Raw genomic sequence first — 103859 nt, 5'->3', positions numbered from 1 at the left:
CTTTTAATATTTATTTTAATTAGTTTTAATTAAATTATAAAATTTATAACGTATATTATATATTAAGTTACTTTTTTAAAAAGTAAGAAAGTAATACTTCGAAAAGTAAATAAGATACTTAACCGGCGCCGCTGTACGAAAAAAAACGGCTATAAAATAAAAGATTACTTTACATATAAGCTAAAAAAGACTTATAATTTTAAAGGGATACTAATAAATAATTATAAAATTAATCGCGTCGGAGAAGTAGTTATACGAGGACGTTTTAGACACGCTTATAACGTTATAAAATTTACGGAGAGCTTAGGTATAATACGCGTACTTATTAGAATAATATAAAAGTATTTAAAGATAAGAATTTTAATTAATTTTAATATATTAAATACGTTATAGTAAAATTAATTTATATTCTATCGGAAGGGCTGTAAAAGAATAAGATATTCGCTTATATAAGACATTCGCTTGTGGGATACGTTAGTACGAGAACACTTTTATTTTTTATAAATATTCTTACCTTCTTTTAAATAACACTTTATATATTATCTATTACTCTCGATCGTGCAACAGTTAATAATTTAATAAATTCTAGCCGGTATTATAAATCCCGGTACTTAAAAGCTAATATAACCATGGAGCGCCTATTTATAGTCTTTAATACACGCGTCGGCCACTTGCTAGACGTAAGCCAGCAGTCTTATGATATTAGTAAGATTCGTTTATTATCGCGATCTGTACCACATCATTAGGAAAAGGCTCATTTCTTTAGGACTTATCTTGAAAATGTCTGTCTCATGTCTTTCACCGCCGTTGCACTATGTCTTTTGCGTAGCTGCTCATCGGTATAGTCTCGATACGCCGTAAGCTAAAGCACCCCTCCACGGACCACCCGTTCGCGGACTAGAAAACCTACTAAACACACCCTTTTAATTTAAGTTATTTCTATAGATAAAATTAGTTAAGACATGCTATTTTTTAATATTTTTAATAATAATATAGTCCTCTATTTGCGTTTTATCGTCTTTTATTCCTTTTATATCGTTCTACGGCCTGCTTAGTACTTTAACGTTAATAGATTCGTCTTTAAATACGACCTTACCTTTTAACCTCCGCTTAGCCCGTCGTATATTAACTATATAAATAGATCGCTATCTCGGTACGATTCTTACCTTTTAACGTATTTAATAGTCTTTTTATTAATTTTAACTTAAAAATAATTAATTTAAACTTTAACGCTCGCGATTTTATTAATTTATTTATTAAAGGCTTTATTAACTTTATTAATAAAAAATCTTTAAAAAAGGAGATTAAAAGTAGGGTTTATAGCGGCTAGCTTTCGATTATTATTTCTTAATACCTAACTATTAAAAGGTGTTTCGATAAACGTTAAAGCTAATTCGGCGACGAAATTAAGCGTCGATTCCTTATTAATTATAAGGGGTAGCTCTAGACGTACTCGGGCGACACCCTTATTTTTTAAGATAACGTATCTCACAAGCGAATATCTTATACAAGCGAATATCCTACTTTTATAAATTTCTTTATAAGTTTAACCTTTTTTTATATTTTTTTACGTCTAAAAATATTATAACTTTAAAAAAAAAGTAATATAATTCTAACGCTTTAAATACTTTGAAAAGATTTAATTTTAAATATATAAAAGGCTATATTAATTTATTACGTTTTATTAAAAACTTTATAACGTAAACGAAATACTTAATTTATACGACTCGAAATATTTACGAATTCTTAAAAACTTCTAAATTTTAAAAAAGATATAATTATTTAATATATTATTAATTTAAATACGCGATCGTTTTCTCCTCGGCTAAATAATATAAAAATATAGCGAATTAATTATTTAATTTATATAACGCGAGTCGTGTCGGTATTAATTAAGCCTTTAATTTTATATAATAATAATCAGACCTCCGGACGCGTTTTAATTAAAGAATTAATTATTAAAGAATTCTTTATAAAGATCTCGACGCGTATCGCGTATAATTTATTTTCGTACGGCATATAATTTATAGATATAGGATTTAAAAAGAGGATATCTATAACTTTAACGAAAGCGGCTTTTTTATAAATTAAATCTCGTTTGAAATAATGGTAATCACCTCCGATTAATGCGGAAAGTTTAAAATAATATAGTAAAAGAACCGTGAATAAGTTATAGTTATTTAAAGCGTCGGATTACACGGTTACGCCATCCCTCCGTATATTATTTTTACCGGGAAAACGCACCTCTCTTCCTAATACGAAAACAGCTTATTGCCGAAGAATTAAGTGATCGCAGTTACTAAAAATAATTAAATTACGAATAAAAAAGGCGAAAACTAGATTTAATATTTTAATTAATATATTAAGTTTTATACGAAAAGTTATTATCGCCTCTTAATTTTAAACGGTTACGAAAATTACTACTCGATAACTTTCGAGCTTTATTATAAAAAGAACTCGATTATTATATTTTATATATTTTTTTATTTATTATATAAACTTTAATTTTTTAATACCGGCTATTTTTATATATTTAAAAAAGTATATAAAAAAAGAAATTAAATATTTTATATAGGTATATATTATTTATATTTTAAAGAAAGATTTCTTATTAACGTTTTTAAAAACGTTTTAAGTAATTTTTACCGTTTTAAATATATAAAAAAGCTTTTAAAAAATAGGACTCGTTTCGTATAATCCGGAATATATTATTTTATAATTAAATATAAAGCTATATATTTTAATACTTCCGAGAATATTTTTCGGCCTATTTATTTTTTAGAAATTAAAAACTTTAAATAACTCGATTAAAGTTTAATCCTAAACCGAATACGTTCGAAACCATATCGTATAATATTAAAATAATTTTCCGATATTTATTTTAATTAGCCTTAATTAGATTATAAAAGTTATAACGTATATTATATACCGAGTTATTTTTTTAAAAAGTAAGAACGCGATACTTCGAAAAGTAAATAAGATATTTAGCCGGCGCCGCCGTATAAAATAGAAACGGCTATAAAATAAAGGATTACTTCGTATATAAGCTAGAAAAGACCTATAATTTTAAAGGGATATTAATAAGTAATTATAAAACGAATCGCGTTAAAAAAGTAATTATATAAAGACGTTTAAGACATGCTTATAACGCTATAAAATCTGCGAAGAGCCCGGGTATAATACGCGTACTTATTAGAATAATATAGAAGTATTTAAAAATAAGGATTCCGATTAATTTTAATATATTAAATACGTTGTAATAAAATTAATTTATATTTTATTAAAAAGGATGTAAAAGAATAGGACATTCGCTTATATAGGATATTCGCTTATGGGATACGTTATTTAAAAATATTAAAATATTATATAAGTTCGTTTTTCGACTAAGTAATTTATTAATTAATAGTTTTATTTATAATAAATTCGGTAAGGTTTTTATTCGAACTACCGGTTTTTATATAATAATTTAAGTTAAAACGTGTTTATAAATCGTTAATTCTTATCCTATCTTAATAATCGGTTATTATATAATAATTTATTATTATAAATTAGTTTATTTCTTTTCGTATAGTTATTTATAAACTATTTATTAATTAAATACGTGTTTATAGCCGGGTTTCGATATAGTTTTTTTATTAAATATCGTTACGAAAGCTTTTAATTCGTAATCATACTTAACGATATGCGAAAATCTAAAAATAGCGCTTCATATATTAGCTTTTAATTAATAAGGGCCGGTATAAGCTCTAGAATTCCTCGGTAAGCTCGTATAATTAAGGTATAATGAGCGATCTTTTTTTCGAATCTTTTTTCGAAGGCTCGTTATACGAATTAGAACTTATTTAATAAAATTTCTAAAACCTCGATAAATTACTTCTCGGCGTTTTTACTTTTTACTCGTATAAAACAAGTTATTATTTAATTCGTAAATTATTATATATAGTTTATTATTATATTAAAATATAAGTTTATAAGGTAGTATATTTCGTTTTATTTTTTCTCGGGTTCGATATAATTAAGTTAAAATACTTCCGCACAGTTAAAAAAAATATCTAAAAAGATCGTATAATATTAATCTTTTAATATATCTAGTCGTCGGCATATTTTAATAAATATCCGTACTTTATTATAAAAAATATTATACGGCTTACCAGTATAGTTTTTTTTTATATATATATATATATTTTCGAAAAAATAACGACTTTATTTTAATCGATTTTACCGTTATAAATAGCTCGGTTTATAAAAATATCGTACTTTATAACGTATATTAAACTAAATAATTATACGGTCTAGTCTAATAATATTAGAGTTAAAGAAGAAAAAAGGACGATATTTTATAACGTTTAGGTACTTAGGAATCCGGGGTTAGACGTTAAACCTAGAGTTTCCCGTAATGTTACAAACGATTGCTCTATACGGAGACCGGGTGTCTCTCGTTTAGGTGGCGGTTGTTCGACTATCTGTTCTCAAGAAGAGTATAGAATATCCTCTTTTCAGGTTTCCGAAATCGGTTTTATCGGTCGGTCCTATTAATAAATAAGAGCGGCCGGTAGTATTAAATTTACGAGCTTATTTTTAAAGGATTTATTTATTAATATATTAATTTCGTTTCTTTTAAAGTAATAATAGAGCTTTTTTTAAAACGTATTATTAATTTAATCGAAATAATATTTAATTTATTTTTTAAACTTTATATTAAATACTTATTAAAAAAAAGTTCGTTTTATTTTTAATATATAATATTTTAAGAAGTATTATATAATGTACGTTATAAATAGTTCGGGTATTATCTTTTTAAAAAATACGTTTAAAGGTTCGAATTCTTAAAAAGCGAGGTTAACGTTTTTTTTTTAAACTATTAATAAAATCTCGATATTTTAAAATACCTTTTTATACGTAAATAGTTCGGGGTCTAAGATTGTCGATTTATTTAAGTTCGATACGTTCGGGCTCGGTCTCGATTTACCGACCGTAATTAATTTTATTTTAATAAAGGTTATCGTTTTATAAATTATATAATAAGGTTATTTAAATATATAATTATATAATAAGGTTATTTAAATATATAATTATATATAATTTAACTAGTTTCGCGTATAATTTAAAACCGAGTCTCCTTTTTATAATATATACTCGCGAAAAGGGGTTCCTCCTCGTACGGTTAATTTAGTTCGGCTTTTCCTCTAAATCTCTAACGGGCGGAAATTCTCGGGGCTCTTTAACAGGGTCGCCTTTACGTCGGTAAAGGCGTAAAACCGTCTTTTTACTCTTATTAATTTATAATTACTTTATATAACTATTAATTAATATTAAATAAGCTTTCGTATATACGTATTAATTCCGCGTTTAATGGAGGTTATATCGTTATATTTTATTATTTATATTTATTTTTAATACTAACTACGAGGGGTATCGTATACCCCTCTTAATAAAATAAAAAAAGGGTTCTTACGCATAGGTTTATAATAATTTTTTTAAAGTAATATAAAAAACCTTAGTTCTTATTATTTTAATATTATATATAAACGAAAACGTTTTATAGTTTTATTTTATTAATAGAATATAGCTCGTTTTTTAGAGCTATATTATAATTATATCGTATAGGTTTTAAATATAAAGGTTTTTAAGCTATTAAAAAAAAGCTAAGGATCTTTTTAAAAATATATTTAAACGCGGTCTTTAAATTTAAGCTTATTAAATTAAATATATTAAAAGCATACCGCTAAATTAAGATTAACATTTTAATTCTTTTAACGATTTAAAATGTTTAAAAATAGTTAAGATTTATCCGCGAGATTAATTAAAACCTTTATTATCGAAATATATTATCTTAAAAGATAAGGGTGTCGCTTAACTACGTCTAGAGCCACCCCGGCAGTTAATAAAAAATCGACGCTCGATTTCGTCGCCGAATTAACCTTAACGCCTATCGAAACACCTTTTAATAATTAAGTATTAAGAAATAATAATTAAAAACTAGCCGCTATAAACCCTACTTTTAATCTCCTTTTTTAAAAACTTTTTATTCGTAAGGCTAATAAGGCCCTTAACGAATAAGCTAATATCATCGCGAGCCTCGAGGCTTAAATTAATTATTTTTAAATTAAAGTTAATAAAAAGACTATTAAAATACGTTAAAAGGTAAAAATCGCACCGGAACAGCGATTTATTCGTATAATTAATATATAACGAGCTAAGCGAAGGCTAAGGGGTAGGGTCGTATTTAAAAAACGAATCTATTAACGTTAAGGTATTAAGCAGGCCATAGAACGATATAAAAGGAATAAAAGACGATAAAACGAAAACAGAGGATTATATTATTATTAAAAATATGGGAAAATAGTATATCTTAACTAATTTCAACTATAGAAATAACTTAAATTAAAAGAGTATATTTAATAAGTTTTCTAGCCCGCGAAGGGGTGGTTCGTAGAGGGTGCTTTAGCTTATATATATATATATATAAATATACGCCGTAAACTTTAACCGTGCGTTAACGTTTTTTAAGAGCTAAGTAATGGCTTATTTAGTAAGCTGAGAAACACCTACTTCTACTAACCGGCTGATTATATCTTCGGATTTAGCAAAATCACAATTGTATACCGATAAGCTGCTGACTGGCTGACTAGACTTCGATTTGTATGGGTGCCGTATTGTCGCGCGCTCGTCCCTCGACGTACGCTCGACAGCACGCCTGTCATTCCAGAAACAATGTCTTTATTTCGACGGGAGCACGGAAGAAATCGTGATGACATCGACGCGATATCGAAAGTATCGAAATCGAATGAGCTGCGTCAATAAGCCGGCTGTCAGAAGGAGTTGGATTTCGGTTGAAAAGATGGTGGTACATGAATCAGCCCCTGTAATCAGCTGGAAGTGGACGTGGCCTGGAAAAACCACCATGGACAAGCATTTGGGGGCACATGACAGCGTTCTGCCGTAATAATATCCCTAACATTTGGACACATTCAGCGAGAAAATACGAGTGGTGGTCATGTATAGCTTCAGCACATCAAAAGTTGTATCATTGATGTCTACCATCCCTCGTACATACCATTATACGGGCCCTACACCAACTCCTGCTTCTTGGCTTTACTCTTGATGTAAACCTTAACATCTCCCCGTGCCCAATGATCCCTGAGCCGCTGTACGAAGCGACGACGCCCGGAACCTTGTACGACCGCGGTCCCGCGAGCGTCGTGATGTCGAAATTGAGCAGCACCAGAGCCAGCGACGAGAAGACCTCTCGTTTCGCGAAGACGCGGCCGGGGCACATGGTCCGACCGCCCCCAAAGGGGATCATCTTGGCGCCGGTGGCGCCGGGGCTGAACGCGTAAGGCTTCTTGCTGACCTTGTTGGACGATTTCTCATCATAAATAACCCCATCATTACCGCTGGGGTCGGCCGTCTCCTGGCCGGCACGGACCAGGAACCGCTCGGCGTCGAACTCCTCGACGGGCGCGCCAGCGTAGCCCGTCGGGTCGTAGTGGTTCACGTAGGAAGGGGCCATGGCGATGGTCCCCTTCTTGATCAACAGCGTCGTCTGGCTGTCTTCGGTGGGCAGCTTCATGTCCTGGTACACGGCGCGGGTCACCAGCACGTCGACGTAGAGGCGGAGGACCTCCTGGAACAGGCTCTGGAGCAGAGGCTGGTTGATCAGGGTGGGGAGGTCGAAGTCCAGGTCGCCGTTGGGGTCGGCGGCATCGACGGCCTCTTGTATCTCTTTCATGATGCGGGGGAGGATGTCGGGCTTCCTCGGGTCGAGAATGTGCATCAACATCCACCCGGTGGCGGGCACGGCATTGGCGTTCAGTGCGAACAGCAGGCCCAGCTCCATACTGGCCCGGCCCTGGGCGCTGAGCTCGAGATCCTGGAAGAGCGCCTCCCGCGCACGGACGAGTCGGCTACCCCACCGCGGCTCCCAGTCTTGGTCTGGAATATCAGGGTTGGGCGTCTTGCCAGCCATGTCTCGGTCATTAGCCTTGACCCACCGAGTCATACCCTTCACCACCCTCTGCTGTGCGCTGTGAGGTTCACAATTGACAAATTTGGGGACCCCGAACAGGAGGTCTAGGAATCGGGGCTCGAAGTCCCAGAACTCCCGCACGATCTCGGGGTACTCGGTGAAGATGCGCTCGCCGAAGAAAGAAGTGGCCGAGGCCTTGAACATGAAACTGCGGAGCCATCCGTAGAGATGGACCGCCTCTCCCCTCTTATCCGCTGGGCCGGAAAGGCGGAGGCTTTCCTCCATAAGACCCTTCTTCATGACTCTGGCAAATTGACGCAAGAGGACATCGGCTCCGGTTGGCCGCAGAAGATACTTACTGGACACCTCGTGCTCCAGGTGGCGGCCGTGCCCAACGTACTTAGCGTAGTCAACATCGCTCGTGCCCAAGCCCTTACACATCATGTCCCTGATCATGGTCTCGCTGTTGGCGACGTCAGGCTTCACCTTCAGTAACGCCTGGACGGCCGTGGTCGAGAAAATGAGTCGTATATTCCTGCCAGCAAGTTTCATAGACGCACCGCCATGGGCTCTCGAGTACCACAATAGAATCTTGGAGAAGAACAGGCCCGGCACCGGCGTCAGGAAGCCGAAGACATGGCCGAGCCATGGGATGCTGTGTGGGAGTGCTGGGGGTTCCTTTTCGAGGCTCTTGTCCCGAATGGCGATTTGATAGAGTAGGTTCGTCTTCAAGAAAGTGAACAAGCAGATGGCGGCGAGTCCCAAGGGTACTGCAAGGAGGACTTGGAAACCCATGTTCAAGGAGATGGGGTGGGCTGCGCAAGGGGTACACAACTTGTCGTTATACACTGCAGTCAAGGTGTAGAAAGGAAGGTTCAGAGCTCAGATCTGGGGCTTGGCAGCGACATGGCTGGGACCATAGCTGTATTTACATATCCGCCACTTGCCTCGGCATCTAGGGAGGGCTGAACTCCGAGCGGCATCCTTCATTAGACAGTGGCGTGTTCAGACACGAACGGCGACCCGCCACCATCGAGCAACAGTGAAAGCGATTGGGTATGATCTACGTATAGATGACGACACCAGGACGGTAAAGTCGACGAAAAGTCGATCTTCTTTGCCTTTTCTATGCAGAGACCTGTCTTGTCTCAGACACGGGTCCAATCCGGTCTTCGTTCCCAGCTCGGAGATGCTCCGAGATTAAATATGCAAAGCACTTACACTTGCACCCTACAGCGTTTTGACTTTGTGGTCGTGGTCAATTTCATATCAGAACCAAAGAAGCCAATTCTTTGTACTGAATATTTGGTGATACTCTGATCTTGCTTCTGTCCTCAGCCAAATAATGGCACAATAGCCATGCAGTAATAAGAAAAAAGACTCCTTCTTATATTTCTTGGGTGTATTTATAGCGGAGACGCTAACTTTAGGTTTATTACGGGGCGATAGGAGATTTTATTGAACATATTTTTAGGTAAAGCAAGTAACAGGATGAGACCTCCCAGCCGTGTCGTTCCTTTTCGTGTGATGCAGAGGTGTGGACACGCCGAGTCGGTCTTATTGGTAAGCCGAAAACCCGGCCACGCCGCCTTCATTTCCGCCTGCTTACCACACGGAAGGCAGATACTCTGGTTTTGTAGCGGCATCTCATGCACACCTGGGATCAGGGCGGGTGACGCATTCAAATTGTCGCACGGTAGTTTATACCTATACCACTAACGTTGGAGACCCACCTTCGGGCCCCCCTGCTTCGGGCCTCCTGTCAACCAGTTCGCTCAAATCAACCCTTTCAATTCAACGCCGTCTTTCTAGCTCGTCCTTATTGCAATAACTATATAGGAACCAGCCTCATTATTATTACTATCGCTCTCTTTATTAGGACTATTTTTAGCTTTATTAAAAGCTAGTTATGTGCGTTATATATCTTTAATCTTTATAAACTTTAAATTTAAGCTTAAATTAACTTTTTTTTATTTTCTTAACCTTATAGCTTTTAATTAAGCCTAGAGTGCTTTAACCTACCTTTATAAAATAATAACTTATACTTTTTTTTTATTAAATACTTTTTAAACTTTTAAAAATAATTAACTTTACGTAATTATATAACGTACCCTATAAGAAAATTAAATATATAAATGAATTAAATATTTTAGTTATATTTTATTTAAATAATCTTTATACTTAATTTCCTTTCTAATATAATATAGTCGATACTTAAAAAGAGAAGCAAATGCTTCTAGTTTTTTAAATGCTTTAAAATAATTTAGAATTAAGTTTCCAGCGTACAGCTCTAATATATAAAGTTTTTTATATAATTCTCCATAACCGACGGCTTAGTCTCTCTATAAAACGCGAAATTTTTACAAAATCTCGAAAGTTAACGAATTTAAAAAAAGGGCGATTATAAGATATATAATTAACCTAAATTCGCGATCGTTTCCTCCTTAGCTTAGCGATATAAAAGATATAGCGAATTAATTACTCCGTTAACGCGACGCGAGACGCGTCGGCATTAATTAAGCTTCGAACTTTATACGATAATAATTAGACCTCTGAACGCGTTTTAATCGAAAAATCGATTATTAAAAAGTCTTTTATAAAGATCTCGACGCGTATCGCATATAATTTACCCTCGTACGAAATATAATTAATAAATATAGGATTTAAAAAGAGGATATTTATAACTTTAATAAGACCGGCTTTTTTATAAACTAAATTTCGTTCGAAATAATTATTATAACCTCCGATCGATATAAGAGGCCTAGGGTAATTTAATAAGAGAACCGGGAATAGGTCATAATTATTTAAAGCGTTAAATTATACGGTTACGCTATCTCTTCGTATATTATATTTATTAAGAAAACGTACCTCTCTTTTTAATACGAAAATAGTTTATTATTAAAGGATTAAGTAATCGTAATTATTAAAAACGGCTAAATTACGAACGAAAAAAGCGAAGACTAAATTCGATATTTTAATAAATATACGAAATCTTATATAAAAAATATTTATCGCTTATTAATCTTTAACGGCTATAAAAGTTATTATTTAATAATTTTCGAGCTCTATTAATAAAAGAACTAAACTATTATATTTTATATACTTTTTTATTTATTATATAAGTTTTAACCTTTTAATATTAATTATTTTTATATATTAAAAAAGTTATACGAGAAAGAAATTAAGCGTTTTATACGAGCGTATCTTATTTATATTTTAAAAGAAGACTTCTTACTAATATTTTTAAAAGCGTTCTAAGCGACTTTCAGTATTTTAAATATTTAGGGAGGTTTTCAAAGGGCAGGACTTATACCGTAGAACCCGGAATATATTATTTTATAATTAAATATAAAGCTATATGTATCGACGCGTTCGATAACCTCTTTTAGTTTATTTATAACTTAAGAATTAAAAACTTTAAATAATTTAATTAAAGCTTAATTTTAAACCGAGTATATTAAAAATCGAATTACGCGATATTAAAATAGTTTTTCGATATTAATATTAATTAAGCTTAACTAAATTATGAAAAGTATAATATAGGTTATATACCGGCTCGCTCTATTAGTAACCGTATTACGAGAGGCGAATAAGATGCTTAGCCGCGCCGCCGTACGAAAAAAAACGGCTATAAAATAGAGGATCACTTCGTATATAAGCTAGAAAAGACTTATAGTTTTAAAAGGATATTAATAAATAGTTATAAAACGAATCGCGTTAAAAGAGTAGTTATATAAAAACGTTTAAAACGCGCTTATAACGCTATAAAATCTACGGAGAGCCCGGGTATAATGCTCGTACCTATTAAAATAATATAGAAGTATTTAGAGATAAAGATTTCGATTAATTTTAAAATATTAAATATATTACAATAAAATTAATCTATACTTAATTATATTAAGTTTTAAGAAGTGTTTAATTTACTTATATATTTAATTTACTTATAAGATATATTACTCTTTTAATAAGTTACTAAGTCGTACTTACTTTTTAAACTTTTTCGATTTTTTTAAAATCGATTAAATAATATTCGAACTACGAATAGTATTCCGAGGCGTATAAAAAGCTTTATTAAACCCGTTAGGCCCTGTCTTAATAAGATCGGCCGTCGTAGAACCAATGTTTTCTAATAAATACGAGCTTAATAGTAGTTTTATTATATTTACCGGCTAAAGACCGGTTACCGTTTAGCTATTTCGGATATTTTAGCCCGAGAATATTTCTAAACGTGCCTTTTAATAGTATTAAAAGAAATATCGCTTACCGATTACCGTTAAGTTCGTTAATTAGTTTAAATTTTCGAGTACTTTTTAATATACCGATTTAAGAGCGCTAAAAACGGTTAAATCGAGAGGCTATAAAATATAGGTTATATAAAAGGGTAAAAAAAGGCGAATACAATAACGGAAGTATAAATATATAAAATCGGTCGTTTTATAGCTTCCGTAGCTATTTATAACAAGTAGCCGGTATTCCGAAGGGTCCTCCGGGCGGTATTCGAGATAAAGATCTTTTCGAGCTATTCGATAGCCGTCTCATTCGTTATTTATCTATTTTCCGTTACGGTAAACTACTAGCTTTTTAAAAAATTTAAATTAAAAGGAAACTATTATTTTTAAACGGTTCTACTCTTAAAATAATTAATAAAGGTAATATATACCCTTAAATAAATACGTATTCGATAAAAGAGGTCTAAGCTTTTAAACTAAGCTATTTCTTTTAATAAACCGGGTTTTAATACTTTTAAGTATTAAACCGTTTAATTCGATACCTTTTAAAACCTTTACTTCGTTTATATTATAACGATTAGCCGGCTTAATTTCTTAGATTTCGTGTTATTTAAGTCGTTAAAACTATAACCGAATTACTTCGATAAAAGCTTTATTAATACGCTTTAAATTAATAAATCGAGCTCTCTAAGCCTTTATAGTAAAATTCCTATATAAAAAGGCTTGTAGCCACTTTTTATTAAATAGTTCGAGGTCTTTTTAAGCTTAGAGGATACGCTCGGCGAATTCTTTTACTTAAGTGTGCGTTAAAGGAAGCCTTAAAACTTATTAAATAATAATTTATAATAATAAATACTTCTCTTAGTTAAGACTAAGCCTTTATAAATCTATTATACCTTTTAATTAAGAGTATTAACCTTTAACCCGGTTTTAAAACGTTAACTTAAAAATATCGTATGTTTAAGCGGCTTACTTAATTAAAGTATTATTTATAATATAATTTAAAGCTTTTTAAAACTCCTCTTTAAAGTATTAGTTTATAATTAAATAATAATACTTTATAAAAGAAATTTAAAAGAAAATAATAAGGAATTAATAAATAAGTTACAAAAGTTTAAAAGGGGTAAAAAATTAGGTGGCTATATAACGAACGCTATCTAGGTTTTAAAAGAAACCTAGTAAGACGTACTAGGGTTTATATTAATAATACGAGAAAGTATCTAAACGTGCGATAAAAGTCGCTTTTATTAATATAATAAGTAATAGTTTATAAAAATAAAAGTAATTAAAGTATATAAACTTAAAAGTATTCGTAATAATTTCGTTAAAATTATTTACCTTATTAATAAATTAAGATTAATATTTAAATTATTAAAATAAAAAGTGTTTATATAAAATATATAAGGGAATATTTATTATTATATATCTAATCCCTCTTTTATTAATCCGTTATTACTTAATAATCTCTTTTAATTACACTCTACGCTACTTAGTAATCTCGCCTAATTATACTCCGCGTTACTTAATGATCTCGCTTAATTACGATTTACGCTATTTAGTAATCTCTCCTAATCGTTTACCGTATTACGTAACTTATTAACGGTCGCCGTTACTTTATAAACGCGTTCACCTTATCGCTAGGCGCGATAGTAACGTTATTTATTATTAAAAAAAGTTTAATTTTATATTAATATAGCTGGCGGTACGGTCCGTAACTATAATATCGTAGCTTATTTAAAGTATAATAGTTCTATACCGGTGAGTAGGGTTTTTTAATTATATAATTAAATCGAGTTATAATATTATTCTCCTTTTTTTAATTATTTTATCCTTAAAGTATTAACTTTATAAATACCTTAACCGTTTATTTATTATAATTTATAATAAGTTTTTCCTTCTTTATCGCTTTTATTATAATATATACTTATTATAAATAATCGCGTCGAAAAATCTCGAATTAAGCTTAATCGTTCTTTTACTGTTCGTTATACAGACCTTATCGAAACCTTTTTTAAATTTAGTTTCGAAATCATACTTTATAGTTATTATTTTATAAAAGGGTAATTTTATAAAATAATAAAAGGCGTTAATAAATATAAGGAATATATTTATACTAACTATACGTATAATAATACCGGGGTTTTATTATCTTTTTTACGGCGTATACAGAACGAGCACGACCGCCTATCTCGGAAAGAGTCCGCCGTAGAGGCTTATTTCTTAAAGCTTTAACGCCAGATTAACGAGGCCGTTACTCGCCTTATTCGTTTCTGTAAATAGAAAGAAATAGCTCGTATTTAAGGGGTTAAATTAATATAGCATGGTTTATATTCCCTAAACGAGCTAAAAAAGCAGGAACGTCGGGAGTCTAAGGCTATTATAGCCGTTTAAACTTAAAAAGGTTTTAATATTATTAATTAAAACGCGACCGACTTCTTTTTTAAACCGATTTTTAAAGTTATTATTTAAACGTCCGTAGCTTTTTAATAATATTCGCTAAATGTTTTTTAAGTTTTTAAATATTATTTTTTAATAAATAACCTTTTTATTAAACGAGGTATTAAAAGCTTCGTCTTTTCTTTTTTTTATTAATAATCCCGTCGATTTTATACTTATATTAATTTATTTTAATTTTTAATTATATATTGATTAAAGTTTCCTCGGCCGCTAGCTCGAATAATAAAATATGAAATATAAGGTGTATTTATATTATTTTAAGCAGTAATAATTAGTAATTAATTTTTAAAATAACTTTTATAATTTTAAATAGTTTTATTTTTTTAAAGTTTAATTTATTACTTAATCGTTTTATTTTAATATTTTATTATAAAAAGTAAACTTTTTCTCTTTTTTTAAAAATTAATCTTTTTAATTTTATTTAATTAGCGTATCCCTTTATTTATTATTAAAAAAAGGTAAGGTTTTATTATAATATAATTTAAAATTCCTTTAATTTTTTAACTTATATAATCGCGATTAGTACTAGCTCTCCTTTTAAAGGTTTTCTAATAATTTCCAGGTCGTATCATAATTCGCTCGGAATAATAAGGTACGCATAGCTTCGTTATTTACGTTATTATAAATAAATTAAATTATAAATAATAGTTATACCTAATTATCTTATTTATAATTAATATAACAGTGTAGATATTATTTTAAGGTTTAATTTATCCGCTCGATTTATTTATTTATTTAAAAGTAATAAGTTATAAATAATTTATATTTAATTCTAAATTATATTATAAATAATTTCTAGAATTTAACAGTAAATAATTTATCTTTATTAAAAATAATTATTTCAGGTAACCTATATTAATTAATAATTATTTAAAGGAATATATACGCTAGGTTGTTAATATCGCTCGCTTTTTTATATAATAAAAAGTAAGTATATTTCGTAAATTTATTTATAATTATTAAAATATTATTATAATTAATCTTAATTAGGGGTTTTTTTAATAAGGGTAGTTTAATAATAAAATTAAATATAATAGTTTTTTATACTTTATTTCATAATAAAATCGGTTATAATTCCCCGTATAATCGGTATCGGGTAGCTTTAGTTTTATTATAAAGGTTATATTTATTAATTACCTTAATTACAATTAATTTAAGGTTTTTATAATCGAATTACTTAATAATCCTTTTTTAAGTTTTAAATACTCCTTAATATCCGTGCGTAGGGTGCTCGTGGAATTCTTAGATAAAGTTTTCGCGGTACCGCTTAAGGATATAGATCTTGTTCGGTAGAAGGTGAGGCCGTCGCGGTCCTCGAGGCGATCCCTAGGGTAGTTCGCGGGGTTGGGGGTTTAATTAAGTTACCGGAACTTAATAACATAATCGTTATTATATTGGATATGGCTCGTAACGTTTAATTATTTTAATAATGTGAGGTTACTGTTCTAGTCGTAAATAAGGATAGTCCGTGTTTTAGGCGGGACTTCCTCCTAATAGTCCGGTCGTTAGCTTAGTACGTCGGCGCGACCGTTTTCGTTACTTTTCCGGTAAATAATAATAAGGTTAAATCTTAATAAGAATTTAAACCATTGTATTTATTATTTATTTAGTTTTTTTTATAATAATAAACGTTATAAAGTTTTTATAATTAATATAAACTTTAATTAATTCTATTATTTTATTAAAATAATATTTCTATTTTTTATAAGTTTTAATAATAGTTATTAACTTTTTATTATAAATCTAATAATTAAACTTTAATTCGTTAAACTTTTTCGAAAAAAATACAACCGGGTACAACTTTCCGTTATTATTTTATTAATTAAATTATCCTCTAATCGTATAATTTAATATATCGATTTTAATTTTAAAAAGTTTAAACGAGTTTATTACATAAAATATTAATTTATTAAAAATTCGTTCTTTAATATCGTAAAAAGCTTTATTTTTTTTTCCGTTTATTAAAATAATTCGTCCTTTTTTATCAAGTTTATTAAAAATATTACTATCCTATTAAATCCGGGGACGAAAATCCGGTAATAATTAATTAATTTTAAAAAAGATCTAACTTCCGGAACGCTTATAAGCGTAAACTATTTTTTAATTATTAAAACTTTTAAAGGTTTTATTTAAATTTTACCCGAAAATATTACGTATTTTATAAAAGTAACGGATCGTTAATAAAATTCGTTTTTTTTAAATTAATTAATAAATTAACGTTTTATAACTTTTAAAATATTAACTTTTAAAATATTAACTTTATATACTTTCGGTATTATTCATTACTCTCGAAATAAATAAAGATATTATCGAAGTAAATTATAATAAATTTATCGAGGTATTTTTATAAAATATAATTAATTATAGATTAAAAATTAGTTAATACGTTAATTAAATTAAACGGTATAGTTTAATATTTAAAATAATTATACTTAATTTAGAACGCGGTTTTTTATTCCTCTTTTTTTTTTAATTCGGATTAAATTATATATATTAAAGAGGTCGAATATTATAAAGATTTTAATATATAATAATTTATTTTATAAATCGCCGATTAAAAAAAAGGGTACCGGTTTTTAATAATAATTTCGTTAAGCTTCTAATAATCGATATATATACGCTATTTAGGTTTCCCGTCCTTACTCTTTTTTAAAACGAAGAGAATAAAAAAGCTTATTAATAATATAAATAGTTAAATAACTCCTTTCTCAAGATTTTCCGTAATATACTTTTTTAAGGCTTACTTATACTTTTAATTAAGTTTATATATAAATATAAATAGGGGTTCTTTTTTATTTTTAAAAAGTATCTTATAATCCTACCGTATATAAAACGGTAAGCCTATTCCTAGTTTTTTATTAAAAAATGTTTCGAATTATTAATACTTTTTTAATATAATTATTATAACGTTTAACTTAAGTTCTTTAATAATAATATATATTTTAAAGATTTTAAGTTTATTAAAAGGTTATTTTTTAAATCGCTACCTATTAATTAAACCTTTTCTTAATTTATTTTATTAAAATTTATTTATTTTTTAATTAATTTTAAAATTATTGATTTATAATTAAAATATTTTTAAAATTATATTATATTTTATAACGTTTATAATATTATACGTAATTTATTTATAACGTTTTCCGATATTAACCGGAAGGTTCGCGATTTCTTTCCGTACTTCTTTATTATTATAAATTATAAATCCTTTATCGACGGTTTTAAATCGGTATAAAGCGTTTTTTTCTTATTTTTCGAATTTAAGGTAATTAATAATTCGTAGTAAAATATAGTTTTTTACGTTTTATTATTAAGTAACGCTTTAATATAAACTCTTTTTATATTTATTATTAATATAATATATTTATAAATAACTTAATTATCCGTTATTTAATATAAAGACCTATTTTAGTCCGCTTTTTATCGTTTTTTTATAATAAGCGGCGTTTATTTTCTAAACGCTATTCCTATAAGTAATTAATAGTTTTTTATAATTAATCCTTATATCGTTATTATTATTTTTTTTATTTTTTATAAAGCGTTTTTTAATATATTAATAAAGATATTTCTATATTTTTCTTTATACGAAATATTATTCTTAATATTTAAAATTCGGGTTTTTTAAATAATTTAAAAGTTTATTAAATTCGCGATAATTTATAAACGCTTTATAAATTCTTTAATATATTAAAAGGGTTTTTTTATTTAATATATATTTATATATTTTAAAAATATTAAGCGCTCTTTTTTAAACGTTTATAAGCTCGCGATTTTTCTTAAGCGTATTCGAGGTATTAGTCTTTAAAATACTCCTTTTAATCTCGTTTTTCTAAGTAATATTATCGTAACTACCGTAGGTCTTTTTATATTAGTAGGTACGCGCGTCGTCTATTAAGTATCGACGTTCGGATTTTTTTAATAATATAATCCGGGTATAATTACGTAATAGGTTATTTATTAATCTTTCGGAGAAACTATTCGTGTCGAATTTTTCCGCGAGGTGTTTTATATAAACGTTATATACGCACGAGATTTATAAAAGTATAAAATATTTTTCGTATATAAAAAAAATTCGTAAATCGTCCTTTACGGCGTAATTATTATAAATTTCTTAATTAAAGCCGGCCGTAATAAGTATTTAGCGTAAGTATCTCGAGTCGGGGCAAGAGGTATCGGGGATAGCTAACCATCCGTCGGTCCTTAGGTTTTTAGGCCTAGTAATCTCGTGTACTAGTTCGCTTATAAATATACCTACGAGGCGTTCGTTGTTTATCGGTTGCTCTGATTAGCTCGTAATGTCGTCTATTGAGTCGCTGTCTTCGTTATGAGGGGGGGGGTCGTTCCCTCCGTATTATTACGACGCTTCGGTTATGGTCCTTCTCACCTTCCGGGGCTTTAAAGAACTATCCGGTGCCTTCCTTATCCGCTAAGTAAGAGGTATACCTATCGTTATAATAAGCTATCTAGGATAAGCTGCCGTATTTAATAATAACGCTATTATTTTTAATAACTATTATAGGGGTATTTTTTACCTTAATAGCGTTAATATATTATCCTTTTAAAACTCGTCGGAAATCCTTCCCTAATATCTAATATTTTCGAGCGTAATATCTTAATTTTTAGTAATTATAGCAAATACCGCGTAACTTTTTATTCTACTTATCGTACTTAGTAATATCGAGGTTTATAAGCTTATTATAATAGTTATACGCTATAATATTCCTAGGCGGTATATAGTTACGTTAACGTGGTCGCCTTATATTAACTAAGGTTTAACTAGTCTACCGCTAAGGTCCGCCCTACTTTTCGCGGCGTCGTTCGTATATACTAGTATCGATCTTAATAATGAGCTCTATATATATAAAAAAATTATCAGGGGCGTCAAGCCGGCTAAGTTTATTCTTAACATTATTCTTTAATTTTTAATAATATATTATAATTTTCGTAACTTCGATATAATTTAATCAAGTTATAATACGTTAGAACTCGGCCGTATAAAAAGCGGCTAATCTTTTTTATTTAAGGGTTTTAAGTTCCTTCTCTACTTATCGCTTTTCGTCGAAGTTTTAAAAAAGTGACTTAAGGGCTTGTTCGAAGCCGTCGTAATTTTCAAAAATACGTTATACCTTTATACGGTATAACTTAACTTATTAATTATTTTTTATAAATTTATTTAAATAAGGCTCGAATTAAACGAGTATTTTATTTTTAAAAAACGAGGCGGCGTGGACGACTCGTTAAATAGCGTTTTAGAACGTTTTTTCATAAAACCGTTAATAAGTTTTAACTTAAATAAAAAAACTTCGGAAATTTCCGTTTATTTCGTTAAAAAGGGTTAACGTATTAATCTTTATACCTTTTTTTAATATAATAAAGGTTTAAATAATATTAATAATTATATAAAAAAGACATACTTTTTCATATAGTTTATCGATATTATAAAATATCTATTTTAAGGTACCCTTAACTAAGAGCTTATTACGTTCCTTTTTAAGCTTAGCGTAATAATATTAATAATTGGCGCTCTCTTGCTCGAGTTTCTAAATTCGCTTGGCTAACGTTTATCGGGTAGGCCCGTCGTTACTATCGTCGCTATCGATATCTATAGCAGGGTCTTATTAAGAGATATTAAAGGTGGCGGCAGGGGTCTTTCCTTATCGGGCGGTATTACTAAAGCCAGGTATAAATATAGTTTTTATAGTGCTATTATTTAAAGGTTTAAGTAATAATTTATAAAAATAAAAGTAATTAAAATATAACGAACGCTATTTAAGTTTTAAAAAAAACCTAATAAAATATATCAAGGTTTATATTAATAATATAAAAAAGTATTTAAATATATAATAAAAATCGTTTTTATCGATATAATAAATAATAATTTATAAAAATAAAAGTAATTAAAGTATATAAACTTAAAGGTATTCGTAATAGTTTTATTAAAATTATTTATTTTATTAATAAATTAAAATTAATATTTAAATTAATTATTAAAATAAAAAGTATTTATATAAAATATGTAAAAGAATATTTATCGTTATATATTTAATCCCTCTTTTATTAAGTCGTTATTACTTAATAATCTCTCTTAATTATGCTCTACACTACTTAGTAATCTCGCCTAATCACGCTCCGCGCTACTTAGTGATCTCGCCTAATCACGCTCTACGCTACTTAGTAATCTCTCCTAATCGTTTACCGTGCCACGTGACTTATTAACGGTCGCCGTTGCTTTATAGGCGCGTTCGCCCCATCGCCAGGCGCGGTAATGGCGTTACTTGTTATTAAGAAGAGTCCAGCTTCGTGTTAGTATAGCTGGCGGTGCGGTCCGTAGCTGTGGTATCGTAGCCTGTTCGGGGCATGGTAGTTCCGTGCCGGTGAGTGGGGTTTTTTAGCCGCATGGTTAGGTCGGGTTGTAACAGGCTGGTTAACAGGGGGCCGAAGCAGGGGGGGGCCCGAAGGTGGGTCTCCAACGTTATAACGCACGCATCTGGTGAAGTTCCACTTTGCGTGTGACACAAAGTCAATTCTTGAAAAGGGGCACTTGAGTCTCTATACCAACCTTTAGTCCGACCGATTTAAATATAAGACCCTTGGATTCTGCACTGGGGTAAGCACCCGTGTAATGTTTCTGTCCCTCGCTGTCCCGGGTCCTCCCTCGTCCCCCTAAGATGATGGTGGAGGGTGTGTGGGTACCTGCATCCAAAAGAAACTCGAGCCGCCTCCTAGCGCTGAAGGTCCGATAAGCAGGGGCTATGCGGGAACCAAGCACAGGTCTCACGTAGATTGACCACGATGATGATTCGGAGGTGGCAGCTGATTGTCAATCATTCCAAATTTAAATCTCTGTTACTCATTCACATGGAGGTTCTTGCAGAGGATCACGGTGCTGACCTCTTCCAGCGGCTGGCCCGTTCAAAATACGACCCTGACATACTCGATACCTCTGCCTCTTCGCCAACCCAGGCCAATAGATCCCACCAGCTATCGAAGCTATTCCTATAAGGAAGCCGAGGCTTCGGGAGAAGTACCGGCTATCAAGCGCAGATATCGACCGATCAAACTAGGAGGTTCTCATCTCGGTTCCGAGGTACTCCGTCCAGGTCTCGAACTACTCGTATATGGGCAATGATAAGCTTACGCGACATCCAGAGTCGAAGAATCCTTATCTATTGAATCTCCTGCGAAGAGCTTGCTTGTAGGGACTCACCTCGAAGACGATTAATTATGAGATCCGTAGACTTGCCTCGTTATAGGACGAGCAAGAAAGGGTCACAAGTTACAAGTAAGATAGATGTCAAGCTTACTGTCCGTATCAAGTGTGCAGTTAATGCGACAAATTCCCATAAAAGGCGCCACGTTGGTCCAGATACACGAATCAGAAAATATTTATTTAGTTTGTACTGCGCCACTGATACGAGAGGCAAGGGGTGACGCTATATAGAGCATCATAAACGCCATGCTAAACCATGTCCTTTGTCAGACTTACGAAGCACTTGGGCTATAGAATGAATAAAGACCTGACGAAGAAGCCATAAATACCGAGGAGACCACATCGCAACCTAAGTATGGCCAGTCCGTCAGGGAAGCCGTATCGATCAGCACGACGCGGGCCATGCTGAGGAGGGCCAGGCCCACGAGCGCTGTCAAATGAGCCTTCCATCCAAAGCCGATTATAATAAACAGATTTAGCACCGTAATGGAGAAGATCACACTGTGCGTGCATATATGATCAGCTACGAACGATGACATATGCCTGCCGTGAAGGTATATGGAGGACCCGAAATCCCTGTGATCGTACACTTACCCGCCCAAACAGCTATATATGCCCGCGACACCAGTGGCGAACGGGAGCATGGTCGTGGACCTAAAGAAGGAGGACACACTGTTGCACTCGATCCCTGTTGACAGGAGCTCTGTGAGTGTCCTGCATACTTCAAGGTATTGCTGGAATTTGTCATTCAAGGCGTCGGCTCTGTCGATTTGTACTGACAGCGCCTTCTAAAACTGGATCTATCAGAGCCAACAGACTTCTTTCAAGATTAGATATATGGGCATAATTTAGTAAGGGTTCCATAAGATCACAGTACCACAAACGCAGGCGTTGCTTAAGATAAGGGTGACACCTAAACAAATGTTTGGACCGCTCTGAGCTGAAAAATATCTCCACTTCTAAGCTAAGACATGGCGCTTGAGTTTCGAGATTTTACTTCCCGCATGGTAACATCAACCCTTGATAGGCATATGCCCTCGCCGTGAAAGAAAACGTTTAGACCAGTCGCAGCTCTCCATCCACCCGTCGACATTTGAAAATAAAATACCAGTCTGTCTTTTACCTCCTGGCGCCTCCTTTACCACTCCCTAGCATTCCACCATCGCCTTCCCGGCTCGCTGGGGCCATGACAATAGGTTGCGGGGAATCTTTGAGGGTGATGACTCTTGGGGGTTTATTCACGAGAACGGGAGCCCTAGCTTCTTCCAGGAGCTTTCGGACCTGTATGCTCTATCGAGCGGACGAGTAGATGATACACAGTCTTGTCTTTCTGTGAGCCCGATCTATCTGATGGGCTTACTGGTCCAGCCCGTGATAGGATCTGACCGTGGCGCCAGCAGCGGTAGAATATATATATCATTAAGTGACATCGAGACCCAAAAGCTAAGGGGCCTCGCGGAGAACAACTCGCTCGCGGCGTTGCGGGGCCTCGCCGGGATGATGGATTGGGATCTCTTTGTTGCCAAGGCTCATGAGCTCGGCGTGCCCACGCCGTGGATGTTGGGGCTCGTGTTGGAGGTCAAGGACCAGGGCCCAAGAACGTCCTGTCGGCGGAGTAGACGCCATGGCATTACGATGGCTTGTTCAAAACGGTGACATGAGCCAATCGAGATGATGACACCGAGACAGTAGTTTCAAGTAAGCCGCACGGTTGATTACCGCGTAGAATGACTTTCGCGCTCTCCTTTATTTCCAACTTATTTAGTCATTTATTCCCACCTGATTAGAGTTGCAGATTTCAGATGTTCAAGGCAATCTAATCCTCGCCCAAAGACACATGCTTCCCTCTCTTCACATCCTCGAGCCTGCTCGCCAGAAGCGATTTTACAGCGGGCCGCAGCAGGAAGTTGTGGGGGATTCATTTTGACTGATAATTCAGGGGTGAGAGGGAGAGGGACAGAGAGAATACGGCAGATCCAGTCGTCAACTCAGCACTAATGGGATAGAAAAATCATTGGAGTATCAGGCATGAAAGGGCGGGTGATGTCATCGTAGGCATCGTAGGTGCAGCACCTCTCACCTGAAATACCATCTTTAGCATGCCGGGACGGATAAGGATCTCTCTAGCCTGCCTGGTGTTTCCATGGAGTCTGATAGTGCCAGCGTATGCGTGCCATTATCAGTCATACATTGTATCAGCCGTGCAATGTTTTTCAAAGCCCTCGGGAAGCAGAAGAAAATGACTTCCAGCGGCATTCATGGAAGACGCAGAGTGGGCGATCAAACATGACTTAATTGGGAGCTGGCCAGTTGCGCGGAGATATCGGTGCTCGCAGGATCAGCGGTTACTTAAGCCTGTTCCATCAAACAAGCCCCACTGAAATCTGCATGGAGCCGCTAAGGGGGACCCCCTAAGATTCAATTCGACCCCCAACCCTTTACCCTCAATGAAATCATGTAATCCCTTTTTTAATGTTGCATCGCCCTGCCACAATATTAACCTACCGCCAATCTTCTCGCGACGGGTCTGTTGCGTCCACTCGTTGAAAAGAACTCGCTCACATCCTGCATGCCTCGCTGTACCATTACGCGAGTTCTTGGGTTACTGCCCTTGACCTGGCTCTGTCTCGTCGGCACCTGGCTCTTCCTGCCGTCCCCCCAGGTCCCCTCCACCCACCGCGATGCCTACATCCAACAGACGCTGCGCACCGGCGGCGCCCTGACGACCCTGCACCCGTACGGCGACTTCTACAAGGGGACGGTCGACCGCGTGCGGGGATCTAACTGCAAGGACTGCGGCGCCCTGATCCTCGACTGGCACCTCGACGCCGACGCCAAGTCCGACGCCCTTGTCCTCCGTCTGGGTGATGCGCGCCTCAACCTCACCGACGCCGCCCTTCAGAGCGCCGCCGCCGACCCCGCGAAGCCCTACTACCTGAGCGACAGGATTACGTCGAAAGTCCGCCATGGCACGACCGACGATGCCATCAATATGCCCTGGTTCCGCTGGACCGACAAGGTGCTTGTCGGTGAGGTCCTGCACGGGTCGTGGGACAATCAGATCGACGTCCGCGTCTACAGCCACGCGAGCGGCACGGTCGAGATCTGGAAGGAGCTGAGCCTCTGGAACGACTTCCAAGGCCCCACCGCCATCCGCGAGACCGACCGCATGGTCGGACTACTGGCCAACTTCGACAACATCTCGCGCAAGCAGTTCGACGGCGCCTCCAACAGGGCCAAGGCGGTAGACATCAAGGTCAGCGGGATCAAGGGAGAGTTCCCCTCGACGACGTGGCCCATTCGGCACACCATCTGCGGGCCGCTATTCGTGCCCACATTCTACCTGCCCGTGCCGGTCTTCTACCTGATCAGGGAGCCGATGACACTGTTCATCCTCTGCGTTGTCGGCACTCTCGCCGTCCTGGGCTTGTGGGTGCGCGCCGGCACGCCGGAGATGGGGCTCTGGTTCGCGGGCCTGCCCGTCGTTCGCCTGTGCTGCCGTGGGCGGGCGAGGCGCGCACGGCGCCGCGGGGTCTGGGGACCCAGTGGCCCCGTGCAAGACGACGAGGAAGAGGCGGGCTTGCTGGGAGGACCGAAAGAGGGTCCGTCTATGTTCAAGGCCATGCCATCTGTGGCTAAGCCCTCCAAGTCGAGGGCGCGAGTTCTAGGAGACAAGTACTAAATTGGCATTTATGCATTGGGCTTTTCTTTTTTTTCAGCAGTCAGGAAGGAAGGATTATTGCATATCATGGCGCATCCAAGTCACTTGTGTGAGCATATTATGTAATAACAAAAACACGGAGTGATGTAGGGTTGCTGCATCTATGTATGAGGAATTAGCTTTCTAAGTTTCCCTTCGTTCGGGGGCGTCCATTTGAGCATGAGAAGCATTGTTTCATGGGCTTCTCCATGGGCTTTTTCATGGTTGGTATAGACATAGGTTACACGGTATCAATGATGGACAAGAAGAAAATTGGTTTATCTTGGTTGCGCATTACCTCCTGTAGCAAACCCTGTCTGCCCTGGCGGTACGCTAAAATGATCCCAGGCCCTGCTAATTTGGCTGTTTGCTAGGCGGACTGTTAAAAACGCCGAGCTGAACAGCTGAACACCAGGAAAATGGGAAATTGACGACTAGAATGTCGCAGATCCACACTGGCTTTTCCATCGACCATACAGCTTTCGTCGCCCTAACTTACAGCAGGGCAGGGCTGTGCAGTAGTAAGGAATGCTTTAGCTTCAGCCGCTCGAGCGTTTCCTTTTAATGACCATTGACATCATGCACCGAGACTTTCTGCCCAGCGATCTGGCAGATTCAGACCACGATCCCTAACTGAATGGCTCCCAACAACAATGGAGTACTCCTTGTCTCCTGGCAGCACGCAAAAAAGGGGGACAATTGAGGATGAAGGGGGACCTCCTGCCAGAAGACGACTGTTGTTAGAAGCTCCCGCCAGTAGTGGCCTCGCTTTTTGCGATCGCTGCCGCGAAATTCAATGGGAGGGCATGGCTGCAATCCCGCCAGCAAGCAAGACCGGCAGGAAGGCGGCGGAACTGCTCTTGGTAGACCGCAGCGCTCTACGGCAGTCGCAGTGTCCCGTCTGTCGCTTGTTAGCTGATATCATACCGCAAAGACTGGACGGCCAGCACTTGCGGGCCCGGTGTTGGCGGTAGCAGTGATGTGCGCGGATTGCGTGTCATTGATTGCCACACCGGGGTTGAACCGGTCGAGGCACCTCTGAAATGCCAGTACGTCGCTTTGTCGTATGTGTGGTGGAAGCCTTCATCCCCTACACTGCAAGGAGAGAATGGCAGTTCTACAAAAGCTGGCGCAATCATGCCTCGTGTCATTATCGACGCCATTGCTGTGACAAAAGCTCTCGGCGAGCGGTATCTGTGGGTGGACAAAGTTGGTAAGAAGCAAAGGAGGCCCCTCCATCCTAATGTGACGCCAAGGCATCTTCTCACCACAGGAATAGTGGGTTGACCAGAACGACGGACCTATGAAAGCGGTGCAAATGGCCCAGATGGATAAGATATACTCATGCGCATATCTGACGATAGTGGCGGCAGCTGGCGATGGAGACTCGTACGGGCTGCCCGGAGTGGGCGAGAGGCAGCGCTGTCCCCAGGAATCCCTCTCCGTCACCGAGAAGTTTGACATCATCCGGATCTTCCCACACACCTCAGCCGAACTCGACGACTCGACCTGGGCCCGGCGTGGCTGGACCTATCAGGAGGGTTACTTGTCTCCGCGGCGACTGATCTTCACCGACCACCAGGTTTCGTTCCTCTGCAATGGGGCGCACCACGCCGAGACGATACAGAAGCCGAAGGAGCTCTCCCGAGCTGAGCTAATTGAAAGCAAGTCCAGCTTTGTGAACATAATACCCAGCGCGACGCTCCGCTCCAGCGGCCGCGGTCGTAGCGGCGGCTCCGAGTTGGGAAAACAGTGCGACGACCTCAAGCGGGAGCAGCTGGTCAACTACACGAGGCGTCAGCTCACCAATGAGTGCGACTCGCTCAACGCGATACTCGGGCTCTTTCGCGCGCTGCAGCCGAGCGGCATCCGACACCTCCACGGTGTACCCCTCCGCAAGGTGCGAAAAGCAGAATGCTCGTGGCTTGAGTTTCCTCTTGCATGGCACCATGAAGCAGAAGGCTCACGGCGTCGGCGGCCATTTCCGAGCTGGAGCTGGAGCGGCTGGGAAGGCGGTATTCGCATGGACGAGTCCGACATCTGCGTTCCGGACGGTTGCGAAATCGGGCTGGTGGAAAGAGATGATCACGTCGTGCCATTGCGAGACTGGTTCAAGCACGATTTACGAAACTCGGACCTATCAAGCGCAAATGTCTCCTGCCTGTCGCGTGTCACTTTTTTGACGATCCAGATCCAATGCGTGAGGAAAACATGGACTGAGCTCAATAGAAATCTCAGCCAGATGAGCCGCCTCGCAGGAATGCGCTTCACGGATGTAGTGCACGCGGTGCTGCCAATCCGCGAGGGAGTCATGCAAATGGCCTACGCGTACATGGATGGAGATATTTCGCTCGACGATGGGCTATTGGGGCTTGTCCTTCGCCCATCGCGGTCAAGCCGGAAGAACGCCATTCTTCTGTTGAAGGATGACGGACAGCAGCAGCAGCACTACCAGCGCATCGGCCTCGTACGGGTTTCAGGGTTCGCAAAGACACGTCCTTCCGCCGTCGGTAACTCGGATCCGCAGACCGTGTATGTGGACGGCAATGGTCCACCCCTAGACGAGGTCGAGCAGGTCGAGGAGCTACCGCTCTGGCTAGAGAAGGCCGTCGAGAGGACCATCACGATTTCGTAGTTCACCGATTACGCACCATTTTGGCTTCTTCGAAATTTACAGGAAGAAGGAATCCATCGACATTTTTATTTCCGGTTCCATCTACCTATTTACTTCATCTGATTCAGAGACGAATTCCGTCTGTAAGCAAAGTTGTCTGTAAGCTGACACGCAAGGATGTGGTCATCTCATCTCCATTCCACGCACATCGCACAACCCCACTTCGTTTCGATCTTACTCCTCTAGGCAAGGCCCAGGCAGAGTAAGCTCGGACATTACCAAAGCCCGAGGTGCGCTGAGAGATGCTGACTCGACGAAGAAACTGATGTTGCGTTCATGCAGAGAGGTATTTCATTCCAAGCCAAGCTTAGTCGATGGTCCTTGTTGACTGATCTCAAGTTCCGAGTCTTCGGTTAGGTGGTAATCCGGTGCTTGTTCTTTCCTTTTCATTATGTCCTCGCCGCATAGCCCGTACGCCGCACCACCACCACCAGCTGCCGCCGCCGCCGTCAAATCCCAGCGGGTCCTGGCCTGCGTGCTCTGTCAGCAGCGCAAAGTCAAATGCGACCGCAAGTTCCCCTGCTCGGAGTGCTCCAAACACAACGTCCAATGCGTGCCCGCGACCCAGACCCGTCGGCGAGGCGGCGCTTCCCAGAGCGGGACCTTCTGGCCCGTCTTAGGTATTATGAGGATCTGCTCCGCCAGCATAAAATCAAGTTCGACCCCCTCCATGGGCCGTTGCTGTCGGCCCACGACGACGATGATAAGGACTCGCCGCATGGCAGCTATGAGTCTGGCGACGAACAGAATGAGCCTGTCGTCACGGTGGGATTCTCGCCGCCTCCCGCCGCTTCATACCAAGCTAAGTATGTCTCACTGTCCCCTCAAAAACATCTTAGCGGCATTTCTGTTATATATATCTAATATCATGCAGGGACTTTTGGCAAGCCATGGGCTCAGCGGTACGGCTTTGCGTTTCGGTGATACAGAGACTCGATTTCCATGAAGCTTCTGCTGACCTGTCACGTTTAACAACATAATAGTTCAGAGATACCAATGTCAACAACGACATCGAAACCCTGACTATGGGAATCAGTCGGCTCATGGTTCATACAGCCATGGATCAAATGTATGACAATGATGACCACCTCCTGTTCGGGTCGCGAAACAGCCACAACACCGTGGACCTCTCAACGCTGCACCCGGAACCCATCCAGATCTTCCGGCTCTGGCAAGTCTACCTCGACAACGTGGACCCCCTTCTGAAGGTCACGCACACCCCGACCTTGCAGGGACGTATCGTCGAGGCGGCGAGCAAGCTGAGCGGCATCGACCGGAACCTGGAGGCCCTCATGTTCGGCATCTACTCGATGGCCGTTCTCAGTCTCGACAAGGACGAATGCGAAAGCATGTTTGGCCTTACCAAGAAGGATCTGGCGACCAAGTATCAATTCTCTTGTCAGCAGGCCTTGGCGAACGCTGGCTTCCTTCGAACAAATGATCGTGACTGTTTGACTTCCTTATTCTTATACCTGGTAAGTGATTACCGTGACCCACCTGTTTCGTCAATGCTCCGGTCACAAAGCAGTTACATCAGACGCAAACCAAACTGACCCTGCCCAGCTCTCGGTGAGAACCGAGACCATGCCTTCGTCGCTGTCTTCGCTGCTCAGCATCGCCATCCGCATCGCAGAGCGCATGGGGCTCGACAGCGAGGCCGACCTCGCCAAACACAGCGTCCTCGAGGCCGAGTTGCGCCGCAAATTATTTTGGAATTTGATACTATTCGATCACAGAGTTCGTGAAAAGACGCACATGGCGACGTCATCACTTGTGCCGACGTGGGACTGCAAGGTGCCGCTCAACGTCAACGACTGCGACCTGCGCGCCGAGATGAAGGCGCCCCCGGCCGAGGAGGTGGCCGGTGGCAAGCCCACCGAGGCCCTCTTCGTCGTCGTGCGCGCCGAAATGGCCGACTTTGTGCGCAACACGCCCTCGCACCTCGACTTCACCATGCCCATCCTCAAGCCCATCGCGCGGCCCCTGCCCGGGGGCGGCGACGTCTCGGCCCTGCACCGCATCATCGAGGAGAAGCACCTCGCGCGCTGCGACGAGGACAACCCGCTGCAGCTCCTCACGAAGTGGACCGTCCGGTCCTACATCGCCAAGCACCGGCTGCTGACCTACTACGCCAAGTTCTCGAACCCGCCCGCGACGACGCAGCCGCAGCCGCCGACCGAGGCGCAGCGTGCGGGCGCTCTCTCGTACGCGCTGGCCATGCTGCAGTGCGACGAGAAGGTGATGGGCTCGCCCCTGACGAAAGGGTACCGCTGGCTGCTCGAGGACCAATTTCCCTTCCCCGCGTACGTCTACGTCGTGCAGGAGCTCAAGCGCCGGCCCTTGTCCCGCCACGCGGCGCAGGCCTGGCGTATCTTGAGCGACAGCTTCATGGCGCGCTTCCACGGCCCCGTGGACCCGCAGTTCCTGCCCATGTTCAAGATCTTCGGCAACTTCATCCTGCGGGCGTGGGACGCGTTCGAGGCGGCGCGGAGGCGCGCCATGGCGACGGCGAAGGGCGGCGAGGCTAGTGGGGGTGGCGAGGACGCTGACAACAACGCCGCTCCTACCGATCTGACGCCGCCGCCCTTGGTTCCCCTCATCCGGCAGATGTTGGCTGATTTGGCCCAGAACTCACAGACGAGGAGCGATGCTGCTGCCGCCGCCGCCACCGCCACCTCTGCCAACACTCCGGATCTCACGACGTCGTGGGGCGGCAGCAGTATCAGCAGCAGCGCGCTGATGGATACGGATCTGGACTTCAGCGACTTCATCATGGCTATGCCCATGAGCGGCTTCGGGCACAACCCAAATCTGGCTTACTCCTTCGACAGGGTGATGCAGGACAACAGTACATACGAGGAGGTCAGCCCCGATCCTCTGCTGTTCAGTAACATCGACGGTTCGGATCCCAACAGTCCAGTCACCAACGTCCCTGTGGATCTGGACTTTAACCAGGCGTATTGGAACACGCTGGAGTGGGGCATGGGGAGGGAATGGTGAAAGCGTGTCTGTCTGGGAAAAGTCGTTTCTGGCGGGCGTTGTTGGTGTATATATCACAGAGAATGGGATGATGCTTTGTGTTTGGGATAATGTTAGGGGTCCACATGCGCGACATCTATGCGCAACACAACAGGTAAGGGACATGTCTTAGAACTCTTTCTACTCTATGTAACATCAATATTATCGACACCGCTCTGCGACAGGTCACCATAGGTATGCCAGAATTATTGCCACTGGAGCTCGAGATATCCCCTTAATGGATAAAGCGTTGCACCCGCCAGGTTATGCAGTACTGTACGGATCAGGGATCGATGGGTGCCACTAGCATAATATTTATCTCGCTGGATACATTGACTAATTTGATAAACCTCCTTGTCGATCATGTACGAAAGGTGTATATTAACAGCAGCGTTTTCGCCATTAAGGGGATACTGCTAAGCACTTTAACTACTTAGCTGTCTTATTATATACGTAGTTACTTAAATTTAATATTAAACTATGTTATAATCGAAGTTTATTTTATTATTTATTATTTAAAAAGAAATCGGAAAATTATTACTTTAATAAGTTTTAATTTTAATATAACTAGTAATATTAAAATCGCTTTTTAAATTTAAGTTAATAATTTAAATCGCTTTATTTTTTTTCGATTTATTTTAAAGGTTATACTACTAGCTTATTTTTTTATCTTTAATTACTAGAATATTTTATATTATAATAAAAGTAACGTATCTTATAAGCGAATATCTTATATAAGCGAATATCTTATTCTTTTATACCCCTTTTAATAAAATATAAGTTAATTTTACTATAACGTATTTAATATATTAAAATTAATCGGAATCCTTATCTTTAAATACTTTTATATTATTTTAATAAATACGCGTATTATGCCCGGGCTCTCCGTAAATTCTATAGCGCTATAAGCGTATTTTAAACGTCCTCGTATAATTACTCCTCCGACGCGATTCGTCTTATAACTATTTATTAATATCTTTTTAAAACTATAAGTCTTTTTTAGCTTATATACGAAATAATCCTCTATTTTATAGCCGTTTCTTTTTCGTACGGCGGCGCGGCTAAATATCTTATTTACTTTTCGAAGTGTCGCGTTCTTACTTTTTAAAAAAGTAACTCGGTATATAATATATATTATAACCTTTACGATTTAATTAAAACTAATTAAAATAAATATTAGAAAATTATTTTAATATCGTACGATACGGTTTCGAACGTATTCGGTTTAAAATTAAGCTTTAATTAGGTTATTTAAAGTTTTTAATTTTTAAAGAATAAATAGGCCGGAAAATATCCCGGAAATATTAAAATATATAGCTTTATATCTAATTATAAAATAATATATTCTAAATTATACGGGATAAATACTATCCCTCGAAAGCCTCTTCGTATATTCGAAATAATGAAAATCGCTTAGAACGCTTTTAAAAACACTAGTAAAAAGTCTTCCTTTAAAATATAAGTAATATACGCCCGTATAAAATATTTAATTTCTTTTCCGTACACCCTTTTTAATATATAAAAACAGCCGATATTAAAAAGTTAAAGCTTATATAATAAATAAGAAAATATATAAAGTACAATAATCGAGTTCTTTTTATAATAAAGCTCGAAAATTATCGAGTAATAACTTTCGTAGCCGTTTAAAACTAAAAAGTAATAATAACCCTTTATATAAAACCTAATATATTAATTAAAGTATCGAATCCAGTCCTCGCCTCTTTTATTCGTGGTCCAGCTATTTTTAATAACTACGATCACCTAATCCTTCGGTAATAGGCTATTTTCGTACTAAGAAGAGAGGTACGTTTTCTCGGTAAAAATAATATATAAAGGGATGGCGTAACCATATAATTTAACGCCCTAAATAATTATAACCTATTCCCGGTTCCTTTACTATATTACCTTAGGCCTTCCGCATCGATTAGAAGTAGTTACGATTATTTCGAACGAAATTTAACTTATAAAAAAGCCGGTCTCGTTAAAGTTATAAATATCCTCCTTTTAGATCTCGTATTTATAAATTATATTCCGTACGAGAGTAAATTACGCGTAATACGCGTCGGGATCTTTATAAAAAACTCTTTAATAATTAATTCTTCGGTTAAAACGTGTCCGGAGGTCTAATTATCATCGTATAAAATTAAAGGCTTAATTAAAGCCGACGCGTCTCGCGTCGCGTAAACTAAATAATCGATTCGCTATATCTTTTATACTACTTAGCCGGGAAAGAAACGATCGCGTATTTAAATTAATAATATATTAAATAATCGCATTTGTTTTAAAATTTAAAAACTTTCGAGAATTCGTAAATATTTCGCGTCGTACAGGTTAATTATTTCGTTTACGCTATAAAGTTTTTAATAAGACGTAATAAATTAATATAGCCTTTTATATATTTAAAATTAAGTCTTCTTAAAGCGCTTAAAGCGATAAAATTATATCACTTTCTTTTTAAAGTTATAATATTTTCGAACGTAAAAGAATATAAAAAAAGGTTAAGGCTATAAGGAAATTTATAAAAGTGGGATATTCGCTTATATGAGATATTCGCTTATGAATATACGTTATAATTAAAGTTTTTAACATTTAATGAGGTTTAAGTATATATACTTTATATAACGAATATTATTCGAGTTTTAAAAGGAATAAAATAAGACGTACTTAAGTTTATATTAATAATACGAGAGAGTGTTTAAACGTGCGATAAAAAAACGCCCTATTAATATAATAAGTAATAATACTTTAGTTAGTAAAGTAATAATATAAGTAGTTAAGCGAAAAGATTTATTTAATAAAGTTATTAAGGTTTATCACATTATTAATAAATTAAATTAATATTTAAATTAATTACTAAAATAAAAAATATCTATATAAAATATATAAAGAATTACTTATTATTATAAATTTAATCTCTTTTTTATTAATTCCTTTTAAAATCGTATTATTAATTAATAATCCTTTTTACTAGTTTATTTAAATTATCGTAATTTATTCGCTCTTAACCTCCCTGAGTATATTATCCCTTTATTTTATTTCTACGTGACTTAAATTAGTTATTCGTTTAGTTTATACGATCTTAGCTTATTTAAGCTTGTTTATTTAGTTTTAATTATTTAGTTTTAACTATTTAGTTTATTTTAACTACTTAATACTATTATTATTATTTTATCTCGTATTCTTTTTAATAATTATTATCGTTATTAAATAAGCTTTCGTACGTACGTATAAGTGGGGGTTCAAGTGGTGCTGTATTGCTATATTTTATTATTTATTTCTATCTATAGTGCTAGCTACGAGGGGCATCATATGCCCCTCTTAATGAAATAAAAAAGGCGTTCGTGCGCGCAGGTACGTGGTACCCCTTTTAGAGTAGTATAAACAGCTTTAGTTTTAACTGTTCTAATAATCGTGTTTTTAATAAATAAGTTCGTTATTATTAATAAGTTATAAATATTAATTAAGTGAAGCTAGCTTATATTAAGTCTCGTATATATTCCGGGTTATTATAAAGCCGTGTTGAAAATAAGTTTTAGTTATATAGTTAAGCTAAGTTATAATATTATTTCCCTATTTTTATTTATTTTATTTTTAAAGCGGTTAATTATTATAAATATTATACCTAGTTATTTATTTTATTAAGATTTAATAAGTTATTTTTTTCTTTTTACTTTTATTATAATATATATTTATTATATTAAATCGTATCGAAAATAGAGATTTAAAAAAAATTATAAGCGGTTTTTTTAAATATATCGCTTTTAACGGTTATATCGTCGATATACCCTATTCTTATTATTTTAAAAATAAAAAAAGCTGTAAGATCGCGGAGCGCTTTTTTCGATACAAAAAGTGTTTTAATCGCGATGGGTCATACGATAATGTCTGAGTAGTTTTTTTTTTAAAGAAAGTATTATTATAATAACGAAAGTTAAACGTAGATAAAGAGGAGGCGAACGAGAGGCTTTTATTATTTTATTCGAAGTTAGCGAAGCTGTAATTTTAATTTATTAAAGCGGCTAGTCGCTTATCGCGTATTCGGAAAATTTAGCGTGAAGTGAAAAAAACGAGCTGCTAATTTATTTAAACGAGGAATATAAGAGTTAAACGCCGAGGATAAGATCCTCCCTACTTTAAATAGCTATAAGAAGTATTTAATAAACGGCCTTTAGTATATAGGTGTCCTTTAATTTAAGTAATTTTAGAGACCTTAGCCCGCTAGTCGGGGGTCCTCTCGTTTAAATTCTCGAAGCTTCGCAGCGGCGTTCTTTAAGTGTCTCTTAAACTCTTAAGTATTATTTTTTAATAGGTACCCTTTTATTAAACGAGGTATTAAAGGGTTTACCTTATTTTTCGTTTATTAGTAATGTTTTTATTTTATACTTATATTAATTTATTTCGATTTTTAATTATATATTAATCGAGATAGCTTCGGCCGCTAGTTTAAAGAGTAAAATATAAAATATTAAATATATTTATATTTTTTTAAATGATAATAATTAGTAATTAATATTTAAATTAATTTTTACGATTTTAAATAGTACGCTTTTTTTAAAGTTTAGTTTCTCGTTTAATTATTAAATTCTAATATTTCGTCGTAAGAAGTATATTTTCCTTAATTTTTTTAAAGTTACCCCTTTTAATTTAATCTATCCGGCGTACTCCTTTATTCGTTATTAAAGAAAGGTAAGGTTTTATTATTAAGTAATTTAGAGTTTTTTTAGTTTTCGATTTATATAGTCGCGATTAGTACTAATCTTTATTCTAGGTGTTTTTTAATAATCTTCCGAGTCGTACTCGTAATTTATTTAAAATAGCGATATGTGTATAGCTTCGTTATTCGCGTTATTATAAGTAAACTATATTATATATAATACTTATATTTAATTATTTTATTTATAATTAATATAATAGCGTAGGTATTATTTTAGTTTTTAATTTAATTAATTAATTTATTTATTTATTTATAAGTAATAAGCTAGAAATAATTTATATTTAACGCCGAGTTATTTTATAAATAATCCTTAAAATTTAACGTTCAATAGTTTATCTCGGTTAAAAATAATCGTTTCGAGCAGCCCGTATTAATTAACGATTATTCGAAGGAACGTATAAGTTAAATCGTTAATATCGTTAACGTATCCCACAAGCGAATATCCTATACAAGCGAATGTCCCACTTTCATAAATTTCCTTATAGCCTTAATCTTTTTTTATATTCTTTTACGTCCGAAAATACTATAACTTTAAAAAGAAAGTAATATAATTCTAGCGCTTTAAGCGCTTTAAAAAGACTTAATTTTAAATATATAAAAGGCTGTATTAATTTATTACGTCTTATTAAAATCTTTATAGCGTAAACGAAATAAATAACCTATACGACGCGAAATATTTATAAATTTTTAAAAGCTTTTAAATTCCGAAAAAGATACGATTATTCGATATATTATTAATTTAAATACGCGATCGTTTTTTCCCCGGCTAAATAGTATAAAAGATATAGCGAATTAATTATTTAGCTTACGTAATGCGGGACGCGTCGGCGTTAATTAGGCCTTTAACTTCGTATAATAATAACTAGACCTCCGGACGCGTTTTAACTAAAAAATCGATTATTAAAAAATCCTTTATAAAAATCCCCAACGCGTATCGCGCGTAGTTTACCTTTATATATAATATAATTTATAAATACGGGATTTAAAAGGAGGATATTTATAATTTTAATAAAACCGGCTTTTTTATAGGCTAAATTTCGTCCGAAATAGTTATAACCACTTCCGATCGATGCGGAAGGCCTAGGGTAATATAATAAAGGAACCGAGAATAGGTTATAATTATTAAGGCGTCGGATTATACGGTTATGTTATTCCTTCGTATATTATTTTTATCGAGAAAACGCCCCTCTTTTTTTAATATAAAAATAGCTTATTACTAAAGGATTAGGTGATTATAATTATTAAAAATAGCTAGATTACGAATAAAAGAATCGCGGACTAGATTCGATACTTTAATTAATATACTAAGTTTTATACAAAGAGTTATTATCACCTCCTAGTCTTAAACGACTACGAAAGCTATTAATTAATAGCTTTCGAGCTTTATTATAAAAAGAACTCGATTATTATATTTTATATACCTTCTTATTCGTTATATAAGCTTTAACCCTTTAATGTCGGCTATTTTTATATATTAAAAAAAGCGTACGAGAAAGAAATTAAATATTTTATACAGGCGTATATTACCTATATTTTAAAGGAGGGCTTCTTACTAGCGTTTTTAAAAGCGTTTTAAGCGATTTTCATGGTTTCGAATATATAAGGAAACTTTCGAGGAATAGGACTTATTTTGTACGATCCGGAATATATTATTTTATAATTAGATATAAAGCTACGTATTTTAATATTTTAGGGGGACGTTTTTCGGCTTATTTATTCTTTAAAAATTAAAAACTTTAAATAACTCGATTAAAACTTAATCCTAAACTAAATACGTTCGAAACCGTATTATATAGTATTAAAATAGTTTTTTAACGTTTATTTTAATTAATTTTAATTAAATTATAAAAGTTATAACGTATATTATACACCGAGTTACTTTTTTAAAAAATAAAAACGCGATACTTTAAAAAATAAATAAAATATTTAGCCGGCGCCGTCGTATAAAAAAACCGTTATAAAATAAAAAGTTATTTTATATATAAACTAAAAAAGATTTATAGTTTTAAAAAAATATTAATAAATAGTTATAAAACGAATCGCGTTAGAGGAGTGGTTGTACGAAGACGTTTAAAACACGCTTATAACGCTATAAAATTTACGGAAAGCCCGGGTATAATACGCGTACTTATTAAAATAATATAGAAATATTTAAAAATAAGGATTCTATTAAATAGGCTCTCGTACGTACGGTGGTTCCGGTTTTAATCGGGGTTTAATCGTTCTTATTCTATTATTCATATCTATCTTAAATACGAGCTGCGAGGGGTATCGTATGCCCCTCTTAATGAAATAGGAAAGGGGTTCGTGCGCGTAGGTACGTAGTACCCTTTTTAGAGTAATATAGACAGCTTTAGTTCTAGCTGTTTTAATAGATTCCGATTAATTTTAATATATTAAATACGTTATAATAAAATTAATTTATATTTTATTAAAAAGGGTGTAAAAGAATAAGATATTCGCTTATAAGATACGTTAAACCTTTTATATAGTAAAAAGTAGATATATTTTATAAATTTATTCGTAATTATTAAAATACTATTATAATTAACTTTAATTAATGGTTCTATAAATAAGGGTAGCTTAATTATAAAGTTAAATACGAGTATTTTCTACGCTTTATTTAACGGTAAAATTAATTATAATTCTTCGTATAATTAATATATAACGGCCTTAGTTTTATTATAAAAGTTATATTCGCCGATTATTTTAACTATAATTAACTTAAAGTTTTCGTAATTAAATCACTTAATAGTTCGTTTTTAAGTTTTAAATACTTTTTAATATTCGTACGCGAGGTGTTCGTAGAAGTCTTTAACGAAGTCCTTGCGGTATTACTTAAGGATATAAATACTTTTTAATATTCGTACGCGAGGTGTTCGTAGATGTCTTTAACGAAGTTCTCGCGGTATTACTTAAGGATATAAATCTTATTTCGATAAAAGATAAAGCTATCGCGGTCTTTAAAGTAGTTTTTAATATAATTAATAAAATCGAAGGTCCGGTTAAGTTATTTAAACTTAGTAATTTAGTCTTTATTATATTAAACGCGGTTTATAGCGTTTAATTAACGTAATAGCGTAAAGTTATTATTTTAATTATAAGTTAAAATAGTTGTCGTTTTAAATAAGATTTCTTTTTAATAATTTAATCGTTAGTTTAATACGTTAACGCGATTATTCTCGCTATTTTTATAATAAATAATAATAAGGTTAAATCTTAATAAGAAGTTAAACTATTAGATTTACTATTTATTTAAGTTTTTAATTATAATAAATATTATAAGGTTTTTATAATTAATATAAACTTTTATTAGTTTTACCGTTTTATTAAAATAGTATCTTTATTTTTTATAAGTTTTAATAATAATCAAGAGGTTTTTATTATAAATTTAATAATTAAGCTTTAATTTATTTAATTTTTATAAAAAAATACGATAAAGTTCGAATTTTTACTATTATTTCGTTAATTTAATTACCTTTCGATTATATAGTTTAATATATTAGTTTTATTTTCGAAAAGATTTATAAAATTTATTACTCGAAGTATTAGTTCGTTAAGGATACGTTCTTTTATACTATAAAAGGTTTCGGCTTTTTTTTAGTTTATTAAAATAATTCGTCCTTTTTTATTAAGTTTAAAAAAATACTATTAATTTATTAAATCCGGGGATAATGATTTAATAATAATTAATTAGTTTTAAAAAAGATTTAACCTTTATAGCGTTTATAAGTCTAAGCTATTCTTTATTAATAAATTAAATTCATATTTAAATTAATTATTAAAATAAGAGTATTTATATAAAATATATAAATAATCGCTTATTATTATATATTTAATTTCTCTTTTATTAATTCCCTTTAAAGTCGTATCGTTAACTAGTGATCTCTTTTACTAGCTTATTTAAATTACCATGATCCGTCCGCTCTTAACATCCCTAGGTATATTATCCCTTTATCTTATCTCTACGAGACCTAAGTTAGTTATCCGTTTAGTTCGTACGGTCCTAGCTTATCTAGGCTTATTTATTTAGTTCTAGCCATTTAGTTTTAACTGTCTAGTTTATCTTAATTACCTAGTATTATCGTTATTATTTTATCTCGTACTTTTTCTTTAATAACTATTATCGTATTCCTAGCGACTAGTTTCGTTATTATTAATAAGTCGTAAATATTAACTAAGTGAGGCTAGCTTATTTTAAGTTTTATATATATTCCGGGGTATTATAAAGCTGTGTTAAAAGTAAGTTTAAGTCGTATAATTAAATTAAGTTATAACACTTTATTTAATTTAACTTATAAACGGATTTTCTTTTATTTAAATTTAGTTAATTAATTATTTAAAATAGTAAGCCTTTTTTTAAGCTTATAAAATAATAGCCTTTTATAAATATTATTAAGTTAAGTATTTTTATTATAAATTAAAGTTTTAATTTAATATTTATATTAAAAGCTAATAAATATAAACGCTTTTTAAATAAATATTTATTAATTATTAAGTTATTTAAAATTTAAAGGGATAATTCTTTTAACCGCGGCTTTATTCTTATTTATATAACCGAGAATTTAAAGGTTTAAAAATATTCCCTAAATAAATTCTAATAGCTCGTTATTTATTAATTATTATTTTAAGTTTAAAATCTAGTTTTTAAGCTTAATATTATGCTTAAATAAAATTAACTATATTTATTAAATAGGCTTTTATACGTACGTACAGGTCCCGGGTTCAATCGGGGTTTAATCGTTATATTCTATTATTTATATTTATCTTTAATACGAGCTACGAGGGGTATCGTATGCCCTTTTAATGAAATAGGAAAGGGGTTCGTACGCATAGGTACGTAACACCTTTTTTAGAGTAATATAGAAAACCTTAGTTCTTGCTATTCTAATAATATTTATGTTTATATTAAACATTAATTAATAACGAAGAATTAAATATTTTTAAATCTTTAATATTTAAAGCTATAATATATAAAAATTAAATATTAATAAATATAATAATTAAACTTTATTAATTATTTATTTTATAATAAAATAGTTTTATATATAATTATGATAATTATTTAAAATAAGTAACCGTTTATTATAATCGGCGGGTTAGTCCCTCGCGAGGTAGCGCTTAAGGCGTAGAATTAGACAGAAATGACCGTCTAGTTATTTTCGAAGCTTTTGCTTTATAGCGTAGTGGTTAGTTTAAACGCACTGTAACACCGTTATTACTTCGAGTTTTCCGGTTTTATTTATAATAAATAAATATTTTATAACTATATTATCGCTAGTTTATTATTAATTTATTTTTTAAATAAATAAACGAATAATTAATTTTAAAGATTTATTTATAAGTTATAAATTATCGCCGCGGTTTAAAAATAATAAAAAAGAGTAAAATAATATTATTTATATTTATAAATCTTATAACTATTATTTACTCGCGATAAGTAGTATTTTAAATAAGGATTTTAATTAATTCGATTAAATTAATTATATAATATTTATTATTTAAACTTATAATATTATTAATTTCAATTATATTATAAATAAAATAAGCGAGAATATTCTTAATAAAATCTTACTTTAAAGTAGAAAAAAAACTAGATATTCTCTTTAAATATATAATAAACGCGTCGAAAGTTTATTATTATAGCTAGTATAGTTTTTAACTTAAGGTGACGGGCGATGAATCTCCTTACTTAATGGATTCTAAGGTGCAGGGCGTGCTGGTCTGTTTTAAATAGCCGGGCGACGAATAGCCGGAATACGTTATACTTAGGGGCAAGGCTTAGCTACGCCTATCGGATAGCTTAGGTTTTAAAATATTCCTCCTGGGCGAAAGAGAGAGAGCCCTAACGGACTCCTTAGACTTGGTCCGGGTCGGTCTGCCCCTAATTCTGTCCCGTGAGGTGGCTCGGGGTACCTTGGGTTTTTTAAAGGCTGCACGTTCCGACTCGCCAGCTTATACGGCTAAAATGGCGTATTCAAGGGTTAGGATAGGCATGGCTAGAAAGCACGAGAAGTGACGATTCTGGTAATATCCTTCAATTATTGATAAGGGGGTTGGATGCTGACTTATATACGAAAAGGGGGTTAGGGGACTTCGCTTATCGGTAGTCAATTTGGGTAGCTGCTTATGTGGTAGGACGGCTAAGTGGTTAGGGTGCTTAATTAATGAGTTACAAGGTAACATGACGCACCAACGAGGGGCCTGGGCTACTGGATAACGAAGTCTGTGTGTTCCATGCTGCGAGTGGCGGCCACCAGGCGTTTGCCATCATCGCCCATATCCTTTCCCCTCGTTTCCGACATACTTTCAACCCACACCACCCCAACCATGGTGTGAAATAGGCGTCCGACCCCGGCGCAACGGTCTGCGGCGGCTGGCTCCGTCTCAGTGCCATGACCGGCCTATGAGATGCAGGCAGGACTATCAAGTCACCCTGAAAGGCACTACCCGATACGATGCAGGCTACGGATGGAGCTCTTTGCTCTTCCCGATATTGGGCCACAGCATCAAGCAGAGTTACTGACTTACCCGCTAGGGGATGTAGGATGGCCATTTCAAAGACTTCTGGCGAAATCCCCCAATCAAACGTACCCTCCCCGCGCTGCGACGGTTGTTGTGAAAAATATTGCAACATGCTTTGCAATAGTAGATAGTTTAGGGTCACTTTGTCCAGGTCGATGAATGATGCCAGGGCCAACCAGATGCGCATGTGATACTCATCCGTCTTCTTTAGGAGGCGCGAGAGTTCTCCAGCCAGCTCAGTTTGATCATGGTTGAGTTGAAGCAGGCTTGAGCAGGTCCCCATGACATGGGCAGGGAGGCGGAGTATCGCACGATTCAGGACGCACGCTTTGGGCTCAAGGAAGGAATAACCTGGTTCTGTGGTCTCGGGTACGAACAACATCGGTATTCTCGTTGGAGAACCGAATGGCTGAGTGAAATCAAGGGCCCACGATGGAATTGACACGCCTATAGGCTGGGCCATATGTAGTGCGAAACTCGTGTATAGGAACATGCGTGATTCCCAAATGCCCGCCGCAGTGCTTTCGTACATCACGACGCAGGAAGGCTTGTTGTAGTTGACTGGATATACCTCTTGCAGTCGGGGGCTGAATGCATACAGCCCATATATGCGGTCGCGAATATTTGTGCATTGGCGTCCCCTGGTGTCCAACAACAACGTCGGAAGGCTGTCTCTACGCTTCGGCGTCACTCGCCAAATGATTCGTGCGTAAAGCCATACTGAAAGCGGTGCTCTGTCGCGTGTCCTTCCCACTCCCTCACTAGCTGCGCCCATTCTGCACATAGACTCGCATCAGCACTGCCCGTATTTCTTGGAGTGGTATACGCATTCCGAACGATCATTTGCGCATCGGGCCTTTGCGAACGAATAGGGGGTTGGAAAACCAGATCACCGCAGACGAGTATTGTTTTCTTTGGTAACCAAAACTCCTGGTATGTCCAAATTCGAGACCAGTAAGGAAAATTGGAGACGAGTATGGTAGCAAGTCCCACCGTTTTGTAGAAGATGCTTCTTCTCATTGTGTTATTGATAGAAGTATACACCAATACACCAACCGATATCTGACGTGCCTTCTCCCGCAAGTACCGAAACGAAACGAAAGGGCTCATGAGCGCTATGACCGGCAGCATCTGGGGGTTCGGCAGGCCGAGCCAGGCCACAGTCTGCGAGCATTGCGAGTATATCCGACTCATCAACGGCACTTGGGAATTCTTCTCCGCATTGTCGGCCTGGTTGATGCATATGGCATCCACCCAGAGGGTGCCGCGGTCTCCAGCGGTGACGTAAGTACTTGAGGGCAGTTGCAAAATTATAGGTGACCTGGACAAGATGGCCGTTGACATAGACGGGCTTTTTCACGGACGCATCGCCCCAAACGTATGAGAGTGTTTCGTACTTTGGATGATGGCCCAAGGGACAGGCCTGCAAGTCACAGTGTATTGCCTGGTCGAATGTGCCGGGCTGTAGCTTCAAAAATCTCACCTCCAACGTAGCTGGATTGAGAGGGGCATATAGATTATCCCCCGAAAGCTCGGGTGAAATGGGCATGTCCCCCGAAAGACACACCTCGTAGAAGTTCAGCTACCACTGGCCGGTGCGTAGCAAGGACGATAGGTTGGCCACGGACAGATCCACGATGCCCGTGACGTGCGTCGATCAAGCATCAAGAATCCAACAAAAACAACCACGGCAGCAAATAACAGAATGGGCCGGGCGAATGTAGTGTTAATAGTATGGGCTTACCAGTCGTCAGCATTACTTGGAATACAAAACATGAGATAGGTCTTGGGAGAACTATCATGTGTGGGTGAGACAACACGCTGAGACAATTCTAGGTCCAGAGGTGAATGCTGAAAGCTGAGAGCTGAGAGATGAAAGTCCAAGGCATAAAATGCTGTTTGGAAGGTGCGCATACTGACTTAGATCTCTGCCTCGAGTTTTTTCCAATCAATGGCACTGTACAGGGCCCAATTGGCTCGTCATGCTTGCGAGAAAATGGGTTCAGAAAATGTTGAAAAATGATCAGCTAGCATGAAAGTATTCAGTGTTGATTCAACAGATGGTTCGATCAACATGAAGTGATCAGCGCACCAAATTTGAAATTGGTGATGATATTTAACCAACTTGGACGACTTGGCCTGAACGAGATTCTGTGCGACCTTGCCGAGTCGACTATGCGTATGTATTACCTGATGTGGGGCTTTTCCACTTCCCGGGTCATCGTATTCACTGAGTTATTAAGCCTCATGACTGAACGGAAGAGATTCTACCCATAGCACGAGGCAATACACAGGCAAAGAATTGACAGGGAGATTGGTATCAGGCCGCGTTGGTGATGCGATGATCGTTATGAAAGCCCTCATCTCGGTCGGCTGTTTGGTCCGTGAGATCAGCAGTGCACGGTCTCCCCCGCAGTTAGCCGCAGGGGCTTTGCAGGCTCTGGGAGGAATTGCCGGGAATTGCTAAAGACCAGAATACAAACCCTTGGACCCGCTAATGCTTCTAGACCATCTGGAGCCGTCGGTATCGTACCATGAGCCGCCGTCGTGTCCGAGTATTCAGGCCGCTTGTTAGGTAACAGAATAGTCAACGATTGCATCAATCGAATGGCTGAGTTACGGCGACGCGTAGTTGGTTCTCCATCCCGGCAGATCCTTTACCTGTCCCGGCCTTGGTTCGCCAGAGGCTCGCCCTGATTCGGGGTGGCCCTGGAGTACCATCGCGGGATTGGAGACGTCGAAACCAGGAAATGCTAGAGTCTTCGGTGGGTGGGTCTGCAACCTGCACCGTCTTCACCACCTGCATATCTATTGCAACGTGACTGAATTTCTTTCCTTGAGAGCTGTAGATATAAGATATATGCCCATGCGTTACCTCTGGAACGGTTTTCGGTATGCATATGTGACCTGTCCATTAAGCGACCAAAACTGTCCAGTTCGGAAACCCCCATCCATCACCAACTTATATGTCAATCCACTCCAAAAAGTCGCACTCTAGCCGCCGTAGCGATACACGACGGTCCGTATCCTCTACCGGTCGCGGACGCGCCCCCGACCGCCAGCAACATGAGTCATATACAAGGCATTTGAGGAATGTCTCAGCGACTTCCGTCAGCTCGTCCGACGAAGGTCTGCCGCGCGTGTCGCGGTTGCCGTCTGGAATAAAGGCCCGCCTAAGCCTGCTCCGCAAGTCGGAGCAGAAGCGGCAACAGCAGCTCGATCCGACTCGGCTGCAGCCGCCCTCGGCACGACTTCCCGTGCGGAATCCGTATGGGCGTAACAGCTGGTACTCGACCGGGCATGAGAACTCGCCGTGCTGGAGCCTGGATTCGGTGGTTTTAGACGAGAGACCCCGGTCCGCTCCCCCCGCCAGGTAAGCTTACTTCTCTATCCACCTACCAATTGACACCCATCGTACGCTGACACGCTTGACAGAGTACGAACACCACCCCAAACCCCAGCGTCAGCACGAAGCCGATCCGGACCAGGGCCAGGTCGTCTTCTACAAGGACCGCATCTCGCTGTCCCCGAAAGGCCGGCGCGAGAAGAAGCTGCTCGAGGCGGACCCCCAGCCCGGCTGCTGTGGCCTCTGCGAGATCAGCACCGTCAACAAGGTGGCCGCCTGGGTCGGGCCCTGGCTCACGGGCGTGGGCACCATCATGCTGTACGGATTGGCAGCCACCGGGAAGTGCTTCGGCGGCTGCTTCCACTGAATGCTATTAATGACTACCTTTAGGTCGAGCCGGCGACAACACGAACTCGACGTCCTGGAACCTGTCCCCTGATTTCCACCCTGGAGGGTCAATTGGAGGTGGGGGCGCGCCTCGGAATCAAGATGGTGGTGAGAGAACTTCAAAGGCTGGGCATGAATCAAAACAGAACCTGCCATTCGGGATCAACACATGAAACAAGTAATAGATGAATTCAAGTTGAATTGGACCGTGTAGTAATATCATTTAGTCCTACGGAGTATTGTACACCAAGTCCGATAGGATGGACTCTGTCCCAAATTGCCTGCTAGTTGAGAATGAGGGCAGTGGCCCAGCCGTCAGTGTAATTGAAGACCCAAAGCCACTGCGATTAAAAGGGTAAGTCTGCAAGACAGGATTGCATGGAATTCCAATCCTCATCCTACCCACCTCGTCCGCGCTGTCCACCGCGACCCCGCTGCCCGCCGCGCCCACGTTGACCACCTCGGCCACGGCCTCGTCCTCGTTGGGACCAAGCACCGAAGCCACCACCACCGTACGGATCGTCGTCGGAATCAAATTGGCCGTCCGCCTTGCCGCCTTTCCACGTCGTGACAGACCCGCCTCCGCCCATGGAGACCACCATCTGGGCGGCGATGCCGTCCCCGTCGGTCGTGCCCTCGGCAATCTCCAGGCCCTGCCGCTTCTTCGACAGCTTCTTGACGGCCGAGGTGCTGAGGTTCTGGTCGACGAGGTGGAGCTTGCGGAGCGCGGCGCCGAGGGTCTTATCCTTACAGAGCGTGTCGAGACCCTTGGTGGTGACGCTGCCGCAGCCCCGGTCGTGCCCCGTGATGCTGGCGGTGCGCATGCCGGGGCAATGCTGCAGGAGCGAGACGAGGCCCTTGTCGGTGATGCTCGTGCACGCCTCCAGCACGGCGTTCTGGAGGCCGGGGCAGGCCTGCGCGAGCTTGGTGAGGGCGGCGTCGCTGAGCGCCCGGCCGTAGCCGGTGTCGCTGTTGCCGCACTTGATACTGAGGATTTTCCGGCGGAAGGGCGGGGGGCGCCAGCAAGAGCCACGAAGTACTTAGCTGTTGTCGCGAAATGTCAGGCGTGTGTATTCTTCCCGCAATTGGAGAGGATCGCTTACTCTTCAATTCTGAACTCATCCCCAACGCAAACTTTCTTGATACCCTTGATGAGCTGAGTCATACGGTAATCGTTGGCGGTGTATTCCCGCATGCCTGCCACAGCAGGTACTCCTCCAGTCACGCTATACGAGAAAACCGAGTTAGCTAAAGGATAATGACAACGTAGCATGTATTGTACATACGTATTACGCCACAATCTCTTGCGGAAGAGATAGATAAGCACGCTTGAGTTCCACTTAACAGAGACTCGCTGCTGGTAGTCGTCCTGCTGGATGATAGCCTCTGCTTTAGTGGCCGCACTGGGGACATCGCCGTCACGAAAGGCGATGAACTGGACAGGAACCCAGCGCAGCTTGGAGTCGAGATACTCATGGATGAGATTGTCGCCCGGGTTGTCGACTCGGGTTCGCAGGTAGGCTGGGCAGTTCTTCTTGCGCTGAGAGTCGGTGGTTCGTGGCATCTCGGCTACGGCAATTGGGACTGGTGCTCCCACGACTTTGAGCCAATTGGCATGGCTCTTAGCACTTTTGGGAAGATCCTGCGACATTTAGTACAATAATATATAGACTGGTATTCAATATGAATGCTGTCTCTCACCTCTTCGAACTTGCCGACAATCACGCATCCTTCGATGCCATTCTCCTTTGGCTCGCTGGGAGGCTGTGGCCGAATTTGTCAATGACCAGAAAAATCCAATAAACATGAAGATAGTACTAACCGTGGGCTCAATAGAGCTGTTCCAGAATTCATCCCTGAATACATTGTCAAGCCAGACCGTGTAGTTCCGGCGATATTTGCCGCCATGCTCGAGATCGGCCTCGACAGCGTTTGGATCTGTGTTGCGGATACAGATCAGATACTCTAGGAAGAACCAATCGACATCGTTCTCAGTGAGGTCATGCACACCGTTGTACTGGCGTACTTGGTGGTTGTTGGCTTGGTCAGCCATGTTGTCATGGGTTGGTTGGTGGATGAGAAATGAGTAGCGGATGGATGAAAGAAATCCGAAGAGATTCTGGTTGGCAGCCAAAACACAATGTTCTTCCTCGTGTGTTGCTGGAGAGGCCTTATCCTGATTGTTTCTACACACCTTAATTTTTAAAATTTCAATTACAGAACCAGCTTCTCGGCTACCGAAGTACTTAATGTACATAAACAATCACTATTAATCCAGCTGTATATCAAGCTGCAGACTTTGTCCCACCCTTTACGCAGGTAAATTTTAACACAGATCATACTGAAATCTACTGTGCCCGAAGTCATTATGTGAAGCCTGTTTATCCTAATAAATGGATTGGTGTGACAGTATTTCCCACAAGAGGTATGATTATGTCCGGGGTCATCACCACAAATGCAACGAATTGCAACAAGATAAATCCTACCAGACATATCTAAAGTGCACATTCTCCTTATCTGTAAGGTCCTTGAAGTCTGTATCCATATGAACTCTTTCCCCGGCAGCCGCGTCCACTCGGTCCCTCCTTCGGTTCTCGCAGATGCAGTAAGCCGCATATAAGACGATGAAAATGACCGATAGGACATAACTGCCGAGGATGGCGGCGATTCCGAGCGGGTAGACAGGGGCCTGACTCGAAAGAAAGAACTGCGGCGCCACGATGTTGGAGACACAGTACGAAATGAAGATGAGGGCGTTCGTCGTGACCTTCTTGGTGTGGCCTGCCGTGTTCGCTGTGTTGATGCCGAGGGACACAACGTAGGATCCGAAGTAGAAATAGGCCATGTACAGTGCCGCCAGCCTCCCGTTGTAGTCGTCCAGGTCCAGCGTGAGCAGGAAGATGGTCGAGATAAGACCGACCAGAATGCCCACCAGGACCCATGCCACGCGGGTTTGGTACTTGGGTGCATGCTTTAGGCAGAGGAACACCCCGCCATTACATGAATACGAGGCCACGGTCTGGACCACCCCCGTCGGCATCATGAGCAGTGTGGATCGCTGCGAAGTGTAGCCCAGTCCTTTGATGACGAGAGGCCCGAAGTTGGTCAGGCCTCCGTTAGGGATACTAATCGTGAGGTGAAAGAGACACATGAGCCAGGTCTTGGGGTCGGTAAATGCCTCGATCATTTGTTTCTTGTTGAACCTCTTCTTCTCGATGCCGGTCTGGTCCGCCCTCAACCGCTCAATTGCAATGGCCTTTTCCCGCGACTCCAGAAAATTGGCCTTAACGGGGTTGTCGGGCAGAAGGAGGCCGATGAAGACGGCCCAGGCAATGGTAATGCCGCCCGTGATCCAGAACATGGCACGCCACTGGTGGTCGTCATGGAGGAACCCGACGCCCCAGCCGATGGGGCCGGTAAAACAGACGGACAGTCCAGTTAGCATCAGACCGGTGCGCAGGGGTTGCTCGGCGCGCGTGTACCACACTGTAATTCATCATGCATCAGAGTTATCACGGCTGATTTCAGCAATGTATTGAAATGGATAGTATTAATACGTACTACCGAGGATGAGGAAATTGCCAGGTACGATGGGAGCCTCCAACGCCCCCAGCAGCACCCGCAAGGCGATCAAGCTGGCAAAGTTGTGGGCGAAGCCCGTCGCGATGAGGATGAAACCCCATAGAAGCTGAACCACGCATAGCACCTTGGCCAGGGAAATCTCTGGAGCATAGAGCCGCTCGGTAGACACCAGATCAAGTATCCAAACTGATAACATTAGCGTCGGCGTCTTTGGGTCCAGCCCTTCCCCCGAGCCCAAGCACTGGGTAGGGCGGGGTGGGGGTAGCAGTACGCACGTAGAAAGCACTACCGACCCAGCTGTACTTGTCCCCGTTGAGACAGGTATCCTGGCGGAAGTTGTAGAGGGCTGCGGTCGAGGTCGTAACCTTGTCCATGGCCCCCAGGGTCACGTTGAACCACAGCAGGGGCACGAGGCGGAGATCGAGCTTCCAGCGCAGCCGCGTCTCATCTCTGAGCGAGTACGTCTCGCCACTGTCGGCGAAGTGGTTGGCGTACTGGGCTGCGACGTCTATATGGCCGTCGCCGACGAACGCTGAGGTGGCTTTAGTTCCGCCCTGTGTGGGTCTGCCGTGACCCACGAAGGGGTCATCATTCGCCATTTTTTCCGTATCACCCCGTTTCTCCATATCTTTCGCGCCCGTAGATACGGGGCAAGAACTCAGTCTTTTACTGATGTTTTCTTCCTGGTAAGCGTTGCCAAAACGTGTCCGCAGGCTGCGTGGAATGCACGAAGAGGATGATATGATGGCCAGGTGGTTTTTTTTTTCCAGGGACCGGGGCAGACATCTTCGAAAAATGTCGTGGGAAACGTCCCCAACGATGGACTCTGGCTGTACGATGGCTTCAATCGGCGAAGATAAGATAAGGCAGTATGACGGAAGAAAAGCAAATAAAACGGTATAGAGGTGGTGTGATTGGGGTACCATATTGATATCGATAAGATTGTGATGTCATCGGTGAAACCAGATGCAGCCAGGCGTGAGGTCGATCTTCTCAGAGGTTCTGTCCCGGCGCTACATCAGTACACTCTAGCCAACTAAACCAGGCCGTCCCAACTGGGTAAAAGGGCTACACTGTCAAGTCAGCAACTTGGATGTCTACTAGAGCTTATCACCGACACCTTACAGGTTCAATCATCCGGATCCGGTCGGAACCCAACTCCCCCGACCTGTCGTGTCCAGGGATAGACACCTCGATTTGCGGCTTCCTCGGGGACGATAACCCGAGTATTCCTGAATGGACACTATATCCTGATGCAGCAACGATACACACAGTTGCGTTTGCATATATGTTTCCCATGATGGCCAGTTGCTCCCGCTTATCGTCGTCATCGTCCTGTATAAGACAGAAAGCGTCGCCATATAGGTAGGTGAATTCTCATCTGATTGCGACAGCCATTGCGTCCCGGATGGTGTTTGGGGCGTTGTGTAAAGACCCGCGTATCTGGAGGTCCATGATGTTGTCGGTTCTGAGGCAAACCGTTTGCGGCCCTCCCCAAACGTAGCTCAGCGCTGCGTAGCGAAATGACTGGAGTTTGCTCTCTCTGATCTCAACAAATTTCTCGCTTTGGACGTCTATGAAACGAAACAGTCTCAAGAACCTATTCGTGTTAGAAATTGGTACAACTCTGAACATAGCCCTAGACACAGAGATAAGAAGTCTTGATGTTAGTCTTTGGCTACCGCGTAAGGAACGAGACCTGGCTTTGCGAGGTTCTGGTCATCTGGAATGACGATCCAGTGCAGTGACAAGTTGTAGACTTTGTGAGCATAGGAAACCTCCCATTCCACGCCCGACGGCGGCTTTAGTGTGGCTCTTCCGTCGAATTTCGCTATGCATACAGCATCATTACGCCGGGACCCCCATGTCGCCGTGATTTGCGGGTGCTGCACCAAGACGCGGCGAATATCATCGCGAAGCGGACAGCTCTGCTCTTGATCTATGCGACTCTGCAATCCGAGGCTGCATAGAGGCTGGTAAGAGTGTCCTGTTTCGTACTCGATAGTGCGACTTCCGAGGGGGTAGCCGTCGGCTGGTGGGTTGCCATTGTTCAAAGCCACCAGTTGACCTCGAGTGGGACGCTGGAGCATGGAGAAATCAAGTTTGGAGCAGTACGCACACAGTCGGTCCTGGCCTTCCATGGTCTTGGCAAATGAGTGATAGTGTTCCTGCCTACATGGAGGGACAGTACTGATGAGGAAATCCACGCCAAGATCAAGCTGACTACGGAGCTGTTAAAATAAGTTAGCAATGGCATCGACTATATCAATTTTATAATGGGTATCTACGTTACGGTGGATTAGCGGAATATATTGCGCTGGGACTTATGATATGCTTAAAGTAAACCATGACAGATCAGGTAGCCGACGATATAAACTAGAGTAAAATCGGTAGGAATGGCAATTAGGCTTGGAGATTGGTGCCTAACCGCCCGTCCGATACCCATTCGACGTCTGTTTGTAGTAACGGAGAGTCGTTGCAGAAGCGGAGAGGCACCACACAAAGTGGCTCGTGGCAGGAGTAAATCCTTGTTTCATTGGCCGCCCAAGAGCGGTGGGCCGAACGCAGATCTTCACGACAGCAGCGCCATTCAGAAAACGGGCATAGAGTGACCCAGCGAAAGGTTTGAGGGTGTTTATGCGTTGGCCCGTTTCCACCAGAAAATTCCGAATAAACGCATCCAAACTCATGCACTTGGCTCCCTCCCAATCCATTTCGAGATCATTGCATCGAAAATTGCCCATCAGACGAGATCCGACCCCATTCCCATTCTTCTCATAGATAACGGTAACCGCGCCACTCGCACAAACAGCCCGAACGTCATATAGGCTTCCTGCCCTCCCTGTCCCCGTTTCATTATTACCTACTCGATTTTTGGCCTATTCACATCCCACGCCCGAGAGACGATACACTCCTCCGACCATGGGCAATCTCCAGCGGTGCAACACCTGGGATGTAAAAGCCGACCCCGTCATTACCCCTCCATCGTCCCCTGCAACGTCTCCTGCAACGTCTCCTGCAACGTCCATTAGTGGTGGAGATGACATCAGGGAGGATCCAGAGGATCTAGATATAGTCGAATCTAGCACGGTAAGTGCCCGTTCCCACAGTGTGTCTTGCAACGTCAGCCGTTACGAGGCAACCCAGCTCGGCCTCATAGCATCCATACACTTCCCATGTTGTCGCTATTGATATTGTTGGCGTGGTCACTTTCGTGGTTTCTTCCATGGTCCACTGCAGGGCCCTCGCCCTTTCTGAAAGGTATGTGACCTAGCGAGCTAACCATCAATAGCCATCGACCAAGGAGGAGGAGAGCGATCTGCTCGTCTTGGCCCCCGAGCCGTCTGACGTCGGCGGGCCCCGTACCAGGACCGACAACGCGTGGGACGAGAACATCCCGTGGCCGGGCTCCAGCTACATGATCCTCGAGAAGGCGACCGGGCGCCCCCTCACGCTCGCCAACGGCGAGCTGTTCATCCCGGAGCGAGAGACGTCGGGCCAGGAGGCGGCGCCGACGGCCGAGAACACGTGGTACTGCGCCGAGAGCCAGAACTACTTCGGCTTCCTGAACGCGGCGACGGGCCGCTACCTGGGCCACAACGGGTTCGAAGCCATGGGCGCCTACGTGTTCAAGCTGCGCAGCTGGGAGACTTTCACGGTGCGGCCGCATCCCAGGGGCGGGTACCACTTGCTCACGCCGTTCTGGGCGGATGCGCTCAAGGTGGTCGACATGGCGCCGGACGGGCGTCACTTGGCACGCAGGATGCACGGTGGGGTGTTGTGGGAGTTCCGGAAGGTGCAGAAGTAGACAAATTGTTCGCCGTATATCATCACTTGTTCTTGGATGTATCCTAGTCAGCAGTCGATCGGTCGGGCATCAAGGTATCACGTGACTTCCTGGGGGCTGAAAGACCCCTCCTCCTGGGTTGTGCAACATCGGCAGCAGTGGATCAGTGGCCAGCCTATCACCACCTCGCCTCCCTTATCAGCCAAGACGCGACCAAGACATGTTGCAAGCCAAACACATCGGCGCGAGGTTAAGCTTGCTTGTGAAGCTTGACAGAATCTTGGCTTCTTCTTGGGCATCTCTCGGCCAACTTGGCTCAAAGCTTGACATGGTCGTTTGTCCAGTTTTCTTTTGAGCCGCATTCGACTTTGGGGCAATTGAGATGCGTTTTCTCTGAATTCAAAACAACATTGTCGCTTATCAGCGATGTTTAGAGTCTGGGCCAACCTCGGAGCCAACTTCGGAGCCGACCGGGTAAGCTGACCCAATCGCCCGCAACGATTTAGGGCACCTTATGGGGCTCACTCTGCTGACAAGCGAGCGTCGCCTGGAGGAGCAAGGGAAGCGGCACAATTGTACGAGACACTATTGGCTGGTCCGTAGGAGTGCATTCCTAGTACTGAATCTAGGTGTTTGTCAATGTTTTCAAACGTGCCGCGGTCCATCTGTGTGAAGAAGGTCAATGCTGTCTGTTCTGGAGAGCCCGATGCAAGATGGGGGCCGGAAACGAAACGAAACGGCGCCTCCATTCCCGTTTGACCTTCTTCCATTCTGAGCTAGGTATTATCTGGTGGCTAGATGGCATTATCCTCTGTAAGAAGAAAGGCAAATGGGATTGGAAGGCACACGAGCAGATGGATGTGTGTGTAACTTTATAAGAAACAGCAAACCTGCAACCTGCCGCCTGGCTGCTACCACCCAAAGTTCCGTCACACATGATCCAGGTGGAATCGGGGCTTCTTCAACCGGCCAGTCGCGGCGTTATGTTATCGGTTCTAGAAGGGTTCGAATACATGACTTCGTATAAGATAAACGACCACATGACCACACCCCTTACGTTGGCTCTCACCATGTATTCAACTGTCAACTGTCTCACACCTTCTGCATCTATCCAGAGGTCGCCTTGGCTAGCCAGGCCAGCCTCTTGGCCAGCGAGCAGCAAGCTTGGATATCTCTTGGCTCAGCCTTGGCGCGCCTGCGCCAAGTCGGGTGAGGTTTACCAGCTCCCTATTCTGGTTAAACCGGTTTCTCCCTCCCTCGCCGCCATGTATTACGCCAAGCAGGGCCAAGGCCAACGAGCACCGGATATTTCTCCCAACCGGGGAACCATGCGTGTGCAACAGAAGGCTCGACTCTATTCTCGACCGCCTATTGACAGCGCGATATGGGTGGCGACTGGCTACAGCAGAACGGAGATTGGTCTTGATCGGGAAGAAATCATCACGTATCAAGCAGACTCGTCCTTCATGGACCCGAACCCCCGGGTCTCTGCTGGAAGTCATTCTGGTATGCTAATGAAGGAAGCTGTTGCATTTAGCCTTGTGCTGGGTGAGCCGACTGGATCTTGGCGCGCGCAGCTGAGAATGGATGTAACGTGAATCACTGAGGTGCTGCTGCAGTACTTATACCTGGCCCATCGCCGCTTGCCTCCTAGATTAACCCTTCCACTCCAGCTCTCATCCCGCCTCGTTCGCCCTGGAACACCGCTGAGCCTAGCAAGCCAGAAGCTTCAACCGTAGCGCCAGCACGGTGATTCGTCCACCATGGGTGAGTTGTACCCTGAGCATGTATCTCCTCGCCACCAGCTCGATTGAAGAGTGGCGATCAAATGAGATGAATGTTACAATGATGGGAGGAATGTATACTGACGGGGCATGCAGATACCAGCACGACCCTCACCAACCGGAACTCGGTCGGCACCGTTCATGCGTCGCACGATACCGACGCCGCCGACGCCATCATCGGCGACGCCAAGGAGGAGCAGCAGGTGCAGCTCGCGGGCGCCAAGGAGGAGCGCGAGACCTTCCACGGCCTGATCCTGCCGACGCCGGAAGAAAAGTCGACGCTGCGCCGCGTCGCCGGCAAGATGCCGGCCTCGTGCTACTACCTCTGCGCCGTCGAGTTCGCCGAGCGCGCCTCCTACTACGGCTGCAACCAAGTGTACAAGAACTTCATCCGCGCCCCCCTGCCGCCCGACGGGCCCGGCACCGGCGCCGCCGGCTCGCTCGACTCCAAGTACGGCGCCGGCGCGCTCGGCAGGGGGTCGGCCACGGCCAGCGCCATGACTGAGGCCTTCAAGTTCCTGTCCTACGCGCTGCCCATCTTCTTCGGCTGGCTCGCCGATACCAAGTACGGCCGTTTCCGGATGATCTGCTGGGGCGTGGCCATCTGCGGTATTGCCCACAGTAAGTACAAGTCACATCACGAGAGCTTACCGGTATCTTTCGTGGCAATCTGTTAACCCAATTTGCCAAAAAAAAGTCATCATGATCATCTCGGCTCTGCCCCCGGTTCTCCGGTCGGGCAAGGCCATCGGCCCGTTCGCCCTGTCTCTCTACATGCTTTCGATCGGTGCGGCTCAGTTCAAGCCCAATATCTCGCCCACGGTCATGGACCAGTCGCCCCATAAGGTGGCTCATGTCATCACTAATAGCAAGGGTGAGAAGGTCATCGTTGACCCCGAAGAGTCCATCAACAGCGTCATGCTGTGGTTCTACCTTCTGGTCAACATCGGCGCAGCCACCGGTATTGCCACCACGTACCTCGCCAAAGGTGTCGGCTACTGGGCCGCCTACCTGATTCCCACCATCCTGTACCTTTTGCTGCCGCCCCTTCTGTGGTACCTCAACTCTCGCCTGGTGAAGCAGCCGCCGGGCGGTTCCGACCTCGGCAACGTCTTCAAGGTGCTCGGCGACATCCTGACCCACGGCGGGCTGAAGGGCATCGGCCGCACGGGCTTCTGGGAGGCCGGCAAGCCTAGCGTGCGCCTCGCGGCCGGCAGCACCAAGGAGTACGCCTACGACGACGCCTTCGTCGACGACGTGCGGCGCACGTTCCAGGCCTGCGGCATCTTCATCTTCCAGCCCATCTTCCAGATCAACGACACGGGCCTGGGCGCGTCGGGCAACGCGTTGACGGCCGGCATGGAGAACAGCGGCATGCCCAACGACTTGCTCGACAACCTGAACTCGGTCGCCATCGTCTTCACGGTGCCGCTCATGAACCACCTCGTCTACCCCCTGCTGCGCCGCTTCAACATCCACTGGGGCCCCATCTCCCGCATGACCTTCGGCTTCCTGCTGTGCACCTTCGGTTCCGTCGGCTACGCCGTCCTGCAGTACCGCATCTACCAGACCTCGCCGTGCGGCTACAATGCCACCACCTGCGCCGAAATCCTGCCCGAGGGCGAGAACCCCCTGTCCCCTATCAAGATCGAACTCTACTCCATCCCTGTCATTCTGGGTGCCGTCTCCGAAATCTTCATCAACGTCACTGCCTACGGTATTGCCTACAGCCGATCTCCCAAGAAGTAAGTCGCCACCACGCTTGCATCCCCGTCTAATATCTTCTCTCTTTTTTATTCTTTTTTAATTAAGAAGTCAACTGCTAATATTCATCTTCTTCCCCCCCAAAACAGCATGAAGGGTCTCGTCGCCTCCATCAACCTGTTCATGACGGCCATCCAGGCCATCATCGGCCTGGCCACCGCGCCGGCCGTCAAGGACCCCTACCTCATCTGGTGCTTCGCCGGCCCGACCATCGCGGGCTTCGTGCTGGCCATCATCTTCTACTTCACCTTCCGCCATATCGACAAGGAGGAGTTCGTCATCAACACCGACTTCGGCGACATGAAGCGCGACTCGGACGCCGAGAGCGACCTCGAGCGCGCGCACCAGCACCAGCACCCGCAGCTCCTAACGGATGAGAATAGGGTGCCTGAGAAGTCGTTGAGGTGATGACGAAGGAGAAGCCTTGCGCCGTGGGAAGAAAAACGATAGTGTTAGAGTAAGGTCTCCCAAAGAGGGTTGATAAAGATGACCGGAGCTTAGGGTGTTCACCCTCCCTATGATACCATATACGACTTTAATTGATGAAGATGGTTTGGTGACTGAGAAGAAATAATACGCTGTTATGGCTGTGCTGTCTGTGCATGGTCAATAAGACATCCAAAAGTATTCTCAGCGAATCGAAAGGCTGGGTTTTAAGGCCATAACTTGGGTCAAGTTTCTTACTCCTCTGGCTGACCCTAATGCAACGAGGCCTACAGGCAAGGCATTCTCGTGCTGTACAACGCTAATGCCCATCGTCCACCGAATCTTACGCATCCCTTTTCCCATGTCAGGCCACCAATCAGCGCTGTGGTACTTGAGGCCACCAATGCGGAACAAATCGGCTGCGGCCTCAAACCCGCGCCATTATCACACATCAGGCTGCGGCCTTGGTCTTTCTAGCACCATTAAATACGGCTCGAAGCCACCGAGTTCTGACCTGTGTAGCTACACACCTCACCACGCGAATTTGACGACCACGGTAACACACACCACAAACCTACCACTGACACATATTTGGCCATCTTGCTGCTGGCCATTACATGGGTAAAGCTCAGGTCTTCTTCGAAAGTTACCATTGGTGCAACGAAATGTCTGGCTGGACCTTCACTTGCTGTTTCAACAGCCACAGTACTTATGCATGGTCACCATGAGGGTTCCGGTCTTGGTATCATGGGGGGGGTTGCGCGTGGTTGCTGTTAATTCGTTCATTTTCTGTCATGTTCGATTCTTCTATCAGTTTCCCCGAACGTCTTGGTTGTTCCTTCCCAAGGCACGTTTCGCCTGATTTGGGCTTTTTCCCATCACACACGTCTTTTCGGATTTCTCCTTCAATGACTATTATTCAAGCCCATCGAAATTACCCGATCTCCAGGACCAAGAAAATCCGGGTCATGCGTACTCCTGGGTTGTGGTCCGAGATATTTTGGCTACGCTTGAACGATCTTTTTTTTCCCCTGCTTCCTCTGATTCACTGTTCGTCAATACCGGGGGCATCATAGGAGCCTGGGTAGTAGTGCTACACTCCATTCTCGAATAATTAACATCCATTAGCGCTTATTCCGTTACCGATATGGATTAATCATTGGATGGGTCCTGGAACAAGGTCTCACTCGCTCCTGATCAGCAGGTCCTTATATAAAATAGAAGAGCCCGTTCGGATTTAGTCTTGGATCTTGGCGGCATGAAGTGATGAAGTAATTAGCACTTGTAGGTAGGCATTGATAGGGAGCAGGTATAGGTCATGATGGAGTTCGGAGAGACATATCGTGACAACAGCGTGATCCTTAAAAACAACTAGAAGTGCACACAACTTTTTGTTTTACTGTATGGTAGTTTGACTTTCTGGTATGCCACGATAAGGGGTAATTAAATGGTGGTAGAGATGATGCTGTGGGGCTTTCAGGAGCAGCAAAAGGGGCGGGCGCTAATTATACAGTGCTCAACTAACCTTCGGTTTGGTGGAAGGCAAGAGTGCTGGATTATTACGGACTAATAAAACACGTGAATTCGAGAGCCAAAGCCAATCGGTTAAGTAGCGGCATGCGGCTCCGGATTAAGGGGACATCGATGCTTCATTATGACCTCATCGACAGCGGGATTGGCATGTGGGGCACGTGCTACTTCGTTGTACGCATCACCGCATCACCACATCACCACGACCTCAACCGTCGTCACCAGTAAGGAATCTGTGTCACTTTCTTACTTATATCAGAGCGTTCATCCCATATCAACTGTTCAGCCTCAACTTCTCTTTTACACACTACCGATCACCGACCGCATTTTGATACCACAAATTTCACCTTACGCCCTCTCTACCCACCCACATCCACGGTTCAGTCATCATAATGCCTTCAACGGGAAACGGCGGCATGGCCTCAGATACCAAGACCCCTGCCACCGCGGGTATTGGCGAGGACAAGCCCAAGGCCTTTGACGCCCAGGGAGCCATCGGCAAGCAGTTCACTGGTATGCCTGCGTACCCTTCTCTCTTTATCGTACATCTATCGCATAAGGGCTCTCCACTGACCTAGTTTCCCCTACACTTTAGAGAAGGGAGCAGTTGGCGGCACTGCCGCAACGGTTGGTGGGCCCCTGGCCAAAGACGGTATGATCGGAAAGCAATTCACCACTGAGGGTAGCATTGGCGGAAGCGTTCAGAATGCCATGGGAGGCACCAAGGGCCCCGGAAGCAATTAAATGTCGTCAGTCTCAGATATGATAGGTATCCTCACTATGACGCCATAAATCTGGGCATCTACCAACTCAATTCACTATAATTCTTCCTGTTCTCACGTTATTGTCTATTAACTTAAAGAACTGGCATTGTTCTTGATGTACGAACATGGATCATGTGCTACCGCTGGCAAGGTCCATATCCCTAACAGTGTGTCAAATTCAGGACTTCAGGGATATCTAACAGGCCTCATTAGACCTTTGCTCATCAAATGATTATAGAACCCGATCAATTTAGACAAGTGTAAGCATCGTACGATGGAAGGTCAGCAGCGGCGCTTATTCCTCAGGCGTATGGCATGCCCTGGTGAACTCCTTGATCAAGGACTGCAAAATGTCAGTACGCATTACACTTCATGTCGGTAAAATGATACTAACCGAGAAGTCATGGTCTTCTAGTGAGCCGAAGACGCTGCTGTTCTGTAGCTTAAGCTTCATAACCCTGGGGCTTTTGATGCCGAACGCCACTCGGGCCAGAAATCTCGGATCGTCCCGGACGTCGCAAGCTTTCAGAACCGCCTTGATGCCTTTCATGTCCACTTTGGCGGGTGGCTTGGGTGGCAGCACTATAGCTTTCTTAGTGGTGCAAAAGGTACAATGGCCGCAAGAAGTCTTCCCGTCTGGCAGAGACATCCCGAAATGCTCAGCAAGGGCTGCTGCAAAGCACCTCTCCCCAGTAATGAGATCCACGACATCCTGGGCGCGTTTCAACGCATCCTCTTCGCGGCCTTCCATGTCGGCGTACAGTTCGTTGACCAGTTTCTTGTACTCAGCGTTGGTCCTGGGAAGTTTCTTGAGGACACGATACCGGTGCTCGACGCCACCCGCCTTGAGCATGATGGCCCCGGTGTCATTCCAGTGGTTCAGTTTTCGCACCAGGTCGGCTCTGAGGAGCCCTCCTGACATCGCCGCTTTGATGTCGAATGTGTACCACTTTCTCGCTCTCTTGGCGTGCTTGTAGATAGCCTTGGCTTCGGGTGAGCCATCGCTGGCTGCCATCTTGTTATAGAATCCTCGATCCTCAAATTGATAAGAGGAGTATTCCGGTGTAATGGCGCGGAGGAGACCGTATCGTAGTTCAAGGGTCGCGAACAAGATGGACAGCGGACTTGTCCTGATGTCCCAGGTCTGTGAGAGCTCATTGTGGTTAAGCTTGAAAACGTCCTCCCCATCTCGCCCTTTCGTTGTTTCGCGACTGAAAACATCGTGGAGCAGTCCATCGAGTGACGACCGACAGGGAAGATCGCCACGAGCGAAGTTCTCCTTGATGTACCAGTCTTCGTGGCAGATATACATCATACAGTAGCTAGGAAGCCCGTCCCGTCCAGCGCGACCGACCTGTTGGCTGTATTCCTCTATGGTACCCGATGTGTTGAAGTGAATGATATTGCGGATGTTCGCTTTGTCGATACCCATACCGAAAGCAATCGTGGCAACGACGATGCGCACCTTAGATGCCATGAAACGGTCTTGAATCAAGGTTTTTTGTTCAGCCTTCATTCCAGCATGGAAAGCCTCTGCATTATGTCCCTTTCCCCTTAGTGTAGCAGCGAGTTCCTCGGCCTGACGCTGGACGGTAACGTAGACAAGGGTGGAGCCATCGTGCTTGTCCAAGTACTCGAGGAGCATAGTGATCTTGGCTTTCTCTGAGGGTGTTGGCCTTGCTTGCAGATGCAGGTTAGGTCGATAGGGCGATGTCCGGAAGACATTAGACTGGTCTATCTTGAACTGTTTGCAAATATCGTCGGCTACCTTGGGCGTAGCAGTTGCCGTCAAGCAAACCACTCTCTCCGCCTTGATCTCATCGACGAATCTGGCCACTTTTAAGTAGTCAGGACGGAAACTGTGACCCCATTCTGAGATACAGTGAGCCTCGTCGACGGCCAACAGACGAATACCACCAGGCACATATTTGAGGCTCTCTACAAAGCCTTCATTGTTAAGTTTCTCCGGTGAGCAATAAAGCATCCGAAGTTTGCCGCTTCTGATGTCGGCGCTGATTTGTTGCAACTGCTCAAAAGACTTGGTGGAATCATTGCACTCAGCAGCAATCCCCTTGCGCTTCAAGGCATCAGTTTGATCCTTCATGAGAGCAATCAGTGGTGAAACGACAATGGTGATGCCAGAGAAGTCGCGGTACTCTCCATTCGATTTGTCGACTTCCTCAAAAGCGATGGCCGGGATCTGAGTTGGAGTCAGTCAGTTGGGAACCCCAGTCATTGATTAGGACGGAGGAGACTAGAGTGATACGAACCTGGTAACACAACGACTTTCCAGCACCAGTCGGAAAGACGACCAACGCGTTCTGACCCCTCAGGACACTTGCAATGGCACCTTCCTGTTCGTGTCGAAATTTGTCATAGCCAAACTTCTCACGTAGGAGCTTTTGGCCAACACCAACAAGGTCCAGGCGCTGGCGCTTGCTTTGACTCTCGCTTATGCCATGGCTGTCATTCTTGCCATTTGAAGTGTAGCCCTGGGAAGCGGGTCTCTTGTTTTGGGTGACAAGCTCGTCAGTGTCGACGTTGTCGAACAGGTCATCCCCAGAATCGAAATCGTCGTCCATGTTGCACGGGGTCCGGCTGGACAGGTTCGACTTGAGAATCAGGCTCGATTGAATGACTCGCGGATCTAACCTCCAGGGTGGCTTTTTACAGAAGTTCAATACCGCGCTCAAGATGCTGCTTCCAGGCTTGGAGTTCGTCATCGCAATAAACCAAAGCGTGTTCTGAGACGCGTCTGATTTAGGCAGTTGTCGTCACTACTTTGCCAGCTGGTTTGTTCAAGCGCACCCGGAGCTGGAATGATTGCCCCGCCCCCGCCTCTAGCTCCGCAGGCGACACTGGGAATGCCACCCACCGACAAATGACCCCTAAGGTTTTCGCGGTTCAAGGCATCGAAATGATGAATTAAGGGCAGGCTGCAACATTCACCACTGACCAAGTGGTTTGTCGACATGTTCCCCAATACTTCCGGCTTGCCAAGTCCGAGGACGTGTAAACATTGGCGGTGCAGTATGCTGTGTAGTGAAGCAGGTCCAGCCGCGAATGCGAAAGTAGAGCACTTTTGCGCAACAGTAGCGTAGTCGCGTTGCCAGAGAAAGAAGACGCCCCCATTCGTTCCACCCGTCTACCTCTACCACCTTTCGGACATGTTCAACGGTATTTAGGTCAACGCCATCACTTTCGTACTTGGTGGGCATCACGATTCAGACCAGACACACTGGTGCTGGCATTGGTCGATGAATACTACAATCTAATTTGCGCTGGCCGACGTCAAACTCACTGTACTGCTGCCGGCGGCACTTGTGCACGTGGCTTGCCCATGTCTGCCTCGGCCCTCCGGGAGCCATGCTACTTTCGAGTGGGCGTTCGTCAATTCCAGCGTTTGGCAAGCTGTTTCTCGCACCTAATGTGCACAGCGCAAGACGAAGTAGCTTTGAATTGTCATGATTGTATGATAGCTTGGATCATCCAGGCTGGTCCGAGAGGGCCCCTGTGAGCCATACTGCCGGGGTAGTTGGCGACTTGATTTGTGGTCTGGTCTAGTTCATCGCCTGCTTGAGGAAAGCCGCATATACAGGCAAGGGTGGCGATACAAACCAATTGTCAGGCCTTGAGGACGATAAGACTGAAACTATCTCTCACGATTGATTTAGCAAGAGAGCACTGCGTTGTCCATCGTGACGTCACTTACACCGAATGGGTTTTCATGGTGCAGGATCTCTCCAAAGGGTGGGTGGGTGGTCGGCAATCAATTGTATGGGGTCCAGACCAAATCTCGTTCCCTTCCGGCTAAAGACATGCTTCCGTTCTCCAAAAGCGGCCAACCGACACCATCTTCAGCACCATTTGATGATACCGCTCGATAACACCTCCCGAATTCCAGTGGCGGCAGGCGGCAGGCATGCATGCACGGTAGTTATTGACACCGGGCCAGCACCCTCTTCTTATGTGACCTCATGGCGCTGCTCCCCGACAACCTCTCGAGAACGAGCTTCTCGCTACAGACGTTAGGATAGTGTTTTCCTTCCATGAAACACCAGGTCATGCTACAGCCTTGGATCATTCTAGCAGCCGTCTGCGCGGCTTGGGCCCTCCCTGCCCCCGATGCTGCGACATCCCAAAATATTATGCCTGCCATCCTACTCCAGCCACCGGCCGCGGATGGAGCCGACGTGACTTATGCTGTCCCAGATTGCCCCTTACCACAGCAAGACTCGATGACCGCCACTGCTGCCGCCGCTACCAACTTCGTCGTCCGGGAATTCGCGTACATGAAGTACGTGGTGGCGCCCGGCCAGATTGACGCTTTGCCCAATACGACCCAGCTGGCCTTCGCCCTGGACAACTCGGGGGCGGGCGTGACGACGGCCTGCAGCTTCAACCGTGGCATGTCCGACGACGGGAACGTTTGGTATCCTTGCGGCGACCGCACGATTGCGACGACGGCGACGTCTGAGAACGGCGCACAGCGGCGGAGCCAGTATACGGTGAAGACGAGCGCGCGGTTCGAATGGGACCGCTGGGTTTTGGCTGTGCGGCAGAGCTGGGTTTGTGGGGGAAGTATGTAAGTTTTACCTTCAGGGTCATCTCTTCATTCCGCCCCAACCCTGAGCAACATGGCAAGAAGTCTGTTCCCGTGACTATCTTCATGTGTGGAACTAAGCGCTACCCTTTACGTTGTCGCATTCCTTCAGATAACCTTTGGTGGTGGAGATCTCGGTATCTGCCGTGCAGGTTCTCAATTGCTAAACCGTGAGTAGGTCCCCGATATCAGCGCAAGCGGTCACAACCGTGGAGCCGGCCTGTCAGACTTCAGATACGGACTCGTATTCCATTCAGCAGTGCACGGCCCCGGATGCAACAATTGGCGCCGACTTTGACTGAGGGTACTGATCATTGCTAGTATCTCCAGTGTTGGTCATGAGGGGGAAGTTGTTCCTTGGACACTCGGGTTTGGGCAGGTTTTGTGCGTTATTGGCCCTCAGTCCAATACCATGTCTATCAATGTCCAACATGTGCCAGAGGTTTCAGTATGTACCATAAGCAGTTAATAGGAACTACCCGAGCTTTAGGCGTCTTGACAAATCGACTTCGTTGACATATGCTCCGGACCATTGCGCATTTTTAGTATGTCGCACTATCAGCCGAATTCTAATCAATCTATTTTGGTCTGCATGGTTTCACTCTGGCAGATTCGAGGCCGGGCCACTGTGATTCTTGGATTACCTCAATTGCGTCGAACGACTCTAACCTACATAAAGTTCGGCAATTGCATTTGAGACGACAAGATGGGTGACGCGGTGATGGACAACGGTTGATCTGCATAACAATTGAGGCAGGCCAGGCCATACATGTCAGGTACAAACGTTGGGTGACTGGCCAAGCTATTCTAGAACGGACAAGCGGAACAGGGATCTGCACTCGACCAGGACACCGGAAATCGCCAAGTCTGAAACAGTTTCAGGCTCGAAACTCTATTTCAACCCGGCAGCCCCCTCCGCCCCCCCCCCCAAGAATCGTCGCGACTGGCCACTGACCACCCTCATCCGACGTGGGCCAGAGAAGGGGAGGAGAGGGTCTGGAAACATCCGACGTTTTGATGCCAAGTACGTGCCAAGCTGTTGCAGTAACTCTATTCTCTGGATCATCGTGGGATTGGACCGTGATATGGGACGGACTTTCATATTATCATTAGGCTAGCGCAGGTACAGGCAGCTACCTAGCAGGCACTAAATGGCGTCGTTAGCACTGCAGTGCAAAGAGCCGATCACACGCTACTACAGTCAAGCATCCCAGGAGAATATTTCAAACGATGAGACTGCCCCCTGACCCAGCACCCGTGCAACAGAACTCTGAGAGTAGCAGTGAATCATCGTCATGGGGTTCAGATATTCTTCTCCCCTCGTTTGAAACATCTGCATCTGTCAAAATGAAAACCCTACTCGGGTACACTGTGGTTATTATGCTCACTCATTTCTTATACCCTTATCGTGGCCGGGAAACAAAATTTCATACCTGACGGCGAGATGGCGATGACCGAGAGAACCAACACCGCCATAATAAGGCTGGCTCGGGCGGCCACCCTAATCTTCATCTGGGTCTCCCTCGTCTACCTACGCGGGCCCAACCTATTCTACCACGACCCCGAAGCCGGCACCCCGGAGCAGCAGGATGAAGACCGCGCCTTCATCCAGACGGCCGCGGCCGTCGAGTTCCCGGCGACCATCGACTACGCGCCCCTGCGCGAGGCGTGCACGCGCGTCCGCCCCACGCACTTCCGGCCGGGCCTGGTCTTCACGTGCGAGGACCAGCACGGCGGCGTCGGCATGCTGCGCCTGCAGATCCTCAAGTGCGTGCGGTACGCGATCCACGCCGGCGCCGCGGCGGTCGTCCCCTCGCTCTCCAAGCGCAACCCGCACGACATCACCGATATCGAGACGACCGTCCAGGTCCCGCTCGACTACCTGTTCGACCGTGAGGCCTTCGTCCGTCACCTGACCGCGGGGTGCCCCGGCATGCGGCTCTACGACCGCGTCGAGGACTTTCCGAACTACGACCGGCGCGCGGTGGAGCCCTTGGAGGTGGTCGGCGACCAGTTCGAAAAGCAGAGCGCAGGCAGCAGCAACAGTAGCAACAGTACCAGCGATGAGGATGATGGCGGGAGTCGACTGCTGTTCCCGCGTGAGTGGCGCAACTACTTCGACAACTGGCTCGCGCAGATGAACATCGAGTTCAGCCCCGAAGCGCCCGTCCACATCAAGCTAGGCCAGACGTACCTCGAATACCCGGTGCGCGAGGACGGCGACGCGTTTGCGGGAGAGTTCGGCAAGATCCTATCGTTCCGGAGCGAGGCGCGCGTCATGGCGGCCCGGGTCCTCGCGGCGCTGCACCGGCGGGTAATAATAGGCGGGTCCGATGGCACGACAACGACGACGACGCAGCAGGAGGAGCAGTCGATCGACCCCAGCGTGCCGATTAGTCCGCACGCCTACTACGGCGCCCACCTGCGCTTGGAGAAGGACGCCGTCTCCGCCTGGGACCCGGACCTGTACCGCTTCTCGCGCATGGAGGACCAGTTCGAGGAGCAGTTCCGGAACCTGAGGCGTACCGGCCTCGACGTCGTCTACGTCGCCAGCGGGAACCGTACCGTCGTCGACCTGTTCGCCGAGTATCTGCAACGGCGGATCACCGAGGAGGAGGAGGCGGATGATGAAGTGCTGCGTGACCGGGGTACTAATAGCAGCAGCAGCCGCAACGTCACGGTGGTCACCAAGTACGACCTGCTGCGGGGAGACGCCCTCGAGGAGCTCGAGCAGATGACGTTCGACCAGCAGGGGCTGGTGGACTTCCTGATGATGTTCAAGGCGAGCGCCTTCATGGGCGTCGCCTACTCGAGCTTCCCCTGGACCGTGGCGCTGCGCCGCCACGAGCTGAGCCGGTACCGGGGGCTCCGCAACTTGGGGTCCGACATACTGAGGGATGAGTACAGTGAGCTGATGGGCATGCGTGCTGACTACCCGAGCGTCGATCCATTTGATCGAGGGCTATGGCCGTAGCAGCAAAGATCCCATAGCATAACGTGGGGCTTCAATAAAAGTAATAGAGAAATAGACAAAGAAGCAATAGTAATTATATCAACACATCAATTAGCAACATATTATATCATACTATTTAAGTGAGGCAATATGCATGCTGTAGTATAGACAACATAATTAGTAGTATGACAGACGTTACAAGCAGGTAATTGGCATGCGAGGAGTCTGTAGCTAATATAATATGAATGAAGGAGTTTCTTTCAAGTCTTAAACAGATCTCAGTAGTGTTCTGTACTTGATCTAAGTGAATAGAGAAATGGTCATGTCAAAATTCCAAGTCAGTCATGAGGGAAAATAGAAGTTCTGCGCATGTTTTCTCGTATTGTTTCCAGGGAGGCTGATAACTAACAAAAATCTGCAAAGGAATGTGCATCGTGGCCACGATAATCGAACACGTGCAAGCACGAATAGACGATTGTACAAGAAGGAAAACCCCCCGATTCAGTGCCTTCTCCTGCACCCCATGATCCACCCATCAACAAGTATCCAGCAAGCACTACCAGTTCCGCTACCATCAGAGATCTGCTCACACCATTCGGTCGACTAGGCGAGGCTCAAGAGTTCGAGTCAAGTGACTACTGCAGAGTTACTAGACGCTTACAGAATCTTGACGCAGTTGAGGGCATTGATGCTGATGAGAGATCCCTGAGTTGAAAAAGTAGTGTTAGTTACTGTAAAGTAGCAGGATTAACGGCTAGAGAGGAGAGGACTTACAGTGCTGGACCCGGTGTTGCAGCAGTAGACACCACCGCTGCACTGGGAGCCCAGGACCTGGACAACACAGTTGAGTGCGCCGTTGCAGCAGACCTAGTAAGATGGATTGTTAACTATTACTCAAGACTCGAGGAAGGGGTATCAGAGATCAGGGAAGACGCACCTGCTTGGTGTTACCGGAGCAGGTCTTGGTGCTACCACCGCTGCTGCCGCCAGTGCGGGCGACGAGGTCAGCGGCCTCCATGGCGGGGGGAGCAGCGGCGGGGCTGGCAATGGCAGCGGCGGCCATGAAGATGGTGGAGATGATGGTGAACTGCATTTTGAATGGAGTGATTGAGATTTGCGAAGAGCAAAAGAGTTGACGATAGTGGAGTGGTAGTGAAGGTTTCTGGTGAAGCTGGATGTTTGAGTGCTGGATGAGGAGAAGGATTGAGTGTTTACCGGGCAGAACGTTGTCCTTATATACACGAAAGCTCCATCGTGATGGGCCTTGTTGACCTTGTCGAGAAGCACTTCATCGTGAGCTCCTCCTCATTCTCCTCTAGTCCATAGGCAATAACCCCAGTCCATCCGTGAAACTATTCGCAGGCAATGACGTTGCCGATCACGATGATCATTTCCTAGACATTCGATGTTCTTACAAAACCATGATCGATCTGGGGGCCTGCTACCCAGCTGGTTGGTACTGGTGTCTGAGTTCCCGTGCTTGGAAGCCTGCAGGACACGGCTGACGTGCCAAGGTCGCTCGTTGTCTCTCTCCCCGAAGCTTCCGCTCGACTCTATTGGCCACGGCAGGCTCCCTTGGAATTCTTGTTTTTGAGGGCTGATGGCAGTTCTCACGGCAGGATGCATTTGATATTGGCTCCCTATTGGCTCCCTATCAAAAGACATGATTGTGCCTAAGAAGCCCAAGTTCGCGCTTTCGATATTTTCGTACTTCTTTCCACAAACAAATCAAAGTAATCATCATCAACGAAGTTTCTACTCGAAAAAGCCTCCTGGCGCTGAACTACTCGCCCAGTTTCACCACTTCGTTTATTTTTCAGACCTAGAATGGATATTCATTGCCGTGGCGGGCTGCTGTATATTGATGTTACCATATGGTGTGACATCCGATCTGGGTGTTGCATCACTATAATACTGTACAACACAAACACCACCGCCGGCATGGGGCCCAGTAAGCCCCAGTCTCACTCTCAGCTGACCCATCGTGCGGTTTGGATCGGGTGTGGTCCAGATCTAGATGGGCCTCTATCCTATCGGGCTGGGCTAACTGAGACAGTACTCCACTAAACGTTTGTGTGGTGGGAGAACAAAGCTGTGCGGCTGAAAGTGAACAGACCAGGGTTGTTTGCCTGCATAGTACGTTACTCGCTACAGCGGCTCATCAACTTCGCTGCGTCGGCTTCCCCTTCCCGATATGGCCTCTTCCAGTCCCGACTCTGCTCCGCAGCCGCTTATCAACCGCTCACACATTCCTGTATGCTCACTGTATTTAAATTTTCCCGGATCTTTAACTCCACCATCGGAAGGCCGTACGGGCGCTTGCGCGGCGGAGGTGGGCCTGTCTTGGGGCTATTATTCGACAGGGACTGCCACGCTCAATCATGTGACTTTGCCAATGTAAGGAGCGGTCACGAAATGGTGAATAGCACGCCACATGGGAGCATGACTGGATCGTATTTATTTACAACTCATGCAGCATCGGCGTTTGGCCGGTGCAGCATCTCGTTATAACGGCCACATGCACAGGTGTATTACAATCTCTGTGTAACGCACCAACACAATGCTGTTGACCATGGGACTTGCGATTTTGAATGGTGGGCGGCAAAGAAAGAGCTTGTGACCAGAAAAAAAAAAATCAACAGCGTTGCTAGCCACCTGTATCGTTCTTTTCATTCATCCTTTTGCCTCGTTACTCGAAATAGGGACCGCGTTAAGGGGCCGCATTACGTAGACAGCGTAACATGGCAGAGACCACTCTAGGCCACACGGCAAATTGAGGGGCCTGCAAAGCTAACGTGTCTCGGACCTATCCCTCCTTTTTAGTAACGGCATCTCCATATATCACCGATACCCCATAAAGCCACCCGACTAGATGGGTCTGGGGGAGGAGTAGCCGTTCCTTTCGCCCTCGAGCTGGCCATTGACGTGGTAGTAAGGCAAGCACCCCCCCTGCGCATAGACCAGGCAACGAATAACGATTTTAAACTTAAATCGAAAGAAATGCTATGTTTTAAATAATCTATTATTAAATAAATAAAATATATTATAAGGCTAGATTTTTAAATTTAAGTAATATAAAAGCCGGCTTTTATAAATATTTATAAATAAAAAAAATAACAGAATTCGTTATTATTTTTATATATTTTTTAAAAGATATTTTTACCTTTTTAAAATTTTATTATTATAAAATATTACTAATTTAAAAGATAACGAAATAAAATTAACGTACCCTATAAGCGAGCTCCGTATATAAGCGAGCTGCGCACTTTTAATTAATTTTATACTAACTTTTTTTTTAATAAGTATAAAATTAAAAAATAAAGAAAAAAGGTTTAATTTAACGCTTTAAGCATTTTAAAATAACTCGAAATTAAGTATACGAAAAGCTATAGCAATATATTATATCTTATAATTAACGTTACGTAGCCGACGACGCGGAATTTAATTACGATCCGAAATCTCTATAAACTCTCGAAAGCTTTTTAATTTTAAAGAGGAATTAATTATTCGATACATTATTAATTTAAATACGCGATCGTTTTTTTCTTAATTAAGTAATATAAAAGATATAACGAATCGATTATTTAATTTACGCGACGCGAGACGCGTCGGCGTTAATTAAGCTTTTAACTTTATATAATAATAATTAAACCTTTAAACGCGTTTTAATTAAAGAATTAATTATTAAAAAGTCTTTTATATAGATTTTAACGCGTATTACGCGTAATTTATTTTCCTATAAAATATAATTAATAAGTATAAAATATAAAAAGAGGATATATATAACTTTAATAAGACAAGGTTTCTTATAAGCTAAATCTCGTCCGAAATAATCGTAACTACCTCCGATCGACGCGGAAAGCTTAAGGTAATATAATAAAAGAACCGGGAATAAGTTATAATTATTTAAGGCGTCGAATTAAACGGTTACGTTATCTCTTTATATATTATTTTTATTAAAGAAACGTACCTCTTTTTTTAATATAAAAATAATTTATTATTAATAAATTAAGTAATCGTAATTATTAAAAATAATTAAATTATAAATAAATAAGGCGAAAACTAGATTTAATATTTTAATTAATATATTAGGTTTTATACGAAGGGTTATGATCGTTTCTTAGTTTTAAACGGCTACGAAAGCTATTACTTAATAACTTTTAAACTTTATTATAAAAAGAACTCGATTATTACACTTTATATATTTTCTTATTTATCGTATAAACTTAGACCTATTAATATTAGCTATTTTCGTATATTAAAAACGGCGTACGAGAAAGAAATTAAAGGTCTTATACGGGCGTATATTATTTATATCTTAAAAAAAGACTTCCTACTAGCGTTTTTAAAAGCTTTCTAAGCGACTTTTACCGTTTTAAATATATAAAGAGGCTTTTAAAAGATAAGATTTATTCCGTATAATTCGGAATATATTATTTTATAATTAGATATAAAGCTACGTATTTTAATACCTCCGGGGACGTTTTTTAGTTTATTTATTTTTTAAGAATTAAAAAGTTTAAATAATTTAATTAAAGCTTAATCTTTAATTTAATACGTTTAAGACCGTATTATATAATATTAAAATAACTTTTTAACTTTTATTTTAATTAGTTTTAATTAAATTATAAAGGTTATAACGTAAGTTATATATCGAGTTACTCTTTTAAAAGGTAAGAACGCGATATTTCGGAAGGTAAATAAGATGCTTAGCCGGCACCGCCGTATAAAAAAAAAACGGCTATAAAATAGAGGATCACTTCGTATATAAACTAAAAAAGATTTATATTTTTAAAAGGACGTTAATAAATAATTATAAAACGAATCGCGTCGGAGGAGTAGTTATACGAGAACGTTTAAGACATGTTTATAGCGTTATAAAATTTATAGAGAGCCCGGGTATAATACGCGTACTTATTAAAATAATATAAAATCCTTTAAAAATGATAATTATTAATATATTTAATTCATTATAAACGTTATAATTAAATTAATTTATAACTTATAAAGCTTAATAATAAAAAGTGCGTAGCTCTTTTATATACGTAGCTCACTTATAAGGTACGTTAAATAATATTATAACCTAGCTTAATTATACGATTAAAACTTATTAATTTAAATAATATATATATAATTCGCGATACTTATAATAATTTAAATGTAATCCGACTTTATTAATTAGTATTTATCGCCTTATTTATAATAATAATATATACGATATTATTAAACGGCCGTTAAAAGTAAAACTATAATAATATTTAATAATTAATATAACTACCTAGGCGTACTTTTAAAGAATTATATAAAATAATTAATCTAAATTTATTAATTAAAATCGAGGAAATAAAGAATAAATAACGTATAAGTAAAATAAACTCGGATTTAAGGATTTAAAATAAATTTAATAAAGTTTTAAAATATTAATAAAAGAAACTAAATATATAAAAATAAACGTCTCTTATATATTCTAATAATTAGTTTAAGGATTAATCTAACTTATTATTAAAGTAAATAGTTCTAATAATTTTATTATATAAATATTTCGACTTATTTATTTTTATTATTATATTATAAATTAATTATTATTACTCGTTATATTAATAAAGCTTTCTTTTTATTATATATTTAAACACTTTTTTATATTATTAGTAACATAAACTTAAGTATATTTTATTATGTTTTATTTTAAAAATTAAGGTAGTATTTATTATATTAAAAAAACTAATTAACGTGATTTATTATTAAATGATTAATATTGTTAAATAATTTATTTTTATTATATTTCGATATTTCTATATAAAATAACTTAATTATAACGTTTTAAATTAATTAAAATTACTTTTTATTTAATTCTCTACTCGATTTTATATATTTTTTATATATTCGCGTATTATAACTTATTTCGTTATAAATATCGCAGCACCTTTTACCGATCGCTCTCTACTTCGATGAACCTTTTTTCGCTTTTATTAATTATTAAACGCTGTCTTTTTACCTTCTTATCTCGTATTATTTAAAGGCTTTTTTATATTGATTTCGCGAACTTTTTAACCTTTTAACACTTTAAAAAACTAAATTAGGGTTTTTTAAAATATGTATTCGATTATATATACAAGTTTTTCTATTTATCCCTTTCGTTATTTAATTTATAATATTTAAGCTTAATATGAAAAGGCTTTTTTAATAAGTAAAAATTTTACTTTAATAAAAAAAGAATATTTAGTCCTTTATTAAAAGTTAAACAACGGTTAAAGGTCATAAGTAGTAATTATTTTCGAACGTAACGAAATAAATATTTAATTCATTAATTACCCCGTTTTAATAATAAAGTATTAAACTAAATATATTAAATTTAAATTTAATATTAAGTTTTATATAAAGGATAAAATACGCGGTTTTAAAAGCGATAAAAAACTCTAGCTTCATAATATAATTTATTAACGCTTTAATAAATAGCTCGATTTCTTTTAAATACGCGCGCTTTAACGGCGAATAAAATACTATATTTAATAATTAAAGTAAATAGAATAAATAAAGAAGTATATTAAGCGTAATAAGATTATTATCTTTATAATATATTTTAAATTACGTTAATATATAATTTATATAATCGTTAAAAATTAATAAATAATAACGACCTTTCCTTTTTACCTTAATATACTTATTAAAATATTAAATTTAATTTAAACTTATTTCGTTATTAATTTAATTATAAACGTTAGTTTAACTACTTAACTAACGTATCTTATAAGCGAATATCTTATATAAGCGAATATCTTATATAAGCGAATATTTTATTCTTTTATACCCTTTTTAATAAAATATAAATTAATTTTATTATAACGTATTTAATATATTAAAATTAATCGAGATCCTTATCTTTAAATACTTCTATATTATTTTAATAAGTATACGTATTATACCCGGGTTCTCCGTAAATTTTATAGCGTTATAAGCGTATTCTAAACGTCTTTATATAATTACTCCTTCGACGCGATTCGTTTTATAATTATTTATTAATATCTTTTTAAAATTATAAAACTTTTTTAATTTATATATAAAATGTTTTTTATTTTATAGCCGTTTTCTTATACGGCGGCGTTAACTAAATATCTTATTCATTTTTTAAAGTATCGCGTTCTTATTTTTTTTAAAAATAACTCGGTATATAATATATATTATAACCTTTACGATTTAATTAAAATTAACGTATCTTATAAACGAATATCTTATATAAGCGAATATCCTATTTTTTTATACCTTTTTTAATAAAATATAAATTAATTTTATTATAACGTATTTAATATATTAAAATTAATCGGAATCTTTATTTCTAGATATTTCTATATTATTCTAATAAGTACGCGTATTATATCCGGGCTTTCCGCAGATTTTATAGCGTTATAAGCGTGTTCTAAACGTCCTTATATAACTACTCTTCCGACGCGATTCGTTTTATAACTATTTATTAATATTTTTTTAAAACTATAAGTTTTTTTTAGCTTATATACGAAGTAATCCTTTATTTTATAGCCGTTTCTTTTTCGTACGGCGGCGCCGGTTAAATATTTTATTTACTTTTTAAAGTGTCGCGTTCTTACTTTTTAAAAGAATAACTTAGTATATAATATATATTATAACTTTTACGATTTAATTAAAACTAATTAAAATAAACGTCGGAAAGTTATTTTAATACTATACGATACGGTTTTAAACGTATTCGGTTTAGGATTAAGCTTTAATCGGGTTATTTAAAGTTTTTAATTCTTAAGGAATAAATAGGCCGAAAAACGTCCCCGGAAGTATTAAAATACGTAGTTTTATATCTAATTATAAAATAATATATTCCGGATTATACGGGACGAGTCTTATTTTTCGAAAGCCTTTTCGTATATTCGAAACGATGGAAATCGCTTGGAACGCTTTTAAAAACGCTAGTAGGAAGTTTTTTTTTAAAATATAAGTAATATGCGCCCGTATAAAATATTTAATTTCTTTTCCGTACGCTTTTTTTAATATACGAAAATAGCCGATATTAAGAGGCTAGAGTTTATATAATAAATAAGAAGTTATATAAAGTGTAATAATCGAGTTCTTTTTATAATAGAGCTCGAAAATTATCGAGTAATGGTTTTCGTGGCCGTTTAGAACTAAGAGGCGATAACGATTTTTTATACGAGACCTAGTATATTAATTAAAGTATTAAATCTAGTCCTCGCCTTTTTTATTTATAGTTTAATTATTTTTAATAATTACGATTACTTAATCCTTTAATAATAAGTTATTTTCGTATTAAAAAAAAAAGGTGCGTTTTTTTAATAAAAATAATATACGGAGGAATAACGTAACTATATAATCCGACGTTTTAAATAATTATAATTTATTCTTAATTTTTTTTATTATATTATTTTAAACTTTTTATATTAATTAAAAGTGGTTATAATTATTTCGAACGAGATTTAATTTATAAAAAAGCCGGTCTTATCGAAGTTATAAATATCTTTTTTTAGATCTCGTATTTATAAATTATATTTTATACGAGGATAAACTACGCGCGATACGCGTCGGGATTTTTATAAAAGAGTTTTTAATAATCAATTCTTCGGTTAAAACGCGTCCGGAGGTCTAATTATTATTATATAAAATTAAAGGCCTAATTAATACCGACGCGTTCCGCGTTATATAAATTAAGTAATCGATTCGTTATATCTTTTATATTATTTAATTAAAAAAAAAACGATCGCGTATTTAAATTAATAATATATTAAATAATCGTATATTTTTTAAAATTTAAAAGCTTTTAAAAATCCGTAAATATTTTATATTATATAAGTTAATTATTTCGTTTACGCTATAAAGTTTTTAATAAAACGTAATAAATTAATATAACCTTTTATATGTTTAAAATTAAGTTTTCCTAAAACGCTTAAAGCGCTAGAATTATATTACTCTCTTTTTAAAGATATAATATTTTCGAACGTAAAAGAATATAAAAAAAGGTTGAGGTTATAAGGAAATTTATAAAAGTGGGATATTCACTTATATAGGATATTCGCTTGTGGGATACGTTATTATAAAGGCGGTCTCGTTAAAATTATATATATTTTCTTTAAAGATATCGTATTCTGCTTTAATATTAATAAATAGTTTAAATTAATTAGAAATAACGCTTAAATCTTTATAAAAAGCCCTTTAATAAATATATTAAAGGTTTATTTTCATTTTAAAATTCGGGCTATAATTAATAAATCGCTGAACTTAATAACTGTTAACGCGCTCGCCGCCGCGTAATTTTAAAAAATCTTTAGCCATATTTTTAATATTAATAATATTAAGAAATATTCTTTAAGTATTTAAATTATTTATATATTTACGAAATACCTCCTTTTTAATTAAATTTAATTTATATCGTAAACATCGAATTTCGCTTTATAAAGTTTAGCCGTAGATTCGATGATATAAAGTAGCTTTAAAAACGTTATATATTTTCGTAATAGCTCTTTCGCTTATTAAATTTAAAAGGTTTCGTATCGCTTATATTATTAAAATAATTCGTCCTTTTTAAAATAAGCTAAGCATTATAATTATAAAGTTATTACGCTTTAAAACTTAATTAAAGTCGAGAAGTAATAAAAATAAACTACTTAATAATATAAAGTTAATCTTTTATCGAATTTTTATTAAAACTTTAATTAATAATCTTTTATTTATTTTATATTTAAAGACTTTAATATAAGTACTATTATATCACTTTTAATATATTTTTATTATTTCAATTCGAATTATTATCCTATTTTAAAAACATAGCGTTTAAGTGAAAAAGCGTTATTCGTTACTAGGTTTATGCGCAGGGGGGGTGCTTGCCTTATAAGCTAAGGCACCCCTCCACGGACCCCCCCTTTACGGACCAGTTGAGGGGCAATTACACCTCTTTCAATTAGAATCATCTTTACAACCAAAATCGATAAAACAATCCTATCTTTGGGTGTTCCCAACAATAATACAGTCCTCTGCCTCCGTTCCATCCTCTTCTTCAGCTTCTGCAGCGTTGCGAGGCGCGCCTGGCATGTCAACGTCGCTAGCTTCGTCCTCGTATACGACTCTACCCCTTAGCCTCCGCTTGGCCCGGCGTATGTCAGCCATGCGAACGAATCGCTGTCCCGGTGCGATTCTTACCTTTTGACGTACCCTTGCAGTCTTTCTGTCGAGTTTGGATTGAAGATAATCGATCTGCGCTTCTAAACTCGCGATTTTATCGGCTTGTTGGTCCAGAGCCTTGCTAGCCTTACGAACGAAGAGCCGTTGAGAAGGGAGCTTAAAAGTAGGGTCTAAGGCAGCTAGCTGACGACCACTTCGCCGTAATGCCTGGCTACCAGAGGGTGTTTTGATAGGTGTTGGGGCTAGTTCGGCAACGAAATCGGGTGTTGATTCCCTTTCAACCACTTCCGGTGCCCCAGAACGTACCCGGGCAACACCCACATCCTCTAGGATGACATATCTCAACGATAGCGGCTTCGACCGATCCCGCGGATAGATCCCAGCCGTTCTCTAGGCGTTTCTGATTATAGAGGGAGTTAATACGTCAATCCTAGCCTGGCGGTATACCTTTAACATATCCATCTTAGTAGGCTTTAGCCCAAGGATCGTATTCGGACAGTCCCTTAAGAGCCTCCTTAGCCTTCTTTTTAATAACCCGAAGACTCCTACATCTAAAACCTGGACTACATAACTGTAGTATGGCTCGTAAAAGACTAGCCATATCTTATTTAAAAGACAGAGCCATAGAAAGTTATCGTTCGTGTGCGATTCATGGCCATCACAAACCAGGACGACCCATTTATTGCCGTGGCGAGACCGTATATAAGGAATAAAGATGTCTTCGATCCAATTCAAAGCCGTGGTATTACTGGTCCACCCTCTAGCTGATGCTTTGAATCGCCAGTCGTCCCAGAGATGCCGGTTCTGGTCCGGAAACCACTGGCTTTGGACGTCGACCCCCTTGAAAATGACCAGTGGCGGGAGGGCTACCCCATCGCAGCTCACACACTCCAAAGCAGTGATCCATTCGCCCTTCTCGACATCTTTCTTAAGGGCTATATGGCTTGTGGCTTCGGAAATCACCCAATGGTCGCCCCCAACGCCTTGGCCGATACCCATTTCGTCCGTGTTATAGAAGCGCTCAGGAGGGATATTGGCTAATTCGGGCGCATCGAGTCTGTCGAAGAATACGTTGATATTCGCGACCGTGGCGCCGTTGACTCTGTTGTAATTGATGATTCTGGACCTAGTTGCCTTGACGTCCCCGTTTCTGGCCAAAAACCGCGCATGCCATCGCTGCCCTAGCTGGTAAGAGGTGCCGGAAGCATTCAACATGCGCTGAGCCATGGATCTGAACTTGACCAGCGCCGGTGCGAAGCCCAGCCTGGCTTGGCCAATGGCCCAATGGGCTAATTGAGCCTCTAGGAGAGGTGACAATGCCTGCCGGTCCTTATTCAGCTCTTGTCTTGTCGGCACACCGGCTAGGCGCCGGTTGACGTACGATCGGGTGGCATCCCATTTCCGAACGGCCTCTCGAACGCCCAGCCCGAGCTTCACGTCATGTATCGCAGCGTGGGCGCGCTTTTGAGCCTCGAATGAGGCCATGTTGAAATGATTAATAGACAGCGAGCAAAAGGAGTATATTATATAGTACGAATAACTAGGAGTTGTACTAGAAATTAACATTTTCATGTCCAGGGTCTATGTTGGAAAACCGCGTTTGTGGGGCAAAACGCGGTGGTCCGTGAAGGGACGGTCCGTGGAGGGGTGCCTTAGCTTACTGTGGACTCTCGAGCTATTGAGCGGCACGGCTCATAGTGTCCACTAACCTAGGCACCCCTGATTGCGTGCATACTTCCTTACTAACTTAGCCCTTAAGTCTTGGCACTCCTGCTTCTTTTGACTGAGCTGAAAATAATCTCTAACAAGCCCTCCAACGCTGAATGCGGCCGGTGGCTACGTGCCGACTATGTAATCTTACATGGTGGTGCAAGCCGTGCCTGGTTTCAATCAATCACCAAATATCTCGAATCTCATCTCATGATGGAAACCAGGCCATATCCGCAGGATGGACTGCGAACGTGTGGCCAATACAACGCCGATTCCGGGCCATCTCGTATTGGAGGACAGCGCCACCTTTCGATGCGGGCAGCCAGTTGGAGTCCGTAGCCAAGCAATGCAGGGGCATTCAAAAATGAATGGGTCGCCAGCATATGCAATGCAGCCTGAAGAGCTAAGAAAGACACACCGAATGACCCAAGACATCTCATCGGCCAGCACGGCTCGTCCAGGCCGCTGGGCGATGCTGAGCATCCGTCTCAGCCCAACATTGCCCCCAGCTGAGCGGGAGGAAACAGGATTTCCGTCAACCTCTCCTCCACCACCAGAATCGAATCCTTCTGCTCTTCGACTTACCACAGCTGGTCATCGCCAACCGTCTAGTCTCGCAGCTGCCTCCTCAACCGCGGTGGCGCTGCGGAACGCGTCCCATTGCTGCGTTCAAAGCTTACCGTCTTATTGATTGTGCTGGGACACACGGGATCGAACGACAAATGATGACGAAGAGAATCATGATGACGAGGTGCGGAGCGCGGCGCCTCGAACCACGCAAACAACGCCGAAGATGAGGGTGCCCGCCCATCGAACGTCGACTCCGCACGCAAGTGCAGGTTCCTCCCTTCCAGCTGCTGTTCATCGAGTAGAGGACCCCAGATTTGTTGCAGTCACTCCAGTCTGCCCTCTGGCTGCATGGTGCGGACGGGCAGGACCTCCGCACCCACCATCTCGCGCGAGGGCCATGGAAAACTGACGGCCATCTCGCGCAGCTTGGCCGAAGACAACTGGCGCCGCACAATGCGGACTTGGGGCTTGACTTCTTCTATCGATCAACCTCAAAGGGCCAGTAGCCGCGGCGCTGGCTGCCTGTCGACAATTTGCGTCACGGCGCCCATGAGCCAGCAAAGCGGCTCCTGATTCAAGGTCGACAGACGCAGTCACTTCTGCCTGCGGCTCTGGAGCTGCAACATTGAAGTCGCTATAAGGTCACAGCGCGTCGAGCGGCACGCAGAAGTGCACCGTCATGGCCGCATCCCCAGTGACAGCCACTGGTCCGTACGGTCGGCGCAGGGGCGAGGTCTCTGTTGGGCAGTAGGCACTTCGCGCTCTTGAGCACAGCCTGCAGCACGAAGGGAATCCGGACCACATGGGTTACCTCGCTCTCTCTCCTCGAACCCGAAGAACTTCAGACCGTTCTCTGTTGACTACCATAGTGGACCGAATCTGTCCTCCGAACGGTGCGAACGCCTGACTAGGCGCGAATCCTTCGGGCATGAGGCCATCCGCCGCCCTTAAGCAGTCTGGTCACCCAAAAGCGACCGACTCGCCATCCGCCGAGACCGTCGTATGCAATTAATCCTCCCCCGTCAGCTACATCTTGAGGTATTCATCCCTTTACACCGTGGTCGCTCGCGTTCAGCAAGAACTTGGTCTGTCCCAACGTGAGGAAGAAGTTGAACGGCTCCGACTCCGGTAGACCCGTGGGACGGTTAAAGGCGAGGCCGAGCACGAAGCTCTTGCCGCTCTACCTACCATAGTCGTGGAAGTAATGGCTTGGTCGCGCCGCTTGGTGTTGGGTGGGCAGTCAACGTAAGTCCCCTCCGGACCCCGTCTCCACGCACCTTCCCTAGTGTTTACAAAACGGCCGTGATTATATAGTATTTTATGGTGTAAAACTATACACAAAGGAATAGGAAAATGGCTTGCCTAATTAATATAGAGATAGTCTGTCTTTGCAGTGACTGATTGTCTCCTGAGCTGTTCCTGTAAGTTAGGAACTAGGAATGACCTCAGCAGCGATGCGGTGGAGAACCAGACCAATCCTTAGAAAGCGTAGCGGCATACCTATCAAACGGTACTTAGTGATCCTCACCGGTACACTTCCAGTGAGGACTTCCAAGCTCTTTTTAAGTATTAAGACTTTCTACGACTTCCAGTCCTCCATTATTACAAGGCCTTTCTTGCTCGTCGGAGGACTCTCGTATGAGTAAGAGTTGGACTCGAAGTAGTCTTCCCTTGGGTTTAGCTAGCCGTTCTTCTCCGAGACAACGACTTAAATATCTAGACGATGTTAGTTGTGGTGTTAGTCAGAGACAGGGTAGAACTGGAGAGATGAGTAGATAGAGAGGGAGAAGGTATACTTAGTAACGTACGTCACCTTATAATTGACCCCCTTGTCGACCTCCACCACGATTTACCGCCTTTTTAATTTAAAAAGAGATTTCTTAACGAATTCTAATCCGAATTATTTTATTCTTTTAAATATATACTAATTTATTAATGGTGCGTTTATTTATTAAAAACGACATCTTTACCGCCATCTAAGATATAGCAAGCGGTAAATTTATTTATAAGGCTACCCTTTATTAGGGTATTCCACGGTCTATTTTCATTAATCGACTTTACGGCCGATAATTACGTTAAGAATTAAAATCTACCTATTAGAAGCTCTTTTTAATTTAAGAGATGTTGGAATAGTAGAAACTAAGGTTTTCTATATTACTCTAAAAGGGGTGCTACGTACCTGCGCGCACGAACCCCTTTTCTGTTTTATCAAGAGGGGCATACGATGCCCCTCGTAGCTAGCACTGGAAATAGATATGAATAATAGAATATAGTAATATAACCCCGATTAAACCCGGAACCCACTTGTACGTACGTACGAAAGCTCATTTAATAAGAGAAGTATTTAATAAACTAGATTTTAGCTTAAAAAACCCTTAGCGTCGTATTAATGTATACGTAAATTAAGAAACTAACTTAACGCGTTTTAATACTTTATAATAACTTATATTATTAAGTAAAAACTAGATAAATTTATTTCTTCTACGTCACCTAGCTTTATAAACTAAGTGGTAACGTCGTATTAACTCTTAGCGTATTAATAAAGTATTAATTAAAGTAATTAAGTTTTAGTTTTTAATTAAATTACATATACTTTAAATTTAAGTTATTAAATTAAAAAATAAGTATAATATAAATGAGCACGGTATTTTAAAAAGCTAAAGAGGTAGTAGCTTTATAGTAAATAGTTCGAAATTACGTTTTATTTAATAAAAACAGCTTAGTTTAAAATATTAAATAATTATATTAAAATATATATCGGCACTTAGTAAGGCCATCTCTTCTTTAATAATTTATAAGGGTAAATTAGTTTAAAAGTAATAATTCTCTTAAAAACTCGATAAATTTAAAGTATAAAAGTTTAATATAAGTAATAAAAACTAAACGAATAACGAAATCGTTATTAAATAACTTAAAGATATCTATATATCGAAAATCGCTTTAAACGACTTAAAAAATACTCGTTTATTTATTTTAAATAAATATAATAATTATGTAACTAACGATTTTATATCTCTTTATTATTAAAGTAATATTTATGTATTATTTTTACCCCTTTATTTATTACACGTTTTTTAACCCCTCGATATTAAAGTCTTTACTTTTATAAAAACTTATTACTAAAAAGAGATCGGTTTCTTATACTTATAAACTAATTTAGCCCTTATCGATAAATAGGACTTCTTTATATACTATACTAGAACTCATAAAAAGGCTTTATCGGCTTAGAATATCAAGGGTAGTTAGCGTGGTAGTGGTCTTTAGCTCGTATGTGTTACTAAGCCACTCACCAGCCCTCTTTTACTCGAAAACAATAATCGAAAGCGACCGAAAGAGATAATACAAGCCTTAACTAATTAAAATAAAGCCCTTACACTTATTTAGACCCCTTTAATTTTAAAAGATTTATTATATTTATTATTAAAAGCTATTATATTATAGTTTAAAATTTAAAAAAATAGTTATTATTTAAAGTTAATAGTTAATTTATACCTTTAATTTCTTAAAAGAGTTAATTATAAGAGGCGTTTAATTATAAAGTGACGTACGTTTATATATTTAATTATAAATAATTTTATATATAATTACCGTGATTATTTAAAATAAATAACTATTATTACTTTAAGTTTTTCGATTTTATCTATAATAAATAAATATTATATAATTATATTATTATAAATTTATTATTTAAATAATTAATTAATTAATTAGTTTTAAAAATTTATTTATTAATTATAAAATTTATTATTACGGTTTAAAAATCAGGCACGCGCCTTAGGTGCTTTTGGGTCCGAACCAGGGTCCGAAATACAGCCCCAAGCATGTGCTGAGTGCGCTGTGGCTGGCTACCCCAACACTGAGCTCCTTTAGATGCATCCGCTGAAGGCAACAACGGAGTTTGGAACTGGGGATATCAAGACAGCGCTTTAAGTAACATACATTACTCTATACTCATTCACAATGAAATATCAGTTAGATATCGAGAAATGTATACCTTTCGCTGGCGGGACTTTGGAGTTGACAAACCCCTGGCACGTGGGATTCACCTTATGCCTCTCAAAGTATTACCCCAAGAAGACGAAGTCGTAGATCCAAGAGCATTCCTACCTCTTTGCCCGCTGGCTCGGATCCGGGCAGACCGACGGGATCTTCCTGAGAAATCCTGTGATTGCCGACCTGGTCCCGGTCGCACAGGCTGAACGGATTCGTTTCGAAGTGTCGCCGCCGCTTATTATTGCCTTCGTTGATTCCTTCCTGGATCGGCCCACGTTGTTCCCCGTCGGCGCCATCCGGTCAATGTCAGCTTAGCTTGCCAGAGTTGATTGATGGGACGGGACATTGGACGATTCATAATGATGAGAGGTGTTTGATCAGATCATCTTCTTGAATAAACTTCCAGCAAATTCGTTTTTAGTGTTCGACTCAATTTTGCCAGGAAGAAGCTGTGTTCCTCAGGATTAACGAAGATCCGGCGTGGTAAATGTACCTAGCTCGACCCAGCCATTTGGGCCCGGATTGCGGGTGAAGCCCCGCTGTGAGCCTGGACGGTCATCAGTTTAAACGAACCACCATCGTACGCTTGCGCTCCTGTTCCCCAACAAATGCCACCCCAACACTGAACACAGGCCGACGGGAATCGGGGGATCACATGTTTCTTACACCGTCCTTTGGGACCCCTATCAATATAATAGGTGCACTCGCCGAGACTCCGAGACGGCTACCCGTTGCATCAGAACCCACTGCTGTCAAAGTTGGGTTCTGCTTGGGGCTCTGGGGGGTCCAGGGGTCCTACCTAATCCTCCCATCCCAACCATCTCGGCTGGTTTCTAGTCGACAGCCCTGCAGGGACAGTCCAGGCTTGTGCTGATCAACCCCGCCAAACCGCCACACTCGTCTGGCACCACGATTTGTTGTATATCGACATTTGTTGAATTTGTCTATGACGGAGGGTAGGTGAGTAAGTAGGTAGACTAGTAAATCGCTTATATATCAAGAGCCTGGTGCTCTCACTCCTCTATGGGATATATTGCAGCTATCCAGAATCTCGTGTAACTATCTTTGCTATCACACAATTATCAGCTCAAGCCACTCTCGTCTTGGCCTTCTACTTTGAAGATGGCGGCATCAAAAGCCAAGATGGCGCCCAAGGTTCCTCAAATCAGTGAGCAGCCGGTCACATTTCGAAACTGGTATCAACACCTTAACTGGTTAAACATATACTTCGTCATTATCATTCCTTTAATCGGTTTCATTGGCGCGTACTTCATACCGCTCCAGACCTACACATTTATATTCGCTGTTGCGTACTACTTCAACAGCGGTCTTGGTGTCACTGCAGGTAGGTCAAACTCTAAATCCAACGACAACCACTACCCAACTTTCACCATGGTTCATCCTTGCCGGCCACACACACTAACGACAAGCCACCCCACGTGGCGCCCCCTCTCTCTAGGTTACCACCGTCTCTGGTCGCACACGTGCTACAAAGCCACGCTCCCGCTGCAGCTGTACCTCTGCGCCGCCGGCACCGCGGCCGTCGAGGGCTCGATCCGGAAGTGGTCGCGCGAGCACCGGTCGCACCACCGCTACACCGACACGGACCAGGACCCCTACTCGGTCAAGAAGGGCCTCTGGTACTCGCACATGGGCTGGATGCTGATGCAGCAGGACCCCAAGCGCATCGGCCGCTCCGACATCACCGACCTCAACGAGGACCCCTTATGCATCTGGCAGCACCGCCACTACGGCTCTGCCGTGCTGGTCATGGCTTACATCCTGCCCGCCGTCGTCTGCGGGCTTGGCTGGGCCGACTGGTGGGGTGGCCTAGTCTACGCCGGCATGCTGCGCGTGTGCTTTATCCAGCAGGCTACCTTCTGCATCAACTCGTTGGCCCACGTCCTCGGTGATCAGCCGTTCGATGATCGCAACTCCCCTCGAGACAGTAGGTTACAGACATTACACCCGCTACCCATTACGCCTTGTTAACCTCCATTGCAGACTGGATCACTGCTCTCGTCACTCTCGGCGAGGGTTACCACAACTTTCATCACGAGTTCCCCTCGGACTACCGTAACGCCATCCAATGGTATCAGTATGATCCCACCAAGTGGTAAGCAAGACGTCCCCCAGTCCTTTTGACTGGATAAACGAAGCAAAAACGAGCATGTACACTGACCTGGGCCTCGCTCAATGCACAGGATGATCTGGGTCTGGAAGCAAGTCGGCCTCGCCTACGACCTCAAGACCTTCCGCCAGAACGAGATCGAGAAGGGCCGCGTGCAGCAGCAGCAGAAGAAGTTGGACCAGCGCCGCGCCAAGCTCGACTGGGGCATGCCGCTGGAGCAGCTCCCCGTCATGTCGTGGAGCGAGTACAGAACCGAAGCTCAGGAAGGGGGCCGCGCCCTCGTCGCCATCGCGGGCGTCGTGCACGACGTCTCGTCCTTCATCGCCGACCACCCGGGCGGCAAGGCCCTGATCGGCTCCGCCGTCGGCAAGGACGCCACGGCCATCTTCAACGGCGGCGTCTACAACCACTCCAACGCGGCGCACAACCTGCTGTCCACGATGCGCGTCGGCATCCTGCGCGGCGGCGGCGAGGTCGAGATCTGGAAGAACGGCCGCGCGGCGTCGCGGAAGTCGCTCGAGTCGAGGCTCCGCAACGAGGGCGGTCCACGGATGTCTGTCGCTGCTTAGGCGGGATTTGGAGATAGCGTCCACAAACAAACTTGGCTACCTTGCGAGTCAGGGGTGAGTGGCGGGAAAAGGAGAGCCAGAGAGAGTCGTCTTAAATAGAGGCTCAATATGAAATAATTCATGGGTGGAGGGCGTTGTTTATGCAGGCATTCAGGATTGGAAGGCGTTCAGATGGCTCACGTAATTAGGGCCAATCCAATTACACGATTATGCATAAAGTTAAACTTCAGGAATAGCGGAACTTAAATACAGCAGCATCTCCGTTTTTACTACCTTGATCACGTGCACGACCTTGCTTAGGCTCCCGCACGTCGTGACCTGGACCGCTTGAGACAGAGCGCCCAAGTCACAGTGACTTGACAAGTGGGATAAGATGAGGCACCCTGTTGTTATCTTAGGATATAGCCGAGGGAAGACCTCTAAGGGTAGAGTTCATGAGGCGATACAACTTCACTGCCCCAGGTTTCAGTGAGAGGTGTTTGGTCGGACTTTACCGATTATGTAATACACATTCCAACACCAGATATAGAAAGTAAATGTCAGGCACATGGGTAATAGGGGGGAAAAGTGGATAAAGGAGTAGAGACACCTACCACGCCAGTAACGACCAAAGCAAGAGTTCGAATAGGTGAAAATGTAAGCTGAACAGCGCACTTAATATCTCAAGTCAAAGAAACGTTAACGTATCCTACAAGTGAATGTCCCACACAAGCGAATGTCCCACTTTTATAAATTTCCTTATAGCCTTAACCTTTTTTTATATTCTTTTACGTCTGAAAATGTTATAATTTTAAAAAGAAAGTGATATAATTCTAGCGTTTTAAGCGCTTTAGGAAGACTTAATTTTAAGCGTATAAAAGGCTGTATTAATTTATTACGTCTTATCGAAAACCTTATAGCGTAGACGAAATAGTTAACTTATATGACGCGAAATATTTACGAATTTTTAAAAGCTTTTAAATTTTAAAAAAGATATAATTATTCGATATATTATTAATTTAAATATGCGATCGTTTTTTCCCCGGTTAAGTAATATAAAAGATATAGCGAATCGATTATTTAATTTATGCGACGCGGGACGCGTCGGCGTTAATTGGGCCTCTAATTTCGTATAACGATAACCAGACCTCCGGACGCGTTTTAATTAAAAAATCGATTATTAGAAAGTTCTTTATAAAGATCCCGACGCGTATCGCGCGTAGTTTATTTTTGTACGGAATATAATTTATAAATACGGGATTTAAAAAGAGGATATTTATAACTTTAACGAGACCGGCTTTTTTATAAGTTAAATCTCGTTCGAAATAGTCGTAACTACTTCCGATTAATGTGGAAAGCTTAGGGTAATATAGTAAAAGAACTAGGAATAGGTTATAATTATTTAAAGCGTTAGATTATACGGTTACGCTATTCCTCCGTATATTATCTTTATTAGGAAAACGTGCCTTTTTTTTAGTACGAAAATAGTTTATTATTAAAAGATTAGGTGATCGTAGTTATTAAAAATAGTTAGATTACGAATAAAAAAAGCGAGGACTAGATTTAATACTTTAATTAATATATTAGGTTTTATACGTAGGGTTGTTATTATTTCTTAGTCTTAAACGGCTATAAAAGTTATTACTCGATAGTTTTCGAGTTTTATTATAAAGAGTACTCGATTATTATATTTTATATACTTTTTTATTTATTATATAAGCTTTAACTTTTTAATATCGGCTATTTTTATATATTAAAAAAGGCGTACGGGAAAGAAATTAAATATTTTATACGGGCGTATATTACTTATATTTTAAAGGAGGATTTTTTATTAGCGTTTTTAAAAGCGTTTCAAGCGATTTTTACCGTTTCGAATATACGAGGAAGCTTTTGAAAGATAGGACTCGTTTTATATAATCCGGAATATATTATTTTATAATTAGATATAAAGCTATATATTTTTATACCTCCGGGGATATTTTTTGGCCTATTTATTTCTTAAAAATTAAAAACTTTAAATAATCCGATTAAGGCTTAATTTTAAACTAAATACGTTCGAAACCGTATTATATAATATTAAAATAGTCTTTTAGTATTTATTTTAATTAGCTTTAACTAGATCGTAAAGGTTATAATATATATTATATACCGAGTTATTTTTTTAAAAAGTAAGAACGCGATATTTTGAAAAGTAAATAAGATGTTTAGCCGGCGCCGTTATATAAAAAAGAAATGGCTATAAGATGAAGGATTATTTTATATATAAATTAAAAAAAACCTATAGTTTTAAAAGGACGTTAATAAATAGTTATAAAACGAATCGCGTCGGAAGAGTGGTTATATAAAAACGTTTAGAACACGTTTATAACGCTATAAAATTTGCGGAGAGCCCGGGTATAATATATATACTTATTAAAATAATATAAAAATATTTAGAAATAAAAATTCCGATTAATTTTAATATTTTAAATACGTTATGATAAAATTAACTTATATTTTATTAGAAGGGGTGTAAAAAAATGGGATATTCGCTTATGTGAGACATTCGCTTATGGGATACGTTATCAGTATTGTTAAGAATGAGCTACACCGTTTAAATCCAGCCCCTCGAAATAAACCTCCCTCTCATCTCAAGTAGCTATTGCCTTATGACCTCCTCGTATATGTTGTGCCTGGGTAGAGAACAGTACATAATGATGGGTACTAATGGCCACTACTATTCTGTTGTCAAACTGGCTTCCTATACCTTGTAGATAGTACTCGGTGTCGTGACTGGAGCTTCCACCCCCATCACTGGGCGCCTGGTCGTTAGTGCGACCCTGAAAATCCGACACAGGCACCGTTGATGCTGGAGGACTCGCGTTGACGATCATGCTGGAGCTCGCATTTCGTTCCGAGGACCTTGTCGTATAGAGTGTACTGCCATGTTAGTCATAGAACGTACGCCAGACATAGTTGATCCTGCAAGGGTCCCGGATGACAGAGGGGGAGGTTTTGAGAAGGTTCACTGACTGCTTTTTCTTGTGTCCGGTCTGCTTCTCTTGGGTTGAGGTCGACGTCTTGCCCATACTGGGCATTTGGAGCTGGTACTGGAGCGTGTTGCCCCAGGCCTGTAGGGTATGGGTGTATATATGTATGTATAAGTATATAAGTTGAAGGTAGAGGACGAAGTGAGTTGGCATGGAATATTGAAATCTGATAGGGTTTTAGAGAGTCTATATATACATATAAGAAACACATAGGCGAGAAGGGAATGGCAACTATAGCAGAGCGAGCTAAAGAGGACCGAAGACATGTAGACATGCTGCTGGTGCCGAGCAGCGGGATCGAGTGGGAGTGCCTTGGGGCATAGTACGCCATATTCTCGAACATGCTTACGTGCAAATACACAACTTCCAAGGATATCAATCTTCTTTGCCAATGCAGCAGGAATGCGAGGGCGCAAGCGGCACTACCTCTGACTTTTGAACCAAGTGACAGCTATTGGCCATTGTCCTTTTGAGAACTGTATAGTTGCTATGTGCCCGCCCAGATATTTGACACGAAAAAGTAAGGCTCGTGTCAGTCGGATGGCACCCTGTCTGGCCAAGCATTGATAGCCAGGGAGACTGTCTCTAATTGGATATTGTCTTTTTGGTCCTCGCAACTACCGCTGTACTTAGAAGATCTGGAGTGAATCAGATGAGGTACATTCTCGTTGTCTGTGCTATCTTGCTTTCGGTAAAGTAATGCTGCCGATTCGCTCGCTGGATGTAGCATTCAATCTCTGCCTTGCAGCCACCAGACCCACCGTACCCCTTTTTCTAGCCTGATGATTGGCCTTTGTCCTTTTGTTTGACATGGATATAAGCAATCGCAGCTACAGCCTGCTTCGATCATGGAGGGTAGCAGCCCTCTTCTTGGCTATGTTAGGAATGGTCGCATCTGCACCTCACGGGACCGTGTCATCGATGACAAGACTCGGTGGGCCCCCTCTTGCCCCTTATTGGCCAGTGTTCTTTTGTAGAGCTAGGAAGTGATGAAACAGGTACATTAAATGCCCAGCCCATGTGTTTAATCGATCACCGACCCCAGGTTGCTGCCTTACAAGCCGGCTTCTAATTCAGGCTGGGGTTAGACAAGTCCCACTTACACTTGAAAATGGACCGATATTTAACTGCGGCCGAATTCCACAATCCTGGCAATCATCCAAGTCACCAACCTTCGTTTCAATTCCCCATTCTCTTGGATCGCTCAATAGTCATCAGCATTCTACCATGGACCCCGCAAACCTCAATGCCCCTGACCCTCGATACCTACATATCCCCTTTCCTAAAAGATGGGACTGCCATCGCGACACGATCCAGAGACTGTACATTGATGATGGACTTTCCATCGAGGACATCGCCTTGAAGATGAAGGATGCATACTGGTTTGACGCAAGTAAGTAACTATATATCGGGAATTCTCCAACTAATTACCTTTACTTGCAGACAGCTTCTCACTGTACCTCATTTACTAATACCTACATGTACTTAATCATACCAGTGTCCGACAATACAAGTACCACTTAAAGGAATGGGGATTCAGCAAGAACATCTCGTCCACTGCCAAAGGTCAAGTCATCAAGGCAATTGAAAGGAGGCAACGCAAGGGCAAGGCCATCGGGGAAGTTCGATACAAAGGCGAACCAGTCGATAAAAGGAAGCTCAGGAGGTACCTGCAGACTCTGCCTCAAGACGAACCGCAGCTGTCTCCTGATTCCACGATGTAAGCTCCCCACTCCGCCATCTAGTTGGATGCTCTGACTGATTCACGTAAAGTATTTCTCGTTGGGACTTTCCTCACCAAGCATTCAAGATCACACCGGGTCCTTCCAACCACCATTCCCCAGCCGGATCGACACCGAGTGCCATATCCATTCTCAGTCCACCTCAGATGCCACCGGGATCATCTCCTTCCACAGCCCGGTCTCCTATCAATGTTCCCACACCGACAGCAGTTGCCATCCGAGACAAGACCTTGAATAATCGGGCAGTGAGTCTGCTAGACGGGCGATATGGCGACTTTCTGGGGAACATGTCGTCTAAAGAGCGAAGGTCGTTCCATTCCTTATGTCCCTATGTTACTTCCGTGAGCACAAAGAACTGATTACCTTGTAGGATATCGATAGCATGGCTAGACCAGTTCTGGTATTTTTCCTTCAAAACGTTTAAGCATTGGGGGAAGGGTCCCAGGCTTTGGACCGCAGATATGCTGCACTTTGGCGATCTGCTTAACATCGTTTCTTCGCCAAATACCCCTGGTGCCATCACTGGTCCCCATGGCTGTTCTTCGAGCGAGAACGGTACCTCTAGCGACCGGCATGGCCTTCTTGAACCCACTTCTCTGTGTCGGTGGAGTATTCACCTCAGTATAGGAGAGTATATCTATGACGAAACACCGTCGCCTCCCACAGAGCCATCATACCAATATGACATCAATAACCCAGACAGTTGGCCATCGTGGCCAAGCGAGTCCGCCTCTGCCGATCCAATACCAAATCTCCAAGAAGCCCTACATACAAACGGCTTCAGCAGTATTGAGGCTGACCTACTACCCCCATCTTCCACTCAGGTCGTGAAGGCAGCCGCACAGTCTCCGGGCGAACTGCTAGTCGATTCTATCGGATTCGCCATCATGGCTCGGAATGCCGACCTACTAAGAGAACTGTTGAAACGCAATGCCTCGTCAGGCGAGTTCGAACTTGGGAAATTGAACCCATACCATCTCGCAGCCACTTATCTTGATGGCGCCAAGTCGTGTTGCGCTATTATGGAAACGTTGTTACGTAGCACCACGGCACAGAACAAAATTGTGAACCTATTTACCAACTTGGGGCATACCGTCCTGGATTCCCTTATGATGACTATACTTAAGGCACAGTCTTCATGCTTACCCGAAGTCGTCGATGAGGAGTTCCGAGGGCAACGGCAATTTGTTGGTGGAGAGGTAGATCCATGTGGTCGTTGGGATGCTGAGTCACCATGCATTCGACACTCCAATGCATCTTCACGAAGCCATATCCCCAAATCATGGAAGCACATGTTCTGTCACACTTCGGTCCAAGTAATTTGCCATTCAATCATCAACATGTAAGCTAAAGCACCCCCTCACGGGCCACCCCGCCACGGGCCACCGCGTTTTACCCCACGAACGCGTCTTTTTACCGTGCATCTTAATTAAAAAACTCTTTAATTTAATTATTACTCTTTATTTTTTAAAGTAATTATTACCCTTATTTTTTTCGTTTATTTTTATTCTTTATAACGATATCTTCGTTTAATATTTAAAAGCGTATATAAGTTATTCTACGCGACGTAAAGCTTAAAGTAATTACTTACGAATCCGCCCGTAAATAATTAGCCCCCTAATCGTATATCTAACGCCGTCTCGCCGGTATACCTATTAGAAGTAAATTTAATAAAAATTAATAAGTTTTACGACTACTTTTAAAAAACGAATTAATATATTAAGTTATTAATTAAGTTAAATTTAAGTTTATAGCTTAATAAATATTAAACGCCTCCGAGGCCTTTTATATTTTAAAATAATAATAATATACTCGTTTTTTAATTAAAAACGAGTTCGTTAAAACCGTAAAGTTAAAAATAATTAATTATAACCGGGTTAATAAAGTTATAATAATAAATATTAATATTTTTTTAATAGATTTAATACTTTAAAACTAATTAATATTCTTTTTAAACACTTTTATAATATTAACGAAATAAGTATCGGCTAAAGCATTAATGGTAACCATTAAGTAATTACTAAAGCTATTAGTATTATAGCCCGACTTAACCATGCGGCTAAAAAACCCCACTCACCGGCACGGAACTACTATACCCCGAACGGGCTACGATATTATAATTACGGACCGTACCGCTAACTATATAAATACGAAACCAGACTTTTTTTAATAACGAGTAACGCTATTATTACGCCTGGCGATAAAGCGAACGCGCTTATAAAGTAACGGCGATTAATAATAAATTACGTAGCACGGTAAACGTTTAAAAGAGATTATTAAATAGCGTAAAACGTAATTAGAAGCGATTATTAAGTAATATAAAGCGTAATTAAAAGCGATTATTAAGTAATACCGAGCACGTTTAAAAAAGATTATTAAGTAGTAATAAATTAATAAAAGAGGGATTAAATATATAACGATAAATATTTCCCTTATATATTTTATATAGATATTTTTTATTTTAATAATTAATTTAAATATTAATTTTAATTTATTAATAAGGTAAATAGTTTTAATAAAACTATTATAAATACTTTTAAACTTATATATTTTGATTACTTTTATTCTTATTAATTATTACTTATTATATTAATAAGAGCGACTTTTATTATACGTTCGGATATTTTTTCGTATTATTAATATAAACTTTAATACGTTTTATTAAGTTTTTTTTAAAACTTAGATAGTGTTCGTTATATTTTAATTATTTTTATTTTTACGAGTTATTATTTAAACCTTTAAGTAATAATATTATAAAAACTATATCTATACCTGGCTTTAATAATATTGTCCGATAAGGAAAAACTCCTATTGCTACCTTTAGTACCTCTTAACGGGATCTTGTTATAGATATTGATAGCGACGATAACGATAATGAACTTACCCGATAAATATTAGTTAAGCGAATTTAGGAACTTGAACAGGAGAGCGCTAATTATTAGTATTATTATGCTAAGCTTGAAAAAGAGCGTAACGAGCTCTTAATTAAAGGTACCCTAAAATAAATACTTTATAATATTAATAAGTTATGCGAGGAGGTACGCCTCTTTTATATAGTTATTAATATTATTTAAACCTTTATTATATTAAAGAAAGGTATAAAGATTAATACGTTAACCTTTTTTAATAAAATAAGCGGAAATTTCCGAAACTTTTTTATTTAAGTTAAAACCTATTAACGGTTTTATAAAAAAACGTTCTAAAACGTTACTTAATAAGTTATTTAAGCCGCCTCGTTCTTTAAAAATAAAGTACTCGTTTAATTCGAACCATATTTAAATAAACTTATAAAAAACGATTAATAAGTTAAGTTATATTGCACAGAGGTATAACGTATTTTCGAAAATTACGACGGCTTCGAACAAACCTTTAAATCACTTTTTTAAAACCCCGACGAAAAGCGCTAGGCGGAAAAAGAACTTAAAACTTTTAAGTAAAAAAGATTAACCGCTTTTTATATAGCCGAGTTTTAGCGTATTATAACTCGATTAAATTATATTAAAGCTATAAAAATTATAATATATTATTAAGAATTAAAGGATAACGTTAAGAACGAATTTAGCCAGCTCGATATCCTCGATAATTTTTTTTTATATATAGAATTTATTATTAAAATCGATACCCGTATATACGAGCGACGTCGTGAAAAACAGGGCGGACTTTAGCGGTAAACTAGTTGAACTTAAACTAATACGGGGCGACCACGATAATATAATTATATATCGCTTAAAAATATTATAACGTATAGCTATTATAATAAACTTATAAATTTTAACGTTATTAAACACGATAAATAAGATAAGAAACTACGCGGTATTTATTATAATTATTAAAAACTAGGATATTACGTTTAAAAATATCGAGTACCGAAAAAGGATTTCCGACGAGTTTTAAAAAAATAATATATTAATATAATTAAGGTAAAAAACACCCTTATAATAATTATTAAAAATAATAACGCTATTATTAAACATGGTAGCCTATTCTAAATAATTTATTATAATAATAAGTATACCTTTTATTTAACGGATAAAGAAAGCACCGGATAATTCTTTAAAGCCTTGGAAGGTAAGGAGGATTATAGCCGAAGCGTCGTAATAATGCGAAAGGAGTAACCCCTTCCTCACGACGAAAATAGTAATTCGATAAATAATATTATAAGCTAGTTAGAGTAATTAATAAATCACGAATACCTAATAAGTATACTAATAAACGAGCTAGCGAACGAGATCGCCAAGTTTAGAGACCTTAAGACCGACGGGTAGATAATTATCCCTAATATTCCTTACCTCGATTCGAAATATTTACGTTAAGTATTTATTACGGCCGGTTTTAATTAAAAAGTCCACGGTAATTACGTAATAAAAGATGACTTACAAATTTTCCCTTACTTATAAAAAACACTTTACGTTTTTATAAATCTTATATATATATAGCGCTTATATAAAACATTTCGCGGAGAAACACGAATATAAGTAATTCCCCCGAAGGATCGGTAAATAACCTATTACGTAACCATACCCGGATTATATTATTAAATAAATCTGAACGTCGATCCTAAATAAACGATACGCGTACCTATTAATATAAAAAAACCTACGGTAGCTATAATAGTATTACTTAGAAGGACGAGATTAAAGGGAGTATTTTAAAAACTAATACCTTAAACACGCATAGGAAAAAATCGCGAGCTTATAGACGTCTAAAGGAGAGCGCTTAACGCTCTTAAAACGTATAAGTATATACCTGATAAGAGAACCTTTTTAATATATTAAAGAACTTATAAAGCGCTTATAAATTACCGCGAACTTAATAAACTTTCGAATTATTAAAAAAACCCGAATCTTAAATATTAAGGATAGTATTTTATACGGGGAAGAATATAAAAACATCTCTATTAATATATTAAAAAATACTTTATAAAAAACAAAAAGAACGACGGCGATAATACGAGGATCGATTATAAAATATCGTTAATAACTTATAAACGCAGCATTCGGGAAATAAACGCCGCTTATTATAAAAGGACGATAATAAGCGGATCAAGATAAGTCCCTATACTAAATAACGGATAATCGAGCTATTTATAAGTATATTATATTAATAATAAGCGTAAAAAGAGTTTATATTAAAGCGCTACTTAATAACGAAATATAAAAAAACTATATTTTACTACGAATTATTAATTACTTTAAACTCGAATAATAGGAAAAAAACGCTTTATACCGATTTAAAACCGTCGATAAAGGATTTATAACTTATAACGATAAAGAAGTACGGAAAAAAGTCGCGAACCTTCCGGTCGATATTAAAAAACGCTATAAACGAATTACGTATAATATTACGAACGTTATAAAATACGATATAATTTTAAAAATACTTTAATTATAAGTAAATAATTTTAAAATTAATTAAAAAATAAGCTAACTTTAATAAAATATATTAAAAAAAGGTTTAATTAATAAGTAACGGTTTAAAAAACAACCTTTTAATAAACTTAAAATCTTTAAAATATATATTATTATTAAAAAGCCTAAACTAAACGTTATAACGATTATATTAAAAAAGTATTAATAATTCGAAGCACTTTTTAATAAGAAATTAAAAATAAGCTTATCGTTTTATATACGGTAAAACTATAAAATACCTTTTAAAAATAGGAAGGAACCTTTATTTATACTTATATATAAACTTAACCAGGAGTACGAGTAAGCCTTAAAAAAGTATATTACGGAAAACTTCGAGAAAAGAGTTATCCAACTATTTATATTATTAGCAAGCTTCCCTATCCTTTTCGTTCTAAAAAAGAGCAAGGACGAGAAACCTAAATGGCGTATATATATCGATTACCGGAAACTTAACGAAATTATTATTAAAAACCGATACCCTTTTCTTTTAATCGGCGATTTACGGAATAAGTTATTACACGTTAAGATCTTTATAATATTTAACCTTTTTAATATATATAACCTAATTCGAATTAAAAAAGAAAAAAAGTAAAAGACCGCGTTCCGAACTAAGTACGAATATTTTAAATATTAAGCTATACCGTTTAGCTTAATTAATATATTAACTAGCTTTTAATCTATAATTAATTATATTTTATAAAAATACCTCGATAAGTTTATTATAATATATCTTAATAATATCCTTATTTATTTTAAAAATAACGAGTAATACCGAAAGTATATAAAACTAATACTTTAAAAACTATAGGATACTAATTTATTAATTAATTTAAAAAAGAGCGAATTCTATTAACGATCTATTACTTTCGTAAAATATATAATATCCCCGGGCGAAATCTGAATAGAACTTTTAAAAATTTTAATAATTAAAGAATAACCTACGCCTATAAGCGTTACGGAAGTCAGATCTTTTTTAGAATTAATTAATTATTACCGGGTTTTTATCCCGGATTTAATAGGATAGCGATACCCTTAACGAACTTAATAAAAAAGGACGAACTATTTTAATAAACAGAGAAAGAAGACGGGGCTTTTTATAATATTAAAGAACGAATTTTTAACGAATTAATACTTTGCGTAATAGACCCGTCCAAACCCTTTAAAGTCGAAACCGACGCACCGAACTATGCGATCAGAGGACAGCTTAATTAACGAGACGATAACGGGAAATCACACCCGGTTGTATTCTTTTCGAAAAAGCTTAACGGATTAGAGCTTAATTACTAAATTTATGACAAAGAGCTGATAGTTATTATTAAAGCTTACGAAGAATAGAGATATTATTTTAGCGGAATAATTGTAACAGGATAGAGGAAGCATCCGTGCGTCCTATAGCTCCCGGGCCCCTCTCCTTCTAGTTTCCTTATAATATCCCATATTCCCGTAGAGAATATATACGGGATAAGCGTTAGCTTTATTTTATTACACCTATATACTGTTAATACTTAGGGATCGATATACTTTTATAATTCTAACGCTTTTATAATACGACCTACTTATTAGTAATATCGATTTCGAAGAAAAAAGGGAGAACTCTTGCAGCCCCTAATCCTCTAAATACGACCGTTAAGGATGGCGAAGACGAAGGACCGACGAATCCCCCTTTTAAAGAGAAAAAAGAAAAGGAGGTAGGAGCAGCTACGGATATTATTAGTAATCCCTTATTCATTATTAGGCTTAATACTCCCCACGACGTACCTTTAAAAGTACGCTTTTAAAAAGAGTTCGATTAATTAAGGCTTAAACGGTCGTTATTTAAAAAACGCCTTAAAAAGGTTAAGAAATAAGCCTTTTAATAGAAAGATAGGGACGTAGAAAACCCTTTATTTTTTTTAAACCTGTCGGGCGGCGAGGCCGACACCCCCTCGGAATTAAAGGGGCATAGCTTAGACCTTATTAATAATTTATCTTTAAATAGCGATATTAATAGAACCTTATTAGTTAACGATCTCGATCTAGATTTTAATAAATCGATTAAGTTTTAATATAATTAATTTAATTTAATTTTTATTAGGGCACGGTAGGAAAGCTAGGTTAAAAAGTTACGAATAATTTACGAAGCTACCTTAAAACGTTACCATAATACCTACGTTAAGATTTTATACGTATATAATTAAATAATTTAAAAAGTAAAATAGTAATTTCGTTTAAAAAAGTAATACGCTTTTAAGTATAAATCGAAATAATTAAGATATTATTAAATAACCTTTTTAAAATAAACGCGGGCGGTTATTCGGAGCCTTATTAACGAGGCCGCTATAATTAGTTCTTAATTAAAAGAGGCGTACTAACTTTTAAACTAAGATCCGCGGTAGTTTTATAAGTATCTAGCCTCTTTAAAGAGCTAGGTCCGCCCGCGCTCCGACCGGGAACGTGCACATTATTTTTTCGGCAAGCTCTTTTAGCCTTTACGTTACGATATTATAAATTATTACGATAATATTTCGGAACGACGGAATAATATAATCGATTTAGTAAAAAAAAGGTAGGAGATTTTACTAAAGTCGATAAGAGAGAGGAATATGAAAGGCCGAACGATAATAACGCCCGCTAAGGGCCCGCGAAGCTACGCTAGTTCGGATAATCCGGAGCTTAGGGATTCTAAGCGTAGGAGGTAAAGCCCGCCGAATTATAACGGGAAATAGGACGTATCTACTTTACCGTTTTACCTTAAGAACGCGTAGGCCGGACCGGCACGGAACGATACCGCGGGCTACCCGAATTTAGATTATATTACTTATTATTAGTATAGTAAGAAGGGATATTACGTTAATAAATATCCTGTTAAGGGTTAAGTATTAGTGTAGCGAATTTCGGGAAACGGGAGAAGGTTTTAAATAGAGGTGTGCCCTTTTCGAGTGGGGATCCCTTTATAAGGGTATTTAAAACCTTACGAGCCCCTATTATAATCGTTACTCCTTTATCGCGTATAGCATTAATCTTTATTTATTTTAATTTAGATACGTACTTTAAAATAGATATAGTTAATTATACTTTCGTTTTATAAATTAAGTTATTTTAAGCCCTTTTATAAACAGTATTTATTAATTTTATTAATAATTTATATATCCCTACTTACGGCGTTTATTAGGTAAAGTTTAATCTCACTAATTTCCGAGGGGCTATAAAACGGATCCGACGCTTTTACGTTATTATCGACCGGGATTTTCGTTATAAAGGTGCCCCGGTCTTATTATTTTACGGAGTTATATAAGAGCTGAAGCTAGTTATCGACGCGGGAGAGAACCGTTAATAGTTTTTTATTAACGTAACCAGAGTTTAATTTATAAACCCTCGCCTCTTCTACCGCGCTTATAGAGGTAATACCTTCTGTTATGCTATTATGTCTCCGCGAAAAGAGGTATAGAAGGAGGGAGAGACGCCTAGGGAAGGGGCCCTACCTTTTATCCCTAGCTATGTTTAATACTTAACTACCTTTTTCGAGACCGAAAAATGTGATATCCTCTTATTAGACCGAGCAGTTAGTTATATTATTAATCTCGAACCCGGGACGGAGCCCCCCTTACCGACCTATCTACCCTTTATTATATTCCGAACTTTAGATATTACGAAAGTGGTTAAATAAAATAAAGAAAAAGGGGAAGATCTAAGAATTATGAAGTTTAACGGGGCCCCTAATCTTTTTTATTTTAAAAAAGGACGGAACTTTACGCCTTTATATTAATTATAAAAGATTAAATAGCGTTACTATTAAAAACCGGTATATTTTACCCTTTATTTCGGAGCTATTAAATAGAGTCTCTTAATCTATAATCTTTTTTAAAATCGACCTTAAGGATACGTATTATCGTATCCGTATTAAGCGTAGGGACGAGTGGAAAACGGCGTTTCGAACCCGATATAGCTATTTCGAGTTTTTAGTAATAGCGATAAGCTTTATTAATACCCCGGCTACTTTTTAATATTATATTTTATAATATTTAAAGAACTTAGTAAATATTTATTATATAATATATATCGATAATATTTTAATTTATTCCTTAAATAAAAAAACTTATACGAAATATTTATAATAAATAATCGAAAAACTTTTAAAAACTAACCTATATATAAAACTATTTAAATATTAATTTTTTTAAGAGTTTTTAAAATTCTTAAAATATCGTATCTCTATAGAGGGGGTATTTATAAATCTTTTAAAAATCGATATAATTAAAAACTAATTAGCGCCGACGTCCGTTTATAATTTTTAAGTTTTTTAAGGTTTTATAACTTTTACCGGCGCTTTATAAAAAAATATTTTAAAATCGTTACCCTACTAATAAAATTACTTAAAAAAAGCGAAACCGGATAAAAAGTAAGAGCGTTCTACTTAAATACCCTTATTAAAACAGCTTTTATACTCCTAAAGCAAGCCTTCTAAACGGCGCCGCTCTTAACCTATTTCGACCCCGAGAAGCTGGTACGGCTAGAAATAAACGCCTCTAAATTCGTAATAGCTAGAACCCTTTCTTAAAAAGGTACCGGAGGCTATTAATACCCGGTTTCCTTCTATTTTAAGAAGTTTTCCGGGGCGGAGCTTAATTATAATATATTAAATTAAGAGATATTCGCGATAATATCGTACTTTAAGTATTAAAAGTATTATTTAAAAAGGGTAAAGTATATTATCGAAATATTTTTAAAGTATTAAAACTTATAAAGCTTTATAAAAATTAATAAATTAAATAATTACTAAATACGTTAATATATATATTTAGCCCTTTTCGATTTCGTAATCGTTTATTAACCGGGTAAGAATAACCCCGCTAATAGCCCGTCGAAACGGCTAAATTATATTACTAATACGGGTAATAATCTTATACTATTACCTACTCTAAAAAGAAAGCTAATAATAAATATTAGCTCTTTAAAAGGTAAGCTTCGTATACTAGCCTAAATAGTATACGGGGTAAAATTAACGCCTGAACGTATTATCTTAGCCTAAGCGATAACCCGTTAAAAGGCGAGAGATTCGGTACAGCGGGAAGACCCGTTATCGTCGAAAATCGGTCCTAACTTAGAAACCCTTATTAACTAAGCCTAAGGAAAGGACGAGGCTTATTAACGAAGGCGGAGAGGCTTAAAGGCCGAGGCGGACTTAAGATACCAATAAGCGATAATAGTAAATAAATTACTATGCTTTAATAAAAGAATATATATCCCCGAGTAAGCGTCGTTCCGAGCATAGTTATTATAAGTATACTACGATAACCTTTTTAACGGCTATTTCGAGCGCGATCGTATAATAAAACTCTTCGAAAAAAAGTTTTATTAACCCGATTTACGAAAAGACGTGGCTATATATATAGAAGCCTGCGTTATATATTTCGGCTCTAAGGCGAAATATTACTGTCCGTACAGTGAACTTACCTCGTTACCCTAGCCTAGCCGTTTAGGAGAAAAATATAATATAAACTTTATTATAAACTTGCCTAACTCTTTTTATAAATAACAGTTCGTTAATACTATCTTTATAATAATAAACCGATATAATAAGCTATCCTTTTTCTTCCCCGTATCGAAAATAATTAATACCGCTAAGCTAGTATAGCTATTTTACGAGAAGATCGAGTATTAATTTAGTAGCCTAAAGGGGCTTTTTTCGGATAAGGCTCGATTTTTATTAATAACTTTTAATTATAACTTTATTTTAAAAATAAAATAAAACTAAAATATTTAACGGTATTTTATTTATAAATAAACGGCTAAATTAAAAAAATAAATTAAGTTTTTAAAATATATTTAAAATATTACGTAGCGGAATATTTTAAATTATAACCGAATTTATTATATATAATATTTTATATTATTAATTTTTTAATAAACTTAATAATAAAATTATCGCTATTCGAAGCTATATATAATTATTAGCCGGATTTTCGTATATTTATCGAGAATAACTCTCTTACGAAAGGGGTATTAATAATTAAAAATAAGCTATTAAAACTATAAAACCTACGAATAAGAATAAAAAAATATTAAAAAAGAATAATAAAATCCTAAGCGAAATATTATAATTCTTATTATAAACTAATTATTTTTAAAGTCGGATAAATAGTAGGGCTCTTTATTAAGAACTTAAAGGTCTAAAACAAGAAACTGGCCCCAAAGTTCGTCGATCCGTTCCGAGTTCTCGAGCGTATCGGGACGTTAGCGTACCGGCTAGCCTTACCGGAGAAGTATTCCCGCCTCCACGATATATTCTTTATCCAGCTATTAAAGCTATAGAAAGCAACATCCTCTAATACCTTACCGATACCGGAGCTAGAGGATGACGAGGAGTAGGAGGTAAAAGAGGTTAAGGAAAAGATGCGTTAAGAAGGGCGACAATACTATTTAATAAAGTAAAAAGGTTAGCCTGCCGAATATAACTAATAAAAACCGGCCGAGAACCTAATAAACGCCCTTACGAAAATAGCTTAATATAAAAAAAAGAACCAGGTTATATTATTAACTATAAAACGGAAAGGCAGGTCTCGTAAATTATTATTATAAAGGCAGAACTGGCCCCGAAACCTTTATTATTTATTTATTTAATCAGTCCGAAAAGAGGCCGAAGCCGGACCCCGATAAGATTCGAACCTACTTATTCAAATAGTAAAACTAGAAAATCTACGCCTTACTAATCGGCCACGGGGTTCGTACTACGCCGGGAAATCTATTTCACCACGGAAAGGAAACCAGAACGAAAACTTAACGGTACGACTATTTAAAACGCCAAGCCCAAAAGGCCTAACTCGTCTTTAAAATAAGTAGCCCAGTTTTCGGCGATATCCTTATAAAAGGAGGCGAGAAGTACGAAAGCTCGCTTTTTAATAAAACTAAAGGCTATATTCTAAGTAGTAAAGCCGCGGTCGTAACGAAGGAGGCGTAACAGGACCATAGTTTCGAAAGCGTCGGCCTTTTTTATAATTTAACGAAATATTAACGGAATAAGCCTATAATTAACGAGTATAAAGTATTTACGGTATTAATACCGAAAAGGGCGAAACGTTTACGTAAGGCGTTTTTTCGCGAGGCGTACTCTTAGCGGTAAACGATCAGGCTTATTTATTCGTAATACTACCGTTAATAAAACGGGGTCGGGA

The 103859-nt window shown here is 40.2% G+C and overlaps 21 protein-coding genes across 21 annotated transcripts; 12 read left to right on the top strand and 9 right to left on the bottom strand.

Moving 5' to 3' along the window:
* Positions 1-7070: 7070 nt before the first annotated feature.
* On the bottom strand, positions 7071-8764 carry PG994_006545 (uncharacterized protein; the record flags this gene model as incomplete). Its single annotated transcript, XM_066857954.1, is given in 2 exon segments — positions 7071-7098; positions 7113-8764. The coding sequence occupies 2 exon segments, from the start codon at positions 8762-8764 to the stop codon at positions 7071-7073; spliced, it is 1680 nt and encodes a 559-aa protein (XP_066717223.1).
* Positions 8765-23305: 14541 nt separating this feature from the next.
* On the bottom strand, positions 23306-23488 carry PG994_006544 (uncharacterized protein; the record flags this gene model as incomplete). Its single annotated transcript, XM_066857953.1, has 1 exon — positions 23306-23488. The coding sequence occupies one exon, from the start codon at positions 23486-23488 to the stop codon at positions 23306-23308; it is 183 nt and encodes a 60-aa protein (XP_066717222.1).
* A 943-nt stretch (positions 23489-24431) lies between these two features.
* On the top strand, positions 24432-25544 carry PG994_006543 (uncharacterized protein; the record flags this gene model as incomplete). Its single annotated transcript, XM_066857952.1, has 1 exon — positions 24432-25544. The coding sequence occupies one exon, from the start codon at positions 24432-24434 to the stop codon at positions 25542-25544; it is 1113 nt and encodes a 370-aa protein (XP_066717221.1).
* Positions 25545-26215: 671 nt separating this feature from the next.
* PG994_006542 (tol protein) lies at positions 26216-28197 on the top strand (the record flags this gene model as incomplete). The annotated part of the gene is made up of 3 exons (XM_066857951.1): positions 26216-26425; positions 26478-26775; positions 26927-28197. The coding sequence occupies 3 exons, from the start codon at positions 26216-26218 to the stop codon at positions 28195-28197; spliced, it is 1779 nt and encodes a 592-aa protein (XP_066717220.1).
* Positions 28198-28627: 430 nt separating this feature from the next.
* On the top strand, positions 28628-31236 carry PG994_006541 (uncharacterized protein; the record flags this gene model as incomplete). The annotated part of the gene is made up of 5 exons (XM_066857950.1): positions 28628-28718; positions 28805-29042; positions 29111-29138; positions 29220-29711; positions 29800-31236. The coding sequence occupies 5 exons, from the start codon at positions 28628-28630 to the stop codon at positions 31234-31236; spliced, it is 2286 nt and encodes a 761-aa protein (XP_066717219.1).
* Positions 31237-42177: 10941 nt separating this feature from the next.
* On the bottom strand, positions 42178-44042 carry PG994_006540 (uncharacterized protein; the record flags this gene model as incomplete). The annotated part of the gene is made up of 3 exons (XM_066857949.1): positions 42178-42252; positions 42276-43172; positions 43815-44042. The coding sequence occupies 3 exons, from the start codon at positions 44040-44042 to the stop codon at positions 42178-42180; spliced, it is 1200 nt and encodes a 399-aa protein (XP_066717218.1).
* Positions 44043-45027: 985 nt separating this feature from the next.
* On the top strand, positions 45028-46278 carry PG994_006539 (uncharacterized protein; the record flags this gene model as incomplete). The annotated part of the gene is made up of 5 exons (XM_066857948.1): positions 45028-45068; positions 45126-45258; positions 45576-45750; positions 45929-46157; positions 46230-46278. The coding sequence occupies 5 exons, from the start codon at positions 45028-45030 to the stop codon at positions 46276-46278; spliced, it is 627 nt and encodes a 208-aa protein (XP_066717217.1).
* A 346-nt stretch (positions 46279-46624) lies between these two features.
* PG994_006538 (uncharacterized protein) lies at positions 46625-48279 on the bottom strand (the record flags this gene model as incomplete). Its single annotated transcript, XM_066857947.1, has 5 exons — positions 46625-47213; positions 47330-47452; positions 47513-47868; positions 47928-47990; positions 48049-48279. 5 exons carry the CDS (start codon positions 48277-48279, stop codon positions 46625-46627), a joined length of 1362 nt encoding a protein of 453 aa, XP_066717216.1.
* Positions 48280-48708: 429 nt separating this feature from the next.
* PG994_006537 (uncharacterized protein) lies at positions 48709-50407 on the bottom strand (the record flags this gene model as incomplete). Its single annotated transcript, XM_066857946.1, has 3 exons — positions 48709-49712; positions 49788-49949; positions 49996-50407. The coding sequence occupies 3 exons, from the start codon at positions 50405-50407 to the stop codon at positions 48709-48711; spliced, it is 1578 nt and encodes a 525-aa protein (XP_066717215.1).
* Positions 50408-51475: 1068 nt separating this feature from the next.
* PG994_006536 (uncharacterized protein) lies at positions 51476-51949 on the bottom strand (the record flags this gene model as incomplete). The annotated part of the gene is made up of 1 exon (XM_066857945.1): positions 51476-51949. The coding sequence occupies one exon, from the start codon at positions 51947-51949 to the stop codon at positions 51476-51478; it is 474 nt and encodes a 157-aa protein (XP_066717214.1).
* A 781-nt stretch (positions 51950-52730) lies between these two features.
* Positions 52731-53616, top strand: PG994_006535 (uncharacterized protein; the record flags this gene model as incomplete). The annotated part of the gene is made up of 2 exons (XM_066857944.1): positions 52731-52898; positions 53101-53616. 2 exons carry the CDS (start codon positions 52731-52733, stop codon positions 53614-53616), a joined length of 684 nt encoding a protein of 227 aa, XP_066717213.1.
* Positions 53617-55358: 1742 nt separating this feature from the next.
* On the top strand, positions 55359-57551 carry PG994_006534 (putative peptide transporter PTR2; the record flags this gene model as incomplete). The annotated part of the gene is made up of 4 exons (XM_066857943.1): positions 55359-55362; positions 55476-56000; positions 56077-57124; positions 57233-57551. The coding sequence occupies 4 exons, from the start codon at positions 55359-55361 to the stop codon at positions 57549-57551; spliced, it is 1896 nt and encodes a 631-aa protein (XP_066717212.1).
* A 1940-nt stretch (positions 57552-59491) lies between these two features.
* Positions 59492-59843, top strand: PG994_006533 (uncharacterized protein; the record flags this gene model as incomplete). Its single annotated transcript, XM_066857942.1, has 2 exons — positions 59492-59612; positions 59695-59843. 2 exons carry the CDS (start codon positions 59492-59494, stop codon positions 59841-59843), a joined length of 270 nt encoding a protein of 89 aa, XP_066717211.1.
* A 390-nt stretch (positions 59844-60233) lies between these two features.
* On the bottom strand, positions 60234-62445 carry PG994_006532 (uncharacterized protein; the record flags this gene model as incomplete). Its single annotated transcript, XM_066857941.1, has 2 exons — positions 60234-62063; positions 62134-62445. 2 exons carry the CDS (start codon positions 62443-62445, stop codon positions 60234-60236), a joined length of 2142 nt encoding a protein of 713 aa, XP_066717210.1.
* A 1467-nt stretch (positions 62446-63912) lies between these two features.
* On the top strand, positions 63913-64768 carry PG994_006531 (uncharacterized protein; the record flags this gene model as incomplete). Its single annotated transcript, XM_066857940.1, has 2 exons — positions 63913-64448; positions 64645-64768. 2 exons carry the CDS (start codon positions 63913-63915, stop codon positions 64766-64768), a joined length of 660 nt encoding a protein of 219 aa, XP_066717209.1.
* A 1142-nt stretch (positions 64769-65910) lies between these two features.
* Positions 65911-67440, top strand: PG994_006530 (uncharacterized protein; the record flags this gene model as incomplete). The annotated part of the gene is made up of 1 exon (XM_066857939.1): positions 65911-67440. The coding sequence occupies one exon, from the start codon at positions 65911-65913 to the stop codon at positions 67438-67440; it is 1530 nt and encodes a 509-aa protein (XP_066717208.1).
* A 636-nt stretch (positions 67441-68076) lies between these two features.
* On the bottom strand, positions 68077-68512 carry PG994_006529 (uncharacterized protein; the record flags this gene model as incomplete). Its single annotated transcript, XM_066857938.1, has 3 exons — positions 68077-68124; positions 68194-68286; positions 68357-68512. 3 exons carry the CDS (start codon positions 68510-68512, stop codon positions 68077-68079), a joined length of 297 nt encoding a protein of 98 aa, XP_066717207.1.
* An 8882-nt stretch (positions 68513-77394) lies between these two features.
* On the bottom strand, positions 77395-79062 carry PG994_006528 (transposase; the record flags this gene model as incomplete). The annotated part of the gene is made up of 3 exons (XM_066857937.1): positions 77395-77861; positions 77914-77977; positions 78244-79062. The coding sequence occupies 3 exons, from the start codon at positions 79060-79062 to the stop codon at positions 77395-77397; spliced, it is 1350 nt and encodes a 449-aa protein (XP_066717206.1).
* A 1143-nt stretch (positions 79063-80205) lies between these two features.
* Positions 80206-80430, top strand: PG994_006527 (uncharacterized protein; the record flags this gene model as incomplete). Its single annotated transcript, XM_066857936.1, has 1 exon — positions 80206-80430. The coding sequence occupies one exon, from the start codon at positions 80206-80208 to the stop codon at positions 80428-80430; it is 225 nt and encodes a 74-aa protein (XP_066717205.1).
* Positions 80431-84993: 4563 nt separating this feature from the next.
* Positions 84994-86550, top strand: PG994_006526 (uncharacterized protein; the record flags this gene model as incomplete). Its single annotated transcript, XM_066857935.1, has 3 exons — positions 84994-85798; positions 85855-85966; positions 86055-86550. 3 exons carry the CDS (start codon positions 84994-84996, stop codon positions 86548-86550), a joined length of 1413 nt encoding a protein of 470 aa, XP_066717204.1.
* Positions 86551-90785: 4235 nt separating this feature from the next.
* PG994_006525 (uncharacterized protein) lies at positions 90786-92646 on the top strand (the record flags this gene model as incomplete). The annotated part of the gene is made up of 5 exons (XM_066857934.1): positions 90786-90951; positions 91002-91014; positions 91057-91278; positions 91332-91607; positions 91671-92646. The coding sequence occupies 5 exons, from the start codon at positions 90786-90788 to the stop codon at positions 92644-92646; spliced, it is 1653 nt and encodes a 550-aa protein (XP_066717203.1).
* Positions 92647-103859: the final 11213 nt, after the last annotated feature.

Source organism: Apiospora phragmitis (genome assembly GCF_038363925.1).
Source record: "Apiospora phragmitis strain CBS 135458 chromosome Unknown utg000006l:1.0-5683423.0:1.0-5690449.0, whole genome shotgun sequence".
Classification (NCBI taxonomy): domain Eukaryota; kingdom Fungi; phylum Ascomycota; class Sordariomycetes; order Amphisphaeriales; family Apiosporaceae; genus Apiospora; species Apiospora phragmitis.
Note: the sequence above shows the minus strand (reverse complement) of the source record. Positions and strands in the feature narration are given on the sequence as shown.